Below are 143,764 nucleotides of genomic sequence, written 5' to 3'. Positions count from 1 at the left end.
AACTGGGGACAGACAGCCTCCTGCTTCCAGCCAGCAAGGAACCAAGGCCCTGAGTCCAACAGCCCACCAGGAACTGGTTGCCAATGATCGCATGAGTGGGCTTGGAATCAAGTCCTTCACCAGCTGAGCCTTGAGTCTGGCTAACATCTTGATTGCAGCCTCATGAAAGAACCTGAGCCAGAGGACCCAACTAAACTGTGCCTGAATCCCTGACCAGTGGAAACTGTGAGATAAATGTAGTTGTTTTTAAGCCCTCTCTCCGTTATCACAACCCCCACTCCAACACATATCTATAGAGACATTTACCTCTCAACCAAAGTCCGTTTCCCTGCATGTAAGCATTTTGAGTAGATCTTCACCTTCATGTCTTGGAAGAGATGAAGTTAAGGAATCTCTCATTTGAACTTTGGCACTTGGTGGAGATTAATTCCCTCAGGACTAAGAACTCATGAAAAGGAAATGTTTCAAACAGGGAGTGAGATGCTAGCATCATTTCCTTCCATTTCCTCTTCTAGAATTTAAGTTCCGTGGGGCAAGGCGGGGTTTTGCTTTGTCTTGTTTTAATGTTTTGGCTTTGGTCCATTTTGATCCCAAGTGCCTGGGTCAGTGATGACATGTGGCAGTAGGTGCTCAAATCCATATTTGCTGGATGGATTGTGGCCACCATAGCCATTGTTACCATGACTCTTTCAGTTGTGGATTTTAAGAATCTACAGTAATATCACAGCCCCAGCCTAACCAATATCCCAGCCTCCTTGTCCAATAAGGAATAATAAGGAATAATTTGAGACACTAATAAGGAATAATTTGAAATGGAAATTTTCTCTCCTATTCCTGTTCATGACTCATGTTACTTTACCCTATTTCTCTCAAGGGGTTTCTAGTGAGAAGAAAAGTGTCCCCAAATGTTACGAGCATATTAAGTTTTGGAGTAATCTGTTCCATAGCAATTGGTAACTCATACATAGGGCACTCAGTAATGCTGCCTGTGATTTCTGTGCCCCAAAGCACTCTTTTCTGACCTCAGATGGAGAGTTCAATCATTCACAAGACAATGCAAGTGTCCATGTGAGAAATCACCTGGAAAAATAACTATTTGGGTATGCTTCATTGAGAGGCTGAACTTAAGACCTGAGAGAGCACCGCTTAAGCCTTAGTGTGCTTTAAAGATCAGCGTGAGTGTATGCTAAGTCGCTTCAGTTCAGTTCAGTCATTCAGTCGTGTCCGACTCTTTGCGACCCCATGAATTGCAGCATACCAGGTCTCCTTGTCCATCACCAACTCCCAGAGTTTACTCAAACTCATGTCCATCGAGGCAGTGATGCCATCCAGCCATCTCAGCCTCTGTCATCTCCGCCTCCTCCTGCCCCCAATCCCTCCAAGCCTTAGGGTCTTTTCCAATGAGTCAGTTCTTTGCATCAGGTGGCCAAAGTATTGGAGTTTCAGCTTCAGCATCAATCCTTCCAATGAACACCCAGGACTGATCTCCTTTAGGATGTACTGGTTTGATCTCCTTGCAGTCCAAGGGACTCTCAAGAGTCTTCTCCAACATCACAGTTCAAAAGCATCAATTCTTCAGTGCTCAACTTTCTTCACAGTCCAACTCTCACATCCATACATGACCACTGGAAAAACCATAGCCTTGACCAGACGGACATTTGTTGGCAAAGTAATGTCTCTGCTTTTTAATACGCTGTCTAGGTTGGCCGTAACTTTCCTTCCATGGAGTAAGCATCTTTTAATTCCATGGCTGCAATCACCATCTGCAGTGATTTTAGAGCCCCAAAAAATAAAGTCTGACACTGTTTCCACTGTTTCCCCATCTATTTCCCATCAAGTGATGGGACCGGATGCCATGATCTTAGTTTTCTGAATGTTGAGTTTTTTTTTTTTTTTTTTTTTTAATATTATTTTATTCGTTGGAGGCCAATCACTTTACAACATTTCAGTGGGTTTTGTCATACATTGACATGAATCAGCCATATAGTTACACGTATTCCCCATCCCGATCCCCCCTCCCACCTCCCTCCCCACCCGACTCCTCAGGGTCCTCCCAGTGCACCAGGCCCGAGCACCTGACTCATGTATCCCACCTGGGCTGGTGGTCCGTTTCACCATATATAATATACATGCTGTTCTTTCAAAACATCCCACCCTCACGTTCTCCCCCAGAGTTCAAAAGTCTGTTCTGTATTTCTGTGTCTCTTTTTCTGTTTTGCATATAGGGTTATCGCCACCATCTATCTAAATTCCGTATATATGTGTTAGTATACTGTAATGTTCTTTATCTTTCTGACTTACTTCACTCTGTATAATGGGCTCCAGTTTCATCCATCTCATTAGAACTGATTCAAATGAATTCTTTTTAACGGCTGAGTAATATTCCATGGTGTATATGTACCACAGCTTCCTTATCCATTCATCTGCTGATGGGCATCTAGGTTGCTTCCATGTCCTGGCTATTATAAACAGTGCTGCGATGAACATTGGGGTGCACGTGTCTCTTTCAGATCTGGATTCCTCAGTGTGTATGCCCAGAAGTGGTATTGCTGGGTCATATGGCAGTTCTATTTCCAGTTTTTTAAGAAATCTCCACACTGTTTTCCATAGTGGCTGTACTAGTTTGCATTCCCACCAACAGTGTAAGAGGGTTCCCTTTTCTCCACACCCTCTCCAGCATTTATTGCTTGTAGACTTTTGGATAGCAGCCATCCTGACTGGCGTGTAATGGTACCTCATTGTGGTTTTGATTTGCATTTCTCTGATGATGAGTGATGTTGAGCATCTTTTCATGTGTTTGTTAGCCATCTGTATGTCTTCTTTGGAGAAATGTCTGTTTAGTTCTTTGGCCCATTTTTTGATTGGGTCGTTTATTTTTCTGGAATTGAGCTTCAGGAGTTGCTTGTATATTTTTGAGATTAATCCTTTGTCTGTTTCCTCATTTGTTATTATTTTCTCCCAATCTGATGGCTGTCTTTTCACCTTACTTATAGTTTCCTTTGTTGTTGAATGTTGAGTTTTAAGCCAACTTTTTCACTCTCCTCTTTCACTTTCATAAAGAGGCTTTTTATTCTTCGCTTTCTGCCATAAGGGTGGTGTCATCTGCATATCTGAGGTTATTGATATTTCTCCCGGCAATCTTGATTCCAGCTTGTGCTTCTTCCAGCCCAGCATTTCTCATGATGTACTCTGCATATGAGTTAAATAAGCAGGGTGATAATATACAGCCTTGATGTACTCCTTTTCCTATTTGGAACCAGTCTGTTGTTCCATGTCCAGTTCTAACTGTTGCTTCCTGACCTGCATATAGGTTTCTCAAGAGGCAGATCAGGTGGTCTGGTATTCCCATCTCTTTCAGAATTTTCCACAGTTTATTGTGATCCACACAGTCAAAGGCTTTGGCATAGTCAATAAAGCAGGAATAGATGTTTTTCTGGAATTCTCTTGCTTTTTCAATGATCCAGTGGATATTGGCAATTTGATCTCTGTTCCTCTGCCTTTTCTAAAACCAGCTTGAACTTCTGGAAGTTCATGGTTCACATATTGCTGAAGCCTAGCTTGGAGAATTTTGAACACTACTTTGCTAGCATGTGAGATGAGTGCAACTGTGTGGTAGTTTGAGCATTCTTTGGGATTGGAATGAAAACTGACCTTTTTCCAGTCCTGTGGGCACTGCTGAGTTTTCCAAACTTGCTGGCATATTGAGTGCAGCACTTTCACAGCATCATCTTTCAAGATTTGAAATAACTCAACTGGAATTCCATCACCTCCATTAGCTTTGTTCGTCGTGATGCTTCCTAAGGCCCACTTGACTTCACATTCCAGGATGTCTGGCTCTAGGTGAGTGATCACAACATTGTGATTATCTGGGTCATGAAGATCTTTTTCATACAGTTCTGTGTATTCTTGCCACCTCTTCCTAATATCTTCTGCTTGTAGCTGTTGCGAGAGGGCATCAGAGGGCAGACACACTGAAACCATAATCACAAAAAACTAGCCAATCTGATCACAGGACCACAGCCTTGTCTTACTCAGTGAAACTAAGCCATGCCGTGTGGGGCCACCCAAGATGGACAGGTCACAGTGGAGAGATCTGACGGAATGTGGTCCACTGGAGAAGGGAATGGCAAACCACTTCAATATTCTTGCCTTGAGAACCCCATGAACAGTATGAAAAACAAAATGACAGGATACTGAAAGATGAACTCCCCAGGTCAGTAGGTGCCCAATATGCTACTGGAGATCAGTGGAGAAATAACTCCAGAAAGAATAGAGAGATGGAGCCAAAGCAAAAACAACACCCAGTTGTGGATGTGACTGGTGATAGAAGCAAGGTCTGATGCTGTAAAGAGCAATATTGCATAGGAACTGGAGTGTTAGGTCCATGAATCAAGGCAAACTGGAAGTGGTCAAACAGGAGATGGCAAGAGTGAACGGTGACATTCTAGGAATCAGCGAACTAAAATGGACTGGAAGGGGTGAATTTAACTCAGATGACCATTATATCTACTACTGTGGTCAGGAATCCCTTAGAAGAAATGGAGTAGTCATCATGGTCAACAAAAGAGTCCAAAATGCAGTACTTGGATGCAATCTCAAAAACGACAGACTGATCTCTGTTCATTTCCAAGGCAAACCATTCATTATCACGGTAATCCAAGCCTATGCCCCAACCAGTAATCCTGAAGAAGCTGAAGTTGAATGGTTCTATGAAGACCTGCAAAACCTTTAGAACTAACACCCAAAAAAGATGTCCTTTTCATTATAGGGGACTGGAATGCAAAAGTAGGAAGTCAAGAAACACCTGGAGTAACAGGTAAATTTGGCCTTGGAGTATGGAATGAAGCAGGGCAAAGCTTAATAGAGTTTTGCCAAGAGAACGCACTGGTCACAGCAAACACCCTCTTCCAACAACACAAGAGAAGACTCCACACATGGACATCACCAGATGGTTAACACCAAAATCAGACTGATTATATTCTTTGCAGCCAAAGATGAAGAAGCTCTATACAATCAGCGAAAAAAAGACCAGGAGCTGACTGTGGCTCCGATCATGAATTCCTTATTGCCAAATTCAGACTTAAATTGAAGAAAGTAGGGAAAACCACTAGACCAATCAGGTATGACCTAAATCAAATCCCTTATGATGATACAGTAGAAGTGAGAAATAGATTTAAGGGACTAGATCTGATAGAGTGCCTGATGAACTATGGATGGAGGTTCATGACATGGTACAGGAAACAGGGATCAAGACCATCCCCAAGAAAAAAGAAATGCAAAAAAGCAAAATGGCTGTCTGAGGAGGCCTTACAAATAGCTGTGAAAAGAAGAGAAGCAAAAAACAAAGGAGAAAAGGAAAGATATTCCCATTTGAATGCAGAGTTCCAAAGAATAGCAAGGAGAGATAAGAAAGCCTTCCTCAGAGATCAATGCAAAGAAATAGAGGAAAACAACAGAATGGGAAAGACTAGAGATCTGTTCAAGAAAACTAGAGATAGCAAGAGAATATTTCATGCAAAGACAGGCTTGATAAAGGACAGAGATGGTAAGTCGCTCCAGGACCTCACCTCCCCACCATCAGCTGCCATGTGAGCAGGGCTGGCCATTCCCCAGCTCTGAGTGGATAATTCTTCTCCAGACAAGAGTGAGTTAAGAGCAAGTTTCAAATCAATATCGGAAAAAGGCAACACAGTGATATGGAAAAGGTGCTGAGAAAAGATTTGTGCATTTACCACTGGAATCTAGACTATTGTTGGTGACAGGAATTCAGTAGGAAGCAAGACAGATGAAGGTTTTGCTGTCACAAAGTTCACATCCTAGTGTGGAAAACAGATAAATAGACAAATAAATAAAACAAGTAATTTTATACAGTGAAAAGTGCTATAAAGAAATTTAACAGGGTAATGTGATAGGGAATGACTCAGTAGCACATGTATTGACTGGAAGGAAATAGATGGTGAAGACAGGGGAGGCGTCCTGATTTTAGACCAAAGGTGAAATGGAACTAATGATGCAAGCATCTGGGGTAGAATGTTCCAATCAGAGAAGTCAGCAAGCACAGAGCTTGAAGTGGAAATGATGTAGCATGTTAGGGGAACAGAGAGAAGGCAGGTGTGACTGGAGATGAGGGAATGAGTGGAGGGGTGATGGAAAATGAAATCAGAGAGGAAGACAAGAATCATGTCATGCAGAGTCTTAAAACAATGGTGAAAGATTGCATTACATTCTAAGTGAGCTGGGAAGCCACTGAAAAATTTTAAGTAATGGATTTCCATTTTTTAAAAGGTCACTCTGGTTGCTAAGTAGGGAGTGGATTGGATGTCTACCATTTCTTGAACAATATGTTAGACACCATGCTGAACACTTTATATTCTTTGTCTGATTTAATCTTCACAAAAAATTTATTGGTTAGATAATATATTTCCCAAAGAGAGGGAACTGAGGCTCAGAGAGTTCCGTAACTTGCCCAAGATCAAACAGTCAGTCTGTGGTTATGGTGGTTAATAACAATGGTCACCAATATTTCTGATTCCCTTCCCCTTCCTGGATACATGTAAAACTCTAGTTACCATCTCCCTTTGCAATTGCACAGGGTTTTGTGGATGATGTTGCCAATGGATTGTGACTGCAAGTGACCAGATACTCCCGGGATGACACATTGCAGAGCTGGCATGTGGTCCCCAACGCCTGATTTCTCTCTCACTGCAGTCAAAGGCTCATGTGTTGAGATGAGGGTGACATGAGGCCAAAGCAGCCTGGACCACTGAGCCACTCCATGAAGGCAGCCGCCCTGCAGAGTCACTGCAGCTTGCAGTGTCTTGCTGAGAAGACCAAATAAATTTTCATTATGCTGAGAAACTGAAAATGTGGTGCTGTTTATTATTTCAGCATAATGTAACCTGTCTTGACTGAAACGATAGTGAAGTAAGGATCAAAAGCAAGTCTTCCTGAACCACAAGTCAATATCCTTAACTACTAGGCAATACTGCTCCTGCTTACCTCAATATTCAGGAAGACCTCTTAGATAAAGTCATGGCCTTGGAAAAATGAGAGAAAGAGGACTGAAGGAAAAAATGTAATCCTTATGAGGACAGCTACTGGAGAAATAAAAGAGGAAAGCAATTAGCAGAAAATCATGCTTGGATTTCCTTTGCTTACTACATCAACCAAAAACTAATAAAGAAGATAAAAAAGAGGATTTCTTAGAAAAAAAAATTTGTAGTTAGGGCATCAGGGTATTTCCTCATGACTAAGAAATTAATTGTGGCTGCTCCTCTTTGAAAAATAATTTTGCAACCCACCTCTAGGGAAGAATAAATGGAAATGCTTTCTGCTTTGGAAGAAAAGGTCCAAACTACCGCTCTTCTACCTGCGAGCAGCATAGAACCTCCATTTGGGTCCCTGTCCCCTTTGTGGCCCACTTCTTGGCTCTGTAAAGAGAATTTGTTGGGACTTCCCAGGCGGTCCAGTGGTTGAGACTCTGCCTTGCAATGCAGGGGGAACAGGTTCAATCCCTAGTCAGAGAACTAAGATCCCACATGCCATGGAGTAGCTAAACCCACACGCCTCAAGTACTGAGGCTGCGTGCCACGACTAGAGAGTCCGTGTGCCCCAAGGAAAGATCCACAGGAGGCAACCAAGACCCTATGTGTCGCAGCGAAGACCCAACATAGCCAAATAAGTAGACATATACAGAAATACTTATTATTTAAAATGTTTATTATTGTTAGTTTAAGACTGTTTGTTAATCTTAACCACCTTCTCCTTTCAGCTTTATATCACTCATCATTCCCAAATCCTGAGGATTGACAAACCATGTCTCCGTATCTAAGTTTGGAAAGAACTCAGGTAATGAGGCCAGTGTCCCCGTATCTAAAGGCACTTTATGTAATGAATTACAGCCTCCTATGGGCTTTCCTGGTAGCTCAGCTGGTAAAGAATCCACCTGCAATGCAGGAGACCCCAGTCTGGTTTCCAGGTTGGGAAGATCTCCTGGAGAAGGGATAGGCTACCCACTCCAGTATTCTGGGACTTCCCTAGAGGCTCAGCTGGTAAAGAATCTGCCTGCAATGCGGGAGACCTGGGTTCGATTCCTGGGTTGGAAAAATCTCCTGGAGAAGGGAACAGCTACGCACTTCAGTATTCTGGCCTAGAGAATTCCATGGACTATATAGTCCATTGGGTCGCAAAGAGTGGGACACGAAGGAACGACTTTCACTTAAGGTTACAGGAAATCTGAGTTTAAAGAGATTACATTGGAAACCAAGATGCTAGAAATGACCTCATTTTCCTTACTTAAAAATATAATACTTTCTACCAGAAAAAAAGAAAGGAAAAATAAAAAAGGATTGACCAAAAAGGTGGCACCTATTGCCCACATATTCATATATCTATGGATGAGAACACAGTGCCTGGTCTTATCCACATTCCCAAACATGTCTACAAACTGGGAACAGCTATGAGAGGATTTGCTAATTAGTATCATGTTTACACATTTATTGTCAACTTTAATTACTTGTTTATTAGAACAGAGGCTTCCCTGTTTACTACCATCATTATGGTGTGTCAGTAAGAGATAATGTTTTTGAATTTCACAAGTATGTGTGAATTGCACAAATCTTGCCAACCCTAGCTAGGACTAACTGTCAGTGAAAATGCTCAGAGAAGATCATTCTCAAGGAGGCACAGAATCTTATATTCGCTAATAAGGAGTTATCTTGCCCGAAAGAACTGCAAATATTCCCCTAAGCAGGAATTTGCAGCTAGATCCTTCTTACTTCAGTTCAGTTGCTCAACAGTGTCTGACTCTTTGCAAACCCATGGACTGCAGCACGAAAGTCCTCCCTGTCCATCAGCAATTCCTGAAGTTTACTCAAACTCATGTCCAAGGGTCAGCGATACCATCCAACCATCTCAGCCTCTGTCATCCCCTTCTCCTCCTGCCTTAAGTCTTTCCCAACATCAGGGTCTTTTCCAATGAGTCAGCTCTTCAAATTAGATGGGCAGGATATTAGAGTTTCAGCTTCAGCATCAGTCCTTCTGATGAATATTAAGGACTGATTTACTTTAGGATGGACTGGTTGGATCTCCTTGCAGTCCAAGGGACTCTCAAGAGTCTTCTCCAATACCACAGTTCAAAAGCATCAATTCTTCAGCACTCATTTTTCTTTATAGTCCAACTCTCACATCCATACATGACTACTGGAAAAACCATAGCCTTGACTAGGTGGACCTTTGTTGGCAAATAATGTCTCTGCTTTTCAAAATGCTATCTAGTTTGGTCATAACTTTCCTTCCAAGCAGTAAGCGTCTTTTAATTTCATGGCTGCAGTCACCATCTGCAGTGATTTTGAAGCCCCCCAAAATAAAGTCTCTCACTGTTTCCATTGTTTCCCCATCTATTTGCCATGAAATGATGGAACCAGATGCCATGGTCTTAGTTTTCTGAATGCTGAGTTTTAAGCCAACTTTTTCACTCTCCTCTTTCACTTTCATAAAGAGGCTCTTTAGTTCTTCTTCGCTTTCTGCCATAAGGGTGGTGTCATCTGTGTATCTGAGGTTATTGATATTTCTCCCGGATATCTTGATGCCAGCTTGTGCTTCTTCCAGCCCAGCATTTCTCATGATGTACTCTGCATATGAGTTAAATAAGCAGGGTGACAATATACAGCCTTGAGCCTTGATGTACTCCTTTTCCTATTTGGAACCAGTCTGTTGTTCCATGTCTAGTTCTAACTGTTGCTTCCTGACCTGCATACAGATTTCTCAAGAGGCAGGTCAGGTGGTCTGGTATGCCCATCTCTTTAAGAATTTTCCACAGTTTATTGTGATGCACACAGTCAAAGGCTTTGGCATAGTCAATAAAGCAGGAATAGATTTTTCCTGGAACTCTCTTGCTTTTCAATAATCCAGTGAATGTTGGCAATTTGACCTCTGGTTCCTCTGCCTTTTCCAAAATCAGCTTGAACACCTGCAAGTTCACAGTTCATGTACTGTTGAAGGCTGGCTTGGAGAATTTTGAGCATTACTTTACTAGCGTGTGAGATGAGTGCAATTGTGTGGTAGTTTGAACATTCTTTGTCATTGCCTTTCTTTGGGATTGGAATGAAAACTGACCTTTTTCAGTCCTGTGATCGCTGCTGGGTTTTCCAAATTTGCTGGCATACTGAGTGCAGCACTTTATCACTGTCACCTTTTAGGATTTGAAATAGCTCAGTTGGAATTCTATCACTTCCACTAGCTTTGTTCATGGTGATGCTTCCTAAGGCCAACTTGACTTCACATTCCAGGATGTCTGACTCTAGAGTGATCACACCATCATGGTTATCTGGGTCATGAAGATATTTTTTGTATAGTTCTGTGTATTTTTGCCACTTCTTCTTAATATCTTCTGCTTCTGTTGGGTCCATAACATTTCTGCCCTTTATTGAGCCCATCTTTGCATGAAGTGTTCCCTTCATATCTCTACTTTTCTTGAAGAGATCTCTAGTCTTTCCCATTCTATTGTTTGCCTCTATTTCTTTGCATTGATCTCTGAGGAAGGCTTTCTTATCTCTCCTTGCTATTCTTTGGAACTCTGCATTCAAATGGGTATATCTTTCCTCTTCTCCTTTGTTTTTCACTTCTTTTTTTTCACAGCTATTTGTAAGGTCTCCTCAGAGAGCCATTTTGCTTTTTTGCATTTCTTTTTCTTGGAGATGACCTTGATCCCTGTCTCCTGTACTATAGAGGTCATGAACCTCTATCCATAGCTCATAAGGCACTCTATCAGATCTAATCCCTAGAATCTTTTTCTCACTTCCATTGTATAATCTTAATAGATTTGATTTAGGTCATACCTGAATGGCCTAGTGGTTTTCCCTATTTTCTTCAATTTAAGTCTGAATTTGGCAATAAGGAGTTCATGATCTGAGCCACAGTCAGCTCCCAGTCTTGTTTTTGCTGACTGTATAGAGCTTCTCCATCTTTGGCAGCAAAGAATATAATCAATCTGATTTTGGTATTGACCATCTGGTGATGTCCATGTGTGGAGTCTTCTCTTGTGTGTTGGAAGAGGGTGTTTGCTATGACCAGTGCGTTCTCTTGGCAAAACTCTGTTAGCCTTTGCCCTGCTTCATTCTGTACTCCAAGGACAAATTTGCCTGTTACTCCAAATGTTTCTTGACTTCCTACTTTTGCATTCCTTCTTACCTAGCACTAATCCACGCTTCTGTTGAGCAATGTTAGATGGTTCCTTGATATGTGTGTACTTATTCCATTCTCTACAAAGGTCTGCATAGTTGAAGCTATGGTTTTTCCAGTAGTCATGTACGGATGTGAGAACTGGACAATAAAAAAAAAGGTTGAGCCCTTAAGAATTGATGCCTTTAAACTGTGGTGCTGGAGAAGACTCTTGAGAGTCCCTTGGACTGCAAGGAGATCCAACCAGTCCATCCTAAAGGCAATCAACCTTAAATCTTCATTGAAAGAACGGATGCTGAAGGTGAAGCTCCAGTACCCTGACCACCTGATGTGAAGAGCTGACTCATTGGAAAAGACTCTGATGCTGGGAAAGATTGAAGGCAGGAGAAGGGGACAACAGAGGATGAGATGTTTGGATGGCATCACTGACTCAATGGACATGAGTTTTTACAAACTGGGAGATGGTGATGGACAGGGAAGCCTAGTATGCTGCAGTCCATGGGGTTGCAAAGAGTAGGACACTGCTGAGAGACTAAACAGCAACAACAAATTCCTGTCTCAGCACAACTCTCTAATGTAGGGATCGGTGGCCCCATTTTCTAGGTAAGGAAACTAAGACAGAAAGGTCAAGTAACTTGCACTGTGGGACATGCCTAGGATCCAGATCCAGGCCTTTCTTCCTACAAAGTTGGTGCTTTGTTTATTCTATATAATCATGCACACACAACCATTTGTCACGTAAGTGTATTGGAAGAGAAGGTTGACTAGGCTAGTTTTTCTGGAGTACACAGCTATAGTGTATATAAAGGGGACTGCTGAATGACAGGACCAGGAGAGAGAGGAAGTCTTGAGATTAGAGAGGCAGAAGTGTGACAGTGCGTTAAAGTAGGGTGATGGTGATGGGAAGAGGTTGTATGATTTGTTGAGGAGGCTTCCCTAGAGGCTCATGCTGTAAAGAATCCACCTGCAACGTGGGAGACCTGGGATTGATCCTTGGGTTGGGGAGATCCCCTGAAGGAGGAAACAGTTACCCACTCCAGTGTTCTTGCCGGGAGAATCCCCATGGACAGAGGAGCCTGGCGGGCTACAGTCCATGGGGTCACAACGAGTGGGACATGACTGAGTGACTAAGCACAGCCTAGCGGTTACTTATACACACTCAAGTGCACAAATCTTAAATGGATAGTAAATAAGGTTCCTGAACTGTGTGTGTGTGTGTGTGTCTAGGTTTCCCACCACAACAAGCAGCTCTCTGACACCAGCAGGCTGTCTGCAAACACAACTCATTTCTGACATTATCTACCTGGAGATAGCATCAAATGCCACAGGTAAAGGGCCCAGTCCCACAAGACTGCCTTCGGATGTCAGTCACAAGTCTAGGTTGTTAACTGTACTTTTGACTCACTGACTATAAATCAGAGGTTTCCACAACCCCCTCCTAAGATTCAATTAATTTCCTAAGATCATTTACAGAACTCAGGGAAACCCACTTACGTGTTGTCTTACTGATTTATTATAAAAAGGATGGTAAGGGATACAAACCAACAGCCAGAGACACAGAGGGCAAGGTATAGGGGAGGGGAAGGGAGCTTCCACGCCTTCTCCAGGGGCACATCTCTCCCCACATCTCTATGTGTTACCAACCAAGCAGCTCTCCAAACCCTGCTTTTTTTTTTTTTTTTTTTTTTTGAGTTTTAATGGAAGCTTCACTACATAGTCATGATTGTTTAAATCCATTGGCCAATGGCATTGACTCAACTTCGAGTTTCTCTCCTCCCCAGAAATCGAGGGGTGGGACTAAAAATTCCAGCCCTCTCATCACTTGGCTTCTTCTCCTGGCAACCAGCTCCCACCCTTGGATAGGATCCAAAAGTTACCTTTTCTGAAGTGTTTACAGGAACTGAAGATGAGAGACCAAATATTATCCTATTGCCATTATCACTCAGAAAATTCCAAGGGTTTATGGAGTTACAAGCAAGAAAGTGTGGATGACGACCAAATATCTGTGAGAAATAGCTCATATTTCATTTCTTGTCTGATTGACCAAATCTTATCTTTCTTATAAATCACAACATAGCAGATAGCTTAAGGGATTTTGACACAGATCCTCATGTAACAACTTTCTGTCAATAACCACATCTGATGAGAAGATGTAGAAGTGATAACTATGGCAGGAACTGCAGATACAACCTTTTTAACTCCAGGTGACATTCTTTAGAACATGGTGTTATAGCATGCACATGGATAGCATCACATTACATTTTCTTCTTATGATTTTTAGAACCCAAGCCTCCCTCATTTTGGAAGGTCTACGAATCCAGATGCTCAAGGTGTATGAGATACAGGGTGACATAAACCAGGATGCGATGGGGTTTTCCTTGTGTTTATATTAATTCCAAAATTCCACATCACATCACAAGCACAGTCAAACTTTTGTGCTATCCCTGAAGGGGAGATGTGACATACCCTGTGAATCCCCCAGGGGAAAGAAGGTATATAAATTCAAGGTTTTATTATTGCTACATATGTATCTAAAAATCAATATTTCTATCTGTCTGGCTATCGATCTACACGTGCACATTGGCTGGCCATTTAAAACAAGCTTTTTAAAAAGCCACATTGCATTAGCGAGCTCTCTGTTAAAATGGGTTATGCCTATGTATATGGCTAAAGGTTACAGAGTGTGGGCATCATTGTATACTGTAAACCAGGGGAGTTTGTAGTATAAATACAGATTACCTTTCCATTTGGGGCTATGTTTGTATTTGTACATCTCAGATGCCCATAGTCACGTGTCACTCGAACAAGATAATATGGGTCAGTGGAGGGCTTTGTCTGCATGAGAACAAAAACCCTCATGTTGATGGGCCAGATGTGGGGTGGACATATCAGAGGCACAGCCAGAGGATCCTGGGGACTCTTCTGCTGAGACCACCTCCCCCTTTGTCCCAGTCTGAATCTGAGCAGGCAACTGCCCTCCCAGGACAATCGAGAAGCAGCTTCCTTCTATCACGTCAATGGCCCTCGTTGTGGGCTTTTTGAATATTTAATGATATCATTTGCCTTCCCAGAAAAAGAGCTCAGAGAAGGCTGCTCAGTCATAGGTACAAGCTGTGGGCAGCAAGGCTGTGGTTGATATGAAGCAGACTGGCTAGTCATTTCCCCTCCAGGAGCATCCCCAAACTGAAAACCCCACAGATGGCTCCAGGCTGAGGATGTGGCAGAGAGAGGAGACCGTGTGGGTGGTTTCAGACACCGGTCAGGAGCCGTGGAGAGGAAGAGGACATGCTGATCCAGCATCAGGTGACCATAGCACGCAGAGAGAGGGAAACCAGAGACTCGTTTTCCACTCACATGTAAGAGTGTGGCTCAAATTCAGGCTCCCACAGAGTATCTCATAGAATGGTAAATAAGAGTGAGCCACATTGCTCCTCTCATCCCAAGCAAACATTTTACAAACTGGGAAACTGAGACCCAGATTGTAACCAATCTCTGAAGTCATATAGCTGTTTAGTGGCCAAGCTGTTTATATATTCCACTTTTGGAATGGTTAGGTTATGCTGCAATAACAAACAGCACCACATTTTCATTTTCTTAATGCGATGAAAGTTTATTTGACCTTTTCATCAAGTTAGCACCAGTCCTAGTGACTCTGTGGGTCAGCTGCCTTCATGTAGTGGCTCAGAGGTCCAGGCTGCTTTGGTCTCATGGCACACCCATCTCGACACATGCTCCTGTGAGTTCAGTGACAAAGAAATCAGGTACTGAGGACCACATGCCGGCTCTGAAAGGTGTCAGCCCAGGAGTACCTTGTTACCTAAAGTTACCATCCGTTGGCAACATTATCCACAAAACTCTGTGAGAAACTGCAAAGAGAGATGATAAATATACTTTTCCATGTATCCAGGAAGGCGAAGAGAGTTGGAAACATTGGTGACTGCTATTATTAACCACCATAGCCACATAACAGCTGTTTGATCTTGGGCAAATTACTGAACTCTCAACTTAAATGGGGAAAATATTATCTAACCCATAAGCTTGTTGTGTAGATTAAATGAGATAAGACATATTAAGTGTTTGACACAGTGTCTGATATATTATATGTATTCAAGTAATGGCAGGTACCATTACATATATAGCCTGATTAACACACTTTCTGGGGCTTCCCTGGTGCTCAACTGGTAAAGAATCCACCTGCAATGCAGGAGATCCTGGTTCAATTCCTGGGTCGGGAAGGTTCCCCTGGAGAAGGGATAGGCTACCCACTCTAGTATTCTTGGTCTTGCCTGGTGGCTCAGACAGTAAAGAATCCACCTACAATGCAGGAGACCTGGGTTTGATCCCCGGGTTGGGAAGATCCTCTGGAAAAGGAAATGGCAGCCCACTCCAGTATTTTTCCCTGGGAAATCCCATGGACAGAGGATCCTGGTGGGCTACAGCCCATGGGGTCACAAAGAGTTGGACACAACAGAGCGACTAAGCACAGTACACTTTCTACTTGCTTAGACAATAGGGTAAACAGGTTGGCGGAGACTAGGAAGAGAGAGGGAGAATAAGCCTTAAACCCCAAGGGTTTTAATGATTAGGCTTCCCAAAGTAATGCTCAACAGTATGTGAGCCGTGAAATTCCAGATGTTCAAGTTGGTTTTAGAAAAAGCAGAGGAACCAGAGATCAAATTGCCAACACCCGTTGGATCATCAAAAAAGCAAGAGAGTTCTAGAAAAACATCTACTTCTGCTTAATGACTACGCCAAAGCCTTTTACTGTGTGGATGACAACAAACTGTGGAAAATTCTTAAAGAGATAGGAATACCAGACTACCTGACCAACCTCTTGAGAAATCTGTATGCAGGTCAGGAAGCAACAGTTAGAACTAGACATGGAACAACAGACTGGTTCCAAATAGGAAAAGGAGTACATCAAGGTTGAATATTGTCACCCTGCTTATTTAACTTATATGCAGAGTACATCATGAGAAACACTGAGCTGGAAGAAGCACAAGCTGGCATCAAGATAGCTGGGAGAAATATCAATAACCTCAGATACACAGATGACACCACCCTTATGGCAGAAAGCGAAGAAGAACTAAAGAGCCTATTGACGAAAGTGAAAGAGGAGAGTGAAAAAGTTGGCTTAAAACTCAGCATTCAGAAAACTAAGACCATGGCATCTGATCCCATCATTTTATGGCAAGAAGATGGGGAAACAATAGAAACAGTGAGAAATTTTATTTTGGGGGGCTTCAAAATCACTGCAGATGGTGACTACGGCCATGAAATTAAAAGATGCTTGCCCCTTGGAAGAAAAGCTATGACCAACCTAAGCAGCATATTAAAAAACAAAGACATTACTTTGCCAACAAAGGTCCATCTAGTCAAGGATATGGCTTTTCCAGTAATCATGTATGAATGTGAGAGTTGGTCTGTAAAGAAAGCTGAGAGCTGAAGAATTGATGCTTTTGAACTGTGGTATTGGAGAAGACTCTTGAGAGTCCCTTGGACTGCAAGGAGATCCAACCAGTCCATCCTAAAGGAAATCAATCCTGAATATTCATCAGAAGGACTGATGCTGAAGCTGAAACTCCAATACTTTGGCTACCTGATGCGAAGAACTGGCTCACTGGAAAAGACCCTGATGTTGGGAAAGACTGAAGGCAGGAGGAGAAGGGGACAACAGAGGCTGAACTGGTTGGATGGCATCATCAACTCAAGGGACATGAGTTTGAGCAAGCTTCAGGAGTTGGTGATGGACAGGGAGGCCTGGCATGCTGCAGTCTGTGGGATCACAAAGAGTGGAAGACAACTGAGCGACTGAACTCAACTGAAGGAACAGGTGTGAGAGCCTATTATTGAGGCTCATGGAATATTCGGTGTGATCAAGGCACATCATACCCTAGTGTGACCATCTGGCATGAGTAAATCTTGCACCTGCCACCAGTCTGTTGTAGCAGGCTCCTTTGGATGTTCAGACAACACACGCAGAGACTAATGAAGATTCAATATACAGATGTGTAGATGTATTCAATATAAGATTAAGGGAACCAGTGAGGAGTGTTGAGTTACCTTTAGGCCTGAGGACACAGTGAGAAGATAGTATTATGGAGCTTAAATGAATGGGGTACCATGGAAGGGGAATCACCCAACAGAAGCACTAATGAGTTGTAGACACTCCCAGACCATGGCAAAGCCAGCAGGAAATCGGGAGGAGTAAATATGCAAGTCTCTCTCTCTTCCTTTGTTTTCATCTCCTGAAGTTGCCAGCCATTGACCAAAGCCAACTGGAAGACAGAGGACAAGGGGGCCTGGATGATATGGTCCATAGAGCCCAGCTCCAGAGCAGAGAAGTCATCCAGAGTTGGGGATACACAGCACCCCTGTACCCAAGCTCTCCCTCTCTGCACCACTGTAGACTGCTATTTCCTCCTCTCCCTTCTCCTTCTCTGCTAGTCTTGTTTTCACTTTGCCAGGTTGACTGAGCATTTCTTTAGGTGAAAAGTGCTGCCTGGATGGAGGTAATTAAAGCCACAGAACTTCTATCCACCGCATGGAATGAGCAATTCACAGGAGCCAGCCTTGAGTGTTCCTAGACAATCCCATTGACTGTCTTCTGCTGCTGCTGCTATTCAGAGTCAAAGTACAAACACAATTCTTGCCTCTCTAGTCTGTCAGTGAGAGGGGTGGGGTAGTGGGCAGCTGGGGTTTTGTTTGTTTTTGTTTTTGCTAACTAGTTTCTATGCACCTCATCTTGATGACCGTTACTAATTCTCTCTGGGGTATTGCCCTTTCTTCTCCAATCCTCAGTCCATATCTTTACATAGAGTTAACTCATTCTTGGCTCAGAGGTAGAACATGTAATATAGGCTTAAACCAATCATTGCATCTAATTCTCCTGCACACAGTAGTTGGTTCAGAGATGGATGTGAAATGCAGTCAGAATGAAAAAATATAGGAAGATTTTGTTAGAAATACTGGAAACAAAGACTGCTGATGAGTTCCAGACAGAACTTTGTAGAAGACATCAAGGTTGACTCTCTAGTAGTCATTGCACCCCAGGTGCTTGTCTAAGCAATGGTTTCTCAACCTCAGCACCGCGGAGAGTTCTCTGTCGTGTGGGCTGCCACTGTTCATCAGAGACGTTGGGCAGCAGCCCTATGTTCCACCCACTTAGATGCCAGTAGCGCCCCTCACTGCATTTATGACAGCAAGACTGTCTTTGGATACTGTCAAATGGCCACTGTGAGACATGTTCCCTGGCTGAAAACCACTGATCTGAGTAACACGGTAATTTTATCCAACTTGTCAGTGGTTGGTTGAGGAATGAATGGGCAAGTGGGGCAATTCTGTACCATAAAATATAAGAAGTCTTTTAGGAGATTCTAGGGGACGTTTTATTTTTTGGAAGAAAGAGCCATAGGAACAGGTGGTTTTACTTTTTTTCCTGCACCTTGCAATGTCTGGATATGACACTTGAAATTTCAATAGCTATTATGTGACCATAAGGGCTCTTCTTCTAAGAGAAAAATTGATACTGGGAACAAGGAGCAGAAAAAAACTTGACTCCTAATGACACTGTTGAGGCACTTAATTAGCCAGTCTGGATCTCATTGTATCTTTGGATTTCGTTTTGGGTGAGCTGAATTTTTTTCTTACTGATTACACTAACTTGAGTCAAATTTCCTGTTGTTTGCAACTCAAGTTATCTCTCTCTTTTTTTGTCATAAGACACTGAGATTTTTTTTCCTCTTACTTCAAGTTGTCTTAAGTGACATGAACTTTAGAACAGTTGTATGCAAGCCTGGGAGCTTTTGGATGTTCTCTTGTGATCACAAAGGGAGATTCTACTTAAGACTTGAGAAAATACAGAGAATGCAGGACTGGGAAGTGAGAAACAAAATGTAATTTAGTGACAATGGTTCAGGCACATAAGACAATACATTTTATTTGCTTAGCTTTAATCCACTAGAGTTGGGTTTTCCATGGACTTCCCTGGTGGTCCAGTGGCTAAGACTCTGTGTTTCCACTGCAGGGGGCATGGGTTCGATCCCAGGTTGGGAAACAAAGATCCCTTGTGCTGTGTCAAAAAAAATAAATAAAGTTGGGTTTTCTATCCCTTGCAATAAAAAATCATCTAACTGATACACATGAAATAATAATAGAATCTTTGGTCACCTCAGAGCAGATGAGAGATAGAAGCACTTTGGATGCCAGTCCACCCAAATTAATGCAAACCCTTTGGCTGTGTCTGTACCAGCAAAACAGAACAAGGCACTACCCAGCCTTCCCCACCAGCCCACCTTCCCCAAATACAACAAAACATTTCTGCCTAAAATATTAAGAATATTATGAGCATCGAATATGGATACTTGTCACAGTTGTTAATTCCACTGACTCATTGTAGATTTTGCCTGGATGATACAAAGACTTATTTGATCATCTTGGGAGATATTGGATTCATAAGAAGGAAACCCAGATACATCCTATCTCACTTTCTCATTTTGCTGGGGAGGAAACTGAGGCCCAGAGAAGGGAAATGATTCCCAAGGTCACATGGTCACCGAGAGACAGAGCCAAGAACAGGGGCCATGCCTCTTGACAATTCCATCCCCCTTCAGTCTCCCTCAGGTCACCTACCCAATATTGTTTTCTGAAACAGGCAGAGACTGGGGACTTGGCCTGGCTTTCTGGCAATGGGAGAAGTCATTCCACCAGCATCCACATCTTATTAGTGGCATCCATGAGAACACAGGCTTTACGACCTTTCCGGGACAGCTGCAGCAGCAGCCCTGGGAAGCCCTGGGACGGGCGGGACCCTCACCCTCAGCTGGGACAGATGGCCAGTCTGGCGAGGCTGGTCTGGCCGCCTGTTCTTCAGACAGAGCAGGAGCCAGCTGGATGCTGGAAGGCGGAATATGCAGAGACAGCAGAGTGGGAGAATGGGTCCCACCCAGCGGCAGGAGGCACTGACTCTTTTGTGCCACCAAAAAATTCAATCCAAATTTAAAACTGACACACAGGTGGAGTGGGCGGGCCTCTGTGATTTGATGGGTTCTCCCAGGTTCTGGCTGCCTAAAAATATCCCCTCTACCTGCCTGCCTAGGACACCCTCCCTTCTTATCAGGCCTGCAATTCCTACCATTTGAGTCGTGAAGGCTTTAAATGACAAAGGATGGAGCACTGTTCCCAGCAGGTCACCGTTAAAGCCAGTTTCCCACTAGTGGAACGGAGGCCCTTGCAGCTGCTCCTTTTCGCACAAAGAGCTAATACTGCCAGGAGCTTAGAGAAGGCTGGAGTGGCCTACTTTACAATTTTTGTCCAACTGAGACACCAGTCACTTGATTCATTCATGCTTCTGGAACCAGGGCCTTGAGGAAATTAGGCAGCGGGCTTTAGAGAAAATAAGGCAACGAGACCTCCAACAAAGCATCGTTTTCTGTCTCTTTTTGGCTCCCATTTGGGTTGTCTCTCCATGGGGATCTGGGTCCAAGTTGGAGAACTTTCTCACAGGCTTGCTGTAGCCAGCAGTCAAGAGCTGCCAGAGCACTGCAGGGCTCTCCAACCACTGTTGTTGTTTTCCCCTAAATTCTTTCCCACTTCCTCTTGCCACCACTTCCCCTTGGCCAATCCCAGGGGAGAAGAGTGTTAATCCTAGCATCCTCTTGAGAATTAGGGGGCTGAAATGGTGGAGGACAAGGCAGGGAAGTGGGAGAGAATCTTCTCCTGTTAATTGATTTTGTCCACCCCACTCCAGCAGGTGTCAACCTCCCTCCTTGCTCTGCCAGGGGCTGGGACCAGGAAGACAGATTGACAGAGAGGGTCAGAGGAACAGTGACCAGCAGGAAGGGCCTGGCAGGCAGCAGAGTGATTAATGAGCTTGGGTTTCGGAAGCAAACTACAGCCCAAGGAGGGGAGGCTGGTTATTCACGGGACTGAGAGTTGTGCTAAGAATTTACAGGCTATACCTTGAAGGGGAAACCCTCTGAATGCTTAAGGAGATGCTGGGTGTGGAGTTTACTGGTTAGAATCAGGGTGGTACCTTAGTTTGGGTGGGTTCATTCTTTCCCATTCATTAATAAGGGGCATGTGGGTAAGACTGGAGAAACCAGATGAATGGACTGAGGTCATACCATTCTGTGATTGTCTTTTCTGGGCAAGACACATACCTCTGGGGGAAGAGAGGAGGGCTTGTCCTTGAAACAAAGGGATAATCTCATTGTCAATCATCCTGCCACAAATTTAATGGGATACTAGCCATAAGGATATAAGGAGGAGGGATTTGTATAAGGAAGTAAAAAAAAAAAAAAAAAAAGAGTATTTGTTTTTTCCTGAATAGAATGTCTCCTCAGTTGGCACCTCAAGACCAAGAACAGCCCTGGGATATTTCTGGTGTGAATGCGTGTTGGGCTGGGGGACGACTGCCCTTTGTCAGTGGAGCCAAGCCGGAGCCCAGGAAGGAAACCGATCCAAAGGATGAGCAAGGGATTTTGATAATTCTCAGCTTTCCTGATTTCTTCCATTAATCCCAGACTTAGAGAAAAGTCTCCTTAAGGTTACAGCCTGATCTCAGTGATGCTGTAGTGGCTGAGAGAAGAGGCTGATACCTGCATGGGACCCAGCAGCAGAGCTGATAGCATCTCCTCCCTTGAGATCACAGATGTACATAGAATTGGTGGCAGCTGTAAGGCAGTGGTGCGCGCATGCGCAATCCCTCACTCATGGTCGACTCTTTTCGACCTCAGGGATGGCGGTACCCAGTAGGAATATCATGGAGGTCAATGGCTGCAGCAGTGTCCTTAAGGATAAAGTAGAAAGAAATAACCTCATGGCGTTTTTCCAGGACTTGGGTAAGACAGTACTCTAGGAAACTTTCCAAAATGATTTGAGGGTCTAAGAGGGCTGGGGTCTCGGTTGAGTTTGCTGTAACTGAAGCACAGACACGTCCCAAGGAGCCCAGCATTATGTTGGCTTCCAGGGCCACAGGGGTGAATCAGACAAGGAGGTCCTTGCATTAGGACCTCCTGTCTAAGTGACTGCACCCCACCTCTCCAAGTATCTGGAACCAGAGGACCCTGGGTGGGAAAGGTCATTCTGAATCTCCAGCTCAGACGGATCATTTGGTTTCCTTTGCATTTTCCATGTTGCAGGATCATGGTTCAACTTTAAGAACCACAGGTTTATAAGATCTGTAAGACAAGTTGGAGAGTTTCCTGGAGACATCTAAATGGCAGGAGCTGGTGGGGAAGAAGGCATCCAAACCTGTCCCTTGATAAAGGGGTGCTTTCCACAAGGTGATAGAGAGTATCGCCCTCACTCCAAGCCAGAGGAAAGGAGGTAAGTCCTGTGGCCAAGTGTGCAGGCTCAGACAAAAGGATTCAAATCCTTTTATGTGCCATTGCTCAGTCATATCTGACTCTTTGCAACCCCACAGACTATATCTCGCCAGGCTCCTCTGTCCATGGAATTCTCCAGGCAAGAATACTGGAGTGAGTCACCATTTCCTCCACCAGGGGATCTTCCCAACTCAGGAATCAAACCCACATGTCCCGTGTCTCTTGCATTGCAGGCGGATTCTTTGCCCACTGAGCCATTGGGGAAGCCTCACAGACACAAGGATTCAGGTCCTAGTTCTACCTCTGCAATTGTGGAGATGTTATTGAATCTCTCGAAGCCTCCATTTCTTCATCTGTAAAATGGGGACAGTAATGGCAGCTACTCACAGGGAGTCTGTTGAGAATCAAATGAGGAAAATCTGTGTCAAGGGCTTAGTGCTCTGTATGGCACATTAAAACTGCTCTGTGGATTTCAATTATTTAAAGAAGGTTTTTTTTTTTCCTCAAAATGTGCTGGAGTTGGGATTATTTGCCTTTTTTTTCTGCTTCAAAGTACATGTCAGCTGTAAACCTTGTTGCTTTTAATATCACCAGTCATTACCAATTGATGAGAATACTCCTGTGGAAGCGCTTGGCTCTTCCATTTTCTGGCAATTTCAGTACTTTTTTCTGTACCTTGCAGCTTCTGTTATGGTACCTTAGGCAAGAGGTAATGTTCCGGTTATCTACTGTTGTGTAACAAACTGAACTGCAACGTAATGCCTTAAAACAGCAACTGTACATGTTTTATCTCATGAGTTTATAGGTCAAGAACTTGGGCAGGACTTGACCGGGTGATTCTTCCACTCCATTTAGTGTTGCTAGAGGTAATTGGTTGATACCTGGTCTGTGTTGGTGCAATCGGCTAGAATTCTGGGCTCAGCTGGGATGGTCAAATGTTTACACGTAACCTCTCCTGTATGATGGCTTAAGGTAATCAGACTTCTTACATGGAGACTCAAGATTCCATTAGCCTGTACAGCAAGAGTACAACCTAGCTTCAGGATTTCCAGGATATTAGTCCTACCACATTCTATTGGGTAATCAAGTCACTAACGCCAGATTCAAGAAGAGGAGAATTAGATTCCACCTCTAAAAAGTAACAGCAACAAGGAATTTGCAGTAATATTGAACCTACCAGAGGTAATGAGAGCATACAGATCAATATCTGTAATGTAAAAATACCCACCCCTGGGGGAAAGATAAAAAGAAATATACATGATTGTTTATCCCCTCTATGAATGCAGAAACTCTCTAAGCATAAGAGAACTGAAAGAAACCAGAAAGGAAAATTAGAGTTCAAATTTCTGTATTTCAAAAGCATTGTAGGATCTCCCTGATGGTCCAATGGTTAAGAATCCACCCGCCAGTGCAGGGGACACAGGTTCGATCCCTGCTCCGGGAAGATCCCAAACGCTGCAGGGCAACGAACACGGTGCGCCACAACCACGGAGCCTGCATGCTGCGACCACTGAGGCCCATGCGCCCAGAGCTTGGGCTCCACACGAGAAGCCGCCACAATGAGAAGCCCATGCACCGCACCTAGAGAGTACCCCCACCTGCTGCAACTAGAAATAGCCTGCTCTCGGTCAAAAATAAATCACAAATCTTTTTTAAAAGCATCGTAAACAAAATAAAAAATAAACTGAAGCCACAAAAATAGCTATGATACACAATAGATTAATATCACTAAGGTGGAAAATTAATACAAATCAATGTAAAAAGAAGTTTCCAACAGAAAATTAAGGAAGTAAACGAATGGACAATTCCTCCCAATAAGAAGTGCATATGACTACTGAATACGAGCATAAAAATTCAATCTCACTCCAAAAATAGACATTAAAACCACTTTAAGGTATTTTGTACACTTGACTTTGTTTGACCAAAAATACTCTCCTTGATACTAGCAAAGAGTTGGGAGACAGTCATTTACAACAAACTTCCTGGAAATCGGCTTAATAATAAATATCAAATTCTTATCAAATGCCATACTCTTGGAAAGCTATTTCTACTTCCAGTAATTTATCCTAAAGAAATAATTATCAGCATGTACAAAGATTTAGAGAGGAATATACTCACTGCAGTATTATACAAGATAACACAAAATTGGAAGAAATCTAATAATAAGGGATTGCTTAAATAAATTTCAGTATTTTCACACAGCATAATGCTGTGCAACCATTAAAAAATAAGGTAACATATGATATCAATGGGAGAAAATTTTCACAATTTACTGTTAAGGGAAATCTATGCTGTACGATTCCACTTTTGCACATATAAAATATTTACACAGAAAATAATGTTGGTCTGACATATATATCATTGCTTCCACTACTCAGAGCCACTTGAAGGTACAAATCTACTATTAATAAGTTCATGTGACTGTCATGGGTTGAATTGTGTTTCCCTCCCCCACCAAAGCTTTTGGAACCCTAGTAGCCATACCTGTGAATGTGACATCATTTAGAAGTAGGGTCTTTGCAGATCAAGTTAAGCTCATTAAGGTGGTTTGACATCCAGTAGAACACTGTCCTTATAAAAGAAGAAATTTGGACATAAACATATGCACACAGAGAGAACACCATGTGAAAATGAAGGCAGAGATTATGGTGATGCAGCAGAACCCAAAAAACCCCAAAGATTCCAGCAAATCACCAGAACCTAGGGAAGAAGCACAGCCTTCAGGAAGACTCAGTCATGCAGACACCTGGACCTCAGACTTCGGGCCCCCAGGACCATGAGACAATGAATTTCTGTTGTTGAGCTACCCAGTTTACGGTGTTTTGTTATCACAGCCCTAACAAACTCAGGCCGCTGTGTGACCCTGTCTACCTGATCAGACTGCCTGGCCTAAGCTGGCACAGTCAGAGTCATCTTGGAACTTGGAATTGGGACGATGAAAGAAGGAGCAGGGAGATTGACAAATCCTGGAGGCTCCAGGGCAGACAGGAGAGCCACGTGTGCACTCAGGAGTGAGCAAAGGGAAATGCGTTTCAGAGACAGAAGATTGGAGCAGATGGAGAGATGAAGCCAAGATGCCACGAGAGCAGGGTCCCCAAGCCCCACGGAGCCAGAAAGAGCAGCTTCAGTGTCTGCTGGAATGTTGTTCCCGTGAGGCCCAGGGATTCTTTGTGCCTTGCAGGGCTCCCTGGGGCCCACTGCCGCCCCTGATAACATTCCTGAGTTTGGGTCAGCCAGAGTGGATTTCTGTTCCTTACAAGTCCGAGGGCCTCGATGAAAGCACAGAGGAAGGATATACAGCAGATATCAGTACTGGTTATTTCCAGATGCTGGTTCTTATTTCATCCCAAAAGTTTATCACAATTTCTAATTTTTCTACCAGTAACCTATATATGTTCTATTTTTTTTAGGCTAACAGAATAATTTATTTATTGTTCATTTACAAATAGTTACTGAGAGTTTTCTGTGTGCTGGGCATTGAACCATAAGAATGCAATGAACAAACCCACAAAATCCTTGTCTTCATGGAGCTAAAGATAAGATGCATAAATAAAATATACAATATGTTAAACAGTGATAAGGGATAAGAAGAAAATAAAGTGGAAGAGGGAGGTGGAATTGTCAGGTGAGGCGGAGAGTTTTAATTTTAAGCACAGTGATCAGGGAGGATTTCAACTGAGTGTCTGGGAGAAAAGTGATTCAGGCAGAGAAGTCCACAAGTGTAGAGTATCTGAGGTCTGAGTGTGGCTGGAAGTTTCCAGGAAAATTAGGATGGCCAGTGTATCTGAAGCAGCATGAAAGAGAGGGAGAAGACTGGGAGATGAGGTCTGAGGTATAGTTGGGAAGAGTCAGGCATGCCATTTGTGGTCCTATGGGTCACGGTGAGAAGTTTCAGTGTTTTAGATTATTTCTCAATCAGGTTGCAACAAATTATCTCAAGACAGAGTGGCTTGGGCTTCGCTGGTGGCTCAGTGGTAAAGAATCTCCCTGTCAATGCCAGAGACATGGGTTCAGTTCCTGATCTGGGAAGATCCCACAGGCTGCAGAGAAGCTAAGCCTGTGCACCACAGCTATTAGTACTGAGCCTGAGTGCTACAAGACTATGAAGTCGGTGCCCTCTGGAGCCCATGCCTGCAGCAAGAGTAGCCACCACAATGAGAAACTTGTGCACCGCAACTAGGAAGTAGCCCGTGTGAAAATCCTGCAGAGCAACAAAGAGCACAGCCAAAATTAAATAAATAAACAAATAAACATTAAAAGGAAAAAAAAAGACACAGTGGCTTAAAAGAATAGCACGCTTTAGTACCTCATAGTTTCAGTGGTTCAGGCCGGACACTGCAACCAAGATACCAGCTAGGGCTGTACTCACCTGAGGGCTTGAGAGGAGCTGGAGTGTCCACTGTCAAGGTAGCCGATTCACACGGCTGGGAAGTCAGAGCGGACTGGTGGCAGCAGGTCTTAGCTGCACCACCTGAGGGTCTCCATGACACGAAGACCAGCCCAGCTCTGCAGTGAATGACCCAAGAGACAACAAGGCGAAAAACCTCAAAGTCTTTTATGGCCTGGCATTAGGAGTCACATTTCATGCACAATATCTTGCAATATTTTATTGGTTACACAAGTCAACCCTACTCAATAGGAAGGGCTCTAAACAAGGAGAACATTAGGCCACAAGCATCATTGAGCGCTCATTTGCAAGCTGGCTACCAGTTATTCTATTTAAATGATACTTTCCAATAAATGCAAAGACAAGTGATTTGCAACATTCAACAGCCTCCTTTGCTGGGTTTGTCTAAATATAACCACACTGAGGAATCAAATAATTCTACAGTTCTGACTTCCAAGGGACCTAATCTATGGTAGTCAATCTTTAATCTGTAAATCCTCTCCTGATATGGTATTTGTCTCCAGGATAAAAAAAATCTTACTAAGATGTTTTAGTTGTAAATAGCAGGCATCGACTTTAGCTGGCTTGAGCACAAAGAAATGAAATTTGGGGGAAGGAGTCTACGGTGTCTCATAGAAACGATGGGAGAACTCAGTTGCCAAACCCAAAGGAGGACTGGGCTTCCTTGGTGACTCAGACAGTAAAGAATCCACCTGCAAGGCAGGAGAACCAGGTTCAATCCCTGGGTCGGGAAGATCCCCTGGAGAAGGAAATGGCTACCCACTCCAGTATTCTTGCCTGGAGAATTCCATGGACAGAGGATATTGGCAGGCTAAGTCGCAAAAGTTGGACACTACTGAACTACCAATCCTTCACTTCTCACTTTCAAAGAAGGATGGGAAACAAAGTAGTTCTGGAGACCTGAGCACCTGAAGTCCATGGGTCTTCTCTGGGAGCACTGTTAATGTGAAAGCTGTCAGACCCTAGAGTCCCAGTTCAGGATGCCAAGTTCTTGTGAAAGAGCATCTGACTGTGAAATGGAGCAGGATTCCATGATTCTTGTCCCACCCCCCAACAACGCTACCATGTCTTCTGCCTGCTTTTTGCCTGTGGAAAGCTTCAGTCAAAGAATAAGTTTAATCAGAGAAGTGAGAGATGGTGAAACAAAGGAAAACAGTCTAAGGAGACTAAACAATAATAATGTAGTCATTAAGCATAGTCAAGGACCTTTATCTCTTTCTCAAGGGCTGTAGATGATAGTCTGAGCCATAGCCTGTGAGCGGTCTTATAGATACCAAAACACCAAGTGGAGAACGAGTCTGTGCCCAGGACTTGAGCTGCCACAATTCTGAGAAGTGATCGCAAAGAAATGGGAACCAGTGCATCCCAGAACTGAAAATTAATTGTACCTAAAACAACCAAGATGATGCTCGTCAGACCACTGATGACCAACTGAAGATGATTGTTAGAGATGACTATGCTGTTTCTGCGTGTAGCAACTCCCCCACCAACGCCCGACTCTGTCTATGAATGCTGTCACCCCCTGCTTGTTGGAAGCAGGGAGTCGGCCTTTGGACTGATGTCTGCCACCCTCCCTCCTCTACCACTGACAGTTGCCAGCATCTGAAAATGAAGCAAACTTTCCTTTCCACCAACCTGTCCTGTTTACTGGCTTTTGAGCGGCAGAGTAGCCAGACCCCCTACTCATCTCCTTTTGGTAACAACTGGGGTGATGGAGTGTGCCCCACCTCCAGCTAGACCAATGACCTGGACTGGGGGCAAGGGAACAGGGAAGCAGCTTGTGATACAAACTCTGCCTGGAGGGCTCACCTTGAATATTGTGTGGAGGACGTTCCCAAAGAAGAGTGAGTCGTTGTGAGTTGAGCAGCTACCCCAGGAATTATTCTCTATAAAGCTCACAGACATACTGTACTCAGATGGTCACTACTGAAATTTCCTTTTTGGCATTTTCACATCTGTCTGTATTTTTACACAAAATCATTTTGTTATCATACCAAACAAAATGAACAATTCTTTCATCTTGTTTAATATCCAGCTCAAAATTTCTTGTCTCAGGTGTTTTTTTACATAAAACTTCTTGTCATTCATTCATTTTTTTTTTTTTACATTTAATTTGATTTGCATTTTGATTTTTAGCCTAGCATAGGATCATGTCTCTAGGGGGCAGTCTGGAAAAATGTGGAGTGATTTGGTTTGTCCCAGTGATGGGTACAGGTCCTGCTCCTGTCAAAGACAGCCTGGGACCCCAGCAGCTTGATCTATCGCAACTCAAGCAACAATCCTTTGCATGGCTCACCCTATGCTCCACACAACTTTCAAATGTCCCACTAGCTATTTACAGAGCTGGAAACTGACATTTATAATCATCTGAGCTTTAGAATGTAACTTCTAAACAGAAGGACTTTCTAAAAGGGCTTTTAATATACATTAAGTATACCCCAAGAAGGGAACTACTACGCCAATCACAGGAAGACTGTATTTGATATTTTGTTCAGTGCTTTACCAGGAGTTGTTCACCAGTTTGGAAAGTCACATCACTGACAGTAAAAGCTGTGCATGGTAACTGAGTCTTCTATATCCCTGTATTAGTCTTCATTCATAGCTGTCACATTGGTGGCGATATTACTTTGAGGAACTCGCATCTATTTCATGATGTTGTCTAGCGTAGTTCTCTTCTGAGCTGCTACCTATTGAAATACACCCCTAAGTTCTATTTCTAGTCTCTTTCAACTCGAAGTCTCTCCCAACCCTCTCCTTATCATGTCCAAGCCAGACACAGAAGGCTCCGACTGCATGTGTCTCAAGATAAAGCCTGACATCCAGGTTTGGAGGGAATATGAGCGAGATGCTGATGCTGGGAAAGATTGAGGGCGGGAGGAGGAGGGGATGACAGAGGATGAGATGGTTGGATGGCATCACCGACTCGATGGACATGAGTTTGAGTAAACTCTGGGAGCTGGTGATGGACAGGGAGGCCTGGCGTGCTGCGGTCCATGGGGTCACAGAGTCGGACACGACTGAGCGACTGAACTGAACAGAGGAGCAGGAGGTGGGCATGGATTTCCCGAGCTCCCTTTCAGGGGAGAGGAGCGGGGAGTGCCTCTGTGGCCCACAGCAGAAAGGAGATGAGCCGGGGCTGGCTTACCAGGGGAAAACTTCCGTGTCTCACTCCTGCCGCCACTGCTGCTGGCACCACCAACATCCACCTTCACAGCAAAGCTCCTCATTTACCGGCCTCAGATTCACCGTACATTTCCTGAGCGCTGCCCCTAGGCCATATGGTACCAGGTGTCTCAGAGCACTGAGGTGGCTGTTACTGCCCCTATTTTACAGGTAAGGAAACGGAGGGTGAGTTTCTACAGCAAAGAATGGAAATCCTCCTAAAACCATCTCCCTGCTTCCAGAAAGGCTTGGACAGTCCTCCCCATGTTCCATGCCCTTCGTCCCTTCCCACCCCCTTGCAGGCTGGGAGGAGAAGGGGGCGGGAGGAGTCCTGGCCAGACGGCAGGGTGTTAAATCAGATGACTCTGATTGAATAATGTGTTGCTCTTCTCTTAATTAAAAGGCTTTTCCCTAAATGACTTGCTGATCACACAGGCAGTATACACTGGTTGGGCAAGAACTCGGGGCGCCAAGGGAGATTTAGACTGAGAGGGGAAGTTGTGAAAAAGGGGTGCCCAAAGGGTGGAAGCGGCCCCCCCTACTCATGCTGGGAGACAGTTTCGGGGAGTCCCTCTCTCTTCACGTCTGAAATGTGTTCAATCTAATGACAGAGACTTAAGGAACTGGTTCTTTTTGGGGTTATCTGGAAGCTGACTCAACCATAGGACTCTTGAATTTCTGAGATCCACATGTAAGATTCATTTTATCTAACACATGGCTTGACACTCAGTTTCCCCCAAGTGCCGTCTGGCCGTGGGAAGTGGTTAGAGGATGCTTGGGGGTTTTTGCATATATAATGTTATTTATATGCTTGATACACTGGAAAGGTGGTAAGGTGGTGGGGAGGGGGGTGATGACTGGGGGCTCCTGTTGTTCCAAGCATTGTCACGATCTGCGGTTGCAATCAAGTGGCATAATTTAATAAGCTCTCTATTTCTTCTGTACAATTACAGTGTATAAGTCCCTGTGACGAAAATCTGCTTCACAGCAATTATCATACAGAACCATACTTTCAAAGCTCCAAATGTAATTAGAACATGTTATTGACACCATTGAGCTAAAGATTTAAACTTGGAGTTTATTCGTGAGGGATTGGTTTTGTGAATATTGATACTCCGCTCCTTCAGCTCAGCTGGGAGTTAGGTGGAGAGCCCAAATTCAGAGTCACGTAGCACAGCCCTACTGAGGCACTCCCCCAAAGAGCTTGTCATTCAGAAGAACATCCTGTCCATCTATAACTTTCTCTGAAACATCATTTCATTTAATTAATCAAATTTTCCTCAGCAGTTTTTGTTTGTTTTTGATAAGGGCAATTTTTAAAGTCTTTATTAAATGTGTTACAATATTGCTTCTGTTTTATGTTTTCGTTTTTCCATCACAAGACATGTGGGATCTTAGCTCTCCTGTGCGTGTATGCCAAGTCACTTCAGTCATGTTTGACTCTTGGCGACCCTATGTACTGTAGCCCATGAGGCTCCTCTGTCCAACCCTCACCTCCTGCTTTGGAAGGCAAACTTATAACCACTGAACCTCCAGGAAAGTCCCTTCCTCAGCATTTGTGATTCTGTCAGGTCGGATCAACCTCGGAGCCACCATTTTCCCCTAGTTATTTCTGGGCATCAAATTCCTACTTGTCCTTCAAAAGCCAGTTCAGGGACCACTCCATCCACTTCGACTCCCTTGTCCTGTGGGCCCTCTGCACCAACCATCGCTCCAGACAGCAACGAGCTCCTCACCAATGCTCACACCCATGCATTCTTTTCAAATCACATTTTGACACACATCTCCTATCTTCCCCTAGATTAGAAGCCCCTAGAGACAAACATTTTTATGTTTCTCTTCCAATCGTGGGGCTTTCCCAGTGGCCCAGGGGTGAAGAATCCTCCCGCCATGCAGGAGACATGGATTTGATCCCTGGGTCAGGAAGATCCCTTGGAGAAGGAAATGGTAACCCACTCCAGTCTTCTTGCCTGGGAAATCCCATGGACAGAGGAACATGGGGTCACAATGAGTCAGATAGGACTTAGGGACTAAACAACACTAGTTCCAATCATGAACAATTGGCATCTTGCAGGCAAATAATAAAGAACAGATGCTTCTTATTTTGTTTCATCCATTTGCTATTATGTTATCAGTACCACCACCATTTTCATCTGAGTAGCTTTGTAGAACATTTTAAGCTTTAACTCCAGAATAATAGCTTACATCTATTAGCTTACATCACTTCCTATGTTCCAGGTGATAGGCTAAGTGCTTTATATGATCTAATTTAATCCTAAAAGTAAGTCTCTGGGATAGACTGAATTTTTCCATTTTATAAAGGAGGAAGCCAAAATAGGAAGAAAGTAACTTACTTCACCCAGGACTGATCTCCTTTAGGAGTCCTGGGTATTCATTGGAAGGACTGATGCTGAAACTGAAACTCCAATACTTTGGCTATCTCATGCGAAGAGTTGACTCGTTGAAAAAGACTCTGATGCTGGGAGGGATTGGGGGCAGGAGGAGAAGGGGACGACAGAGGATGAGATGGCTGGATGGCATCACCAGCTCAATGGGCATGAGTTTGAGTAAACTTCGGGAGTTGGTGATGGATAGGGAGGCCTGGCGTGCTGCGATTCATGGGGTCGCAAAGAGTTGGACACGACTGAGCAACTAAACTGAACTGAACTGAACTTACTTCAAAACAAATGCAAAGATCAAAGTGCAGAATGACATGTCCAGCCTGTTACCTTTTATAGAAAAAGCAACAAGGGTTAAATATGTTTTAACTTACATAGGTGGCACTAGTGGTAAAGAATCTGCATGCCGATGTAGGAGACATAAGAGACACAGGTTCGATCCTTGGGTTCAATCCCTGGGTGGGGAAGAGACCCTGGAGGAGGGCATGGCAACTCACTCCAGTATTCTTGCCTGGAGAATCCCATGGACAGAGGAGCCTGGTGGGCTACAGTTCATAAAGTCACAAAGAGTCGGACTCAACTGACGTGAGTTAGCACACACCTAAAATATACCCAGAAATATATGCACTAATGTGATGACCAATATTGACTGCTGGGCTGGGAGGCTAAAAGCCAGAGGTACAAGCAGAGGCAGATTCAAGTCTTGGAGGCTCTGAAACTCATATAGTTTGGTCAGGACAGCTTTTGAAGAAAAAATCATGTAAAATGAATAGAGAATCGGGTACCTAACAGGGCCTTAGAAGAGGCCCATGCAAAGAGGTACCTGAAGCTGAAACTCATGTAGCTTCATGTTAAATCTGCTTCCAGCTGGAAAAAAGCATTTACTGTATGTCATCTTACATGTGCATAGAATTTGAATCATGTGAATGTATTGCCTATTCAAAAAATATATTGCTTTTAATTTTTTAAAATACTATCTCTCCAGCGGATAGCATGAAACAGGACTTCTAAATTGTTCAAAAAGCAAATCAGTGTTTTCATTTGTTGACAAGCAGAGAAGGAGGTGCCTGTAGTAAGCTAGACAGAGTGCTGAGAAGGAATTCTGGAGTTTCCTGTTTAAATGGAAACAGGGTAGCAGAAGGCTGGGAATTTATCTCCATCATTTGAAAATAGAGACTCCAGGCCTGAGTCTAAAACGCTTGAGCATGTAATACTTACCGGACTACACATCACTTGCTGCATAAGTAGGGTTAAGGAGAAAGTCCCTGCTCCTTCAGCAGCTTACAAGAGCAAAATAAAAACTCAAATCATAATGAGCTGATTGCTCAGAGAAAGGTTGATTTCCTGGAAACAGGGGCTGTAGGACCAAGGAGGTGAGTGGACTGGATGCTAATGCTCTTTCCCAAATGGATCTGACGGCCCGTGGTTTGCTATTAGTGCAGCCAGGAGAAGGAGGTCCTTTACTGTAAACTACCTAGAAAGCATTCGTTCTCTAAAGCACTCAATTAGAATAATTTACCCTCGTGATATATGGGACTGTTCCTGCTCTGTGATTTCGTCTGAGCATGCCTCCTTCTAATGCAGATGGAAATAGCTCTGTTTGCAGCAGATGGCCAACCTGCATCCTCACCAGCCTAATGCCTCACCCTGCAGCTTGCAGCCTGGCTCTGCGGAAGGGATTGATCGCAAGCCCTCAGGTCAACAGGAACATAAAACGGCTAGCAGGTCCCTCCCCCACTCTCTCTCTCTCCCACAGACAGAAAGAACTGCACTTGCAGAGAATTTGGAATGGACACTAAGGAGAATCGTCTGACAGGTAAAAAATGTGAAATACTGGAGTCAGGGTAGGAAGGAGAGGTGTGTTTCCCAGATCCAGAGGAATCCCACACTTTGGATGGTTATTTACATGCTGTCTTAGTTACAGTGGAGACAGCATGCAGCCCTCAAGGCCACGTAAATTGACCTCTACTTTTGAAATTCCTTAGTGATTGAAAGACCTTTTGTATGTATGATGTTTCATTTGAATCAGGAGTGGATTCCTTTTCTTTTTCTAATGAAGGGAGGGAAGGCAACTGATGGCTGCAGAAGTAAAAATCAAACCAATATGAGTGGGAAGGGACTTCCCTAGTGGTCCAGTGGATAAGACTCTGTGCTCTCAATGCAGGGAGCTTGAGTTCAATCCCGGGCCAGGGAACTAGAGCCCACATGTGCTGAAACTAAGACCTGGCAGAATGGATCCAAATAAATAAATTTTTTTTTGTAAGCAAGCAGGGAAAGACTAGAGGAGGGAAATACAAACTGTTAGGTTCACAGCTCTGGCAACTAGAAACCAGGAGAGATTCATGACATACAACAAACTACTAAAAATGTTCTGTTTTATTTCCATGATGTGGGCAGGCTGGGGTTAGAGAAACAGAGGTGGGAAAAGGGAAGAATAAAAAGGTGCTAAATGTAATACTGTACAATACAGAAAAGAAAGAAATAGTAAAGAGGCAAAGCATAAACAGAGAAAAGTGAAAGTCACTCAGTCATGTCCAGCTCTTTGCGACCCCATGGACTATACAATCCATGGAGTTCTCCAGGCCACCAGGAGTGGGTAGCTGTTCCCTTTCTCCAGGGGATCTTCCCAACCCAGGGATCAAACCCAGGTCTCCTGCATTGCAGGTGGATTCTTTACCAGCTGAGCCACCAGGAAGCAAGAAGCGTCCAGAGTGATGGGAACAGTAACACAGGCTGGGATCATGGACTATTATTCGCCCCCTGGTGGCCTTCAGGGATACTGCACCAAACCAATGACTCCTAATCCGAAAGACCCTGATGCTGGGAAAGACTGAGGACAAGAAGAGAAGGCAGCGACCGAGGATGAGACGGTTGGATGGCATCACTGACTCAATGGACATGAGTCTGCGCAAACTCAGGAAGACAGTGAAGGACAGGGAAACCTGGCGTGCTGCAGCCCATGGGGTCCCGAAGAGTCGGACACGACTCAGCAATTAAACAACAAAACAAAACACAAATTGTGTGCTACCACCTGGGCAATTTCCCATGGGGTGGATTATCTACTGTGTATCAAACGTAGAATACGGAGCCAAGTCTGAAGCTTCTTCCCTTGTTGTAGCACCTACGGAGCAGCATCCTGGATAAGGAATAGGAGGCAGGACATCTGAGATCAAGTTTGGGCTCCAAAGTTATCTATACCCTTGAACAAGCTCCTTATCTCCTCTTTGCCCCCATATTCCTTTATTCACCATGAAAGAACAAAATTTTTCCAATTCATATTTCTGTAAAGACGCTCCCTAGTATACAGGAAAACACAGCAGTGTGTAAGAAAGTTCTGTTTACTTGCCCAGCTTTCTAAGCAACTTCAGGTCCATTGCCACCAGTGGGGGAGGTGAGTAATGGGTCTCTCCTTGCATGCTGTGTGCTGGCCTCAGGCAGTCAGGCTCCCTGAGAAGGGGACGTGGTGCTGGAGTCTTCCTCCACCATCTTTCTAACATGACCATCTCGCCAGGCCACCATGCTCTCTGGTCTGGACTCCTTCCTACATGGCTTCCCAAAAGGCCTTCCTGTTGGCACTCTCCTCTTCTTCCAGGGATATCTCCACTGAGCAGCAAGAGCAATCTTCCTAAGACACCAAAGCATACTATTCCAGGGTGACTCCTTCCAGTGGGTCCCCACGGCTCCCTAAACAAAATCCAAATATTCATACAGGATCCTAGTATTATCTGCCCTACGCCTGCCCCCTGCCTTCCCTCCCACTGTCCTGTAGCCACACTAGCCTTCTTTTAGCTCCACAGACGCACCCAGCCCTTTCTTGTCTGGGTCCCTTGGTCTCAGGACCCTCCTCCCTCCGATATTTTCATGATTGCCTCCCCTCATCCTCTGCTTCCTCAGCTTCAATGCCTCCCTTTGAGGAGGCCTTTCCTGACCACTCAGAACAAGTTCCTTCTGTCTTTCCTTGGGCCCTCTGTTTAGGTTTTTCAAAGACTTATTATTTAGCTTGTTTCCTTTTTGAGTGTATGTGTCCGCCTCCCCAACCAGACTGTAAGCTTTAAGAAGAAAGGGTGACATCTCTGAGTTTTATTGACTGTGGCAACCCCAGGGCCTTTGCATAGCATACGTATGGCTCATGGAAGGTCCTTGAATTGTTGCTAAATGGACATATGAAAGGATGGATGCATAAAATGGAGTTTGTGATTTTGGAGAAACAAAAAAGTAAAATTTCACAGGTTTAAAGAAACTGGAGCAGGGTATTGGATGGGGAGTGCTTTTGGCAAAGTCATTGCAACAGAAATGTGCCAGGTTTGAGAGAGAGGCTTGTGAATTAATCACAGCCACTAAGACCAAAGTGTGTTAGCTGCTCAGTCGTGTCCAACTCTTTGCAACCCCACCGACTGTAAGGTTCCTCTGTCCATGATATTTTCAAGGCAATAATAATAATTCCTCATCTTTATGAGAAATTAAGATGCTCGGAGAACAGTCACACCTAACTGTGGAATGCACAGTGTAGAAATGATACTGAGTTTTTGTCTTTAAACATTTAGAGCTTTGACAGGGCAGGGAAGTGGGGGGTGTGGATGAGAGGAGGGAGAAAACCTCAACTGTCAGACTCGAAGCAATTAAGTCCATCAGAATGGAACAACCACTAAGGAAGGTGAATTTCTTGGCTTATAAACCTTCACATGGCTCCTCTGTGCTTTGGATATGCAAATACCTTCACTGACTGGCAGGTGGGAACAGCCTCCTTATCCACGCAGTCTTGCATCTGCTCCCAAATCTTATCACAGCGCTCTAGGTGTAATTAACTTGAGTGATGGCAAGCCCTTGAGGTGCCTGTCAAAAACTCCCTTCCCAAAGGACTGTCGAACCCTCGCTAGGGGATCAGAAACAGGGAAGGGGTAAGCCCAGTTCCTGCATCACTAGCATGTAAGCTCCAGGGAAAGGGCTGCAGTAGGTACCCAGACATACTGCGAGGCAAGGGCAAGCATGCAACAGCTACTTATATATTTAACTAGTGTCAGAAAAAGTCCTGCGGTGGAACTGATGCTCCCCATTCCAGCCCAACCTCTGCCTGACCCTTGCTGTTAGGCACCGCTAAATCCTCTGGGTGTTTTCACAACACACAAAGGTGCTGTCTGAACCTGCAGCTGGTCTGGCCTCTGTCTCCTCATTTGCAAAACCAGAGAGTCTAATTCCAGCTTTAAAATTCCGTGACAATGTATTTGTGAGTCATGACGTATCTACACTATCAATGCATTTGATTCACTGCTCACAGATACAAAAGGGGTGGACAGTTTTTATGGTTTGTTGGATAAGATATAGGACCCTCAGTTAAATTAAAATTTCAGATAAATAATAGCTTTTAAATAAAAGCATGTCCCATGCACTATTGGGGACAAATATTTGGGACATTTGCTAAATCTGACAATTTTAGTTATTTGTCTTCTATCCTCCAAATAATGTAATCTTTTGGAGGAACAGGAAGTGGATCTTATCGCTGGAATCCCTTATAATTGTGTCTGTCAGATTTTTGGATTTCACAGACTAAATATTATTGGGTATTTCTGAAAGGAAAACTAATTTTGCTAAACGAAGACATTTATGACATTCTTCACTTTCCTAAAGAAAAACCAGTTAAACTTTTAAAAACTATTGGGCTGGCCAAAAAGTTCATTCGGATTTTCCTGCGCTATCCTGAATGAACTATTGGTCAACCCAAAACAAAATGAGCCTTCAAGCCATTTTATGTAATTTTATGTAATTATATAAATCATTAAAAAAATTACTTTACAAGCTACTTATCACATTTTCCTTTTATTTGTGTGCATATAAGGCAACCAGGCAATGTTTCAAACCAGCGGATGCTGCCCAGCTGACGGGTGTTTGCGAGTTTTAGCTGTGTAGTGTTCATTTGATGGCCTTGCACAATGTTTGTTTTTTTTTTTTTTTCGCTGTAGCTTCGAGGAAGCTCTGAGTCAATTGGAGCTCAGCTTCCACAACTACTCTCACCTCTCCCTCTCATCTTTGCCTCCCATGTTTTCCTCCAGGCCTTTAAGATCTCTTCAGTGAATGAATTTTTACTATAAGTTGCCTGAAGAACTTTGGAAGTACAGAAATTTAAACAAAGAAGCCTTGCATATAACAGTACTCAATCAGTGGTGCTGTTGACAAAGCAGATGTGAACACTGAGTGGTGTTTGATTAGTTTACTTTCTGAAGACAATTTTTTTAAACCGAATTCTTATTCTAAGTTCCTATTCTTAGAATTTTAGAATGTTTGCACTAGAACAGTAAGCACATCTTTTAGTTAATCTAGACTTCCCAAATTGGGATTTGATCCCATGAATCTATAGGAGTATTAGAACCCAAGCTCCACTGGTTCCCATGCTTGCTTAGCACACATCAAAGGGCAACATGGCATTTTACAAGTGAGCCAACTGCCAAGGGCAGTGACTGTCGTATGAATGGGTGGCAGACGTGTGTGAAGTGCCCAGCGCCCAGCTTTTTAGCAAATTAACTGACTCTGTTGGGGGACAGGAAGGGCAGGGAAAGATGTTCATTCATTTCTGCTCACGCTACATAGTAGGAAATGGCTTCTGGGTATAAGTAATGAAAGATCTAAGAAGATATTTGAAGGCAGGAGGAGAAGGGGACAACAGAGGATGAGATGGTTGGATGGCATCACCAACTCAATGGACATGAATTTGAGCAAGCCCAGGAGTTGGTGATGGACAGGGAAGTCTGGCGTGCTGCAGTCCACGGGGTTGCAAAGAGTCAGACACGACTGAGCGACTGAACCGAAGAAGATATATCTCAAATAATAGCAACGTCTCTCTCCCATCTGTTCTGAGATTTCACAGTTCCCTAAGTACTTCTCTTGTATTTTCTCAATTTGATCCTTACCACAATAAGATTTAGCAAGGTGGTACTGTTTTCATGGGAAATAGATGGGGAAACAGTGGAAACAGCATCAGACTATTTTTGGGGGCTCCAAAAGCACTGCAGATGTTGATTGCAACCATGAAATTAAAAGACGCTTACTCCTTGGAAGGAAAGTTATGACTAACCTAGATAGCATATTAAAAAGCAGAGACATTACTTTGCCAACAAAGGTCCGTTTAGTCAAGGCTATGGTTTTTCCAGTGGTCATGTATTGATGTGAGAGTTGGACTGTCAAGAAAGCTGAGCACTGAAAAATTGATGCTTTTGAACTGTGGTGTTGGAGAAGACTCTTGAGAGTCCCTTGGACTGCAAGGAGATCAAACCAGTCCATCCTAAAGGAGATCAGTCCTGGGTGTTCATTGGAAGGACTGATGCTGAAGCTGAAACTCCAGTACTCTGGCCACCTCATGCGAAGAGTTGACTCATTGAAAAAGACCCTAATGCTGGGAGGGATTGGGGGCAGGAGGAGAAGGGGATGACAGAGGATGAGATGGCTGGATGGCATCACCGACTTGATGGACATGAGTTTGAGTAAGCTCCGGGAGTTGGTGATGGACAGGGAGGCCTGGTGTGCTGCGATTCATGGGGTTGCAGAGTTGGACATAACTGAGTGACTGAACTGAACTGAACTGTTTTCTTACTGTAACTTTACAGATGAGGAAATACAGGTAGGGTCACTGTGTTGACTTGGCCAATGAAAGGGGTGGAGCTGAGATTTGAACACTATCTAGCGCTGAACTTCACTCAAGGCCTGTAAGACAGGCCAACGCCTTTGTCATTTAAAAAACCTGGTTAACTGTTTCAAATGTCCACAAGTTCTATATGATTATTTTAAGAAAATTCAAGTAATTCAGGAAATTCTAGATTAAAAAGTAGACTAGTGTACCCCATCCTCCCTTGGTTGTGAACTGAGTTTACGCACACTGACAGGTAAGGATTTTTTTTTTAATGGATCAAACTATACGCATTGATGTGCTTTGCTTTCCTTAACAATACTTCTTAGTCGTTTTTCCAGATCCTTAAGTAAAGATCTACCTGTTTGTTTTTAAATGTGCCGTGTTTGAAAACAGAATAGCAATATTTATGTGTACAGTGATGATAGGGGAATATTGTATTTACCAACAATATTCAATAGTGGAGTTGATTATGGAATGAAAATGGGGCTCACACTGGTGCTCAGAAATGGGGTAAACTGACTCTGATAGTGTCAGGTTACTAATTTTCTCTCAAAAGTGTGGGCTCCAGAGTCAGAACCACAAATAGGCTAATAAGGCTTTGAAAAAGTTATCCAGTAGCTGTTCTGTAAAAGCGGGATACAAATACTGTGTGTTCCTTAAAATTGGAGTGAGGATTAAATGAGATAATTCAGATTAAATGCTCAGCAGAACGACTGAAGATGAAGATGAAAAGGATGATTATGACAATGACAGTGATGACAATGTTAATTCTCTTTGGGTTCAAGAAGGTCAGGTCAGCGTTGGAACAGCAGGTGATGCTTAAATTGCAAAGTTATCAATATCAGGAACGGGCCCTCCAGGGTTACCAAATCCGACTGTCCGTCTCTCCATGTTACTATGAGATTAACCACAGATGCAGTATCTTTGACTTGTCAAATGAAATTCTTGTGTTAATATGATGTTGTACATTTTGCACAGCTCATACTGCTTCCTTCCTGGGTGCTACTAAAAATAAGGAAGAACATGGAAAAAAAAAACAACCCACAACTCTGATAGTTCTTCACAGTAAGACTTCAGTTTTGGAAACCTCAACAACTCAGGTTTAATGATCCAGAGTTTGGTGAAACCTTTCAGGGAACTGTTGTTTTGCAATTGCTCAGTCGTGTCTGACTCTCTGGGACCCCACGAACTGCAGCATGCCAGGCTTCCCTGTCCTTCACCGTCTCCCAGAGCTTGCTCAAACTCATGTCCATCCAGTCTGTGATGCCATCTAACCATCTCGTCCTCTGTCGTCTCCTTCTCCTCCTGCCTTCAATATTTCCCAGCATCAGGGCCTTTCCTAATGAGTCTGCTCTTCCCATCAGGTGGCCAAAGTATTGGCGCTTCAGCTTCAGCATCAGGGACACCAGGACTACAATTCCCAGGGTGGACCGTTTCCACCCCGCCCATGACGTTGCGTCTCTCCGAATTCACACCAGGCTCCTAGTTCAAACTACAAATCCCAGAAGGCCCTGCAGTACCGCTTCGGCCTCCCGCCTCCTGAACTCTTCACTTTTTCAAAAGCGCAATTCGGGCCGCCTTGCCCACTGGGAAATGTAGTTCCTCGGTGAGCGACCCTGCCACTAACACTACCTCTCAGGCCAGGGAACTGAAACAAGGCGAGCGAACTGGCAAGCACCCGAGTACCTGCGCCTAATCGGTCACCGGAAGAGCAACCTGGCTCGGGAGGGCCTTGCAGACGCGCCTGGGTTCGGGGTCTGGCGCGAATGAAGCTCGCAGTCTAGGTCTCAGCCGGCGGGAAGGTAAACCGGGAGGAAGGCGGCGGAGAAGGACGCGACCACAGACCAGCATGGAGCAGGGAGTGGCCAACGGAAAGGGTGAATCCAAGTGGAGATGATAGGGGTGGGAATGGCGCCTCCGTCCTTCCAAGTCTGGGGGGAGATGCGCGCCCCCAAAATGGGGTGGAACCCAGGTCCTAGCGAAAAGAAGAGGGGCCTCCGTGTAGTGGGACGGCTTTATGGTTTGGGGCTGATCAATGGGACCTCATCCCCCGGCCTCGTCTCCCCTGGCTAGTGGAGGCAGCGCGCCAGGCCTTGGCCCTGGAGGATTTGGGGCCGCGGCAAAGCCCTGGATGGCAAGTTTAGGCAGGAGTGTTATGCTCAGGGAACCTGAGAACTTGAGCGGTGCCCCGGGAACAAAGCCTTTCTCTAACCCCTTCCTAACTGTTGGCAGTTGGGGGAAGTGGGAGGCCCCTGGGGACAGATGTTTGGGGGTTCTGGTCAAAGACAGTGGCAGGAAGAAGGAAACCTTTTTAACCCTAGGCCCTTCTCAGAGTACCCCACCCGTACCCCCTTGTCATCACTGTAAACATTACGTGGCCCATTGAGAGTCGACTCTATTCTGAATCAAGCCAGAGAAGTTGGTGTCAAGCGCCTGGGCTTAGAATATTGTAAAAGTGGCTCAGCCCTTGGAAAAAGGACCTAAGTAAATTAATCGGGGGAAAAAATCAGGCTTGGGATACAGGATAGTTTGTAAAAGATCCTGCTGTGCTGTGCTTCCGTTGTGTCCCACTCTTTGTGAACCCAAGGGCTGTAGACCATCAGGCTCCTCTGTCCGTGGGATTCTCCAGGCGAAAATACCTGCGTCTCTTAGGGCTCTTCTTTGGCAGGTGGGTTCTTTACCACCCTTCCAGGGGCTCTTCCCAACCCAGGTCTCCCACATTGCAGGTGGATTCTTTACCATATGAGCCACCAGGGAAGCCCAGGATACTGGAGTGGGTTATCTATCCCTTCTCCCAGGGATCTTCCCAGCCCAGGAATAGAACTGGAGTCTCCCTGGTGGCTCAGCTGATGAATCCTCCTGCAATGTGGGAGACCTGGGTTCAATTCCTGGGTTCAGTCCCTGGGTTGGGAAGATCCCCTGGAGAATGGAACAGCTACCCACTCCAGTATTCTGGCCTGGAGAATTCCAGGGACTATATAGTCCATGGGGTTGCAAAGAGTCGGACAAGACTAAGCGACTTTCACTTTTCTTTACCACTAGCGCCACCTGGGAAGCCCATATAATTTGTAGTAAATTTGTCTATTTCCAAAGTACAGGACCTGTATCTAAGGATATGGATAGAAAAAAAGAATTATACTGTACTCTATGAACAGTAGCTGGCTTTCCTGGTGGCTTGGTGGTAAATAATGTTGCCTGCCAATGCAGGCGATGCAAGAGACACAGGTTTGATCCCTGGGTGGGGAAGATCCCCTGGAGAAGGAAATGGCAACCCACTCCAGTATTCTTGACTGGGAAATCCCATGGACAGAGGAGCCTGGCGGGCTGCCATCCATGGGGTCACAGGAGTTGGACACAATTTAACGACTAAACCACCACCAATGAACAGTGGTTATTGATGGATGATGAGATTACAGATTAATTTTACTCTTTTTTTTACATCTATATGTAGCATCTGGATTTGAAAAATGAGCATGTATTACTGTTTTCACCTTACTTTTCCAAGAGTCACTTGTTGCTCCTTGGTCGTGGGTTTACCACCTGCAGATTGCCTTGCTAGGAATGATAAAAGGATTCAGTTTGAGGGGTGAATTTAGAGTGCAGTCTATGTGATGTTAATGTTTTTTTCCTTCTTACAGGTTGGAAAGAGGCTATTTTATAAATGTCACGTCATGGTATGTGGTTGTTTTGGTCTATGTCAGTCTAATCCCTTATCCTTTCTAGTTTGAAATGCTCCCTTCTCTTTATCTGATGGATTTAGATTGCACTGCATAACTTGCTTGGAATCTGAAAACTAACTCATGTTGGTTGGTGGATGAGAGGGAGAAAAATATTGCAGTTGAAATACCTTTTCAACTTTGGATTTAATTGACCTTGCTATATGCTTCTTTTGTCAGGGTCATGGTTTTTGTCATATGTGTGTGTGTATGTTTAATTATAAAAAGAAATTTTAATATATCCTTTGTTTATACTCCTTGTGCATTTCCTGGGACAAAAGCTTGTTGAAATCAAGGTAAGCAAAAAAAATTTTTTAAATTAATGTTTATTTCCATGTTGTTTTTCCTTTCTCAGCTTTTGCCAAGTTTCCGATTACAGACTGACATTCCTACATGAGCATCTCCCTATTAAAATGTCCTTGCCTCTTACAGAGGAGCAGAGGGAAAAAATTGAAGCAAATCGGCAGAAGGCTCTGGCCCGAAGAGCTGAGAAACTGTTAGCAGAACAGCATCAGAAACCTGCCCAGTCCAAGCAGGGCCCATCCCAAAACCTCCCCCGAGATCCGTCTAAGTCAGGGAGCCATGGCATCTTTTTCAAACAACAAAATCCCAGCAGTTCATTTCATGGTGACGAGAGACCTCAAAATCCCCACAGTTTTCCACCGAATACCTCTGAGCAGGCGAAGGGGATGTGGCAGAGGCCAGAAGAGATGCCCACAGCCTGCCCAAGCCACCACCCACCAAATCAAGTGACTGTCGCTGGGATCTCCCCACCCCTGGCAAACAGTCCTCCAGGGGTCCCCAGCCAACAGCTCTGGAGTTGTGAGTTAGGTCAAGGTCATCCTCAGGCTTCACACAAGACCCAATCAACACCCTTTACTAACACAACTCACAAGCCTTTGGCCAAAGCAAAGAATTTCCAGGAGACAGCAGCCTCTTCCTCTGGACAGCCCCCTAGGGATACTGAATTAGAGACCAGGATGGCGAGACCCTCCACCTCTGGGCAGAACGTTTCGGGGAGTGTGACGCCCAGAACAGAAGGAAGACTGCAACAGAAAGCAGGGACCCCGCCGCACAGAGTGGCAGGCTCCCAGCAGGGAAGGTGCATCCGGAACGGAGAGCGATTCCAGGTGAAGACTGGGTACAACGAGGCGCTCATCGCAGTGTTTAAGAGTCTGCCCAGCAGAAGTTACGGTAATGAGTCTTCCAACTGGTTCTTTCAGATGTTTTTTTCCCCCCTACTTCTAGAGTCTCTAACAGTTTCTCATAAATATGAAGAAGATGCATTGGCACATTCTGTCCATCCAGTTGTTAGAAAATTTCTATTTTAGTTCATGTTTCCTTTTGTAATAGGCATCCCTTCCAATAGCTGCTGCCCTTGGGGGCTGCCTCGTAGCCATGTGGAGAATGGATGCATAGTTATTCACAGGCCCATTCCCCTGCTGCCAGGCGCTTTGCGTGCATTGTAGCACTTAAGCAAAACAGCATTTTTTTTGTGTGTGATAAGCAGATATTATTTCCATTTTAAAGGCGATAGAACTGACTCAGCTAGGTGAAGTGGCATGCTCAGGTTGGTTCATCCGGAAGGGCAGAACCAAAGTGGTTATCCTCAGGTATGTTTGCTGTCTGTCCTCTCTGGGGATTTTGTACCTCAGCAGGGGCTTTTCAGTTAACTGTCCTGAACTTAGCATGCATGCGTGCATTTGTTCATTCACTCGTTCAACAAACCTTTATTGAATGTCCAAGTACAACTCCTGCCAAGTCTTTGGCCTTATTGTGGGCAAACTGGGTACTTCTGTTTCATTTCAGATCCTGCTACCAAGACGTGGAACTTCAGCATGACCGACTATGGCCCCCTAAGTAAGTAGGTGTGCAGTGCCCCCTCATGCAGGGAGATGCTGCTATTGAGGAGTTCCTCTGAAGTAGCAGAGGTAGTCTAGCTGGTGGTTCACATGGCTTTCGGAGTGCCATCCCAATGTTCCTCTCTTCTCACCATGGCCAGCCTAGTGAGGCAAGTCCTTGGGAGGACATCACTGATCATATTAACAAAAGCTGGCACTTATCAGAACCTGCTACATGCAAGGCTGTTCTAAGCCCCTTATATATTTGCTAACTCTTTTATTCCTTATAACAACCGTTTTACAGATGGGAAAACTGAGGTCCAGAGAGGCTCTGTAACTAACATAGGATCACACACACCCAATAGGTTGTGCAACTGGAATTCAAGCCCAGCCCATCTGACTTCAGAGTGCCTATTCCCACCAGACTGTGGGCTCCAGCCATGCCAGGCAGCTGCGTGGGCCCTGCTGCCAGGAAGAGTAACAGTTCAGCAACATCACAAACCCGAGGGTGCAGAGAAGGGGCGTTGCCCTGGCTGGTGCCAGGCTGTGCCACATCTCTTGGTGGTCAGGGCCCCCAGGTGCTCCACTCCTGTCTTTTGTGATCTTGTTGACTATCCCGCACCAAGGTTTTGTCGCCTTCGGATGCCTGGAGCCTGCAGCTGGTCAGTGTCAGCCCCGTTCTGCTCCTCCTCCTCGCTGGCCATGTCAGTGCCCTCTCTCTCCCCACTCAGTTCAAAAAGGAGGAAGCAGAGGATGCACGGGGAGGTTACTCCTCCACAGATTTGAGGCATGAAGTAGAATTCTCTAGAATCACTAGTATAGTTTCTGGAAGTGATGAGACAGCCCCCTGCAGAGCTTCCTGTGTTGTGTGGTTTTGTTTTTTTTTTTTTGGCCTCCTCCTCTTGAAATGTACACCATTAGGTTTGGGAGAGCTCACTTCTACCATTATTTTATTTCTTTTCTTCTTTTATTTATTTATTTATTTATTTTTGGCCATGCGAGGTGTCGGTTGCTACTTAGGCTACTCTCTAGTTGCGGTGTGCGGGCTTCCCATTGCAGCGGCTTCGCCTGTTGCAGAGCAGGGGCTCCAGGGTGAATGACCTTCCGTAGTTGTGGCCTGTGGACTCTGTACTTGCGGCTCCCGGAGTCTAGAGCACAGGCTCAGTAGTTGAGGCGCATGGGCTTAGTTGCTCTGCGGCGTGGGGGATCTTCCCAGATCAGGGATGGCCCACAGTGGCAGGTGGATTCAAAACCCCTGAGCCACCAGGGAAGCCCTTACCATTATTTTAATCCATTTATTGTGTGTTAGGAAGAGGAGAGACAGTGCTCTGAGTTAACACCGCAGGTCTTGATACCTGGTGTTGCATTGATGCATATTAAACCAGTGATTTCCACTGTTAGGAAATTTTTTTCATGTCCTGTCGTTTTTGGTTTTTTTTTTTCTTATACGTTTATACGTGTATACAAAAGTAACCTACAGAGACGGTTTAAAGTCTCTGTTTTGTTTGATTTGTCATCTTTTTACTCCTGTTCTCTGACCATAATGCATGGTGACTTGGATGTTATTTGCTTTTGCAAATTCATTTAGGTTTTCTGTGCAGTATGATTATTTCTGGTACTGCTTCACATATTCTTTTTTTTTAAAACTGTTTGTTGGGGACAAAATTCTCAATGTAGCTTTCAGATGAATTTTGCTGAACTGTTTACCTCCCTGTATCCTTGTCAGGGTTTTGCACGCACAGTCTGCTTCTACCAAAGTATATCTTGCAGCAATCATGAATTTGTGCCTCTATCCTTCTTTCTTCATTTTCAGATGGTTCATGATTTCTTTGTCATCTTAGTAGATTATACTTTTCATCAATATAATTTAAGAAGACTGTCAGTCTTTCTGTTATTCGTTTGGGTTCACCTCTGAACTTTGACTTTTTAACTCTACCACACACTCTTTGAACCCTACCACACACTCTTTGTAGGTCATGTGGAAAGTATATCAATGCGCAAAAGAAGAAAAACCAGCCCCCTCAACTGCCCCCCCATCTGACCCCACTCACTATTAGCATTTTAGTTTTGTTCCTTTCAGCCTTTTTGCCTGTGCATTAAAATAACAATGTTTTATATATTTAATATAATTTGTATCTTGCCTTTTTCACTTAGTGTTCCTGCATAAAGCATTTTTATTAATTTTTAATTTATGTATTATTTTGGGTTGTGCTGGGTCTTCATTGCTTTGTGCAGTGTGCATGAGCTTTCTCTGGTTGCAGCAAACAGGGCTTACTCTTAGTTGCAGTGCGCAGGTTTCTCATTTTTGTGGCTTCTCTTGTTGCAGAGCACAGGCTCTAGGATATAGGCTTCAGTAGTTGCAGCAGCAGGCTTAGTAGTTATGGCGCATGGGCTTAGTTGCTCTGAGGCATGTGTGATCCTCCTGGACCTGGGGTCGAACCCATGACCCCTGAATGAGCAGGCGGATTCTTATCCACTGTGCAACCAGGGAAGTTCTAAAGCATTTTTATTTTAATGGTGCATGTTAAACAGTTCATTCTGAATGATGAAAATGTACATGTCTGTTACTGAACCACTTTGCCCTCCAAAAGATGATTTAATATTGTTTTTTGTACCTTTTTGTTTTCCAAAATTTCTTCCAAAGAAATTAATGGCTATATATGGGAGATTAATTAATTAATGGAAGGCTATATAGCCTTCCATTGTAAGAACGTGTCATAAATTGGGTAAATCATGTTCTTTTTGTTTAGTATTAATTTGCTTCCAGTTTCCCTAGTATCAAAGCTGTAAGGAACACCTTGGTCTATAAATTTTTGTGTTTTCAATGTTAGTTGAGACGGACTTCCTAAAAGTTGAATCATGATGATGACTTTTTATAGCTCTTGCTCTGTATTGCAAGATTGTCTTCCAGAAGGTTTTTAGATATCTAATTTTTCTCATTCTGCAAGTTTAATAAGTAAAAATTAACTGTTTATTACTCTGATTATTTGCAAAGTTGCATGTTTCTCAAATGTCTATTGGTCATTTTTCCCCTTTTTGAGTTGGTTACCTAACGTATCTTAGTGGTTTCAGTATTTTTTTTTAAAGTATGAGCTCTGTTCCTATTTCTTGCAGATATCCTTATTCCATAGTTTTGCCTTTCATTTCAGTTTGCGTTTTTTGACTGTTTAGTTTTATGTCATCAAATCTATTAATCTATAAAATGCCGCAGTAATAGAGAAAATAAGGTTCAAAACGGCATTTGTGGCTTGACAGTTCTGTGTCTCCTTCCTTGTCCTCCCAGTGAGGGACAGAGCAGTGACCTGGGAACAGGGTTAAGGGGCTGATTTCAGGAGTGTTGATTTCCTTCAGTGGCTTCTCTGACATAGCTGCAGAAATTATCTGATAAGTTTACTCATCCTGGTGAGACCCCTCTTCTTCCTGTTCATTTCTGAATTCTAAGTTTTAAATTGGAAAACCTAAAGAATAGAAGAGTTATTTTCAGGTAATCCTGAGCTCTCTGAACCTCCAGTTAAAGCTCAGCTTCCCCATCTAACTACACCTCTTGTCTCCTGCCTGCCTAGCAAACCTCCTTGTCACCCTGCTCCTGCCTCCTCTCCTACTTGCCTGAGCATCCCAGGGCCTTAAAAGTTACCAGGTCATCAGCTCTGTCCTTTTCTTCTTCCGCAGTGAAAGCAGCCCAGCGCCTCCCGGGGATCACCCTGCAGCCTCTGGAAGGGGCTGAGGGCCACGTGGAGTCAGCCTCCACCAGCAGTGGCATTATAGCCAAGACCGGCCTTCCTGCAGCTCCCTCCCTGGCCTTTGTCAAAGGGCAGTGCGTGCTCATCTCCCGGGCCCGCTTCGAGGCAGACATCGGCTATTCCGAAGACCTGATTGCGCTGTTTAAACAGATGGATTCCAGAAAATACGGCAAGTAGTTGCCTAATTCCCAGAAGGCAGAGTGGCCCATGATCTCAGAGCAGGGTATTCCCGTCTCTAAATATTCAGAAGTGACTTTCTTGGCAAAGCCTTCCTAACCTGCTCCTCTTCCTGTGGAAAGATGTTCCTTAAATTGTTACCGATAGTGCGTAGTGGGGTCTGCTTTGTCCTTAAAGGCCTCCCAAGGAGAAGACTCCTTCCCTGGTCACCTGGGCAGTGACTGTTCGGTAGAAGCAGGTAAGTTCCTGCTGTGACCGCTTAAACCTATTTAGTTTTATTTTGTCCTTAGGAGAGCTTGAAAAATAGGTGTTTGTCATAGAAATAATTGCCTTTGCTAGACTCAGTTCAGTTCAGTCGCTCAGTCGTGTCCGACTCTTTGCATAGACTAAGCCAGTAGTTTTCAAGCTTGAGCCCGCCTCCCAACCACCTGGAGCAGTGGGTGAATCACAGATTGGCCGATCCAGCCCCCAGAGGAAATGTTGATGCCTGGGTTCCCACCAAGAGCTACTGATTTAATTGACTTGAGGTGGGGCCCTGGATATTGGCATTAAAAAAAAAAAAATCTTCAGGTGAGTCTAATAATCAGCTAGGCTTGAAAACCACCAGACAAAACACAGCAGTTTTGCTTAATTTTTTTTATGAGGTTCTTCAAAAGCTGCCACATCAGAATAAGGAGCAGAATTCTGAACTTCTGGGTTTCATTCTTAACTTGGGCCTTGTTGCTTTACAAAGCAGTGTGGCTCTTGTATTCCTTGGCATTTTCCTAGGCAGGCTAGAAGGGCTTCCCAGGTGGCAATAATAGTAAAGAACCCACCTGTCAATGCAGGAGACAGAAGAGACTCGGGTTCATTCTCCGAGTCAGTAAGATCCCCTGGAGTAAGAAATGGCAGCCCCCTCCAGTATTCTTGCCTGGAGAATCCCCATGGTCAGAGGAGCCTGGTGGGCTCTGGTTCATAGGGTTGCAATGAGTCAGACACAACTGAAGCGACTTAGCACCGCATGCACAGGCAGGTAGAAAGCAAACCTTTAAACCTCCTGCCTTTGAGACGTTACACTCAGGCAGCTTCGTGGATGAAGCCTCTGTGGAGTGACTTGCTTAGCGAGCCTTCCTCAAGGTTGGGATTACTTCAGGAGCGGGTGATGCTGGCTGCTGCCTTGTTATCCTTTAGATGGATAGAGTTTTGACGGGTGAGAGCAGGCTGGTGAGTAGGGTTTAGGTGTGATGCACAGGGCCCAGCCCAAGTCCAGAGAGTGTTGTCCTCATCTGCCCCCAGACCCCTTAGGTCTTGACTTCTGCTTGGGGTGGCCCTCAAAAGGCAAGTACTGATGACCTGTGACTTCGGATTAGTGTGGCCTTTGAAATCACACTCCTGACATGATCTGCTGTTTGTGGAGGAATGAGAACAGCAAAAATATTCATGCCCAAACCCTGCCCAGACCACTAGATGTTAAAACACCATGACTGGATTTTTTTCGCCATAGCAGTTATTCACGGACCTTTCCATTTGCTGCCCTGCTGCTGTCAGGATCCAGCTGTTGTCAGAAAGGGCCTCCTGCACTGTTCCCACGTCAGGAGTGGGCTGTCTGCTTTTGGTCTTTCTGTCACATTACACCTGGGCCACCTAGCTTCTCTCCTGACATGGACTCGGTGTCCGTGATGCCTTTTCCCTAACTACCTTGCTTCCTCAGTGACCAGACAGAGAATTCTCTTGTACTACCCAGAAAGCATTTACTGACTTGCAGCTTACTTGATTTTCTCAGACGGTAGATTGGTAGGAAAACTGGAAGGGACAAGTCAGTGCTGGGTAGGGAAATGCTCACCCTTCTTAGTTAATAACGTGTGTAGATTATGCTATACTCCACTAATCAGGAGATGGCATCATCATCATCATAGTAATTTATCATTTACCTTTTTTGAGTGCATTGTTTGCCAGACATGTTTTTATAAGCATTTTACATTTAAATTTTATGTAATCCTCACAAGAACCCTATAAAGCAGGGGCTCTAGGAGCCTCCTTTTGCAGATGGTGGGAACAGAGGCACAGAGAAGTTATATAACTTGCCCAAAGTCACACAGCCAGGAAGTGGCAGACCTGGGATTTGACCACTCCGAACACATGTAGCGTGTTTTCCATGTACAAATTGAAGCTACTAATAATGGTGCCCAGCTTACAGCACATTGAGGAGCCAAGGACATGGTCAGTAAGTTTCTTGGCTTAAAGTAAGCACTGAGTAAGTACAAGCTATAGTATCCCAGCCTTGGAGATTCAGGGCATCTCTCACCTGCTAGGCCATCCCTGGTCATCTGTCCATGTAACTCCCTCCGTCCCCACCCTTACCAACCCACTGCCATCTCCACGTCTGCTTGTCTTTCCTCCCTGAATTCTGTGAAAGTCTCGATGACAGGGCTTTTCAGTCTCTCTATCCCCACTGCCCAGCACAAGGTCAGCACGAGGTGGCCACCGCCCGAGCTTCCTGGGGTTTTGTGAAACCAGGGGATGAATCAGTAAGTGTGGTGACCTTGCAGGAGGGCAGGCTGTCACGTTTGCCTGTTTGTCTCTTGTCATTGCAGATGTCAAGACCCGGAAATGGAGCTTTCTCCTGGAGGAATACAATAAACTCAGTGAGCTGCCCACCTTGCTTGTTTATATCATGCTATTGTTAAGCCTTAATCACAGGCCTCGAATTTAATGTAGTTTTTTTTTTTTGAAGGTTGATTTCTTTACTTTTGACCCTGCCAGGTCTCCACTGGTGCACATGGGCTTGTCTGTAGCCGTGGTGAGGGACTGTTCTTTAGCTGCCGCGTGCGGGCTCCCCCTGTTCCGGAGCACAGGCTCTGGAGCGCGGTCTCAGTAGTTATGGCATGTGGGTTCATTTGCCCCGATGCCTGTGGGGTCTTCCCAGACCAGGGATTGAACCTGTGTCCCCTGCATTGGCAAGCAGACCCCTAATCACTCGACCAGCAGGGAAGCCCCAATATAGCATATTTTAAAAGAATCGCCTCCTTCCTCCCCTCCACTGCGATAACATGACACGCTTGTGTGCAGGACTGGGAAAGGCGAAGATGTTGTCAGCCATGCCCCTGCGCCCTGTGATAGTGGCTTTATGACAGCTCAGGGAAATGCAGGCCACATGTTCCATCAGGCGGAGGCGGTGCTCATCAGATTCTTGAGGCCCGTGCACTTGGGAATCAGAGACAAGCTAGGATTGCCGAGGTTAGATGGAAGCTACTTTAGATCCCCTGTAAGAACGGGCTCTCCACTTACTGCCAGAACCAGATGGTCTGTGGAAGCAGGAGAGCCATAGTAGTAACAGGCTTCACGAAGGGCTGAGTTCTGCCAGAGGCAGAGCCGAGGCCAGGGCACATGTTTAATACACGCTTTGGAGCCTGACCAAGGGAAGGGCTATGTGTACAGATACAACTATGAGAAGGAGAAGTCAGTTTGGGCTTATCATTTTGCTTCTCTGTGCTCTGCTTGGGTAGGGCAATGAATGAATTCCAGTATGCCTGAGAAAGGGGTGCAGTGGGGTGATGTGGTCATATCTCAGCCTGTCTTGGAATGCTCATCTGTCACCCGTCTTCCAGACTTCAAATCCTGCAGTGGGTGTGCAACTGGCATAGCACGGGTTCCCCCTGTTTGACCCCTGAGAACTTTCTGGTTCCAGGGATGGTACCTGTCAGGCTGGGAGAGACATTCTCCAGTGCAGTGGGGGGTGGGGAGGTGTCCACCAGGCTAGGGGTTTAAGGAAGCGGTCTCTTCCCTCTGTCTCCTTCTTATGTGATTTACTGTGTGACATCAGATAGGTAGCTCAATATTCTGGGTCCCATTTGGCCCTTCAGTTAAAAAAAAGGGGGGAGGGAAGGTATTTAATCCATATCTATCCTACTGGCAGAAATTAAATTAAATATGAGGAAAGAGCATTCGATTCCTTGAGGGAAGACTTGCTGCAAACTCGGGGTTCAGTTTGAATATGATGAGTTACTTATTTAGTATCAGCAGCTACTAGCTGAGGCAAAAAGGGTGGCTGACATTTATCTGAGACTCCTTGGCTGCAACTGTTTGGAAATTGTGGCTTGAGCAAATTATTTGGCCGAAGCTGAATTTTTGATGAGCGATCAAAGTGAGGTTTTTCTCTCTCAGCCCGTTGTCTTTCAACCACAGAAAGACATGTAAATATGTGAGCTATAAAGCCTTTGACTTTTATGGAACAACAAAAAGCAAGACATTTACAGCATTAGCAGATGAATGTAATGTTGAAAAACCATGACTTGCTGCTCATGTAGTATTATAAAATGGTTCCAAGTCTTGTGGGCCTTGGACTCATTGAAATATGTGATGAAACAATGGTGTCTTCACTGGGAAAAATGCACAGAAAGGCCACGTGTAAGGTTTTTAAAAAAAAACAAAAACATGTATTTTATTTATTTATTTTTGGCTGCCTTGGGTTTTAGTTGCAACACTCAAGGTCTTCGTTGCGCATCTCTAGTTGCAGTGCTCAGGTCTTGTTGCTCTGCAGCATGTGGAACCTTCCTTCCCCGACCAGGGATCAGACCCTCATCCCCTGTGTTGGAAGGCAGATGTGTAACCATTGGACCTCCACATGTAAAGATTTTTTTTTATATATTACTAATTCCATGGACCTTGACTTAAGAATTCTAGAGTTAGGACTACTTTTTTTTGCATTCATTATAATGTTGGGCTTCCCAGGTGGCACTAGTGGTTAAGAACCCGCCTGGTAATGCAGGAGATGTAAGAGACACAGGTTTGGTCCCTGGATTGGGAAGATCCCCTGGAGGAGGGCATGACAACACACCCCAATACTCTTGCCTGGAGAATCCCATGGACAGAGAGGCCTGGTGGGCTGTAGTCCATAGGATTGCAGAGTCGGACACGACTGAAGGGATGATAATGGCTCATAGAATATAACACTGATTTTCCTTGTCTCTGTTGTTGTTCAGTCGCTCAGTCATGTCCAACTCTTTGCAACCCTAGACTGCAGCATGCCAGGCCTCCCTGTCCTTCACCATCTCCTGGAGCTTGCTCAAACTCATGTCCATTGCACTGGTGATGCCATCCAACTATCTCTTCCTCTGTTGACCCCTTCTCCTCCTGCCTTCAATCTTTCCCAGCATCAGGGTCTTTTCTAATAAGTCAGTTCTCTGCATCAGGTGGCCAAAGTTCTGGACTTCAGCTTCAGCATCAGCCTTTCTAATGAATATTCAGGATTGATTTCCTTTAGGATTGACTGGTTGGATCTCCTTGCAGTCCAAGGGACTCTCAAGAGTCTTCTCCAACACCACAGTTCAAAAGCATCAATTCTTCGGCATTCAGCCTTTTTTACAGTCCAACTCTCACATCCATGCATGACTACTGGAAAAAACATAGCCTTGACTAGACGGACCTTTGTTGGCAAAGTAATGTCTCTGCTTTTGAATATGCTGTCTAGGTTGGTCATAACTTTTCTTCCAAGGAGTAGGCGTCTTTTAATTTCACGGCTGCAGTCACCATCTGCAGTGATTTTGGAGCCCAAGAAAAGAAAGTCTGTCACTGTTCCCATTGTTTGCCAATCTATTTGCCATGAAGTGATGGGACCAGATGCCATGATCTTAGTTTTTTGAATGTTGAGTTTTAAGCCAACTTTTATTTTTTCAGTTCTTCTTTGCTTTCTGCCGTAAGGGTGGTATCATCTGCATATCTGAGGTTATTGATGTTTCTCCCGGCAATCTTGAGTCCAGCTTCTACTTCAAACAGCCCAACATTTTGCATGATATACTCTACATATAAGTTAAATAAGCAGGGTGACAGTATAAGCTTCAATGTTCTCCTTTCCCAATTTGGAACCCGTCTGTTGTTCCATGTCCAGTTCTAACTGTTGCTTCTTGATCTGCAGACAGATTTCTCAGGAAGCAGGTAAGGTGGTCTGGTATTCCCATCTCTTTTAGAATTTTCCACAGTTTGTTGTCATCCACACAGTCAAAGGCTTTAGTGTAGACAATGAAGCAAAAGTAGATGTTTTTCTGGAATTCTCTTGCTTTTTCTATGATCCAATGGATGTTGGCAATTTGATCACTGGTTCCTCTGCCTTTTCTAAGTCCAGCTTGAACATCTGGAAGTTCTCGCTCAGTTCACGTACTGTAGAAACCTGGCTTGGAGAATTTTGAGCATTATTTTGCTAGCTTGTGAAATGAATGCAATTGTGTGGTAGTTTGAACATTCTTTGGCATTGCCTTTCTTTGGGATTATAGTGAACACTGACCTTTTCCAGTCCCGTGGCCACTGCTAAGTTTTCCATATTTGCTGGCATATTGATTGCAGGACCTTCATAGCATCATCTTTTAGGACTTGAAGTAGCTCAGCTGGAATTTCATCACCTCCACTAGCTTTGTTTATAGTGATGCTACGGCTCGCTACTTTGCACTCCAGAATGTCTGGCTCTAGGTGAGTGATCCCACCTTCACGGTTATTTGAGTTATTGAGTTCTCTCTTGTATAGTTCTTCTGTGTATTCTTGCCACCTCTTCTTAATATCTTTTGCTTCTGTTAGGTCCATACCATTTCTGTGCCCATCTTTGCATGAAATGTTCCCTTGCTATCTCTAATTTTCTTGAAGAAATCTCTAACCTTTCCCATTCTGTTGTTTTCCTCTATTTCTTTGCATTGTTCACTGAGGAAGACTTTCTTATCTCTCCTTTCTATTCTTTGGAACTCTGCATTCAGTTGAGTATATCTTTCCTTTTCTCCTTTCCCCATTTCATAGATTGGGGAAAATCTAGACCCAGAGAAAGGATACAGTTGTTTTCCTTGTCAGGAGCCTTTCAGGATCACAGTAAAGTCTGACTAAAATTGCAATTCTGAGTTTGTGATGTGACCTGCTAGATGGAGAAGCCAGGTCTGTGAACGAAGAGACTAGGAAGATGAAGTGCTGCATATATCACAGTTCCATTCCTCTGGTGACAGACCATAAACCTGGGGAGTCTGCAGCTCTCTCCCACCCCTGGTCTCGGATATGAAATCAGATTATTGACCTCAGCTAGTGACCATGTGCTTCTGAAACTAAGTAAGAAACAACAGGAAGACCTGAGCGTGTGAGCCCGCTGCAGGTGCAGTGGCTCCTCCGTCTCCAGGTCAGGTCAGTCTCCTGTGAGTGTCGCTCCTCCCTCTTCTCTCAGTGATGACTCATGGCCTCCCGGCCACAGCGAAATTGGCAGCAGGCCTTCTGTTTTCCCCTGCCTGTCACAGTCCAGAAGGGTTCTGCGTCCCCAAATCAGTGATTTCGTCTTGTCGGCTGCTATTTGAAAACATTCACATCCACATCTCTCCGCCATGTGGGCCGGCAGTGTTCTGCCAGAGAACTGTTTTACAGAAACGACTTCTCGATGACTCATGAAGCCAGATAGCACATCCATCTGATCTCCCAGTGCGGGGAAAGGGTAGCCGAGAGTCACTGACAGAGAATTCAGGCAGTCTCCGAAACACAGTCTGTGGGCTGAACCAGCAGTGTGGGATTTGAGGAGCTGGCAGGCGATAGGAAACAGTAGAGGGTGCTTTTTTTCCCCCTTGAGTGGCTGAAAGGACATAATGTGTACAAAGCCTTGCATTTCACCCCAGCTGGATCATCAGCAGTTTTTTAGCTTTCATCAGGTATCCGAGTGCTAAAGATCACTAGGATTAAAATGAAAATGGGTTCTGAAAGCACATGGAGTGCTCATACTCTTGAAGTATACAGAAATCAGCACGCTCTGATTTAATTTGGAAGCTTACATTGTATGTCGGCATCAGTATGAACACTCTCTCTCTTATTAAAGCCATCAGCGTTACCTAATTTCTTATCAGAGTGATGCTACTCATGCAAAGGGTTCCCAGAAATATGCTGGGAAAAGATTGAAGGCAAGAGGAGAAGGGGGAGGCAGGGGACGAGATGGCTAGGTAGCATCACCGACTCAATGGACATGAATTTGAGCAAACTGTGGGAGATAATGAAGGATAGAGAAGTCTGGTGTGCTGCAGTCCATGGGGTCACAAAGATTCGGACACGACTTAGTGATTGAACAACAACCGAAATATTTAGGGAAAGACAAATGGATTTAAATATATTGAAAATGCAGCACAGGTTAAGGTGGCGGTAGATGGCTCAGCCTCCATGTTCACTTCAGTATTTGCAACTGGCAGTTGATGGTTGTGGCCGAAGGCTTTTGGAATACCTTGTGGGGAGATTAAGAACACATGATCATGTGGGACAGAGAACCGTCAGCCTTAGAGTTTCAAGTAACCTGGGGTAGAAATGAAATGGACCCAAGTTCTCTCTTTGATTCCTTCGCCTGGTTTCCTGGAGAATCCAGTGAGCCCCTTGGTGGGTTACGACGACTCTCCCGGGGCGCCCCTGAGAGGTAAAGGGTAAAGAGCAATCGAGGATCTGTAGACAGTGGTCACTTTTCTAGTTAGATTTTTTGATGGAAATGATGAAAAGGAAACGTCTTGAAAACTGCAACTGTGGCTGTGACCACAGGCTGTGACTGGTGGTTTAATGATATTCTACTACCAGGGATTTCAGGCTCTGTCTTTTCTCTCACTTTAAATTTTAACTGATGTTATCCTGCCTTCCCCCACCGTACAGAATTCTGTTTTATTTGAAACTTGAGTGGTTTTTTTTTTTTTCTGTTTCTTTATTGAATAAAGAGGTTGTGTTTTGTTTTTTCTTTTGCAATCAGGTGAAGCTCAATTCCTTCAAAAAAGAAAAATCAATGCGATTACTTTGCTTTCATTTCCATGTAGACCCTAGGTCATTTGTTTTTCCCAGCTGGTTTAATGGCTCTTGACTAGAAGAGGTCTCTCCATCTGTTATGTTGGAGTGTGGAAGCAGCACATGTGGAAGGAAAGGAAAGACCCTGAAATATAAGCTTTAGTTCAAAGAGAGTCGTGGCCACTCCAGTGTAGACTCTCAGCTAAGCGGGGGTTGGTGAAGCTCTTTTGTAAAGGGCCAGACAGTTCGTATTTCAGGCTTTGTGGGCTGTGCCCTCTGTCCCAGTGACTCAGCTGCACCGTCAGGCAGGACAGCTGCCACTGACTGTCCACTCACGCATGGGCACAGCTGTCTCCCCACAAACTTTATGTATCAGAACAACAAGTATGCTGATTTGGTCCACAGGCCACCTCTCCCAAGAGGAGATGATTTTTCTCTTATGGAAAATGTCCAAAGTGCAAGGCCATGTGCATTGTCGTCAGTCGGTGGCCTTTACATGGACTGTGCCCTTTGTTGGTAGCACTCCTGTCCCACTGATTTTTCCCCCTCCCCTGCTACCCCACCTCCCGGCTTGTGACATTATTTTATTTTTATGGGTTTTTTTGCTTTTATTTATTTTTAATACTTTTTATTTTGTATTGGAATATAGCCAATTAACAATGTTGTGATAGTTTCAGGGGACAGCAGAGGGACTCAGCCATATACATGTATCCACATTCCCCCATGCTTCCCTCCCATCCAGGCTGCCACAGCTACTCCTCTTTCTTAGAAACACCTCACAGTTTTTCTGCATGGACCACAGTGCTTTCTTGCCTGTGGACAGCATGTAGCTTAAAGTTCTCCGTCTTCTCAAACATCAAAACCAAAATAAAACATAAGGAGAATGAAAACAAGGCAAGATTTATTCATTCTAAGTCTTGCTTTAACTGGGCTAATTTTTGAAGAATATGGGTCCTTATTTATTGAAAGGGAATGCTAAAATAATTTTTTAAATGATTTTAGGTTAAAAAAGATCAGTCACAAAAATATGTTAGTTCTTTCCAGTGTTTGTGTAGTGTAGTGAAAATCAGTTTTGCATTACTGATCACCCTCTTGTTTGTAGACGTGAGAAACAGAGGGAGAAAACTGGTGCTCTGCCATGCATCTGTCAGCAGCCAGTTTTCTCTCCATTTACTTTTTTGAAGAACGTGTTACACTGCAGAATTCCAGCCCTTGAACTTTGTATCTCAGAGCCCCTCCTGTTTCTCCCAGAAGTCTTGGGCATTAACACTCCAATTCTTACACCTCTGTTCTTTCTAGTGGAAAGAGTGCGCTGCCTTCCACAAGTTCAGCTGGATCCTCTGCCCAAGACCCTCACCCTGGCTTTCGCCGCTCAGCTCCAGAAGACGTCTCTCTCTCCCGTGGCAGACATCCCCGAGGCAGACCTGTCCAAGGTGGATTCCAAGCTCGTGTCTAGCCTGCTGCCCTTTCAGAGAGCTGGAGTCAAGTAGGTTCTTCCTCTGTCTTGTGCTCTCCCTCCTGTTCAGGTTTATCGATCACCATGAACTAGGTTCAGATGCTCCCTTTTTAATGAATATTCCTCTTTTACAACCTTCTGAAAGCACTTAGGGATTAGAATTAAACAGCCCAAGTGTGCCATCACCAAAGCTTGATTGTAACCATTGATTTCAAATTCCCTAAGTTAATCAGGGAATTCCCTAAGTTAATTCCCTAAGTTAATCCCTAACCTAGACAGCATATTAAAAAGCAGAGACGTTACTTTACCGACAAAGGTCTGTCTAGTCAAAGCTATGGTTTTTCCAGTAGTCACGTATGAATGTGAGAGTTGGACCATAAAGAAAGCTGAGCGCTGAAGAATTGATGCTTTTGAACTGTGGTGTCGGAGAAGACTCTTGAGAGTCCCTTGGACTGCACAGAGATCAAACCAATCAATCCTAAAGGATATTCAGTCCTGAATATTCATTGGAAGGACTGATGCTGAAGGTGAAACTCCAACACTTTGATCACTTGATGCGAAGAGCTGACTCATGTGAAAAGACCCTGATGCTGGAAAAGATTGAAGGCAGGAGGAGAAGGGGATGGCAGAGGATGAGATGGTTAGATGGCATCACCGACTCAATGGGCATGAGTTTGAGTAAGCTCCAGGAGTTGGTGATGGACAGGGAAGCCTAGTGTGCTGCAGTCCATAGGGTCGCAGAGTCGGACATGACTGAGCGACTGAAATGAAGTTAATCGGGACTCTGGATGGCAAGGGTGCACAAACTCTACTTGAAATAGTGTAAGAAGTAACGTATGTGTCCTTGGCTCATGCCACCCACAGGCCCACTGCTCACTTTCCCAACTGGGTTGGTCACTGGCTTCCAAAGGGCAGAAATGCTGTTTTCAGGCAATTCAGAAAGACTTGTGCAGCCTGGAGTTCTTGTAGGCCATGCCAACTGCTGATCAGAAGAGGGGATGTCCTGCGTCTTTTCTGTGTAAGCAGGAAAGCAGAAGAACTAGTCAGCTCGCTCATCAGGTTCCTGAGTAAATGATCAGTTTTGCAGGAATTCCGATGCAAGAGGAGTGGTGTTTGGAGCCGGAGACCAGGTATCTGGCATTCAGAGATCCTTTTAGCTTTTCCTTGATTCATCATGTGGGTCAAGCAAGTTACTGTCACTGTGTCTTGTTATTTTTCTCATTTTGGGGAATACTAGTTATAAGAGAGACACTTTCCCAGCAGTTATGATGGCACCAAGCGCTGTTTTAAGTTTTTTAGACATTGTGAATGCCTGCAACACTCTCTGGAGTAGGTCTGGCTGTTATTCCACGTGACAGCTGAGGCATGAGGAAGGTATAGATCACTTGCATAAAGGCGCACAGCTCCCAGGTGCTGGACTTGGAATCCCAACCCAGGCCAGTGGGGGTCCAAAGGAGTGGAATAGTAATCCCATGCCTTATTCACAAACTGTTAGCCAGGGCTACTGCCCTGGAGGGTCAGGGTCACGGTTGCAGGCTGCTAGGTGATGAGCCACAGTGCCCCTCCTAGACCAACATTCTTGCTCCATCCTTCTCTCTGGACATCATCCTTTTCTCCAGTGTTTTCTGTCTTTGCCACGCTTATGCATACAGAGTCCTGTCTGACCTTGAGAAAAGCCATATTTTCACCCCACCATCTTTCCTTTCTTCCCTTCCCTTCCCAACAGATCCTTCCCTGACAAGTGCGGCCCTCCCAGCCCCTTTACGGAGGCTTTCCCACTCTCTTCCCTTCCATCCCGTGGGCCTCACCTGCACCAGGCAGAGAGCAACTCATCTTATTGGAAACTCCACCCACTCCGCTCCCATGACCTAATGGTCTTGGAGCTTCTCCCTACTCTTTGACTACACATTTCCCTGGTAGCTCAGCTGGTAAAGAATCCACCTGCAATGCAGGAGACTGCTGTTCAATTCCTGGGTCGGGAAGATCCACTGGAGAAGGGATAGGCTACCCACTCCAGTTTTCATGGGCTTTTCTTGTGGCTCAGATGGTAAAGAATCTGCCTGCAATGTGGGAGACCTGAATTCACTCCCTGGGTTGGGAAGATCCCCTGGAGGAGGGCATGGCAACCCACTCCAGTATTCTTGCCTGGAGAATCCCCATGGACAGAGGAGCCTGGCGGGCTACAGTCCATGGGGTCTCGAAGTCGGGCACAACTGAGTGAGTAAGCAGAGCACGTTGTGCCTGTTTGTAGTCTTCTCTAGACTATTACCACCCTGCCCCCTGTTTGGCCCCTGTCTTCCTTCTTGGGGGAGAGGTCTCATGAACAGGTAGCCCCCCCAGGCAGCGGTGTGGCTTCCCGTGATGTGCGATGGCAGTTTAACCACCATCTGGGGGTGTGCCGTGGTGTATCCTGACCTCGTCCTCTTCAGTTTCGCTATAGCACAAAGAGGCCGCCTGCTGCTTGCCGACGACATGGGCCTGGGGAAGACCATCCAAGCCATCTGCATAGCGGCCTATTACCGGAAGGAGTGGCCGCTGCTCGTGGTGGTACCGTCATCCGTGCGCTTCACCTGGGAGCAGGTCAGTTCTCCTGCTGTCATCACATTAACAAGGACAGTTTTCCTCAGAGTCAGAGTCACCACATGACTGTTCGGGGGCAGGACCCAGGGAGCTCGGAAGCTCTGTGTCAGCTGAGGGCGAGAAGGGAGATGAGATAGCCTCCTGAGGCCAGGCCCCTGGGTTTCTGAGTTGGGATCAGGCCAGGCCTTCAGGAAGGAGAGGAACAGTCTTTCCAAGCTCCAGCTCACCTCCGTCTGTCACAGACGCTTCCTGAGCGCCTCTGGTGTCGCTGCTGACAACAGCTTTCACTTAGGTTTCAGAATAGTTTTGCTCCCTTTATTTCCCTTAATCCTTACATAGCCGTGTGCAATAGACACGAGATATTAACCCCACTGACAGATAAAAAAACTGCCCCTCGAAGAGGCTAGGCACCACGCTCACTGCTAGTGAGGGGCGGTTCCGGGACCTTGAGATCACACCTCCTAACTGGGGGCTCGGGCTTTTACACCCGAGAAGCAAGTGGTGTGGGCAGGAGGTGCTCTGTCTGCCGGGCAACTTCATGGCTGAAGAACCCAACACGGCCGTTGTGTTGCTGCTCAGCCAGGAACTTGTCTACCATAAACCCAGGGATCAGAGTGATCCTGTGAAATGAACAAAACTCTCCATAAGCAGACGCGGTGAGGAAGGAAGACGGGGTTCATCGTCTGTAGCTTTCCCCAGCTTCATGCTACTTGGAGGCAGCTGTCGGCTTCCTCAGGCTACGGCCATTCATGGGGATGGGGTATGACAGATGCAGGAGGGTTGGGGCGGGGGGTGGAGACCGAGTGTACCGACAGGGGGCGCTCACGTCGGTCCACCTGGAGAGAGTCAGTGATGGCTTGGCGGGGGTCCCAGCTGGCGGCTGCCGGGCCAGAGCCTCACTTGGGTTTTGTTCTCTCCTGTCACCCCCAGGCCTTCCGTCGGTGGCTGCCATCTCTGAACCCAGTCGACATCAGCGTCGTGGTGACCGGGAAGGACCGCCTGACAGATGGCTTGGTCACCATTGTCAGTTTTGATCTTCTGAGCAAGTTAGAAAAGCAGCTAAAACCCCCTTTTAAAGTTGTTATCATTGTAAGTGACTCGACCAAGTCTTTCAGAACTTCCTCCCTGGGGAAACTCTCCCTGAAAGCTCCATGAATGTCCACATCTGTAATCTCATGGAACCTCCCTAGGTTTCTAGAAGAGAAATCACTGGCTTCATTTTGTGAGGAACTGGTATTTCATTTCTCTCAAATATCAATTTTCAGTCCTGGCTATATATTAGGGTCTTCTGGGGGCTTTTTGGAAAATGGTGATCTGCTGGGTCTGTGCTGGGGGTTTCCAGCCCGCCTCTTCTCCCCACGGGGGGTCACGACGGAGCCCGTGGACCCCGGACAGCCCAGAACTCCGGGAACTGCAGCCTGGGCAGCACGGGCCTGCGCCTTCATCTGCTGCTCTCTTGTCGGCATGACCCGGGCGTGCAGTTCAAACAGTTAATAGATTTTCTTTCAGCCGATATAAAGATGTTCCCTCCCACCGCGAACACATACACACAAAACCACTCGTTACCCTTTTTTGGAGACGCTTTCAGAGTCTTGCTCCCAGTTGTGACAGTATGTCTTGTAGTTGCCACTTGCTGTCTTCTAACTCCTCTCATGCTCCGGAAGGAAAGTCTGGAGAGGCTGGCCTCCTCTCCAGCATTCAGCGTGTCCACAAGGCTCACAAATATAACCCTGAAAAGATGCTAGTCTCTCCCATCCCCACCCACATCCGGCCAGCCCACGCCCTAAGTCCAGGTAACAGATGGTCTGGGGTGGAGCATGCAATGGATGAATTCCAATGCAAGTTTATCCTCACTTCTCCTCTTGGCAGAGCAGGCGAACCCTATGCCTCCAGGTGACATGAAAGGGTCTTTATGCAAACGTGTGACTGGAAAATTGCCAATGGTATTTCCCTCCTCTAAAAATAGGATTCTCAGTCGACAGTGGCTCCCCAGACCTTGCTCCTCGTGTTGTTAAGTGCACATCTCATCTAGAGAGAGTGAAAGGGAAGGGCTCTTAGAAAGCTCTTGGTGAGCCTCTGAGACATACGCATCAATGAGGCTGCACTGGAGGCTCTGCCTCGGGTTTCCCGGCAGCAGGTTGACTGCGAGGGAGCCGCCTTCATCCGTTTGCTCAGCCAACTAGAGGGTCACCCCTTGCGCAGGCAGGGAGGGAGGAGGTCAGCCCCTGGCCTCCAGGGAGCCATAGCCCAGCAGGACACAAGCACACGCAGATCGTCACAGTCCATCCCAGTGCCTTACGAGACGTGGGAGCCAAGGAGGTGCTCTGGGAGGGGACAGGAGATGGCGCAGGACACACCCAGGTCCTCAGCACACTGCTTAGTGGGAGGTGTGTCTTAGAAACCGGCAGAGAGGTTTGCTCAGTGCAGCCCGCGAAGTGCGCTCTCTCCGTCCCCGCAGAGGTTGGCCTTGTCCACTTATGCGACTGTTTCTTTACAGGATGAATCCCACTTCCTCAAAAACATTAAGACCGCCCGCTGTCGCGCAGCTGTGCCGCTCCTCAAGGTGAGTGCCGCCGAGGGCAGCCTGGCGCCTGAGCCCACGGGGTGCTGAGATGCACTGTGTTTTGTGTGGGCTCGACAGGGGCCCAAGGGGAGCAGGGGCTGCAAGGCTGGGGCTGCAGGCCACGGACATGACTTAGCATTGCCTCAGGGCATCTCTACTTAGGACTTCGGTCCTGGATTCACTTTTCTTCCTGACGTCCTGCTGAGGAGCTAGGGGTCAGAGGAGTTGTCTGTCTGTCATACATGAAGACCTGTTGAAGGTCACAAGTCGGGTCAGGATTCACTCTGGACCCTCCTTGGGGGCCTCCAGGACAAGGCAGAGCTACAGCCTCCAGCAGTGTCCTGCTTTAACTGCTCAGGAGGACCTGCCTGTCTGCTTAGGGGTTTGCGGGGCAGAGCTCTTGGTGTGCTGGGAACCAAGGGCAATCAGTTATACAGACTCAGAGCTAAGTGTGGGTATCAGCTGGGTATTGTGGGTATCTGCCACAAAGCCGAGACCTGCTTTATAAATATTAGTAAGATGATACCGTTTTCTGGGGCCATCCTAAGGCTGATTTGTTAACAGAAAGGTCAGCTGTCCACATCCTTTTCTAGGGTGGTCTGAACCTGTCTTGAGTCTTTTGTCTGCTTGAGTCCTGGCTTCCAGGCAGAAGTTGTGTGTGTGTGGTGTGTGTTCTGTGTTGTGTGTGTAGTGTGTGTTGTGTGTTTGTGTGTGTGTTGTGTGTGTATTGTGTGTTGTGTGTGTGTAGTGTGTGTATGTGTGTAGTGTGTGGTGTGTGTGTGTGGTGTGTGTGTTGTATGTGTGTAGCGTGTGGTGTGTGTGTATGTGTGTGTGGTGTGTGTGTGTGTGTGTAGTGTGTGTGTGTGTGGTGTGTGTATGTGCGTGTGTGGTGTGTGTAGTGCAGCTTTGAATTGATCCAAAAGCATTGTATTCTGACCTGTGGTATAAGTGCCATGTTGCGTGTGTCACACAATTTGGTGTCTTTTTTTGTGTGTTCCAGTCCCTCCACTCCCAACAGGGGGAAAGCCCCAAATTTCCTTCCATTTTTTTTTGTAGTGAGCTTTTTCCTCCTTTAGGAGAAAAATATTGTGTAATTGAAAAAGTAGTCTTTCTTCTCATAACACAGTGAAAATATCTCACAGATGACTCTGGAGCAATCTCCTTTGATTTGTATGAACTGAGCAAACAAAAGTGCCTGTTTATCTTGGGCTCTAGTAAGGTGGCCTTTGGGTTGCACCATCGTTTTAAAAACTGCAGCTTTTATTGCCTTAAAGAAGCTTTATTGTACTAAACTGGAGAAAACTAATATGCTAAACGTTGGTGAAACTTACTAGCACTTGAAAATTTTTTCTGACTGCCCACAGAACACACTCAAGTATCTACTCATTTCAAGTTTGTTTTGCATTCAGAATAACTGGTAACATGATACATCTTCCAAAGCAGGATTGTGTTTGCTCCAGACTTACAGGTACTTTACTTAAAAGCTTCATTCTCTGCTCAAGTTACCTATAAATGTTTATAGGTTAAGAGCCCTTTCTGCACACACATAAATGAAATGTTTTTCCCAGAGTGGTGACCCTTGTTTTGGGAGGTTTTAATGTTTTCTTTTGAAAAATGTTAATAGACTTTGGTACTGTGGTTTCAATATTAACAGCCATAACTAAAATTAAATCTGTACCCTTGATTGTCTAGACAAAAGACACTGCACAGTAGGCCGATGCTATCATTAAAGATATACTGGGGAAGCGTCTTGGCCACCGTCTTGTTAACGCACTCATCGCTTGGCAGGCAAGCGGGCTTGAACATTGGCTTCTGAAATATGTGCTTCTGAGCCAGACCTTTTAAACAGTGTTAATATTTTTCATATCTTGGGTATATTTCAGAGTGACACATTTAAAACAAATTTTTAACTGCGAGCTACTATATATTACTCTGGATTTACCGTAGAATTTGGGTGAATTAACGTTTCAAAATAGGACCCATGAATATAGCCTGTTCATGGGTGTCTCAAAACCATTGTCATCCATAACATTGACTTTGCATGGTGCTGGACTGTTGGCACCTTGGAGTGGGGGTGGAGGATGAGGCATCCTGTGTTAATTCTATTGATCAGACCTGTCATCTCTCTGCTGTATTTTCATCTAGATCAGAGTTCCTTGACCTTGGCACTGTTGACATTTTGGGCTGGATAATTCCTTGCTGTCCACAGGGCCATCCTAGGCATTGTATCAATAGGATGTTTAACAGCGCCCCTGGCCTTTACCCACTAAATGCCACTAGTACCCCCAGTTGTGACAACCAGAGTTATCTCAAGATATGGCCAAGTGTCCCAGGTGGCATTTGTGGCTTGTGAAAGTTACTCAGTCGTGTCCGACTCTTTGCGACCCCATGGACAGTAGCCTTCCTGGCTCCACTGTTCATGGAATTCTCCAGGCCAGAATACTGGAGTGGGTAACCTTTCCCTTCTCCAGGGGATCTTCCCAACCCAGGGACCGAACCCAGGTCTCCCACATTGCAGGCAGATTCTTTACCAGCTGAGCCACCGTGGAAGCCCAGGGGCAGGAGGAGGGAATTATGCCTCCCCATTTCTCTTGAGAACCATTGATCTCGATGCTCTAAGGAAGTGAGTCAATCTAGATATTTTTTTGGAATAAGAAAGAGTTGGGAAGAAGTAAAATAATACCTTTGAAAAGCCACATAAGGGCCTAATTTAATACCACTTGATTAGTCCCCTCACTCCACTCACGCATCTCTTAGAACTACATTCTGTTAATTAGTATGTCAAGATTTTCAGCAGATGTTCATGATGAGGTAATTAGGTTACATCCCACTGTCTGTGAGACAGCCAGGCCTGAGCATGTGGGATTCATGGATGGAAACAGCAGCTACATGCAGAGGACGTGTTGTAGGAAATTGGTGTCCTTGTACCCTGGGAAAGGTGGCATCTTTCTTTCCCTATGGCACTGTTTTCCCAGACTGCTAAACAAAGTGGTTCTATTTTCATTTCCTGTTGACCCTTGAACAATGTGGAGGGAGGTTAGTCCGCCTTTAACTTGCTTATAGTTAGTTGGCCCTCCGTATCTGCAGTTCCCCCACATCCTCAGATTCATCCGTGTGGTTGACTTTTCAACCTGCTGTTGAAAAATATCTGCTTAAGTGGAGCTGTACAGGTCACACCCATGTTGTTCAGTTGTGTGAAAGCCAGCAAGACAGAAAGCTATAGAGAACACAACTAAAACTAAAATCATCTTGGGACTTCCCCAGTGATCTGGTGGTTAATACCAAGCTTCCACTGTCAAGACGGGTGGGGATTTGGTGGGGTGGGGCTCAATCCCTGGTTGAGCAACTAGAATCCTGAATGCTGCATGGCATGGCCACAAAAAAAAAAGAAAAAAAAAAATAGAATCACCTTTCATCCCTCCCAACAAAGAAAACCTCTGTTAACAGTTGTGTTATTTTTCTAACATGTCAGTTGTAGGACAAGATCGTTTTTAATGGCTTAGGAACATTGTGTGGTATGGACGCATCCCATAATTTAACCCTTAGCGTGGGACACTGTTTAGCTATTATAAATAATTCTGCAAGTGAACACCATCCATATATTCATAGCTTGTATACCTTGTCCTCTTAGGACAAATTCCTACATTCAGAATTTCTGGGTAGTGATTTTACCTTTTGATAGCTGCCTCTGAAATTCAGTCTGGCCATGCATCACCATCTTCACTCCTGCTCAGCCCAAATCATCACATGGTCTTCTTCTCCACGTGACCTCAGCCCTGAAGGGTGTCAGACTTCTCCCTGTTGAGCTGTGAGGTGTGTGTTTGAGTTTTCTTTAGTGGTGTTTTATTTACAGTGCTTTTTATTGTTAAACCAGTTAGATTATTTCTGTAGAGAAAGAAAGAATCCCGCCATCCTTCCTAATAAATAGCTGTTTCTCTTGCTGTGTGAGTCCTTTCATCTCTGTTGATTGGCCAGACCAGATGAGAATAGTGATCTAAGGTGTATGAGTTTTTTCTTTTCCTTTTTCATTAAAGCAGTTTCACCAGATGGCATATTCAAATAGTACAAAGGAGTGTACAATGAAAAATAACTTGTGCTCACCTTGAATCTGCAGTCCCTTGGTTTAGTTCTAAAAATTGGTCTGTGCCCCTGTCAGGACGTGATGTGTGTTTACTCTCCCTCCCTAGAGTATTCTACCGCTGTTTTTTACCTGTCTTTTTCCCCTTGATGATGTATCTTGGTAATCATTCCATTTCATTACTGATGACAGGATCTCATTCTCACAAGTAGTTTTCTACTGCATAAATCTGTCGTAATGTGTATCCTCCGTCCCCTTTTGGTAGATTTGTAGCCAGGCTCTGGGTGTTATATGCAGCACTGCGTGCATGCTAAGTTGCTTCAGTCATGTCCGACTCTTTGCGACCCCATGGACTGTAGTTCACCAGGCTCCTCTGTCCATGGGATTCTCCAGGCAAGAATACTGGAGTGGGATACCATTCCCTTTTCCAGGGGATCTTTCCAACCCAGGGATCAAACCCGAGTCTCTTAATGTCTCCTGCGTTGGCAGTTGCATTCTTTACCACTAGTGCCACCTGGGGAGCCCTGTAATAAACACTCTTTCAGAGCAAGTGAAGTGTGTTAGTCTCTCGTTTGTGTCCAGCTCTTTGTGACCCTATGGACCATAGCTTGCCAGGTTCCTCTGTCCATGGGATTCTCCAGGCAAGAAGATGGGCGTGGGTAGCCATTTCCTTCTCCAGGGGATCTGCCTGACTCAGGGATCAAACCCGGGTCTTCTGTACTGTGGGCAGATTCTTGACTGTCTGAGCCACCAGGAAAGCCCTGTGGCCATCTTTTCATTGTGATATAAAAGCAGGGAGCAGGAAACCCAGTCCCTCTGCGTTCTGAAGAGATGGCTCTTTGCCTCTTCAGGTCGGAGGGGGAGTGGTATCAGGGTGGTCCGGCTGTCTGCAGGAGGAATCCCCTGCTCCTGAGAATCACCTGACTTCTCTCGACACTAAATAGAAATCTTTTTTTTTTTTTGCATTATTCCATTGTGGGGTTCTTGGTTTTGGTAAGAGTTAACTTAAGGCATTCAGTTTAGCGTGGATTTGTGTAGCTGTATGCATTTATACTCTCCTAAACCGGGAGTTCCAGAGGTGGAGAGTGACATCTAAACCTTGAGCAGCCGGGCACGATTCACAGCCTTATGCATGACAGTGATGACAATAAACGTGTTGGGGCTGAGCGGTTTAAATCATTCCATAATAGATGAGATACCGTATTGGTTTCTTTTCAAAGCTGGCCTTTTTCGTTTTCCATAATGCTGCCTCTGCTTTTTAACACCCACAAGCATCCATTTTCATCGGTCCCATCATCCCCTATAGGGTCTGGACAGTATATGGGAAGGCTGACTCCACATTAACTCTGGCCTGTAACTACCTGGCAGAGAACACTGGAGTTAATTTCTATCAGCTGATCTGTGAGCTGCTACCCAGACTCCATCCCCAGGCTATAGTAGCGGTGATGACAACGATGTGGAGAATAGGTTTGGGTTGATGAGCTGATTTGCTCTTACTGATAAGACTTTTCATTTCTCTCCTTTCATTGAAATGGTCTTGAGCTGAGGCAAGCGAAGCTACAAGCGTCATTCAAGAAGCTCATTGTTATTTTAATGAATCTACATCAAACCTTGCAGGAAATTAGAAGGCCTGGGTAATTGAACTGTGGAAAATTATAGCTGGAGAAATTCATAGCTCTCCTGTCATAATGGAACTCGGTATTGGTGGTTGCTCAGAGGGCAGAAGTGCATGTTGAGAAATGTATATATTGTATATTTATAAAGAATCATTTTTCTTCCCTCTGTTGCACCTTTATTTATTTATTTTTATGAGGCCATGTATCCGTCTGAAAACCTAATTTCCTCCCCTAGGTGACTGACTGCATGCGATTGCCTTATGCTGCTGTCATTAACTCAAGGTTACAGTGGTCAGCAAGCTGTTTCTAGACAACTGAGCCCCACAGTAGGGTCCCCTCCCAGAGCTGAAATGCATTTTACCTCCAGTGATCTTTGACTGTTCTGCGCTCTAGTCTAGTGGGGAGTGTCTCCTTTTTTTTTTAAATCTCACCCTCTTTCTCATCTGAGTAAGAAGTAGGATTTGGGGTCTGATCTCCTTGGGTCAGGTGGATGTCAGGGTGATGAGGAAGCTGAAGCCTGTCATTGGAATCGACCAACTATTTGCACCCATCCTGCCCTTGGATGAGTGGGCTGCTGCAGGCCTGGACTGCGTTTAGGGGAGATGGATCCAGGTCCCACCTTTTAAAGTCCTTATTAACCGCAAAACAAACTTGAATCAGGGATCTCCAGGCTCAAAGCATTGTGCAGCTGGGTTAGTGACCACTTTCTTGTTTTTGTTTTATCTGTTTTTCCTCTAGAGAAAATCAAATAGAGGCTTAACACACAGGCCATCATGGATTCTTTCTCCTGGGAGTGAGAAAGGGCTGGTCCTAGGTGCCATTGTCTGATCACAGGTTCTGCTTGGGTGTCAGAAATCCATCCTGGAAAAAGTTCAGAGCTGCTGCAGTCTCCCATGCTTCCTCTTCCAGTGCTGGATTCTTCATGTTTACTCTGCCATCCCTAGGACACTGTTAGCTTCCTTGTCAGTATTTTTCAGCATACAGTGAATACCTACTGAGTGCTTCCTTTATGCCAGCCACTGTGCTACAGCAAATCAAAGGGAACCCAGCTCAGTCCTTGATCCCAAGAAGCTTGCAGCCTAGTTAAGGGAGTCAGACAAGATAGAACTCAGTGCAAGGGGCTAAGTGCTTATATAGATGTGGACTGAGGGCGCAGCCAAGGCAGCTTAGAAGATGATGCCCATGGTATATATACACCATGGAATATTACTCAGCCATTAAAAAGAATTCATTTGAATCAGTTCTAATGAGATGGATGAAACTGGAGCCCATTATACAGAGTGAAGTAAGCCAGAAAGATAAAGAACATTACAGCATACTAACACATATATATGGAATTTAGAAAGATGGTAATGATAACCCTATATGCAAAACAGAAAAAGAGACACAGATGTACAGAATAGACTTTTAGACTCTGTGGGAGAAGGTGAGAGTGGGATGTTTCGAGAGAACAGCATGTATATTATCTATGGTGAAACAGATCACCAGCCCAGGTTGGATGCATGAGACAAGTGCTCGGGCCTGATGCACTGGGAAGACCCAGAGGGATCGGGTGGAGAGGGAAGTGGGAGGGGGGATTGGGATGGGGAATACATGTAACTCCATGGCAGATTCATGTCAATGTATGACAAAACCCACTACAATATTGTAAAGTAATTAGCCTCCAACTAATAAAAATAAATGAAAAAAGAATGCAAGGACATACTAAAAAAAAAAAAAGATGACACCCAGCCTCTTACAGGGGTCCCACCATGAGGTTCTCGAAGTACACGTGTTCTTTCTCTCTGATCATGATCTTCGCCTAGAGTTCCAGGCTGCAGCCACACAAAGCCCTGGAGTGATGCCAGTCTTAGTGTGTTTGGAATCTAGATCTGCCTTGGATCTAAGATGAGTGAATTGGGAAGCACCTACGGTCAGAATGCCAGGAAGCGAAGTGGGAGGGGGTCGGGGCCATGCCCTGCGTGTCCTCTGCGGGCCTCAGCGTCTTTGGCTCTTTGTGTTCTAGGTTGCCAAGAGGGTGATCTTACTGTCGGGCACGCCAGCCATGTCCCGGCCGGCAGAGCTGTACACGCAGATCCTCGCCGTCAAGCCGACCTTCTTCCCTCAGTTCCATGCCTTTGGACTTCGCTACTGTGGGGCCAAGCGGGTATTTATTCTCCGTTCCCTCTCTTCCCCACCCACCCTTCACCCTGATTGTCACACTTTCCTATTTTATTATTTTTTAATACCAAAAACAGTTTGTATTGGGGTATAGCCAAGTAACAATGTCGTGATAGTCTCAGAAGAACAATGAAGGGATTCAGCCATACATATACATGTATCCATTCTCCCCCAAAACCTCCGCTCCCATCCAAGTTGGCACATAACATTGAGCAGAGTTCCATGTGCTATAAAATAGGTTTTTGTTGGTTATCCATTGTAGATACAGCCGTCACACTTTCCTTCTTGTTCCTTCTTTTCGGCCATGGTGTGATCAGAAGGGGCCAGCCGTGGAGCTGGATTCAGATTTTAGCTCCGCTTTGCCACTCACTCTGACCTTGGAGTGTCCTCTATGGTGAGACAAGAGGAGCCCCTCCTAGTTCTAATGCTTGATAGTATTTTCTGGTAAAGCAACCAGTGGGTGGTGCGCAGGTGCCTGGAGCCCCGAGAGTCTGCAGCTCTTGCCCGACTGGAGGGCACTGAAGTGAGCTTGGGTGAAGCCAAGGCCCTCCTACTTGGCGCACAGAAGACAGAGGACGCCTTTGAACAGGTGGAGTGGGGAGCGTGGTCTCAGGCTGCCCCGGCGGGCTCACAGCAGTGCCCCTTGGCTCGTAGATGTTGACTCATGATGGTGAACCGCGTCTGGTCCGCAGGCCGGAAGCCTCTGACCTACAGATGATTCATCTGTGGATACAGAGCCAGAGGAGCGGCTGCCCCTGGAGCTGCAGTTCAGAGAGCCACAGTCCACCCAGCTTCTCTTCTCCAAAAGGGCAGAGCAAACCTTATAAACACAAATGCTATCGTGATTTCTAAAACCTCAATTTTTTTTTTAATTGAAGAAAAAAATTAATGATGAGGGAAATAAAAGAGTGGAAAAAAAAGTTGGATGCCACACGTCCCCTTTACTGTCCGAGCCACCGAGGAAGCCCTCAGACTTCCCCCTTAGTTAATTACTCATTCTCCTGCCGGCTTCTTTCTTGCGGGTGGTGCCCCTGTCGCAGAGGCTCTGGCTGGACTCAAAAGCCTCGTTACTTCAGACCTCAAGGTTTCCTGTTTGGTGACCAAATCACAGATATGCCAAGCTGCTGTTTGCATGGCTGGCCCTGACACTCTGGAGAAGTGACGGCCCCCCACGCCACCTGGGAGAGAAGAGCCTCGCTCTGCAAGTTCATGACATAAAAAAGATCATCTGCCTTATTTTAAAATACTTCCTGAAAAGAGAAAAGCTTTCCAAGTACTTTAAAAATATCCACTTATATTCAAACAAAGTACTTATCGTGTAACTTGTGGAGCCTGGCAAAGTTAATTGCACACCATTTTTAGCTGGTCACTGAGGCAAGAAATTTCTGTCCTTGAACGTATTTAAAGCCGTACTCTTCTTTAACTAAGTTTCCCTGTGGATCAGTCCAAATTAGATTGGACACGGTTGTCTTGATCACTCAGAACTCCCATGTGTGATTTGTACCTCTGTCCTCTTTGCAAGCGATCCACTTTCTGCAAAGGATCTTCTCCTTCTCGACCGTCTGGTCCCTGGTGGTGTCTTGTTGAGCCAGGGGTGGTAGGAGCTAGAAGCAGAGCTCATCGCCTTTACCACCACGTCATCCCTCTCTGTGTTCCTGGCCCCCATCTCCACAGTCCTTCACATCCTCAGATTCACCCTTTCCCTCCTCCTTGCTGCCCCAGCACCCGAGAAAACAAAGTTAGTGCTTCCCCCATCTTTGTATCCTTCCTTCCACTTAGCCCAATATATCCTTCCTTCCACTTAGCCCAATATATCCTTCCTTCCACTTAGCCCAATACATCCTTCCTTCCACTTAGCCCAGTGCCTGCTCCCTGATAAGTTTTCAGTAAAAGCTTGCTGAAGTGTAGTTATTCCATATATTAAAACCTTTGGTATTATCAGGTTTTAACCTGCAAGATTAAGAGCTGATAATATTAGAATGTTGGAGCATGATACATAAATTAATTATGATATCCATTTGTTCCTGGCATGATTTTAATATAATGCAGCCAGTGGGCCAGATCTACTTTTTTTTTTTTCAGTTGTGGCCAGATTCTTGCAATAAGAGAAGCCACTGAAGAGAACGCCCCATACTGAGCTCATTTTCAACCCCATGGTGTGAAGGCATTTGCTGAGAACTTCCAGTTGATTTCAGAGCATTTTTCCTTTTAAAAAAAAGAAAGAAGCAGATTTTGATCATTTTATTTCTCTACCTTTGGCTCTCTCTTCCTGTTCCCAGTTTAGCAAAGGACACCTGCCACATCTCCACCATTATACTAGGTCCACTGGCCCTCGAAAATGAGCAAGCCTAGCTCCCTGCCCACGGTGATTCACAGTACAGAGTGGGGTGAGGCATGAGGGAAAATGAGCAGCTGAAACCCTAAGGCAGCAGGAACCCCGGCTCCCTCATTTTCTACAAGACCGTAGAAGTCATTCCTATGTCTGGTAAGATTGTTAGCGAAGGGCAGGGTTTTTAATTGGTAACGTTCCCTCTAGCTGTATGGCAGGAAGTAGGCATTCTCACTCACTGCCCCCTGTGAGCTGCTGGGTGAAGGAAGCATTGTTCTGAAGGACAGCCTGGGTGCTCTAAAACCCACCTCTGGTGTCAGCCAGGTGCGGCTGCATGTGTTGTGGGTTCTCCCCTTCTGTCCCCACCATGCCATCACCATGGCCTCTGGGATGGCATCCACCAGGTCATGCTTGGTGAAACCCACTCTGGGGAGGCACAGCTTTGTAAATCGCTGTTAACCCCATCAAATGAAGACATCACAGCATCGTCTAGTACCTTGGGCAGTGGGCTCTGTGGGGGAAGCCCTGAGGAAGAGTCTTCCTGCATTTGATGTATGGGAAGAGCCTGACAAGCTGAATATCTTGTTTGTTCTTTTTTTTTTTTTAATATTTATTAGGTTGAGTCAGGTCTTAGTTGCAGCATCTAGTTTCCTAACCAGGGATCAAACCCAGGCCTCCAGCATTGGAAGCAAGGAGTCTTAGCCACTGGACCACCAGGGGCGTCCCTCTCGCTTGTTCTTGAATGTAACGGGCACCAAACCACTTGACATCTTGCCTTTGCTGCTAGAAAGCTTGGCACCAAATTGTGGGATGCCGTGATACACATTTTTGGTTCACCTCATTCCCAACTTTGCTTCTCCTGTTCCCTTGCTGTGTCTCATTTGTATTCCTGGAGGTTTTATTCATCCCTCAAAGCCAGCTGAAGTTCTGTGAAAAAGGCCAGGGGAAGAGAGCGTTGTGAGGAAGTTGTCCCTGCGGGTCACAGCCCCGTCCCCGGGTCCTGAGGAGCCTCACGAGCTGTGTCTCGGTTCTGCCTCCACAGCAGCCCTGGGGATGGGACTACTCCGGCTCCTCCAACCTGGGCGAGCTGAAGCTCCTGCTGGAGGAGGCGGTCATGCTGCGACGCCTCAAGGGCGACGTCCTCTCCCAGCTCCCAGCCAAGCAGCGCAAGATGGTGGTGGTCGCCCCGGGCCAGATCAGCGCCAGGACCAGAGCCGCCCTGGACGCCGCCGCCAAGGAGATGACCACCAAGGACAGAACTGTGAGTCGGGGCAGCAGGTGGGGATGTGGAAGTCCACATGGGCACTGCCGTTCCTTCCCGTGAGAGGCGCCGTGGGGGTGACCAGAGTCCCCTGACGTTGTCTTCCTGTAACATCTCCCCGCCTCCCAGGGCCAGGATGGTGAGCCCGCTTCATTTCTCAGCCTACCTAGTCTGCTCCCCAAATCTCTCATGAGTTTTCAGCTTTCTCCTTGGGTAGATCACTGTTGATGGACAGTCATAAAAACAAACCCCAGGGGAACGACAGGATGGTGACACATATTCTGAATGCCTCAAAGAAAGTAGGAACTTGCATTTAGTATATTTCGAGGGTACCTCTGTAGCTCAGTTGGTAAAGAATCTGCCTGCAGTGCAGGAGACCCTGGTTCGATTCCTGGGTTGGGAAGATCCCCTGGAGAAGGAAATGGCACCCCACTCCAGTCTTCTTGCCTGGAAAATCCCATGGACAGAGGAGCCTAGCGGGCTACAGTCCTTGGGGTTGCAAGGATCGGACATGACTTAGCAACTAAACCACCACTGTCTAGTCACAGGTGTTAGAAATTAATCCTATGAGTATTTGGTGTACCAGTTAACCCTCTAACCATCCATGTCACTTACTTTAATCAAAGTAACAAATTAATATTTATATAACAAAGAGTTTTCAAACCCTCCTACCCTTTAGTCCTCATTACAGTCATCTATGGTTGGCAGGAAGTTGGCACCTCCATTCTGTAGAGAGGGAAACTGAAGTTTATAGAGACTGGGATTTGACCAAGGTCTCACACCTACTCCACAGCAGAGCTGAGGCTGTCCCCAAGCCTGTTAGCTCTGTATTTTAGGGCTCTTTCCACTACGGTGGCTTCATCTTTTCCAAACACTTTCGTTTCATATCTGCCTTTAGTGTCACACTGTGCAAAGTGCTATAAAGTAATCCATACCAGCTCCGTTTTTGTCCTCATGGGATAAAAACCATGCAATTTTCATTCCCAAGAAAATAACAGTCATTGACATTTTTTGACATTATCATAAAGCATTATCTGGGCTTGGTATTACCCTGTATACAGAAACTTAGATCTACATGAGATACCAGCCTCCTGGGAGAGTACAAAATAAATAAAATGGCAAGAGACAGAATGCATGATTCTTGTTTTTAATGTTATTTTCCCATGTGATGAGCAAAACTGGCTAGTAGCTTTTAAGAAACAGTGTAGGATTTTGCACTGATATTAATACCTTGTCTGGCTATGTTTAATTTATACTGTGTTATACACAATAATCTGGGTGGCATGGAGGAAATGAGCAGGCATAATCTCTTTGCTGTGGAATTTTCAAATAAAGTTCCATAACATCACTGTGGACATACAGACCAATGGTTCTCAAATTATATTTCCGTGGAACTACCAGAACTAAGATGTTCTGTTGCTAGAATCAGCGTCAGTGGCCTTTTCTAATTTTTAGACATAAAAACTCAATGAATGGAAATTTTTTCTTGATTTTAAGCTTTTTCTTAAAACTTTCTTAAGCCATTAACAAGTCTGCTAATTTTTGCCCATCAGTGAAATCTACCAAACAAGAAAACCAATGAACATGTATAGCATACATACTATTAGTGGAAAAAATTCAGATGCATGTTATTTTTAGATGCAAAGGTCTGAATGTTTATAAAATGCTTTATAAAGTATTTTAGTTCCTTGTATGTGTGGTGGAAGAGAGTCTATCAGTATTTCATGGGAGTCTCCAGAGAACAGCCTTGCCTGTACCAGTTCACCTTTTGAACCAGATGGAGAACAGCGAGTGTAGGCGACTGACAAAGCAGTCAGTGAGAATTTGAATTGAGGAGGAAAGTCATGTTAAGTGGTCAAGAGGTAACTGTCAATTGTGCAGAATAGCCAAAAAATGTATGGGAATCTTGAACTTAGTGCAGCAAGGTTTGAAAGGATTTTTTAAACTTTATGCCAATGTGTGTGGTTAGGTGAGTGGCCCTTTATGATTTCAGGTGTTACCTGCACATTTGATTTCTGAATAATAGGGAATGATGTGAAATTGAGTAGGCTGAGCCATGGAAATCAGGAATCTTGGATGTTTATGACTTCCCTTGGCTATGCTGCTGCTCCTGCTGCTGCTGCTAAGTCGCATCAGTCGTGTCCGACTCTGTGCGACCCCACAGACAGCAGCCCACCAGGCTCCTCTGTCCCTGGGATTCTCCAGGCAAGAACACTGGAGTGGGTTGCCATTTCCTTCTCCCGTTGGCTATGCAAATCCCTTAAATTCTTTGGGATTTGTTTCCTTCCCTGTAAAGGGAAGCCACAACCTGCCTCCTAGGTTTGGTGCTGGAAAAGTACGAAGGGCTGGTAGCAGTTGCCCTGAATCCCACCTGTTGTGTGATTGTTGTCACTGCCTCTTCTCCCCAGAGTCTTAAAACTATGTTGCAGATTGTGAAAACAAACCCTAAATTGCATTGTAATTCTTTAAGAATCCAGTGGAGAAGAGCCCTTGAGTTCTCAATACAGTGCTTGAGAATTGCTCTGTGCTTCCTTGATGTCATGGGAAATTTAAGTTTATCTTTAAGAGAGAGAAATTGAATAGATAAAGATTGCCTTCAGTATGTGCTAAGATACTGTATTCTTTTTGATAGGATAAATTCTTGAAAAATGTTGTTTTCTTTTGTCTTCTTTAATGTAAATTCATTTTTTATAATGGAAAATCCAAGTAGCAAATGAATTTATGAGCATGAGCCTTTAGAACATCAGAACCTTTCTTACCATAAAGCCACAGATTTAGTGCATTGCAAACCATGGATCCAACTGGGAGCAGTCCGTCCCCCACTTAACCCAGGAAATAGAACCAGTGTCTGTGGGGGCTTGGACCAGATGGCCATCAACATGCCTTCCAAGCCCTGACTGACTGTGAAATCCTGAATTGAAAGAGTTAAACTGGAGAATCATGGTTTTGTGGGTTTAGTCTGTGAATCTGCAGAAAGGACCCCACCACCCCCATTTTTAATAGTGACTCTGCAGCCGCAAGTTTCCCTGCGATTTTACACATTATGGTGGTTCAAGCAAAGCACTGCTGACCTGTCAAAAGGCGGTTCTTTCTTTGTTCCCTCACACCTTCCCATCCAGAGGACCACATTTTTTGAAAAGCTTTAAATCACAGAAGCCCAGGTGAAGCAGCCAATTTATAAAACATAACATACAGTGAAAGCTTTTTCTCATTTTCAGCTGAAATAATAGATAGCTCTTCACCGGCTAAGAAAAGCCGACTCTAATCATCCTTTGTCTAAAGCCGTTTTTTGATCAGCAGGACCAGGAGCAGAAAAATGGAACTGGTCCATGCAGACTTCCTGGGGATGGTATCAGCTCACCTTTCTGCTGTTTGACAATCCATTCAAATTCCCACACAGAGAAAGAAATTCAGAACCCCAGTGGATCTAATTTAATAAAAGTCTAAGAGGCAGGAACAAAGAATGCAGGTTATTTAAAATTTCCCAGTCCAGGGCTGGCAAAAGAAGTAAGATAGTTATTGAGCTAATATTATGTCTACTCAGTTTGGGGAGCTTCTTTTTTTTAAAAAAAAAAAAGACAAACTATTAATTTCTCCTACATTAAAAGTACAGCAGCTTTCTATTGTATAAAGCCTGATAAATAAAAGTGCTTATAATATGTAGCGTTTATCAAATGTTTTTTATCACTGTACTATAAAAAAGATTGGACCCATCTTTTGATAATTTTGGCATATATCATTTAGGTAGCTTTCCCCCTCGTCTTGTGGCGTCCATCATGTAAGGTATGTCCCGCTGTGGCTGCTTCCCTGAGTTACAATGAGCTCAGGGCCGTGGGAGTTATTACTGCTGGGTCATCTCTTTGTCCCATGAGGGCGCTGCCGTGTCAGTCACTGGCCTCACAGGGCCCAGGCCCAAGCCATGGGAGCATCTGTAAACCCACACTGGAAGGGGATGGCGGCTCTACCAAGGCCAGTAAGAGTACCTGTCATCTCTGGGAGCCCGGGAGCGATGGTAAATGTTCTCTCATATTATTATGAAACGATTTAAGCACCTCCTGGGTTAGCATTCCTTAGTGGGATTTATTTAGATGCAAACGCTAAAGAAAATATGGTTTCTTCTCCAGGGAAGTCAATTGCCTTATGGGGAGACAGGCCAGAAACACATGAATAACAGTATTGAGATGATATTTGAATACAGTGGGGGTCAGTTGGAATTGATTCAGCACTTCTTAGAGGTGAGCTCAGTCAGTTGGGTATGCACACAGCTTGGCAGGAGGAAAGGACTAGGGGAACTTCGTGGAACAGTGTCACGTGTAAGTTGTCACCAGCCTGCAATAGCTGTAGTGAACAGGTGTGCTTAGCAAGGTCCCTTCAGCTGAGCACCTGAGCTTGGTATGGATGTTGAGGTACCACCTGAGATGTCTTTCCATAGAGCTTGTATGTTCCTTGCCTCGTTGGATTCTCACGACAGCTCTAAAAGGCTGATGGAGGAGCTGTAACGCCATATCTCTCAGGGTCCAGACAGTTCCCACAGCGTGGCTAAAGCAAGCAGATAAGTCAGGGACTCTTGGCTCTGCCACATGATATTGGGACCTATAAAGCTTGTGGTGGCAATAATTACGTCAGTGTGTTGCAGAGTTCTCAGAGTGGGAGACTTTAAACCTTTCCTTTCTCTTTCCACAGAAGCAGCAGCAAAAAGAAGCCCTCATTCTCTTCTTCAACAGAACTGCTGAAGCTAAAATCCCATCTGTCATGTAAGTGGTCACCAAGTGTCACTTCTCTCTCTCTCTCTTTTAAAAAGAAACACCTGTTACCTTAGTCCATCCGGATGGCTTTATCGTTCTGTAAGAAATGATTGTGTTAGTCACTCAGTCATATCTGACTCTTTGCGACCCCATGGACTGTAGCCCCCCAGGTTCCTCCGTCCATGGAATTCTCCAGGCAAGAATACTAGAATGGGTAGCCATTCCCTTCTCCAGGGAAGGGAATCTTCCCAACTCAGGAATTGAACCCGGGTCTCCTGCATTTCAGACAGACTCTTTATCATCTGAGACTTGAATCCTAGTTGCCTTGAATACACAGTTTAAAGCACCATGGCCTCATGGCTCAGGAGGCATAAGTAGGCTTGTAGCCGGAACACCTCCTGGATGTGACTGAGGTCCCTGAGCGATCCTGTCTTAACCCAAGTGAAGTGGAGCTGTGGCCACTTCTGAGGAGGGCAGAGTGACCCAAACACTGAAGCAAAGTGTTCCTCTTCCAAGAACTGTGCTCACTTGCCTGTAGGAGGAAATTAGGAGTTTCATAGAAGACCTAGAAGCTGCCGTTCAGAGAGTCTCTAGTCTTCTCCAAAGACATGTTTCAGCCATCATTTTCCTAAATAAGAAAGAAAGTGAATGTCAGGGTTTGTTCAAAAGATATGGGCAAGTGGCTGTTGTCACACTTGAATCTCCTTCCGCCCTTTAAACTAAAGCTGAAGTGATCATTTCTGTCCTTAAAATTATTCAGTGATGACTTGAAAAAAATCGTCTGCTTTTGCTAAAGAAAGAAACCCCCACTGCTCTTCACATATCACTGTGTTAGAAGCTTGAAGGAGTCCAACGACTGTGCGGCTTGCCTAATTTTTATTGTTTAACATTTGTATAACGGTCCAAGTGATTAGGTTACAATGAAAGGAATTCAGCGTGGGTTAAGTTTTGTGAATAAACTGAGCCTGGAGGCCTACCCGGCCCCTCACTCAGCCCCCGCATCGCCCAGCCTCCCCGGCCTCTCCCTCTGCATCCTCAGATGTGGTTGGAGAGCGAGTTCACCTCATTGTTCCAGTTGCAGGCTCTCCACTTGGACCACCGAGTGCTGGGCAGCCCTCCTTCACCCTCTGGGTCCTACCCTTTTCATTTATGATGCTGCTATGAGACTAATGAACTCAGGTGTGGTTTTTACAGCCTGAAAACCCTCTCAGACACCAATCGGAATTGCCCCCATCAACCCATTTCTCAGATACCGCTGGATAACAGATGGCAAGATGTCAGCCCTCCCTTTGCCCAGCTTGTGACCTACAAAACCCAGGGTCCCTTGAGTGCTGGCTCAGAGCCACCCATTCCCCCTAGAAATTTAAATCTAGCCATTTTTCCATCTCGTGAAGAAACTTTGGTTATACCTTGACTTAGTATGGTTATGCTGCTATAACGAAACTATCACAGGCATGTCCCTTAACAAACATGTATTTCTCACAGTCTTGGAGGCTAGGAAGTCCAAATTGAAGGTGCTGGCAGATTCAGAGTCTGGTGAGAGCTCTCTTCCTGGCCTGTAGACATCAGTCTTCTTGCGGTGTCCTCCCTTGCAGAAGGGGCACGGTACTCTCAGGGCTCTCTTTAGTAAGAACACTGGCTCTAGCTCCTCCCATAGGTGCCACCTCCCAGTACCATCACATTGTGTGTGTGCATGCTAAGTCTTTTCAGTCCAACTCTGACCTCATGGACTGTAGCCCACCAGGCGTCTCTGTCCACAGGATTCTCTAGGCAAGAATACTGGAGTGGGTTGCCATGCCCTCCTCCAGGGGATCTTCCTGACCCAAGTATCAAACCCTCATCTCTTACATCTCTTGCATTGGCAGGCAGGTTCTTTACCACTAGCGCCACCGGGGAAGCACTAACCATCACACTGGGGGTTAGGATTTCAACATATGAGCTGGTGGGCAGGAATACAAAGATTCAGTCCCTAACATATCTTATACATACTTTTTCAAAATCCTATGATAGATTATATGGTGATTTATAGTTTCCAACAGTTCTGACACCTATTAACTCATTTCACATTTACAGGTTCTTCTTGAGATCAGTAGAATAAGTTAAAATGTAGAAACTGAGTAAATCTCATGTAAATCTTTAAACTTCAGAATCACACAGCTAGTAAGTAGAAATTAGATTATAAATCTTAAAACTCCAGTTTCCTCTGATAATTGCTTTTCTTTCTGTCTTTCTTGTTTGCTGTTGTTGGTTTTCATTTTAATGGACAGCTTTCAATATAAAGCCAAGGTTATCGTGGTCAGCAGATATTTCCAGCCTGGTAGCCTCGGGACGTGAGGAAGGCAGAGCAGTGGTGCCACGTCTAAGATGCAGAGGGGAGAAAGGCATTAGGAAAATTGGGGGCCGTGGTGTTTATGGCCTGAGCAAGTTGATTTTATGGCCTTGTGACTTTTTGATGATGCAGTAATAAATGTTTTTGCTTATATCATAGCAAATTTTATGTCTCTCAAACTAATTAGATTATATTAGTGTACTTACAGATTGAACTCAACTCCATACCATGGTTGACCATAGTGTTTTTTGAAAATAATTCTTAGATGTTTAGAAGACCGTCCACTTACCTTTTCAGCACCTGCCCATACTATGACAGGAAGCCTTGGAGATTCTAACCTCTAAGGAGAGCAGTGTCTGTTCTCTGCCCGGACACCCATGTGTATGTCCTGTCCACCGAGGCTCACCTTCCTGCTACCTGTGCAGGAGCCTTGACCTGTATTGAGATTGGGAACCCTCTGCAGGACACTGGTGCCCCGGGCAAGCCTTAGAGTCTGCTGGCTGAGTGGCCCTCCTCCCTACAGTTCTCAGGGGTCACTGCCTTCCTGTAAGGCCACAGCTAAGGATAAGGGGCAGAAAGTCAAGAAAACAGCACAATGGATAGGGACTTGCCTGGTGGTCCAGTGGTTAAGACTCTGAGTTTCCAATGCGGGGGCGTGGGATCAATTCCTGATCAGGGAACTAAGATCCAACATGTCCCATGGCACAGCCAAAAAGTAAATAAGAATAATAAAAATATTTTTTAAAAAAATAAGTACTTAAAAAAAACCCACAGTGGATGGAGAAGAGAACTAAATTAAAGGGAGGAAAAAAGACCACATAAATAAGACCTTTTCACCCCCTATTCCTTGGCCTCGAAAAGAATTCACTTAACACTGCCTTAACTGCAGGCCCTGGAGTGCAGTCTGATGTGGAAGGGAGCTGGAGGGCTATCCCTGACCGTCTCCTGAGTATGAGTACGTGTGTGCGTGTGCATGCTCGGCGGTGTCTGACTCTGCGACATGACGACTTTTGTCCCCCAGGCTCCTCTGTCCATGGAATTGCCCAGGCAAGAATATTGGAATAGGTTGCCATTTCCTACTTACTCCTCAATACTACATTGCCAGAAATTTGATTACTGTCAAGAATCCCTTAATCCTGGCCCAGGCATTTTCATATCTATAGACAGCACTTCAGTTTTTATTGAAAACACACTTGAATGATGGTAGCGGCCAAAGTGAAAACTGTTAATTATCTAGTATGATCTCAGGTTATATGACTGTTTCAGAAACCTCTCAGAAACATGTAAAACATAAAGATACTTCAACTTATTTGTGTTTGGGAGATGGCTAAAAAGTATGGAAGAATTCTGTACATGGCAGAAGGTGACTTCCCTGCACCTTCTGAGGGCAGGAGGGAAAGGTCAGCTCTCTGAGGAGAGAGTGGATGGGCCAGGGAGCCAGGTACCCCAAAGGTGTCTGCCATAGATGCAGTCACTTGTCAGTAACTAACTTCAGTCAGATTACGTATGTGTTCAATTTATTGTTGTCTTTGTTAAATGCAGCGAATATATCCTGGACCTGCTGGAAAGTGGACGAGAGAAGTTTCTTGTATTTGCGCACCATAAGGTGGTTCTGGATGCAATTACTAAGGCGCTTGAGAGGAAGGTGAGCACCCTTTGACATTCAGCCCAGGATGCTCTTCTTGTTTGTGCGTTGGCTTCTGAGTTGTTTTGAGCAGTCGAGGTCAGATCTGAGCAAAGCAGTGAGAAGTAGTTTTCCGGAACCATTGCTGAAGACTTTCTGAAGGATTTTTCTTGCTTTTAGAACCATGAACATGTTTGTTTTAACCCATCTTATAAAATTTTTTTTCAATTTTAATTGCTTTGAAAGTGAAAGTGTTAACTGCTCAGTCGTGTCCAACTCTTTGCAACATCGTGGACTGTAGCCAACCAGGCCCCCCTGTCCATAGGATTCTCCAGGTAAGAATACTGGAGTGCGTGGCCTTTCCCTTCTCCAGGGCATCTTCCCGACCCCTGGATCGAACCCAGGTCTCCTGCATTGCAGGCAGATTCTGTACCGTCTGAGCTACCAGGGGAGCCTTACTGAGGTATAATTATAGGTACCTGTGATCCGTCTGTACATGCAACGACTGGGATGAGTCTCTGGGCAATGGTGCTGAGTAGAGACCGCAGTTTACATAGTGTTTGACTCTATACAGCATTCCTGACATGGAACATTTTAGAAATGCAGGCCAGATTAGTAGGGACCAGGTGGGTGAGAGAGAAGCAGGAGGGAAGTGGGCAGGGCTACAAAAGGGCCACGGAGCATCCCTGTGTGGTTAGAACCATTCACTGTCTCCACTGTGAAGGCAGATATGTGAAAACCCACATGTGGGATAAAACTGTATAGAACACATACACATGAGTCTCAGTAAAATGGAAAATTGAATACGGTCAGTGGATTGTATCAAAGTCAGTCTCCTGGGTATTATAATAGGCTATAGTTTTACCAATATTGGGCTTCCCTGGTGGCCCAGATAGTAAAGAATCTGACTGCAATGCAGGAGATCTAGGTTTGATCCCTGGGTAGGGAAGATCCCCTGGAGAAGGGAATGGCTACCAACTCCAGTATTTGGGAGAACTTTGGAGAATTCCATGGACCGAGGAGCCTGGTGGGCTATAGTCCATGTGGTCGCAAAGAGTTGGACACAACCCAACGACTAACAATACTTTTAACTTTTACCAATATTATCATTGGGGTAATGGACAAGAAATTCCTCTGTATTATTGCTTAATACACACACGAACCTACAGTCCTGTCAACACAAGGTTCAATCTGAAAGGAAAGGCCAGAAAGAAACTCCGAAAGCAGTTCAGAGGGTGCCTGAACTGGAGCTTGGAGCTTGGAGCTCGGAGCACCCCAGCAGCGCGGTTCTCTGCGCACCCCTGCCCAACCACTTCCCTCCTTGTTCCTGCAGCGCGTGCAGCACATCCGTATCGACGGCTCCACCTCCTCGGCCGACCGCGAGGACCTCTGCCAGCAGTTCCAGCTGTCCCCGGGCCCCGCCGTGGCCGTGCTGTCCATCACTGCCGCCAACATGGGCCTCACCTTCTCCTCGGCTGACCTGGTGGTGTTCGGGGAGTTGTTTTGGAACCCAGGGGTGAGGGGCGCGCGTCCGTCCGCGGGGTGGGGGAGGCGAGAGGCGGGGCTTGTGTGCGCTGTCCCTGGTGCTAGCGTTTGGCCCCTCATTGTCCGTCAGCTTCACAAACAGATGGTAGGTCTTCACAGCACCCTGCTGTGTAGCAGGATGATCGAGTCCATCTCATTATCAGTGGGTAGGCTGACGTTCTGAAGAAACCTCCGGATCCACCTCTCCCTGCAGACGCTGCGGGCTCAGAGAGCATAGCTGTCACTTAAGGGGAGCACATGGCAGCCCGGTCCCAGGCCTCTGCCTTCCCAGCCTGAGCCCCTATTATCCACCACCCCCGGGAGCCGCTTTAGTGGTGGGGCCACAGCAGGGCGACCACGGTGGGTGTTCCCTGGACACAGCCACGGTGCCCACTGGCCTTATCTGGTGAGCTGACTGCTGTGGCAACAGACGGAAGACATTTGTTGGGACTCGTAAAGTTTTCTCCCTCCTGACGTCCTGCGGGTGTGGCTTTCACTGCCACAGGCTGGCAATGGCCTTAATGATGATGGGGGGCTTAGAGGCTGAAGGCATCTTAGAATAGAAACCATGGCTGGTGGGTTTCATTGCTCGTTGTAGGGTTTACCATGGTATAAAAAAGCCACCCTACCCCTGATCCTCTCTGGCCTCTGCCCGGGTACAGTATTTTTATCTATTTAGAAGATAAGTTTTCATTCCATGGAGGAAGACAGAAAGTATGCCGGGTCCCCTTTGTCATGGGTGGTGGCAGAGCCGAAGCTTGCCTTCAGTCCACAGTGCCCAGCACCGGGCCCAGCGCTGGGGAGCCGCCCACAGCCGCAGCTGCAGATTGAGTTCCCCGTGTTGCCCAGTGCTGTGTTTGCGTCTCGCTTTTGTCAGATGACAAGTCACTTGTGGGCAGAGGCTCGTGGGCCCCCAGCCGTGTGACTCACAGTGAGGAGGGTTTGTGATGGACTGAGCGGCCTTGACCTGCCTCCCCCCACCCCCCGCCCCGCAGGTGCTGATGCAGGCTGAGGACCGGGTGCACCGCATCGGACAGTCGAGCTCCGTGAGCATCCACTACCTGGTGGCGAGAGGCACGGCCGATGACTACCTCTGGTGAGGCTGCTGGCGGCCCGGCAGTTGGGCTTGGCACTGATGATGTGTTTTCTTTGCTCCCTGGGAGCCTCTGCTTTGGGGGAGCTCTCCAGGGACCCACACAGAAGACTTCGCTAGTACTGCCCTCCCCCTTTCATCATGACCCTGTCTGGCCCCCTGCGCAGCATTACTGTGGCTGCAGTGGGGGGGGGGGGTGGGGGGGTGGTGAGGAAACCTTGCGGGAATAAGAGGATGTGGCTCCTTCCCACTGACCTGAGAGAAGGGAGGAAAACCTACTGGGATGAAATGTATGTGGAATTTTGTTTGTAAAACACTCTGTTCCTAGACGTGAAAGCACTTGCTGAGACAGGGAAACCCCCCCTTTGTCCCCTGGTGACGTCTGCTGGTACCGTAAGGCCACCTCTTCAGTGCTACTGCTGGGCCATCCAAAGAAAAGTGGCTCATTCGGGTCATGCAGTGCTTTCTTAGCAGAACTGGGATAAAATTTTCAAGTCTATGGAGTTTCATATCCATTACCTAAGAGAAAGATCTCAAAAGGCTGCCTCCCAGTTCCATTTCTCCCTTCCTGATGATAAGTTTCTTGATTATCTGATTTGTTTCCACTGCCTACCTCTCTTTCTAGCATGATGACCGAGGCATCTTACCTTTACTTTGTGTGTGGCTTGCTTCTTCTTTCCTGTCTGTTAGTGGATTTGTTATTCAGGCAGCTCATAACAGCACAAGGTCCAAAATTTCGTTGTAATGGCATTTATTTCATACACATCTCCCAGTAGAAAGACCTTTGAGTCTGATATCTGAGCCCTGACTTGGCTGGTTTACAATAGAGAGGAAGTAGGTATTTCAGGATGGGTGTTCGTGCCTGGCAAGCTGCAGAGATCTGAGACAGTAAGCTGTCCCATAAGCACAGGGGGGTGGTCTTATGATCAGTGCTGGGTCCATGCACTGCAGCTCCTTTCTTCTCCAACAGGCCCCTGATTCAAGAGAAGATTAAAGTTCTGGGTGAAGCCGGGCTCTCTGAGACCAATTTTTCAGAAATGACAGAAGCCACAGATTACTTCTACAAGGTAACACCAGCCCATGGCTCCCTTCACTGGGGCATCCTGAGGTTTGGAATAGGAAGGTGTGACTCACTCCTGGAATCTCCCCCAGCCTGAGAGCCGAAATGACGGCTGCAGTTGTTCTCAGGTCAATCCGTGTGTGCATCCCTTTATGGAGAAGTGCTGACATTAACTCCTGCTGCTTTTCACGTAGCCTCCTAGATCCTCCTAAAACCAAGGCCTCCAAATGCTGTCATCAGGCCATGAGAAACTGACAAAAAATTCCCCATGGAAACTGCCAAATTGTTGCAAAAAGTACATGGCAGCACCATGCTGCGGGCCAGCCAGGGAACACGTCCCAAGCACACAGTGGGGACTGTTTCACACAGGGTGTTGCTTTCATGTGGCATATTTTCCCCTGTCGCTGCATTTTATCTTCAGTGTCTCCCCGTTTTATAAAGGGGTGAACAGAGATCTGCATAGGAGTAAGACTAGCCCACAACTGCCCTGCAAATCTGTTTACCCACTCCAGTATTCTTCCCTGGAGAATTCCATACACAGAGCAGCCTGGTGGGCTACAGTCCACGGGGTTGCCAAGAGCTGGACACGGCTGAGTGACTCACACTTTCGCTTTCACACAAGACTGGCCCACAGTCACGGGTCATGTGAAGCCAGCTCAAGACAGAAGGCTTCCAGCATTCCCTGTGTGACAGCCTCTCTTATCATCAAGGAGGGTAAGAGGCCCATGAGCATCCTTCAGTGAGCAGCTGGGCCTTGTCAGAGGGGCTGAGAGGAGATCTGCTTGCCTCTGGCGAGAACAGCCTGGGCCCAGCAGGCCGGCCCTGGCCTAGCTCTCCAGCCCCATGGCGGCCACAGCCCTTCTCCCTCCGTTTCTGTGAAACAAGGAAGAGAGGAACGAGAGGTGCAGAGACTCCCAGGGCTGGTCTTCATTCACCTGCTCAGGTGGTTGACGAGGAAGGTGAGAACTCAGGAGGTCCTGAGAGGATTGTTTCTAAAGAGACAGTGGTCTGAGGTCTTGGACAGAGGTCTGAGCCTCGTGCTGAAAGGCAGCCTTGCTCTTCAGAAAGCTGAGGTGGCTTCTCCTTCCTGTGGAATTACTGAGTATCAAAGCTGAGTTAAATCGCACAGCCTTGTAGGTGATTCTAAGACTTGTCTGAGGGTGTGGTCTTTACATTTACTTAAAACTAAATTCTTTTTTCAGGATATAATTATTGGGATAAATTAGACTCAGGGGAGATATAAATTATAATATAAATTATCCTTACAGTTAATAAGCCAGTTTTAAAAAACAACTTTATTTTTAAACTTTTTAAAGAACTCTCTAATTCAGTTGAACAGTGACTGTTTTGACAGAGCCTTGCTTATTATTTGCCCTTTAAAAAGAAAGAGACTTATTTTTAAAAGATTCTCAACTAATGAGAATAGGTTTATTTATAACTCATTTATTTATACTGGCCTGAACCTCAGTTGCTCTGAATTAATTAAGAATTTCTGCCTAAAAATACAAATGCAAGATAATACAGAGTTTATCAATATTTAGATTAGTAATTAAAACTGAAAACTTTATCAACTGTTAGGACAAGAAAATGTTGCCTCCTTGTAGAGGAGCCAAAAGCAAAAAAGGTCATATCTGCCTGCCTGCTGAGAGGGAAAGTGAAATATTTGTCTGATCTTAGAATTTGCTTCCCTTTGTGTGTGCTCCAGATTAGCACATAGCTTTGCCACCACAGACTCCAATGAACGTGGACAGTGACTTCTATCTGGAGTAGGCTGCCTTTGAGCATTTCCTTGACTTTTAGTTGCCCGGACAGAAGCTTCATGAAGGTTATCGTAGAGGAGGGCACAGGGCTGCTATGAGGCTGACCTTAATCACCTTTAATGTCACGCCCCATCTGAATATCTGGGATCCTGAATGGCCCTCGAATGTAGGGCCCAGGTTACTGAATAATCTAGAGTCCTTGCAGGATCAGTTTTCAAGAACTCAGCGTCACCAACGTGGAAGGCTTTCATGAAAGCACAGAAAGAGTGGCCAGTTAGGCTGAGACCTGACTACAGAGGGCCTGGAAAGCCAGGGAAGCAGACTTGATGAGGTAGATGCAGGGTGCCCAGTGACGCGACAGGAGAATCTTAGCAGAGGGCAGTCTGGAGGGAAAAATCAGGCCTGGGCCAGACTTGTGGGCCCACTATGTGGGAAGAGGCCTGAGGCAGGAAGTGCAGTGAAGCCATTTCAGGTCCCAGCAGGTACAGAGCCACGCGGCCCAAGTAAACAAACTGCCTGCGAGGTACCTAGGAGGGATCAGAGGGAGAAGCCAGCCTTGATGTGTGAGATACGGAATCAGGACACCCCGGTGATCACAAGCCGGGGGGACTGGATGAGAAGTGGGAGACCATCAAAACCAGCGAACAGGAGCTGGTTTGGAGATGTAGGACTGAGGTGAGAGACGGCTGTGGTTTTTAGACAGGTTTGGTTTTGTGGACCTGTGGGAGGTCACTGGAGACACTGAATATGTGCCTCTGGGTTGAATGATGGTCAGGGCTGGGAGTTGAGACAGAAGAGAGCAGCAGAGGGGTGAGAACGAGCCCATCCTGTGTTGTGGTCATAACCACTGGGTGTGATTTTAACCCTACACTGTTGTCATCAACACAGAGGCACAGTTGTAATCATTGTAACTTTAGGGTAATCAGAAATGGGTGCATGTAGCTACTTATCAATATGCTAAGTGTGCGTTTTATAACCACTCTGAAAATCAGGTATAAACCATGGCTGAACACGCTGATTTGGCAGTTGACTTAGCAGTTTAACTAACCTCTTAGTGAAAAAAGGCCTTGGAGGAACTGAGAATTTGGGAGCTCTTTCATTGAAATAGTAATTTGTAAAGTTAGAAGGGAGACGCATTTCCAACATAAATTAGTGTAAGAGCAGGTCCTTTGTTTTCACAACCATTTCTTTTTCTTTTTTCCCAACAAGCAGCAGAGAAGAAGCCAGACATGAAGGCAGTAAGGCTGCTCAAGTGATAAATAGTTTACTGAGCTGGTCCCACAGAGGTGGAGGAAAAGTCAATGTTAATGCCTGGGTACTGATGTCTTTTCTTCCTCTGATGAAGGACTCAAAGCAGCAGAAGATCTACGACCTATTCCAGAAGTCCTTCGAGGAAGACGGAAGCGATATGGAGCTCCTGGAGGCAGCAGAGTCCTTTGATCCAGGTTCCCAGGACACGGGAGACACGCTGGATGAAAGCACATTGACAGGCAGCCCAGTGAAGAAGAAGAGATTTGAATTTTTTGATAACTGGGACAGCTTTACCTCTCCTCTATAAGAGGAGGGGGAAAAGCATTAAAAAAAAAATCATGGCATTTATTAAAATAACTTAAGGCTTTTTTTTTTTTTGAAGCATATTCAGTGTTGGTCTTTGTCTCCAAGCCCAGTGGGTTACCAGGCCAAGTGTCAGCATTTCCTTTCATTATGTGTGGGTTTGCCTGGGTCTTAATTAACCTTAGCTTGACCTACCGAGAAACAGAAAGTAGGTCGTAGTAGCAGTGAATCATGTTCTTTAATTAACGAGGTGCTTCCTCCACAGCCCCCGAAATCTAGATTTTTTTTTAAATGTATTGATTCAGCAAATATTTATAGAGCACTTAATATGTGCCAGAGCCCTGTCGTAGGTGCTGACAGCAGGTCACTGAACAAAGAATGAAAAAGTACACGCTTTTGCCAAGGTTATCATATTAACAGGAGAGGCAGTATTTTTCTATGAAGAAAGGTAAAGTAAGCTAAGCGTGTAGAGCAGGGGTTGACAAGCTTTTTCTAGAAGTAGCCAGAGAGTAATTAGTTTTGCCTTAATGGGTCAGGATGTTTGTGTTGGAGCCGCTCATCTGTGCTGCTTGTGGTGCAGAATCAGCCATAGACAATCCGGAAACAAGCGAGCATGGCTCTTTCCCAATAAAGCTCGGTTCCAGACGCTGAGTTTTGAACTTCATATAATTTTCATATGTCATGAATGACTATTCTTCTGTTCTCAACCATTTAAAAATGTAAAAACTGGACTTGGCTCACGGGCCCTACAGAAACAGGCAGTGAGCAGAATTTAGGCCGCAGACCATAGTTTGCCAACCCCTGGTGTAGAGTAACACCGTCCAATGGAAACAAGACGCAGGGCACATATGTGATTTTAATTTTCTAAAGAGTATTTTTAAAAACAAAGAAGGGCCAACTTAGTAACCCAGTACAGTCAAGGTACTGTCACTTCAACATAATCACTATTAAAAAAATTAAGAAACTTCTTTTTTTTTTTTGGCTCCACCAGGTCTTCGTTACTTTTGCACAGGCTTTCTCTAGTTGTGGCGAGCAGGGGCTACTCTTTGTTGTAATGTGTGGGTTTTTCATTGTGGTGGCTTTGCTTGCTGCAGGCTCGTGGGCTTCAGTAATTTTGGCACACAGGCTCAGTAATTGCAGCTCGTGGGCCTTACAGCTCAGGCTCCGTGGTTGTGGCACACGGGCTTAGCTGCTCTGAGGCACGTGGAGTCTTCCCAGGCCAGGGAGCAAACCCATGTCCCCTGCATTGGCAGGCGGATTCTTGTTCCCTGTACCACCAGGGAAGTCTGAACCTTTTCATTCTTTTTTTTCATACCAAGTCTTCAAAATCCAGTGTATGTTTGACACTCATACCAACACATCTTAGTCTGAATATCCACGTTTCCAGTGCGTGTGTGGTGTCTCCTGTGTCGGCACCGCAGCTTTAGAGAGGGGAGAGAGGAGTGGAGTAGCACGTGGGAAGAGTAAGGTGATGACATGGAAGAGAGAGACGAGTCCAAATGATGTAGCGCTTCTGGCTCCTGGTAACGGGTTGATTTTTTAATTTCATCCTGAACATGAAGCCACCGACTGGTTTTGAGCAGTCGTATGAGGCAGTCTGACTATATTTTGAAAAGATCATCCAGTTTGATTGTAGAAAATAGATCGGGAAGGATGAGCAGAGGGACCAGTTGGTAGGAGGGGCTACTGGGCTCTAGCCACTGACCACAGGGGACACTCTGGGGTGTGGCTGAACAGGGAGCAGTGTGAAGGAAGTGAGGAGCAGTTGGAATCTGGATAGATCTTGGATGTAAAGCTGAAAGGATTTGTGCGTGGACTGACCATGGGCATTTGAGGACGGTAAGAGTCAATTCTGAGACCTGGGGGTTTGGCTTCAGCAAAGTGCTAGGACTCTTGGCCACTCTGAGATTAAAAAGATGAGAGAGAAGGGGACTTCCCTGGTGGTCCAGTGGCTAAGACCCCATGCTCCCAATGCAGGGGGCCCAGGTTCGATCCCTGGTTGGGAACTAGATCCCACACTACACAGCTCAGAGTTCACATGCCAAAACTAAAGATCCCACATGCTGTGCAGTGAAGATCGAAGACCTTGCATGCCGTGACTAAGACCCAGCACACACACACACAAAGGTGGGAGAGTAGAGGCTAGGGGCAGGGAGAAGTCCAGGGTTGGCTGTGGACCTGCCGAGTTTGCGGTGGCCCCTGCACAAGCTGTGGCAGTCCTGGCGACTCCCGCCCAGCTTCCTTTGGAGGAGGACCTCGCTGCCCAGCTGTGAAAGGGTACTCAGCAAATAGCCTCCACTTGGCCACCACTTCCGGCGAGTCTCAGGTGGCAGAGCACTCTTGATTACACCCTTCCCGGGGCAGCCTGCATCAGGGACTGAGCAAGGTGAGTCTGATGCAAGACACCACCGGTGGGCGGTCTTCACTGCACAACTCCCACGCCACAGTGGCTTGTCAGCCTCACAGCTCACCTCCCTCTGCCCTGCCCTGCCTCCTCCCACTTCCTTTCACAGGCCATCTCTAATATGCCTCTTGCATCCCAAACTCCGTCTCAGTGTGTTTCTGGAAAACCCAGCCATAGCAAGGTCCATCCAAGCAGACGTGTTCTGTGGGCAGTAGAGTGTCTGAGTCTTCTGACTCTGCCTTCCCCTGATGAGAATGGTGTTTATGGTCATGGGGCCGCATGGGATCATCTAGGGGGCTGGTGGCTTCAGGAGCAAAACAGATCTGACCCAAAGCCGAGCACTCCACATACAGGGTTGGGAAGAGGAGAAGAGGATCCAAATGGGAGTCCAGGAAGTGGATTTTTTTTTTTAAGTGTTTCAAAAACAAAGGTATTGCTGCTCTAATTGGTGTTGTGCAAAGCCAGGGGGCAGGTGTCAAGTGCTGGCTTGGAGTGAGCCCCGCATTTGCTGGTGTGGATTCTTAGGTCTAAATGATTTTTTTAATTAATTTTTATTGGAGTATAGCTGATTTACAATGATGCGTTTTCGTTTCTGCTGTAGAGCGAAGTGAATCGGCTACACAGACAGGTATGCTCAGTTGCTTCAGCCGTGTCCAACTCTTTGTGACCCGAGGGACAGTGACCCCAGGCTCCTCTGTCCATGGGATTCTTCAGGCAAGAACACTAGAGTGAGCAGCCATGCCCTTCTCCAGGGGGTCTTCCTGACCCAGGAATCAAACCTGCACCTCCTGCATCTCTGCATTGTAGGCAGATTCTGTACCACTGAGTCACCAGGGAAGCCCCGATAACATATACATATAACCCCCGTTGTCAGATTTCCTTCCCATGTGGTGACCACAGGGCGCTGAGCAGGGTTCCCAGAGCCATACAGAAGGTCAGGCCCGAACGGTTCTGCAGCGCGCTGCAGATGCAGGCACTGACCAGGCTTTCCACGTACGGACACGGTGAGCCCCGGCCCTGAGGGAGGTGGCTGCGTTTTCATCGTGTAGATGCAGAAGCTGAACCGCGGGTGTCTTGGCCGGGAAGAGAGCAATGCGGCAGCCAGGCCCCCTCGAGGGCCCACTCTAGGGGTCAGGGTGCCACTTGGCCAGGGAAGGAGGCCCATGATGCTTGGTGAGGCGGGGGCACGGTGAGCAGTGTGTTAGACAGCCTCCCTCCCGAGGGGCTCAGCGCTGGCCGTGAACCGAGACCGGTCCCTCTGCAGGCCCCCAGTCGACTCTGCTCATCAGACTAGGACGAGACCCTGGGGGGATGTACCCCTTTCTCATCCATTTGAGCACCCTTTCCTGGGCTCCCAGACCGCTGCAGTTGAGAGAGGGGCTCCTTGGGAGCCACCCAGCCCCCTCACCACCGTTCAGGCTCTCTGATCTCTCAGCAGAGTCTGGGCTGAGGGTCACGTCCTCTGTAAGCTCCAGCCTCAGGGAATAACTAGGAAGACGCTGACCTTGCTGCTTTCTGGGGTCAAACCTGGCCTTCGATGACTGCTTCCTATTAATCACCACTATCGATTTGCTGCTCCTGACTTCCCCGCAGGGTCAGAGCTCTTTAGAAAGTCCACCTGCACACCTAAGCTTAAGGAGCATGAGATGATGCTTCGGTCTTTCTGAGGGATTGTGGGATTAGCAGCTGAGGCTGCACCTGCGGGTTTATCCTGCCATTGAATTCTCTGCTGGGGTCCCAGATCTCTGTGAATAATCCAGACTTTGGTTTCCTCATCACCCACTGACATAAGAACTACCTGTGGTTGTCTGGAGAAAATCCAGGACCAGAGGCCTGGGAGAGAACTGTCAGGGCTCTCCTTTGGGCCACCTGAGGTTGTCTCACACCGTCTCACTCCCAGCTTTGCATTTTATTTTTTAACTCTGCGAGCTGTTCCACCTGAACACATTTGTCTTTAATAACAAGTAATCTTGTTGGAAGCTTCCAGAGGACAAATGGTGGCCTACCTAAATTTTACTATCATTTCCTCCCAAACAGGAACTTAAGAATTTTTCTAAGAGTGATTAACATAGAGCAGAGGCTGCTGTTTCATCACATAAGCTGTATTAAGTCCCTTCATGAGCGATAGCTCTGGAGAGCCAATTACATCACTCCATGGCTGTTGTCCATCTGCAGTGGACATTTGAACGATGCAGATATGGAGAAGGACAAGGTCAGTCATGCACCAGGGGACCTGTTGGGAGCTGGCCCAATGGGGACAGAACCTCTGTGAAAAGAAATGCTAACAATCCTACAGTAAGTTTGCCCATGTGATTTTTGCCATCCTGGGAGCTCATTAGTGGAAACAATACAGTCTCTTCATTAAGGACAAATTGCTGAAATGAGTTGAGGCTCCGGAAGCAAAAAGGTTTGGGATCATGGTCAGATCCTGAGTTTCAGAAAGAAGCATTTCTCCCTGGCACGTCCCAGTGCCTCTCCTTAGCCTCTGCATGATGCCCTTAAATCACACAGCTTGAAAAATGTTCAGAAGCCCTCTCCTGTGAGTCTGTGGACATCGCCAGATGCTGCTGTTTGGTCAAGTTCTTTCATTGCTTAGGACCTCATTTCCTGCCTCCATTAATAATCCCTTCTCCAGGAATGTGGCTAGGATATGAGGGGTACACTCCTAAGTAAAAATGAATGTGTAGGTGATTCTGAAACATATAGTGCCAGTTGGAAGAACCACTTCCAAATCAAATTAACAGATAACCTGCTGCATTCATCCCGGGGCCTGCCTTTGAGATACCTCCAGGTGTCAGGTCAGTGCCTGGCAGTGGGAGGGTGCTTGAATTTGAAGCCACTCTTCCTTTGTGGTCTTAGTATCAATAAGATGGCCTGTTGAGCCGCTATCTGAGGCCTCCAGTTAAACTTCAGTTTCAGCTACTCTGGAGAAAAAGTCCCCCTCCCCTCAAGATGTCCCTGAAGTCCTCCAAAGCAAATTTCATTTACCCCATGCAGCCTATATATTTTAAGTTATACCTCCCCAAATGTATCTCTGAAATGTGTTGAGATCTGTCCAGGCATTTCTGTGTGATTCAGTAAAAGATATTTGGACTTATTTAGATAGTGAATACCTTCAGGTTTAAGGAAGCATTTCCACACTAACTTCCTTCTTCACTCTGCAGCTCAATCCAGACACGCACACCACCATCCACCATGTTTTCAGGAAATGTCAGTCGGAATGAAGAAAATCTGGGGGCATCTCATCTCACTCTTGTCTCAGCCAACAGTGTTCCTCTTAAAGCCCCTCTGCAGCTGTCCCTGCTTCTCCTCACCAAGTTGTCAAGTGAAGTCTGGTTCCCTGAATGACCCTGGTTAATTTCTGCCTCCAGGGCCGGCATCAGGAAGACTCTGAAAGGCAGTAAGGAATCCTGTTGGCCTCAATCCACTTGTGCGTGAATTAATCATGTCTTTTCCTACTCGGTTTCCCACAAGCCTTTTTCTAGGTCAGAGGGAGAGCTGAGAAACACAGCTGGAGGTGCCATCCCCTCACCGCTGACTCTTGGGTTTTGCCTTATCTGTGCATTCTTATCTATTGGAAATGATGTTTTCTGAAGCTCTTTCCAAGTGAATTTTAAACTGCAAAGGGACTGAAAAGAAGTCCAACCTTATTTTTTCACCCTATCCTCTGACTTCTTACCAAGTTCAGGATTACAAGGTTTAAAAAAAGCTTAGAAGCTTAAGGAAGATTCACTGACAGTCTCTCGTACCTAAGTTTTATTTTGGCGGTATGTTTTCCAAGGTAGGGGGTTTTTCCAAGAAGAAAATGGATTCCTCATCATAGCAGACAGCATTGAGAAGCCTGTGAGTCACAGTCTTTGGGGTATTATGACACCCTCTGCCCACATCCCCCCTACCCCAAACCATTCAACAGATACATTAAGTACCAGGCATTCTTACTCTTCCTTCTAACCTTTTTTGGGGGGAGGATAATGAAATAGAATATGCAAAAGAGTTCAGGAAACAGATTTACAATTTAACAAAATATTATAAAATAAACACCTGTGTAACGATGACCCCTAAAGTTGCAAATACAATACCTTCTAGAAGCTTTATTGTTTTGCTTTTAATGTTTAGATTGACAATCCACCAGAAGTTTATTTTGGGGTACAAGGGGTGAGATAAGATCAAGGTTAATTTTTTTCCATAAGAAGATGCAGTTATCTCTGCACCACTTATTGAAAAGCCTGTCCCTTCATCCACTGCTCTATTCACTATTATAAATTCTATGTAAACATTAATCTAGAAATGTTTGAATACAAAAATGAAAGTCCTACATCCCTACCCTACTCCCAGCCCTATTTCCTAGAGGTGATAACTCTTTGGGATAACTCAACAATTTGGGATGAAGCCACTGGTAACTTATTCCCTATGCAAACAAATATGTGTAAATATACATAAAATTTGTTTTTATAAAAATTGTATCAAACTCTTCCTACTGTCAATGGCTCCTTTTATTATACATATTTGGCCATTGTGTCATATTGATCTCCTTTATCCCTTTTAAGAGTGGCCAAGTAGGGACTTCCCTGGGAGTCCAGCAGTTAAGACTCTGAGCTCCCGCTCCAGGGGTCACGGGTTCCATCCCAGGTTGGGGAACTAAGATCCTACATGCCATGCAGTAAATGTGGAGGGAGAAGGGAGGAAGGAGAGAATCCATTTCTGACACCCGATTCTTCCCAGGTGTCCAGGCCTCGGCAGCCTTGCCCTCCTCTTGCTGGTCAGTCCCTCCCGGCCGAGCTGGGCCTGCAGCCCTCTCAACAGCCCTGTGCAGACCTCACTTTCATCTGCGGCCACCAGTCAAGAGTGAACAAAGAGCTCTTCAGGCACATAGTGAAGAAACAACCAGGGGCCTAGGACTCCGGGATAAGCCCTTTCTGTCTGCACCGTGAGATGAATGTAGGATGTTGCACACACCTCAGATTCCTTTCAAATATAAAATGTTCCATATGCCCCCAAGAGAACTGGTTGATGAAACAGCTAGAAGCACTCTTCTCTGAAAGCAACTTTTATTTATTTTTCTAAAAGCAAAAAGTGAATTCTGTTGGCTCGGGTGGAGTGGGAGGGACCCAGCAGAGCTTTTGAAGGAGACTTCTATGGGCACACATCACCATTAACAACCTGTATACCTGATGGTCCTTTAATGGGATGAGATTTACGAGCCCACAGATAAGACAAATTGAGACTCCACGCACAATTCTCTGAAGCCACTTAGAGCTGATTTCATGAGAGTGCTATTTGTACATCCTCAAGCTTGCTATTTAAAGAGAATTGTTTGGTTTTGAAAAAATTGCTCTGAACATGAACAATTTCCTCTTATAATGGAGTGTCTCATTTTCAGCCACTCTATTGCATTTCTACTTATGCATTCTCTCTTCTCTTGCTTTTTCTCTCTATCCCTCTGAAGGTCAGAGACAGGGAAGGCTATACAGAAGATGGGGTGGGAGCTGGTAAATGCACTAAAAGATGATCTAAACTAGACCCTAGACCCAACCCAGGAGAGCTCACCTCAGCTCAGGCTGCCCCAGTGCCAGGCTGGCTGTCCTTACCAGCTCCTGCTTGACCTAGAGGCACAGACTGGAAAAACTGGAACAGAAGGACCATGAGATCACTTGTTTTCCTCCTTTTTTATTTTTTTGGCTGGGCCTGACCAGAGGTTGGACCCAGGCCACAACACAGTGAAAGTGCTGAGTCATAACCACTGGCGTGCATGCTAAGTCACTTTAGTCGTGTCCAACTCTTTGCGACCCTATGGATCATAGCCCGCCAACCTCCTCTGTCCATCGGGATTCTCCAGGTGAGAATACTGGAATGGGTTGTCACGACCTCCAAGCGATCTTCCCTACACAGAGGTCAAACCCGTGTCTCTTGCATCTCCTACATCAGCAGGCAGTTTCTTTATCACTAGTGCCACCTGGGAAGCCCAAGATGTCACTTTCACTGGTGGCTCAGACGGTATAGAATCTACCTATAATGCAGGAGACCTGAGTTTGATCCCTAGATCAGCAAGATCCCCTGGAGGAGGAAATGGCACCCCACTCCAGTATTCTTGCCTGGAGACCCACGGACAGAGGAGCCTGGTGAACTATGGTCCATAGGGTCACAAAGAGTTGGACACTTCTGAGCGACTAACCACTGGACCACTAGGGAATTTCCCAGTGCTTGTTCCTCAACACTGTTTCACCAGTCCCATTTGTTTGCAATATATTTTAATTTATAGTTTTCTGGAGGCAGGGCATAGTTTGGGTAAAGAAATTTCCAGAAATCATTCCCCAAAAGCAGTGTGTTTCTCTTCTGAGGGAAGAGAAACTTATTCCCTTGGCCCCCTGCCATCCTTCATCCTCGAGGCACAGAGAATGTGTGAATGGAGCCTCTGGTGAAACTGAGGGATGCTGAGCACAACCCACTCCATCAGTGGTACCCATGAGGCAGGTAGCAATAGCCAAGACTTTAATAGCTTCATTGTGTTCAAGCTAAAGAAATTAAAGAGAAAAGAGATGGGCATATTTTTAAGGTCAAAGTAGAAAACAAATCTGTTGTAGTTCCCTGAGTGTGGGAGAACAGAAAATAGGACTGATAAATCATCAAGAGATATTGAAATCAGGTATCATCATCTCAACAATAATAACCATCATTTAGAAATGCTCACTAGGCACTTCATAGAAGTTATTTAAGCTTCTCCGGTGGCTCAGACAGTTAATAATCTGCCTCCAGTGCAGGAGACCCAGGTTTGATCCCTGGGTCTGGAAGATTTCCTGGAGAAGGGAATGGCTACCCATGCCAGTATTCTTACCTGGCAAATTCCATGAACAGAGGAGCCTGGTGGGCTACATACAGTCCATGGGATCACAAAAAGTTGGACATGACTGAGTGACTAACACTTTCGTTTTTTAAGAACCTTAAAAGTATGGTATACTCATTTTGCAGCTGAGGAAACAGCTCAAATCTTGTGACACAGTAGAAAGAGCACTGGTCTGGAAGTCATTCATTAGCTCTATGACCTTGGGCAAGTACCTGGACCTCTCTGGACCTCAGTTTCCACTTGGGGTTATCTTAAAGCCTTTTTTAGTTCTAACATAAGTGGATTGACCTTGAAATGCAGAGAAGCCCAGACAAATAAAAGTCCCCTTAAAAACTCATCATCAACATTATACCATGCAAGGTACCATTTCCCTACGCAACATGTGTCCATTACCACTGTCACACCAGGCTCTGTGCTCAGTCCTGGGATGCAAAGGTGGACAACTGAGGCTCTGTTTTCATGGAGTTGATCTTGTGGTGATCTTGGCTTGCGTTTGTTTTTTTTTTTTTTTTTCAAATAGACTTTATTTTTTAGAAAAGTTTAAGATCTATAAAAAGAAAAAAAAATGGGGCCTCCCTGGGTCCAGCGGTTAAGACTCCATGCTACCAGTGCAGGAGGCCCAGGTTTGATCCCTGGTCAGGGAACTAAATCCCACATGCCGAAACTAAGACTGGTACACCCAAATAAATAAATAAGTATATATTTTTTTTAAAAATGAAGAGAAACTTCCATGGCAGTGGTTAAGACTTCTTGCTCCCAGTGGGAGGTGGAAGGAAGGTTCAAGAGGGAGGGTGGGTATATGAATACCTATGTATACCTATGGCTGATTTATGTTGCTATATGGTAGAAACCAACACAGTATACAACAATTATCCTTCAATTAAAAATAACTAAATTAAAAAGAAAGACAAAAATAATAAATCTTTGTTAGTGAAGCGAAGGAAAAAAAAAATTCATGCTCCGACTGAAGGGAGCACCAGTCTGATCCTTGGTTGGGGAACTAAGATCTCAAATGCCAGTGTAACATGGACTAAAAAAAAAAATTTAAGAGATTGTACACAGTTCTCATATACTTTTAAAAAACCCAGTTTCCTCTGTTATTAACATCTTACATTAGTATGGTACATTTATTATAATCAGTGAACCAATATGTGCATGCGTGCTAAGTCACTTCAGTCGTGTCTGACTCTTTGCGACCCTATGGACAGAGCTTGCCAAGCTCCTCTGTGCATGGGATTTTTCAGGCAAGAATACTGGAGTGGGTTGCCAGGCCCTCCTCCAGCGGATCTTCCTGACCCAGGGATTAAACCCACGTCTCTTATGTCTCACGCATTGGCAGATGGATTCTTTACCAACAGCACCATCTGGAAAGCCCCCAGTGAACCAATATTTATACATTATTATTAACTAAAGTCCACAGTTTATTCAGAGCTCTTTAGTTTTTACCTAATGCCTTTTTCTGTTCCAGGATCCCATTTTACATTTACATTCATGTCTCCTTAAGCTCCCCTTGACTGTGACAATTTCTGACTCTCTGTTTTTTTATGATATTAATTTTGTAGGACACCTCACATTTGTCTGATTTTGTTTTTCCATGACTGGACTTCGGTTATGGGTTTGGAGGAAGATCACAAAAGTAAAGTGCCACTGTCATCGCACCATATCAGAGGGACACGCTATCGCCATGATTTATAACTGTTGATACTGACCTTGACTTGGCTTTGCTAGTGTTTGGCAGGTTTCTCCACTGTGTGGTTACTCTTTCCTCGCTTTCCCATATTATGCTCTTTGGAAGGAATCACTCTACACAGCCCACAGTTAAGGAGTGAGGAGTTATATTCCCCTTCTAGAGAGCAGAGAATCCACATAAATTATTTAGAATTCTTCTGCAAGAGTGAGTTGCCTCTTCTCCCCCATTTATTTATTTATTCAATCATTTATTCACATCCGCATGGGCTCATGGACATTTATTTTCTACTCTGGGTTAAAAATCAACAAAACTTGATTTTTTTGCTCAAAAATTTCCAGACTTATCCACTGGGAGTTCTTTCAGTTGGTTACCTTGTCTCTTTGACATAGCTTCATCACAGTAAGGTTTTTTGTTTTGGTTTTTAAGCACTTCCTTACTTTCTGGCACAACAACACTCCAGGCTCATCTTGCATGTGTCCTTCAGCAGTCCTGGAATCATCATTTCTCCAAGGAGTCCTGGCTCCTTTCATTGTAGAATGATATTAGAAACCAAGATCTGAGTGCGAGGTGTACACATTTATAATGGACTTAAATATTTTTTTTCCAGTTATAAATACATACTCATTTTAAGAGATAACTAGAAAATGCAGAAATATATAAAGACAAAACTCAGTTAAACATCCCCACTAGCCACAACCACAGGGCCTGCCGCTTTTAGAAGGCATAATGTAGAAAGCAGTGAGATCTGAAATCATATTTTAAGCACTTCTCTTTAAGTGCCAATGAGTGAGCAAATTACTTAAAAATCTAAATCTTGTCTATAAATGGAGGAAATCTTACCTCCTTTGCAGGATTTCGTGAGATATATGTACGATAATGTCGATGTGTGAAAGAGCTTCTGCTACAGTTTGTCGCTACAATTTGTAAATCACTGTAACGCTGTCGGAGACGCCTCTCGCCAAGCTACCCTGAAGGCACTGGAGCGAGAAAACCTCCAGACCATAGAGTTCAGTTCCTATATGGGCCTCCCATCCACCACTTCCTGTTGTCGGCCTAAAACCGCGCCTGCGCACTTCCCATCTTCCTCTTGGGCTCGGGTCTAGGTTGCGTTAACATGGTGAGTGTTGGTCAGGATGAGGCCTAAACGTCTATCCGCTTGCATCTGCCCCCTTTTTTGGTTTGTTTGCCCTAACTTGCCTCTGCTCGCCCGCTCTGTCCCGTGACCCTGGCCTGCGTACCATCGCCTGTCCTCTGGGACGCAGATTGGAGCGGTTTGGCGGGGCCTGGCGCGTCCAGTCTGGGTTCACAGGGTGCCCCCGGGCCCACCGTGGGCCCTGGGTTTACGGGGATGGGGTGGGAGGGGGAGAGCTAGGTGGGCAGGTGGAAGAATGGCGTGTGGAGGCGCCGGAACTTGATGGAGTGGCGAAGTCCCCGTTCCTGGGTTCTAATATTTCTGTTTTCTCTCTTAACTCGTTCCTAACAGGCGAAACGCACCAAGAAGGTCGGAATCGTGGGCAAATACGGGACCCGTTATGGTGCCTCCCTCAGGAAAATGGTGAAGAAAATTGAAATCAGCCAGCACGCCAAGTATACCTGCTCCTTCTGTGGCAAAGTAAGATAGTCTGAGGGTGGGATGGTTTCCTTCCGAAACGGGTCCTCTCCTGAAGGAAGTTTATCAATAGTTTGCTGGTTCTAAGTTGTTGAGCAGTTCGCTGCACACACCGTTGGTGACCAGTTCTGAGATAAGAGTGTTTATATCTTCGGGTTTTGTCAAACGCTTTTCCTTTAAAGAAAACCATTTGGGAGCTAAAGGAGGAAAAGTTATTTGACAGCCCCAGCCGAAGTCAAACCTCCTTGTGGAACATGGTTCTGTCAACTTTTGTCTGCTGGTGTTGCTAGAGATTTTTGTTGACTGTGTATAGAAATACTGTTTTTGGAGGTGGGGGGAAGAGGGCGGGTCATTCACATCCTTGACTGTCACCATGGTGAATGCAAATTTTGCACCAGAGACCCTGAAATTAGAGGGAAAAAAAAAAAAAAAAAATATATATATATATATATATATATAAATAACCTCACAAAGTACACCAGTTCTGGTTTCCTTGTGTTATTAGACTCCTGGATGTTTGTAATATAAAAGGCTTTTCTTTGGTCATAGGAAAAATCAATTATCTTTTACAGACCAAGATGAAGAGAAGAGCTGTGGGCATTTGGCACTGTGGTTCCTGCATGAAAACAGTAGCTGGTGGTGCCTGGACCTACAAGTGAGTCCATTTCTTTAAGGTGTTTGAAAGTGTGTGGGCCATGTCAAAATTCAGGTTTGTCGCTGGATGGGCTGATTTTAACAGATCTGCTAGTTGGGCTGACTAATGAACATCGCTTGTATGGCAGGCTGTTTTTGTAAAAATTAAGAAGTCAGTTAGCTTATTGCTGTACATGTGAGGCCATCTGACCAACACACCTTTGCTATTCTAAACAGTATTGGTTGTGCTGCTTCAGTTTTGTGACTGACAGTGGCCAAGTGATAATTGGAGACGTAACTACTGTGTTGGTTATTGATTATATTGGACTTTATCCAATTCTGGAAATTCAAGCCATCCTTGAAGGCCTCTAACCTGGAGATTCATTGCTGAACCTGAAGGCTGACATGGTTTCCCTTTAACCAGTTTGTAAGGTCGTGCTGTCCAGTACATTAGTCACATAGTAAAATGATTTGGCTAATGTATTGAAATTTTTGGTTTTTGTTAAAGTTGAAACAGTGTAAAATACTGGAAAATGTTAAAATGATAATGTGGACATATATATATATATAAAAGCACCTTGTTGGGGTTCTGTGTGGACAAAAGGGAAAATGGAGAGTGCTCTTGTTTGTGATGGATAAATGAATTAGCATTGATCTACCACATGAGATGGAGTGGTTATGTTTTTCAGGTACAGTGCCTGAGTATTGTAGTAAAACATTGTTTTGTCACTTCCACAGTGTGCTTTAGTCAGCTCTGCCACCTTAGACATTGTTTTCTTGCTATCTCTCATTGTACCATCTTGTAATTTATTAGTTACTTCTGACATTCTGTCCATTCCTTTTTAATGAGTTTAGTCAGCCTCTCCCAATCTTTCCTTCCTGTTAATTTCATGCTCTACTGTCTGTGAGAAGTCAGATGTATGGGATTGCCAGTAGATGTCATCGTTAGGATTGTTATGTAAAAATGAGGCATATTCTCATTTGCCATTCTGCATGTTAACTAGTTTTGGAACCAAATTTGTTTTTCTTTACAGCACCACTTCTGCTGTCACGGTAAAGTCTGCCATCAGAAGACTGAAGGAATTGAAGGACCAGTAGAAGCACCACCATTTGATAATGTTGCTAGCCTATAATAAATGGGTTAATTTATGTAACAAAGTTACTTTGGCTTGTTATTTTTATTGGTTAGATGTTCTTATTTGCATTGCATTATTTTTGCTTTCTAAAATAAGGACTTAATTAAAATCCTTTAAATTTTTCTTGGGAAAGCATGCTGAGGTGGGTTGTAATCCACTTGCTTTTTTTTCAGTAGTCAAATGATGCATGACATAAGATTATGAGCCTAGGTCTGTCCTTGATAGACTTCTTTGAGGTAGATTGGTCCCAAAAATGCAACTTTTAAATCACAGTTAATACATATTTTTTAATATTTTAAAGGTTAAGATGACATATACTGCCTGTTAACTTGTGATGTTTTGTCTGATCATACCTTGCCCTTGTTTGAAATGTTTGACACGGGCCTTCAGGAATGGGATTTTGGATTAGCATAGGGAGGTGAATAAGGCTTCATTGGCTGTGGTTAAGAGGCGCCAGTTCCACCAAACTGCCTGGGTAGGTGTATGGTTAACCTGTTCTGCTTCAGTTTGCTGAGCAGTGCATGATAGTGGAATGGAGTATATGGTGGAAGCTGGAATTTCTAATTTGGAGTCTTAACTGAAGGCTTTTGTGTTAACTTTGCTTGGAATTTGGGTGTGATTAAGTACGTAGTAGAGAATTAGAATTTTGTAAGCGGTGAGGTAACATTTTACGTCGTGTCTGGGTATTCTAAGCAAGGAGTATCATTTAATATCATGACAAGTTAATGAAGTGTAGATAATAACTTCGTTTACACATGACAAAGTTATGTGACTTGTGAATCATGAAGCTGGTATTTCAACAGTCATGCATTCTTGACTCCAGAGCTGATATTCCTGGATACATTTGTGGGTTTCTTTTTTTTTGATGATAGTTGGAGATAGAGACCAACTAGAAGGCTGTTGAAATAGCAAATATTTTTGTAGCTTAAAAGTGACTTTTCCAAGACTATAGGAGGCAGCTGGTGGGGGTAGGGCTGAAATTTAGGCTTTTGACTCCTGATGCTTGCTTTATCACTATACTCTGCCGTGTGTTTTATGAGCTGAGGAATGTGTCGCTTAATCTGCTTCCTCACCCTCTAGCTTGTTGAAATAGCAGTTTTCTGAGCCTTTTAAGTTGTTTAATTGACTTTGCATCAGGATATAAAGACTAATGCTTGTGTTCCTCACTAGATTCTACGTTTACAGGCCATCTGATTGTACCCTAAATACTGTTCATGTATACAGGTTGCCAGAAACACGAACACAGCTAACTGCATGTTTTGTTTTGAGTGTGGAGGTGAGGGCTGGGGATACTTGAGCTTTGTTTTAAAGGATTATCAGTAAAAGATGAGTACTAGAGATAATTTTGGAACCTAAAACTGGGCTGAGAACGAATTTTGGGAGGAAAGTTGTGATTCATGTTAACTCTCTTCCTCTGAAAAACCAAAAGCCATTTTGTTGATAGTACTATGGGCCAAAATTCAACAATAGGAAAGGGAAACATTGATCATATGTTTTGGGATACAGGAGTCAAAATGAGTCAGGGGTCAAGTTAATGTCACACTACAGTCAGCTCTGTAGCTGTTACCACAAAACTATGTGGTAAAAGTGTTCCAAGGTAATTCTCTGTATAAGGCAATTTCAGTCTTAATCTAATTTTTCTTTACGTGAACTCTGGAGCACATTCCCAAAATTTATTTGGAAACAACAAAATTAGAAAAGACAAAAACAAGAAAGTGTATCATAGTGGTTAAAAAGATGGGTTCTAGAGTCAATAGTAGGGATTTAAGTTTCTTTCTAGCTAGTGACCTTTGGACATGTTTAATCTCTTCAGTTTTCTCACCTGTGGAAGGATATAGTGGTTATCCCCTCAATAAGTTAGGTCAGTTTGGCCTCAGAACACTCAATAATGGTGTGGATATTGGAGAGAGAGAGTGTCAAGTTTGGAGATAGTGTTGCTGTATCTCCAGCATATCTCCCTTCGGGTGGAATCAAGAGGGAAACTGCTTGTGACAGAGTGAGTTATGGTGTTGGGGAACCAGGAAGAGTGTTACGAGGTACATTTGATGCAAGAGGGGGCGGATAGAGGGGCTAAAGCAAGATTTTTTGATACAGGAAGCTAGCATGCTCGGTTGTGGGTGTGGGGGTGTGTCTGCCTACATACAACCGTATGGCATGCCCATAATCTGGAGCACACTGCAGTTAAAATTCTTGGGGCTTTTTGTGTGTTTCCTGTAAGGAGAAGATGTGTTTCACTCTCCTGCACTGTGTATGCCTGTGGTTGTGTTACCACAGTCATGTCAGTCTGTCAAGGGTTACGTTCTAGGACACGTGTATTAGGATCAAGTAATAATAACTTTCAGGAGCTTCGCTTAGTATTTTGTAATTGTACATTAGTCACTTTAGCTTACTCCAGTCTGGAGAAAACAAGTTACAGGTTGGCTGCTTTTGCACATGAATCATGGAAGAATTTCCCTAAGCACTATAGAAAAGGGCTGGACACATAATAGGCTCAGTGGAGCCATCACTGCTTTTTAGAGAATCTGAATAAAATGATGACTGATATAATGCTAAGGTAAAGCATAAGCTTTGGAAAAAGCTCATGGACTCCTGCCAAGGTTACAGAGCTGCCCCAATTCCTACCTGTTTAAGTTTTGAATTTTTTGATTGTATGTAACAGACTGACTTGAACTAACTAAAGCAAAGGGGATATTTATTGGAGGATAATTGAGTGCTTCACAGGCAGAAAGAAAAGGATTAGGATTGTAAGATGAAGAAACCAAGGCAGTTTTCACAGCAGTGGAGGAACTGAGGCAAAATATTAATGTCTTTTGGGCATTATTCAGAAGTCAAAAACGTGAAGAGAGTCCCAAGTGGCTTAACTGGGGTTACATTTCTGACCCTTGGCATCTTAGTAGACAATCTCATCAGAACTATACATGACTGGAAAAATTCTTAGAGGAATCAGATTGGCTATAATTAAGGTCAAGTATCTGTAACATCAAACTTAATTTATTAACTTACCTAATTTAACAGTTGTCCCTAATTTAAATCTGTCCCTCAAACCACCTTGTAAATTGCAACTCACTGTAGAACATTACATCTAGGCTACAAGTACCGATTGTAAATTGTGGAAATCTGAAAGCCGTTGACCATGGTCAGAATATGAGCTTACGGAAGTCAGATGGTATCTTGGGTCAAATCATCATTGGGTATGTGGAATGCTGCCTCCCACCCTAAGGTTTTTATCTCATTCCCAGAATGTAGGATGGGATTAAGTATACTCAGTAACTGGTGAAGTCCTTTCTTTCATTCCTTGGCCAATGGAGGGATGGCTATTAGGTTTGGAAAGGTCAGGCCCAAACCTAGAATTGTACTCCTCTGCTCCTCCACTCGCCATGCACCTCAAACACACCCCAAGATAGTAAAAGGAATACATGAGGAATCTGATGAATGATAATCACCGAACATCTGAAATTGTCATGAGCAGTGTTCTTGGTCATAATCTCCGCTCTGATAACAAATGTAGTACTATATTGGAGGAAGGCAACACCTCTGACCCTGGTGTGGTATTAACCTGACAAATGTTTCCCCTCATCCCTATGTGCAAAGTAATCAGAATTTGCCTTCACATTACTGAGATAGCAGTGTACATTCTTTACTTCAAGGCTATCAGTTCACATTCTCTCATAATTCTGATGGGTCTTGATCATGTTGGTGTCTCAAACAGGTCATAGTAATCCATTACACTGATGAAATAACTGGACCAAAGTGAAATCAGAAAGTATTGTGAACCTTACATGCCTTTGACATGTGTATGGTAATTGAGATAACACTGCCTGTCTTAAGTGATGAGCAAGTTTCTTCACTTTAGGCCACCCCTGATTAAGAAAGCATAATATTTATTGGACTTGTTTGGATTTGGAGGGCAAAACAAGTCACATTTGAGTGCTTATCTGTCCCATTTACTGAGAAACCTATAAGGCAATCCGTTTTGAGTGGAGACTGGAGAAAGGACTTTGGAACAGGTCCAAGTCATTGTCCAAGTTACTCTGCCATTTCATCTGTGAACTTGCACATGCCAGTGGTAGAGCTGCTCAGTGATGCTCCAAAAGAAGAATCACATGCAATAGGGTTTGGAGCTAGAGATTTCTACCATCTATTATTCATTGGAAAAGTAGCTCTTGTTTGCTACTGGTCGAATGCCTGAACATAAAGTTTCTATGCATCTGAAACTGCCCATCTGTTATGTGTTCTTTAAAATTATAAAATCAGATGTGTGCAGCAGACTTCTAGAATGGAATGTTCACTTTGCTAGGTTGTAGAAACTTAAATGTCGAGAGTGATTGGGACCACAACTTAAACCTGCTCTAACGTCTTAGACTTAACCAGCTCGGTTAGCAGCTGGTCCAAGAGTTAAATAAGAAAGACTGGTGACAAGGATGTTGCAGGGATAAGTTTGTAGATATATCTTGATATTTAGATCCTATGTGAATGCCTACAAAAAGCATTCACTATGGATATTGCTTTCACTAAGCAGATAAATAAGATAGCCCATTCTGTGGATGTCAGCAGTTTTCACCAGCTACTACCTTGGGGCTTGTTCAGTAGCCTATGAACAAAACAATCACGATAGTGGGGACTGAGCCTGTGTGTGAGCTCAAAAAGATGGACCTCTCCTTATCAAGGATGACCTGGCTGTTGGCTCTGCTCAGTGGCACACTGCAACAGGAGGCCAATGCTGAGCTAAAATGACACTCATCATTCGCTAGGGGTGCCGCTTGGACAAGTGATCATACTGGATGACTTCCATCGTGCAAAGGACCGCAGTTTGTCTTAGAGATAGACAGGTATTGTGGGTATGGATTTGTCTTTGTTGCCTACAACATGTCTGCCCAGCATCAGTGTAGATCGGCTTTGAGAAACCTAATTCATCACTGTGATACCTATACGGTGTCTCTGACAGTGAAGAAAGTGAAGGAATTGCTGCAGTTGACTCGCACGCATGGAAGTCATGTGTTTTACCATGTGCCCCATTACCTAGAGATAGTTTGCTTAATAGACTTTTGATGGTTTGCCAAAGGCTCAGTTATAGGACCAGCTGGGAGTTAACTTTCTGTGAGGCTAGGCACTGTTGTACAAGAGACAGTATATGCCTTAAATCTAACAGTATACGGTGCTTTCTCCCTTGTAGGATGCATGGGTCAGTCAGTGGATTGAAGTGGAACTCACACCACTGAGGATTACACCAGCTGACCCGCTGAAGGCATTTTTTGTTTCTCTTGCTTTGTGACCTTGAATTTTATGGGTTTCAAGGTCTTAGTGCCTGAGGAAGAAATATTCTTCCAGGGAGCACAGTCTTAGTTCTATTTAAATTGAAGTCTTGAGGCAGTTCTTTGATCATTTTGAGTTCTTTGTGCCACTGAAGCAACAAGCAGAAAAGGGAATCTCTCCAGATACATCATCTTTACCACCCAGTTCTGCTCCAGGAGATTCTCTTCCTCACAGGCTGTAGCAGTGTGTTTACTTGTTCTCTGCCTTCTGGTTAGGCTCATTAAATAGGAGGCAACAGCAGAAGACTTGGCCGACGAGAAGAAAGGGGAGTCATGATGTTTATTTCCCCTGTTCCTCCTTGCAGAGTTGCTTCAGGTAGACCATCCTGCTGAAGGCTTCATCTCTCTTAAGTGGCTCTTCCGTGTATTTACAGCTGCTCTGGGATTCAGTACCTACTCTCTCCCCTTTATTGCTGGAGGCCTAGTGTAGTAATGACTCCTCCCCTTGTTAACTACTCCTGGGAGACTTCTTCCGTCGTTGCTTTCCCTTAACCCCACCCAAGTTGTTGACCTTAGTTGTTTTGTTCAGCTCTTCTCAGTTACCCCATTATAGAGTCCCATCTGCTTCCTGCTGCGGCCCTGATCAAATCAGATGTTTCACAGTAATCTGTTTTGACATATCTAGAGCGGAAATCATATTTTCCTCCAAAATTGTTCCCTGTCTTTTGCCATCTCTCTCTGATTCCCTCTTCCTAATGTTCTGTAATAAAACATTTTTGTCTTCCCAAATCTTTTCCTTTGAGCAACTTACCTTCTTTCCATTTGTTTATGGTGGGGTTACCAATAGCAGGATCCTCTCCCTTGGTCACATGATACAACCTGATATAACTGATCAAACCTAATTTCTTCTGGGAATTTGTAAATTGCACAGTCAGACACAGGTTTGTTTGGAACTGAGTTTCTTAGTGGAAGTAAAGGCAGATCATGAATTTCTGCCTCTTAAGATTTTCTGAAGTTGCCCAGGTTCTTCCTTTGATTGGATGAGATCCCAGTATGGAGTAAAACTCCAGCAGGCTACAGACTGGGAGTGGAAGACAGCAAGAAATAAACTAGCCAGATGAACTCTGAATCATCTTAATCCATGATTGGATTAGTTAATTTAGAATTGCCTTAGCTGCCTATGGGAAACAAATGTAAATATTCTCTGGAAAAAGAAAAGATATTCTGAACTTCAAATTATCTCTATGCTTTTTAATATGTGATACCTGGAATGCAAATAAAAACAACCAAGTGTACAAGGAAATGAGAGTTTGATTCAAAAAACCAAGACAAACAATAGACAATGGGAACAGATCCAGAGGCTATCCAAACGGTAGAGTTGCAGATACTAACTTAAAAGTAACTACTCAATGTGAACAAGGTAATAAAAGACAAGACTAAGAATATCATAACCGAAAGTAAGACAATTCTTGTACTGAAAATTTTACTAGCTAAAATTAGAACTCCATAGATGAATTTACCAACAAATTATACACAGGTTGGGACAGAATCAGTGGCTAGAAAAATCAAAAACATATCCAGGAGCACCAAAAACAAGGGCAAGGAACAAAAAAGTATAAGAGACAGGAGCTAAAATGAAGAGTTCTAATATGTGTGTAACAAGTTCCAAAAGGAGAAAGAGGAGGGATGATAACAGGTAAGAATTTTCCCAAATCAATAAAAATATATCAAGCCACAGATTCAAGAATCTCCCTGTAAGCCTTAGGCAAAGTAAACCCAAAGACAGTCACACCTAAGAATCTCATAGTATTATGAATACCAAAGACAAAAGGAATATCTTAAAAGCGCTAGTAGCAAAAACGGCAGAGAAGGCAATGGCAACCTACTCCAGTGTTCTTGCCTGGAGAATCCCAGGGATGGGGAAGCCTGGTGGCTGCCGTCCAGGGGTCGCACAGAGTCGGACACGAGTGAAGCGACTTAGCAGCAGCAGCAGCAGAAACGGAGCCGCACTAAGGCAGTTGGCTTCTTAACAACAGACTCTGCAAGATGATAGATTCGTATCTTCAAATTTCTTCAAATTCTATACTCAGCAGGTGTATTCTTAAAATACTAAGGTGAAAGAAAGACAATTTCAAACAAGACAGTTTATGATTGCAGATCCACCTATTGGACAGAAAGTGAGAAGACTTGAAGATGCAGGAAATAACGAGAGTCAGCAGAAAAGGGGAACTAGGTAAGTAAATACAAGTGAATATAGACTGTATAAGTAAATATAGACTGCACTAATAAATTTGGGATAATACTAAAATATAGCAACAGCCTAGAGGTTGAGAAAGGATAAGCAGTAATAAAATATTCCAAGGTTCTTGGATCGTTTGGCAAGAGGTCAAACTACAAATCAAGTATATGTTGTAATCTCTGGAATCATTTAATGGATAGAAAATAATGTATAACTAACAACACAGTGAAAATAACAATAAATATAATAGAAAGCAATTAAAAGGAACAGGAAAAGAGTAAAGAAAGACCTAAAGAATCAGATATAAATGATAAAATTTAAGGATACAGACACATTAAAAACATAAAGATACAGAGAGATTTAAAGTAAAAGGATAAAGTTATAACCTGCAAACACTAATCCATGAGGTGAAAGCAGTATTATTATTTAACAAGGTGGACTTCGAGGCAGGAAAGCATTGATAGAAACAAAGAGGGACATTTATATCATTAAACAGAAAAAAATGTGTGCATAATTTTTTAGCATTTCTGGGCCACTGATGAAGATAGGAAATGCTAGATAAGTAGGTGAGGATGGCTCTGAAGATGTTCCTGAGGAGCATACTGAACAATTAACTGAAGAACCAGGAGGAAATAGGGGGAACTGATAAGTTCTACAAAGTCAATGCCAAGGAGCAAGAAGACCCAGCAAGTTGGAGTCATCATAAGCTAGAAAAGATGTTAGTTAGTTTCTAAATAATAATTCTATGAAGCAAAAACTAAAAAAATACCAAGAAATATTTCAGCAGCTCAAGATGTAATAGATGCTAATCATTTTCTAGAAAGTTAACTTTCTTAGAGCCATTGCTCTGTCTATGATTTTGTTCTCTGTTACTGAAGCCTGCTGCTCCATTTTCCTGGACTGGCATTAAACACTGATATATCTCTAGAAATGTCAGCAGGGGAAAACAGGAGTAATCATTGTTGAGTGTTTATCACTATATTCACCATTTGTTTTGTGACTTTGGGAACAGATTTCATAAGGTGGCATGGTATGGTCACTGGTTCTCTAGATGTTTTTGAAGGTTTAGCTTCCCTGGTAGCTCAACTGGTAAAGAATCCGCTTGCAATGTTGGAGACCTGGGGTTTGATCCCTGGGTTGGGAAGATCCCCTGGAGCAGGGTATGGCAACCCACTCCAGTATTCTTGCCTGGAGAATCCCATGGACAGAGGAGCCTGGCAGGCTACAGTCCATGGGGTCACAAAGAGTCGGACACGACTGAACGACTAAGCACAGCACGAAAGTATATAGTGACTTTGGCCTTGGAACCTGATGGGTTTATATGTATTCTTTGGGAACCTAATCTGTAAATCAAGAAAGTAGTTATTTACAGATCCTCATTCCTTCAACACAGCAGAGATTTGTCATCATGTTTTGGCTGCAAGCAACATATATGACGCTAGGGGGTGATACAAGATAACCAGAAGAAAGTAACATAGCCTGGCGATGAAGTGTAAGGTTTGGAAGATTCATCTGGAGGGCATATATATCAAATGGTTAGCAGCTTGTATGAAATTACAGTGTAGTAAGTATTAAGTTATTTTAAAATTTCCATAATGTCAAGCAGCCTAAGTAAGGAAAGAAACTGAAGAATTTAATAATTATAGGTCTTCTGGGACAAACAAACTGCTTATAATTAAAATGAACTTGGATGTATTTTCTAGGGTTTGCTAGTTTGAAGAGAAAGTTTTAGTTTAGTATTTTCATTAATAATAAAGTTATTTTCACCAGTTGTAACAACTCTTTGGTAGTGTTAATTCATCTTTGAAATATATTTAATTGAATAAGGTTTTGTTTATGAAGCATTTCTCAAACTTAAGGTATGCAGGTCTCTTGACCACATTTTCAGACTCTTGAAGAATTTTTTTTTTCTCTTTAAAAAGGTCAGTACAGGAGGAACGTATTAAATACACTGTCACAACCCTGGACTCTCCAATTGAGTAACTAAAGCAATGAAGACACAAACCAGTAGCCCCCAGAGTAAGTCAAAAGGTTACCCTGATGCAGGGGGATGCCCTCGTGGCTCCACCACGGGGCAGAGCCAGTGGGTTGCTCAGGGGAGGTATGACTGAAAAGGGAGCCAGTATGAGAGGGGCTCATCTCTGATGAGAGAGCTGTGTGTATGCGTGAGTGTGCACATGAAGTGGTGTCATTTGTTAGGATTCAAAGGCCAGTGTTACAGGGTTGATGTGGGTCTTCACTTCTCTTTCCTGATGTTCTTTTTTTCTAAGTCTTTCTTCCCTACCAAACCACTATTCCTTAACTCATCGACTCAAGGCTGTCCTGCTTGTAAATTTCCCTGCTTGCGTTTTCAAGTTGTGACTAGCAGCAGGAGAGTTTTATCAGGAATACCTAACACGTGGCCTTGCTGGGAGCCTGACTGTTGACCTGTGTGAGCGCATGCAATCCTCGAGGCAGCCTGCACCAAGTGACTGTGGGGCCATATTTTCCAGGGCTTTTCTGGACTGGACTCCTGTTTACCTTTCCAGTCTTATCTGTTTTCATGTTCAGTTTCCACTCTGAGCACTGAACTTGCATCGTGTTGAAAGATCATAGCAAGTATTGGTCACACTCTCTCTGTTGTTGACTCTCCTTTGCTCCTGTGTTGTCTCCCTTTCTCTTCTCACCAGACTCATGGGATTAATACAGTTCTTTCCTCCATTTCCCAGACAAGCAAAAAGCAGCTTAGAAAAGTTAAATGTTATGTCTAAGGTCCCACACTTCAGAGAGAGATAGGAATGTGGAAAAAGGATGAACTTTGGACCTAGAAGTTTTGTTTTCCAGCTTTAGCTATGTTACTTTAGTGACTTGAACCTCAGAGAAAACTTTTACAGATAAAAGATTGAGGTTTCCTGAACATGACGCACCATGAGGGATTTTGGTAGTGGGAGGGCCGGCACGGGCCTGAGACAAAGGCATAAAGTTAGGGAGGGAACAACAGAATGGAAAGGAAAGGAGGTTTTCAAGAAGTAATGTTAATAAACTGCGAACAGGACTCCACCGATTAAATTAGGTCACGGGCACATTCCAAGCCTCGGACTCAGGACTGCGGGCATATCGTGTTTGATGCAGGAAGGTGCGTGTAAGGATGGACAGCAGAGGGAGCGCTTGGTAAGTTTTGCTCATCAAGCCTGGACTCAGCAGGAGACAGTGAGAAAGTGCCGGCTTCTCTGGTGCTCCTTCTCCACGAGCTCATTTCTTCCCATTTTTCACTCAGAGCCATGTATCATTTCCCAGACAGAAGTGCCTATGCACTTCAGCCGTGTGCCTCCTCTCACGAGGCCCTGTGTGGCTCTGGCTTTACTCCTCTTTACTAGGCAGGGAAACCAAGCCCCGTGGGACTCGGCTCACTGCCCCCAATTCAGTTACACACCGGCAAGCAGCTGAGTCAGGAGCCTCCTTCTTAGGGATCTCTGGATTTCTAAAGTTTGGCCTCCTGGTCCTCAAGTCACTTTTCTGTGTCCCTGAATGTTTTATAGGCCTGTATCCCTTCTCTGCAAATGCACTCCTGGGTACTAAGAGGGTTAAAAGGACACTGTTAGAGTAGCATCGTTTTAGTAGGGACATTTTAAAAACACAGTGCTTTAACTCAAAGGAGCTGGTCGCCCTGTACCCGGCAAGCGTATAGGAGAGGAATGTGGGGGGTGGTGAAGGCAATGGTGGTACCTAGGGAGCGGATTTGGGGGCATTAAACTCTCCTCATAATTTCCACTTGCCTTCTCTCTTTTTTATGAACAGCTGACCCTATCTTAGTCTTTTGTCTGAATCTGCAAATACAGCTTCAGAACTCTACCCTGGCTGCCCTCAGCTTCACCGCGGCGGCCTGTCCTGGCGGTGCTCAGACCTTGCTCCTGTGAGCGATGGTGGGTTACCTCTCTGGGGGACGGACCCCCAAAAGGAATGAGCTCCATCTTCAAATCTTTAATTGCTACAAAATAAAGACGCCTGTCTTCTCCCCTTCCTTTTCTGGGACCCCGCTGTGCTGCTGGGCCTGGGACCAAGGTCTGGTAGGGAGTGGGGGAGGGGCCCAGCGAAGACCCGGTGACAGGCTGACTGATGGGTTCCCCGCCTCTGCTGGCCCTCCCGCCCACTCCTGCAGGCTCTGGCCCAGGTCCACCCTCCAGCTGCCCGAGGGGTCTGCTTTTCTTTTCTTTGAGTCAGCACCAAAGAGTCAGGGCCAAGATCGACTGGGGGTAGGGGGCAGTACCGCAGGACACTCCCCTGCAGGGAAGGGAGTGAGCACTTAGTTGCCCAAAGGAAGGCGCGGTGAGGAGCAGCTGAATGGGGGCACTGGGGTTGTGATCAGAGGAGCCTGAGCAGAGGGTGGATTTGTTGATGTTGCTGACCATCAGCGGTTGGTAGAACACTTTCTTGTAGAAAAACACAGGGATTACTCAAATCATATTGCTTGGGGCCCTTAAAAAATCCAGGTTGTCCCTCTTGTACTTCAGCTCTACTCTTTTAGAGATACCAAAATGGAAACCAAATATCCATGAACTCAGCCAACAGGTGAGGTGAAGGCAGGTGAGTGAAACTCTCATATACCTGCCAACAGCAATTCTATCATGCCCTTTGCCAGAGCTGCTGAGGGTCAAAACAAAGTGGCTGAGGATGTTTGGTGGCATCCATCTGTACAAGCAGTACACACTGGTAGTGAAGACAGGGGGAGAGTTACATGTGGCTGGAAGGTAGAGGAGGGGCAGAAATTGAGTCACTAGCCTTCCAATAACACTTAGGGAAGATGAAGTGTATGGGAGGGGATAAACCAATGTTCCTTTTCTTGCTAATGGTCAGGCAAGACAGCTATGCCAATCTGGTCCCAGAACCACAGACCTCGTGGCATCCTAGACTCACACACTGCTAGGAGCACATCCTTAGAGCTTGTCTCCTCCAACTCCATCATTTCAAAGAGACAGAGGTGCAGATTCAGAGAAGCAAAGTGGCTTGTCCGCAGTCATACAACTAGATGACGACAGAGCCAGAAGTCTAATTCAGGGCTCCGTCCCTGACGAGAACCCAGGATTGAATCTGCAAGAGCCTTGCACGGAGCTCAGGGCTGTTTGGGGCGCAGGTTAATGGGGGAGAGCTTCATTGCTGCCCTTGGGCTGAGAGACTCTGAGTGCCCTTGGTTTGGCATTTCAGGCCCTCTGAAGGAACCAGTTTCTTTTCAGGTCAACTGGACTCGAGCTTTTATCACCCTCTAGAGCCAGGTCATCAGGAGAGAGGACCACAGAGAATGGAAGTGTCTTCTCAAAATCCAGAAGAAGGGAGATGGATGTAGGTTCCTTGCAGGGTCTAACTGGGCTCAAGATATGGGCAGTCTGTGTGTTTTCCACCAGTGTCCTTCTATGAAAGGAGCTGGCCTCCCACTCATGCCTTCCTCCTTTCTTAGGGGGCTGAGGTGTGCCTGTTGTGAAGTTTATTAGGATTAAATGAACCAAATTCCCTGCGACCTGAAGCTGCAGACCTGAATCCAGAGCCACACAATGAGCCCGCACCCCTCATCCCCACCTCCCCCAAGGGAAGCCTCCCCTCCCCAGCTCTCGCTTCTCCAGTGAGCCATTTCCACGTGTATATCAAAGTCTCCCGGCAGGAGCAGGACGGCCTTCTGCCTTGGCAGCACATTTCTCATGCAGCAAGACTGCGACTTTGGAAAATAACTAGAGTGGACCCTGCCCCCGGGGGGGAGGCGCATCCTCCGGGGCAACGCCCCCCCCATCCCACTCTACCCCACACCCCCATGCCTCTGCTGCCTTCCTCCAAGATGTTCAAAGCACATCACAAATGATCTCTTAAACCTACAAGAGAAGGGCAGTGGTGAAATGGGTCTTGGTTTCAAAATTGAAGACCTAGGGCAGTTGTTACCACATGGCGATGTCAGAGAGCCTTCATGGGTCCCAGACAGACTGGATCTTAGAGATGAGCCACAGAAGTCAGGAGACCAGACTCTGGTGCCAGATTATTTGCATTCCATCATTAACTAGTCTCAGTATTTTATATCCTTGGGCAAGTTTCCTAACCTCTGCTCCTTTGTCTGTATAATGAGGATGATAACACCTACCTCACTGGGTTGTTGTAAGGATAAAATGGGATACTTTTTCAAATAACAGCCTGACGCATGATAAACATTTAATTAACCATTGATATTATGTTATTCTTCTTTCTCTTGTGTTACAGACATGGGAACTGAGACCCGCAGAGGTGTATGTTAAGAAATATATTTTCTGGGACTTCCCTGGCAGTCCAATGGTTGGGACTCGGCATTCTCACCAGTTAAGTCCCTGGTTGGGGAACTAAGATCCTGTAAACTGTGTAACATGGCCAAAAAGGAAAAACAAAGAATTATATTTCTTAAAATCACAAAATGAGCCTAGTTGTGTGTGAATATTTTCATTGATTAAAAAAGGGAGCATGTGGGCATCTGCATATGAGCTAAGAAAGGCCAAGTTACATGGCAGCAACAACTCCTAAATGCCAGTGCTTATGGCAAAAACATGTTCATTTCTTGCCCACACTCTGTATCCTTTGTGGGTCAGTTGGTGCTCTGCTTCTATCATTATCTTCTTTGTTCTGGGACCTGCTCTTACAATACAGCCTCCCTCTGGGGGTGAGTCTGATCTCCTCTGCCCACAGTTCTTGGCCAGAGTAAGTCACATGGCCATATGGAGTTCCACAATGTGGGTAGGCATAACCCCCTTATAGGAGATGACCAGATATGGGTAAAGAGTAGCACAGTGTATGATGATTTCCTACATAAACAAATATAATCTTAGTGTGAGTGGTCCTCTGACATGAGCTGATTGTAACACCTGCTTCAAGGTGTGAAAATTGGTTTGAAAAACTAACAGACACATCCACAGCATTAAAAGGAGCATCTCTTGATGCCCTATTCCTTGAAATAATTTCTCAAAATCCCTAAACCACAGATAAGAACAAAATCTCCATTCCTTGAAAATCAGCCACATGCATCGTGTGGCTCATCCCAGGAGAGGGTCCTTGTACTAGAGCATCACAGAGAGGGTCTTGTCTCTCTTCCATCCCAAAGTGCTTATCAACCTGTCCCATCCTATTCCATTGAACAAAATGGTTCATTTCATTAATCACGGCTGATTTAGCGCCGGTCGCTGGTCTAGATGGTGGAAATGCAAAAGAGAAGGAGACACAGCCCTGTCCTTAGGAAGAGAGAAAACTCCTTGCTAGTGGGGGAAAGACTAGCAGTGAGGTTGACAAATAGAATATAAAGTAAGTGCTGGTCTGGTCTGGGATCTGTGGAACCACAATGAGGTTCACTTAATCCAGCCTGGGGGTGTCAGAAAAGTTCACGATGGGAAAACTGATGTGACTGGAATTTCTTTCTTAAGGAGGGGTAGGAGTTATGCAACTGGTTGAAGTTGTGAAATGATACTGGGGACAAAGTGTGACCTTCTCTAAGAAGCAAGCGTTCAGACTTCCTGGCGTGCCTAGTTTATTAGCAAGCATCTTTTCTGAGTGCTGGGCATTAACAATATACTGGGTGGTTAATGACCACAGCCCATCCCCTCTGGGGCTTAACCAATGCAGAGGGTCTGAAAGGATGGGTCTGGGGTTGCCCAGAAGTGCAAACTTGTGAGGCTCACCCCAGAGTCTCTAGGTATGGACCCCAGAAACTGGCATTTTAAATAAGAGCCTGTGATATTTTTTATCACATTTGGGTTTCTGTTTAAAAGGCAGTCATAATATTGATAAACATGGAGAGGACCCAGGGAGAATGCGATGAGTATGTGGAATGAAGAAATACATTGGAGTAAAAAATATTTGTGTTACCTGTGAGTCAGGGGCCAATGCCCTTTGAGGTATAGTGCAAAGGTTAGAGAACTTGGCATTTCTTTGTCAAGGCTGCTGTTGACTTCCCTCCAGAACTGTCTCTCCAAGTTTGCTCTCTTATGCTAACTATTTTTTCAATTGTGTACTATTTTTTCAATTTGTATTTTTTATCTCTTCCAGTAAAACAATTTAATGGCAGGTGCTGGTACTTACTTTGTGTACAGCATCCAATTAGGGGTAAAGGTGATCAGTGAATGAGGAATAATGATGGCTTAGAGTTGACAAAGAATTTATATGATCTCATTTTGATCTTTCCTGGTGGCTCAGATGGTAAAGAGACCTGGGTTTGACCCCCGAGTTGGGAAAATCCCCAGGAGAAGGGACTGGCAACCCACTCCAGTATTCTTGCCTGAAGAATTCCATGGACGGAGGAGCCTGGCGGGTTATGGTCCATGGGGTCGAAAAGAGTTGGACACAACTGAGCACTAACACTTTTACTTTCTTTCATTTGATCTTCACCTAATCTTGAGAAGGTAGGCCTGTTATAGCCTTATTTTGCAATTGAGGAAACAGTTTGGAGAGAATAGGCCATCTGCCCACAGTCACATAAGGTAGCTGGTAAGCCAGTAGTCATGTACAGATGTGAGAATTGGACCATAAATAAAACTGAGTGCCAAAGAATTGATGCTTTTGAACTGTGGTGCTGGAGAAGACTCTTGAGAGTCCCTTGGGCTGCAAGGAGGTCAAACCAGTCAATCCTAAAGGCAATCAATCCTGAATATTCATTACAAGGACTGATGCTGAAGCTGAAGCTCCAATACTTTGGCCACCTGATTTGAAGAGCAACTCATTGGAAAAGACCCTGATGCTGGGAAAGATTGAGGGCAGGAGGAGTAGGGGTCGACAGAGGATGAGGTGGTTGGATGGTATCATCGACTCAATGGACATGAGTTTGAGTAAACTCCAGGAGATAGTGAAGGACAGGGAAGCCTAGCATGCTGCAGTCCATGGGGTTGCAAAGAGTCAGACACGATTGAGCAACTGAACAACAACCCAGCTCTGCTAAAAAATGATGAACTTTGAGAATGTAGTCTTTGGAATTATTTCCTTGACTCCTAAGACCCTGGTGAATGGTTTACCTCATTAATAACTAGACTGTCTCTGGCTTTTCTTCAGGAAAGCCCCAATGAACCCCACCCTGATCTCCTGAACCCCCTCTTGAATCCTGGCATGCTTTAACACTGCTAGGTCAGCAAGAATGAGTGTGAGAGGGAGAGAGAGAAGCTCAAAGAGAAGATGGAGGCCTCGTTCTTCAACTCAGCAAGCTGTCTGGAGTGTGCTGGACCAACTTTGGCACAATTATAAAGGAGTTTTCTATGGCTTACAGTCCCCACCTCCCTTCTGCTGTCTCCAGACCCCTGTTGCCTGGCCTCTCTTTGAGATCAGTGGATTCCTATCTATCACAAAGGGAGCGGGAACTCTCTCAACATGAAAGAATTAGGCAGTTAGTGTGTTACTCTCCCCAAGGGCACATTTGTGGTTTGAGTGTAAGACCAAGGAACAGATAAATAAGGGAAGCGACTTGGTTAGGAAGAAATTACCATTGTCAGTCATTCTGGAGAATCCCAGAGAGTGGTTTGCTGACCTCTGGTGAGAGGAGGGCAAGCCTTAGACCCCAGGACCCTGGGGAGTCTCCTCACCTTCCCCGTCATGACCCTGAGATGTAGAACCAGCAATAGGAGATGGCGTTGCTCCTGGAAAACTGGGCTAGAATTCCAGCTCTACCAAATGCTCCACCCCTGTCACGTTGAGTTCCCTGTGTTGAGTGGGAATAAAAGGCCTGCCCTGCCCGTACACCTCACAGGGTAGACGTGAGGCTCAAAGTACAGAGGGTGTGTCAAGCTAAGCTGGTGCCAGCTGCATGGTAGGAAAGTGCCATGGGGAAGTGGGGTGGAGTCAGTGGAGACGTAGAGGTCCTGAGGACGGTGCTTTTAGAATGACCACTCTGAGTCCCATGCAGTGTTTTCTTCGTTGGCTGCTCATGTGGCTTGTGGGTTTTAGGTCCACTACGAGGAATTGAACCTGGGCCCTCAGCAATGAAAGTGTAGAATCCTAATCCCTAGTCCTCTAAGGAATTCCCCTGCGGAGGGTTTTTCATCTTAGCCCACGGGGGATTATGAGAACATGTCACCTGAAACAGCAGTCAGAAGTCAGGTAACAAGGCCGTGAAGGGGACTGGTACAAAGGGTAGGCTTGAGCCGGACCACCTGGGCTTCTCCAGACCCTAGCTCTTTGGCACTTGGGAGATATTTAATTTCTCCAAACCTCAGTTTCCCCATCTGTAAAATGGAGATAATGACAAACCCCGACTCCGTGTGCTGCTCTGAGACTGTAATGAAGCGAGAATGGAGTGCTCAGCAAAAATACCAGGCACAAGAAAGAAGCCCATGAGTATTAGCTGTTGATGCTATTTCCTTGTATTTATATGAAGTAAGCTAAGGCCAGTGCTTTCTGGGACCTCACAGAGGACATAGGCTAAGCACTGAGGAAGTACAGGCTCTAGTTAAATGGGTAGAATATGCCCTCGATGGAAAAATGCATTGACACTTGTATATACCGAGGAGAGTAAATCCAAGTCTGATCGGGTGATCCGGTCTCCTGTGTGCTCTCTGAGGTATAGGAGTAAGAAAGGTTACAGAGCTGTGCCTGTGGGGCCACATCCTATAAAACACAGACAGATTCGGACTTCATGTCTCTGCAGTCATCTCTTGGGTCCCTAAAGAGCAGAGAAGTTGTGGCTCTACGAGCAGGAACCGTTTCATCCTGGTCATCTGGATGCTTCCAGCCTTGACTCACCCTCATCTGTATGTATTATTCCCCACACTGACCCCGACTCCAAACCCTTCCTCCTCCTCCTTCCCCGCCCCACAACTTCAAATGGAAATGAAAGCGAGGCAACCCAGAGCGCTGTCACTGAAAAACCAAGGTCTGGTCGGCATCAGCGTGCAGCCTCCAGCTTACATTCTTGGTTTCTTTCTCCTCGGGCCTGGGTCAGCCTCTGAGAGGCGCCACCCTCCCCCCGTTTGTTTTACTTAATAGTGGTTCTTTCTGGGAAACCTTGGAAAGGGGTTTTGTGCAGCGCCTGGATGATTTATGGAGTTGCCGGAAGGGCTAATGGGAGGGAGGCGCTGAAAGAGGGAGGGGCAGCCTCTTCCACAGCGGGTTATTTCAGGAATGGAGGCGGGGGCGGGGACGACCCTCTGGGCTGCCATCACCCCTACCATCATCGTTATCTGTGTAGGTGGGAGGGGGCAGGAAACTGACTGTCTGACCGTGCCAGTGGCCGTGGAGGGGGGCGGCGTCCCTCTTCCCTGCGAGGACCGGTGTTCTCAAAGGCGGCCTTGGCTTGGGAGGTAGACGGCGCGGGTTCCTACCTCTGCTGCCATCAGCTCACAACCCCTCTTACTTAGGAGCTTTGGAGGCATTAGGGAACTTTTAAGTCCCGAAAAAAGAAGATATCAAAGGAAATGCCAAAGTCAAAGTTATTATGTTTAATTAGAACGTCTTCATATGTTACCTTCAGTAACTATAGACTTTAGCATTTAGAATTTTCCTAGGAAAGCAACTTTTAGTTGGGGTTTTCACATTTCGCAGGAATCCCAAGGAACACAATTATTCAAATACTCAGGAATCATAAGCAACCATAAATTTTATGTTACTAACAGTCCAACCACTTCAAAAGCAAAATTAGAATTATGCTTTAGCAATTATAGGAACAAAATTTATTCAATGTGAGTGCATTTGGACATGCTTGACAGGAGATAAAGCCTCCAGAAGAACATGGGCCCAGGGCTTAGGGAGGTCTTAGTTCTGCCGGCCTGCAGACGAGCCTTGGCAAGCCTCAAGCCCTCCTTCATTCCCCAGGACTTTCTCTTTGTTTGGTGAGGGCACTGAATTAGAAGCCCTCTCCATTTCTTCTCCATCTAAAACTCTGTGAATTGTCTTGCTGCTTAGTTTTCTTCCCTCGCCACTTTTTTTTCACTCCATAAGACTTAAAGGGTGATCAACAATCAATCAGTCAAAAACTAGAAACAGAACAAGGTGCCACTAGCAGGCAATTGGCAGAGCGCGGCTTCCCAGGTGGCGCTAGTGGTAAAGAGCCCACCCACCAATGTAGGAGAAGAGACTAAGGTTCGATCCCTGGGTCAGGAAGATCCCTTGGAGGAAGAAATGGCAACCCACTCCAAAGTTTATGCCTGGAGAATCCCATGGACAGAGGAGCCGGGCGGGCTATGGTCCGTCGGGTTGCAGAGTCGGCCATGACTGAAGTGACTTAGAACACATGCATGCGTGACATAGGACAGCAGACCTCTGTGCCCATCATTTGCACAGCACCTTCATGACTGCTGCTATATCCACGTATCACCTCGTTCGTATTTAATAATTTTCTGTAAACCGTCTCCTTTTGTTTCTTTTTTCTATTTGTATATATTTTTTTCTATTTTTATTTTGAATGAGTACCACCTTTATATGACTCAAAAATGTAAAAGGTGGGGGTGGGGGGAGGCGGGGTGGGGGTAGAAATTTAAGCAATAGAAGAAGACAGAATTCTGTCCCCTGCCCCGTCCCCATTACCCAGTTTCCACTCCCTTCTCATGGCAAGATGAGCCCATGTAGCTCACCTATCTGAGTTTTACGAGGCCTTCTCTGTCTTTTTAAGGTTCTGATACCGGCCATCGGGTTGAGCCCTGTGGTTGAGGGCCATAGCTGATGGATGAACCTTGGGCTGAAGCACAGCACCTGTGAAGCAGGTACAGAGAGAAGCAGTGAAGGTGGGTAGTACTTTTGAGATTGCTTGCTTCAGCTTCCCCGCTGCAGTTTCACAGAAGGGCAGACTGAGCCCCAAGGATGAAAAAAACATCTCACCCAAGGGCTCATTAAAAGGCAGAGCTGGGTCTGGAAGAATTTTGATTGCTGTCTCGGTGCTCTTTCACTGCTCTGTAAGGGCTCAGTTAAGACTTTTTTCTCTAAGGAATTTGTCTTAACATTGCCACGCTGTACCCACTCAGGCACCCAACTTCTCCCTATGTGGATAGCTCCATTTATCAAAGAGGCACAGGTTTTAGAACCAGTGAGACCTGCATGGAAAGCCTAGCTTCACCTCTTAGCAGCCATTTGACCTCAGTTTCCTCATCTCTAATATGGATCTAAGGATGCCTGACCCACAGGAGTGTTTTGTGGTTTAAGTGAAAGCATGGATGTGAAAGTACCCGGAGCATGCCAAATATAAAACTGGCCCTCAGCTTTTATATGAGGCATCTGAATTTGCTGGGATTGTCATGTAGCTTCTCCATCTGGTGCATCTTGTGTCCTGAAACCAACAGAAAGCTTCTCCATTACTTTTACTTCCTTCCTATCCCTACAGAGCTGGATGCAGCCGGTGCTCAAAAATCCTGCTAAATGAAGGAGTGCTGCAGAGAGCAAAATCTGCTGTTTGGAACTCTCCCCCAGGGTGCAGTGGAAAGGCAGAGGGTGTTGTGGACTCTCCTAAAGTGGTTATGCAACGTGAAGGACAGGCCTGCTTCTTGCAGGTGCGTCAGGTAGGTGGGGGACAGAGCAGCCAAGCCAAACTCTCATTTCACAAATGAGGACAGAGAGGGAACAGCCTGAGGCCCCCCTGAGACAGGTTCTTCTGAGCCAGGCCTCCATCCAGCTCCAGGGGGGGAGCTGAAGAAACGTCGTGGGGCACGGGCCCTGTGCTTTCATCAGTTCTGGCTTGCCTGTCCCTGCTTGGGGCCCGGGCACGTTCACAGGTGAACAAGATGTGGCAGGAAACCATGAATCAAGGGGACGAAGGTATTAAAGAAGTCGGGCTGACTTCTGGGTCTAAATCCCTTTCTTTCTCCTTCTGGGCTTGCTCCAGCCTGTCCCTGCCCGGCAGGGTCCGGAGGCTGCCCCCAGCTCTGCCTTTTGAATTGCACCAGGAGCTGGGTGATGGCCGTGAGAATCCAGGGCTGGCTTGGCATGCACTGGGAAAGGCAGGATCTAGGGCCAATGTTGATAGCTACAGGGTCAGTGTTCTTTCCGTAGTGACATGTCTATGGAAAGGGACACTTTCTTTGCAGGAGGTTTATATTGAAGAGTAGCATGGCATTGAGCAGGGGTCAACAAACTCTTCCTGTAAAGAGCCAGGTAGTAAATATTTTAGGCTTTAAGGAACAGCAGTTTCTCCTGAAAATATTCCAATACTTTTGTTTTAGAACAAAGGCAGACAGACAATACATACACAAAAAGATGTGGCTGTATTCTAATGAAGTTGTATTTATGGACACAGAAATTGGAATAGCATATAATTTTCATGTGTCACAAATACTAGTCTCCTTTTGATTTTTTCCCCCAACAGCTTAAAAATCTAAAATCCCTTCTTTGCATGATGGCCACAGAGAAACAGGCACAGGGGCAGACATGGAAGGGAGTTTTTCAGGCTCTGGGCTTAGAACATGGACTTGGGAGTCAGGTTTGGGGTCAAACCATGGCTCTAACCTTTGGTATCTGACCTTTGGCAGATGACATAGTCTCTCTGAGCCTCAGTTTCCTTTTCCTCAAATAAGGATAACGATGTCTAGCTCAGTGAGCATGACATGAGGTTGAGGGGGTGAAGAACCTGATGTGGACTATTTGTAGTCCTCTGTCGGTGGGGGTTAACATTATCATATTCATCACCCATAAGAAAACTAGTACAAAGAATTGTGAGTGTGAACTAAACTATTGCCAGCCGTATCAGTAAACCAAGGATGATGCAGCCATCCAACCACCGCGTTACAGCTGTCCTGATGGTGAGCCCCAAGGAAACTCGGGATGAGAAAGCACAGAATACTGGCCCCAGGTAGCTGAGGTGCAAGTCAGAGGAATGGTATCAGTGAGCCCAGACTTTGCATCTTCTCATTCTAAATGTCTGAAACTAGACATCTCATTCTTTGCATCTTGAGATGTCTAGTTTTCTTTAATTAGTAGTAAGTTTTTCACGTTCCAAATACTTGGTCATTTGTTGCAAAAATTCCTGTATATCCTGGCTCTGCCCTTGCCTCTTCGGAACAGTTTGCTCAGCATTATCTGAGATGCTGTGTTCTGGGCTCGTAGGTCTCAGAATGCCCCGCTGAATAAAGCACAACTCAGTTTTTAGGTTGTGCATATTTTTTCTGTCAGCACGAGCAATGCCCCACTCTCCATTTCTACCCAGAACCTCTTGAAGCCTATTTATAAAGGCAGTCACCATAGGCTTTTTACAAAAGCTATAACCCTTGCTTCTGGTTACAATGAACTCATCGTATTTGTGTGTCCAGGCCACTCCAATTGAATGCATGCTCACTGAGCACCAATTTTGTGTGGGGCTCAGGGTGAGGTAGGCATGGAGAGATGAACTTGGCCTAATTCCTGCCAGGAAGATAGGACGGAGATAAGAAGTAAACCCAAACAACCATAAATCAAATCAGCATGCAGAATAAGACCTCCGAGGGAGGCAGTCCTGTTTCCATTTACTGAGTGTCAGGCCCTCTGCTACAGTCTTTGTGTACATATGTTAATCTCATGTATATAACACCCCAGCAGGAGATTATTTCCTCACTTGATAAATGGAAAGTGGAGCCAGGGAGATTGTTAAGGGACTTGACAGAGGTCACACCCTGATCAGAGGAGGATGGAGACTCGCATTCAGGTCTGACTAACATGGGAGCCAGAACTTGACCCACTGGTCTAAAGTACCCCAAGCCCAGAAAGTTCACTCTTGACTGTGACGGTTAGGGAACAGCAAGTGACCCATTTGGCCAAGGAGGGTGCACACAAGGGTCCTGCCCACTCTATGCATCCATGCATCAACCTGAGGCTTCAGGCAGGAGGACACGCGAAGCCTGATGACTTCACCAAACTCGTGTATTGTAGGAACTTCTTGTAAAAAAGGAAGACCTCCTGTTGTAAAACACTCTGCCATATATTCATGTATTCAACTCTTCTTAAAAAAAAAAAAAAAAAAAAAAACCTTGCATTTTTTGTCTGTAACTGCTCTTCTGACTTTGAAATAGGACTCTCTCCTGGCCTGAAGCAGAGGCCACATGGTAGCGAAAACGGTGCTGGGCAGGGATGCGGTTTCTGTCTCAGCAGGTACTGCGGGCCCTGGTTCCATCACTTCCTGCTTCTTGCCTCAGTTCCTGCAAATGTACAATTAGGGATTAGGCAACCTCTGGGTCTTTTCCAGTTCTAACTTTCCAAATTATAGCTTACACTGTGCCTTTTTCAGTAAGGGAGACAGCTTTCACCTCTAGCTCGGAGTGGCTAGGCCACTGCACAGCAATATTAGATTATAACTGAGGTTACTGGGCACTGTGGGGCTGGGATGAGAACTTCCAGCACTCAAGTCATCAATGTGCTGCTTAGATAACCTGCACCTTCCTGAAGCTTGTTGGGATCCATGTCCTCGGTCTGTCTGCACACCAACAGACCAGCTTTTTAATTCACTCCTTTATGTATTCACACCTAGACTCTGGAGTCGGGTTGCCTGAGTTGGATTCCCAGATCTACTAGCCCTGTGACCACAGGCAAATTACACAACCTCTCTGTGCCTTAGCCTCCTCCTCTATGAAGTGGAGATAAAAATGGAATTTGCCTTATAGGGTTGTAAAGGGTTAAATCTGTCTTGTAAATGAAGATCATTCCTGGGACTTCCCTGGTAGTGCAGTGGTTAAGAATCCACTTGCTGATGCAGGGGACACAGGTTCAATCCCAGGTCTGGCAAGATCCCACATGCTGAGGGGCAGCTAAGCCCGGGTGCCCCAATCATTGAGCCCATATGCCTAGAGCCCATGATTCGAAGCAAGAGAAGCCACCGCAGTGAGGAGCCCTCACGCCGTAGCTAGAGAAAGCCTTAGGAAGAAACTAAGGTTTGCAGAGTTCGCATAACTTGTTCGAGATAGGTCACTGCCCCCACGGGCTGCAGAGGACACGTCAGCAAGACCAAGAAGACAGCCGGCTGGGAAGAGTGGGCAGGTCACCTCCTGCCCCGTCACTTAACATTCGTGTCACGTTGCCTCCCTGCTGCATGCCTGGTTCTTGCTCAGACCCGGACTCCTGCTGGTGTCTTGTCTTGAATCGCATAACCTGTCAACACATGAGAATCGTCGGCAGCAACCTGGGAGAAATATGATTTAGGAGCCGGGGAGAGGAGCGCGGAGAGACCGGAAAGCTGCCACTTCACGGCTGATTTTGGAGCCGCCTCTGGGCCAGACCAAATGGGAAACATCCTGCTTCGAAACAGTCAGGATGTTAATACTTAGATGAGTGAAGACACACATGTCTCAACTAATATCCCAGGCGTATCGGGCCGATTATACTGCACCAGAGTGCAATTTCCTCCCGGGTTTTATTTCTTTGGCCTGACATTGTGCAGATGGCGTGCTCGGCTCGCGGGAAGTTAAGTGTGGAAGTGATCAAATAGAAATACGAGACGTTTGACTATCACTGGGGCTGCAACTTGACACTCCAGGTCTGATTGGAAATCCAGCAGGCCTCTTTCAAGACCTTTTATTTCTGCTCGCCCTTAGCTCAGCTCTCTGCAAACCTCACAGTCATCATCTCTGGCCCTGTTAGCGCCATTTCTCACCAGTGACATTTGACCAAGTGGTCCTCCCCGTTAAAGTCCCCGGACACAAGGACTTCCCCAACTGTCCAGTGGTTGGGACTCGGCTCTTCCACTGCGGGGGACGTGGGTTTGATCCCTGGTCTAGGGACTAAGATCCCACATACCATGTGGCACAGCAAAAAAAAAAAAAAAAAAATCCCAGCGCGTGCACGCACACACACACACACACACACACACACACACACACACCCCTCCAAGGTCCTGATCAGTTGTTTGTTTATTTCTTTATTTAGTTGACTGTGTCAGATGTCTGTTGCTGCATGTGGGATCTAGTTCCCTGACCCAGGATTGAACCCAGGTCCCCTGCACTGGGAGTGCAGAGTCTTAGCTGCTGGATCACCAGGGAAATCCCATCCTCTTCTAGTTGTTTTTTTTTTAATGTGGTTTTATTTATTTATTTATGGCTGCGTCGGGTCTTCGTTGCTTTGCGGCAGGCTTTTTCTCCAGTCGTGGTGAGCAGGGGCTACTCTTTACCGCGCGAGGGCTTCTCATTGCGGTGGTTTCTCTTCTTGTGGAGCACGGGCTCTAGGGTGCCCGGGCTCCGACAGGTGTGGTGCCTGGGCTCTGGAGCACAGGTTCAGTACTTGTGGTGGCCAGGCTTAGTTGCCCTGCAGCGTGTGGGATCTTCCCAGATCAGGGATCAAACCCGTGTCTCCTGCATTGGCAGGCAGATTCTTTGCCAGTGAGCCGCCAGGGAAGCCCTCGCTTCTCTTTTTAAATGCTTTGTTGAGGACTTCCTAAAGCTGAACCTTCTTGAGTTTCTCTCTCACACTTCCTATGAGAAAAAGCATCTTCCTCTGCCCTTTAAGCTCCATATCCTTATTCCTCCAGACCCCAGCTCACAGAGCACCTCCTCCAGGACATCCTCTTTATTTCTTTGGCTAGCTTTCTCTTTGTCTAAGTAGTCTGTGTCTACTTTAAAGTCTACTCTCAACCCAGAAATCCAGCTTTCTTAAAGTTTTGGACTCCTTTCCCTCACTCCTCCACCTCCATGTCCCACTGTCCTATAAGCTAGAGCCTTCTGTACTGCTGGTAATTTCCAGATCGACTGCAGATTCCAGAGCAACCTGAGTATCCACAGCACCTGTATCAGGGGCTGATTGAACTCCTGAAATCCTCTTCCCCATCTCCCTTTCTCGACTAGACCAATTTTAGTTTAACCAAACTTGAAGACTATATTTTTACCTCTTCCCTTTAATGATTAACTTGCTTCGAAGAATTCAAGAACCCAGACACAGTGACTGCTGACCTAGTTACTAACCAATCCTAGTCACGTTTCTCGAGGGTCCAGCCTCTGGGCTCTTCTGGTCTATTGCAGGTGAGAACATGAATTCCTTCATGGTACCGGTTTTACTTTTCAAGCAAATGGAAACATCGGTCTGCTTCCCTGACCCTCTCATGGAGGTCTGGTGTATAAAGGGAAGATTATGATGGCTTTGCTTTGTTGTAGAGCTAGTATTTTAGTCTCTTTAAAGCTCAGTTCTCATCACATTGATTTCAAGCCCTGATATTGTCAAGGAAGACACCCATCAATGCACTGTTGCTGTGCCACTGCAGACCCCCAGTGCCCAACTGAGGATGCTAAGAGGTCCTCAGGCTCCCTTCAGCCAAGGATAAGGCAAAGGCTTGTGGCGGTCAGCGCCCCCGCAGACTTGAGCCACCTGGTTTCTCTAAGGCACGCCTGGGCTCCTGCTCCCTGTATTCGTCTGCTTGGGCTGCCATGACAAACACTACAGCCTGGGAGGCTTAAACAATGGAAATTTATTTTCTTGCAATTCTGGAGGCTGGAAGTCCAAGAACAGCGTGTTGACAGGTTTGGTTTTTTCTGAGGCCTCTCTCTCGAGCTTATAGATGGCCATCTGCTCCCCTGTATCTTCAGATGATTTTCCCTTTTGTGCCTGCCTGTGTCCTCATCTCCCCTTCTCATCAGGCATCAGTCATATTGAATGAGTCCATCTTGATCCCATTTGAACTTAATTACTTCTTTAAAGACCCCTTCTCCAAATACAGTTACTTTCTGAACCACTAGGGGCTAGGACTTCAACATATGAATTTAGAGGGTAAGACATAAGTCAGCCTCCAACACTTTCTACTTTTTAACTGCATACTGCCCGGTTTTAGGGCATTCTGGACCTTCATTGAGCTTTCTGAGGAGATATGTCTTCCTCTGTAAAATGGAGTTAGTAAGGATAGTGATATCTTGAAGTTGCTGTGAAGATTAAGTGCCATGAAGCATTATAGTAGATGCTTAGTAAACGTTGGGCTTCCCTGGTGGCTGAGATGGTATGCAGGAGACCCCAGTTTGATCCCTGGGTTGGGAAGATCCCCTGGAGAAGTGAATGGCAACCCACAGTACTCCAGTATTCTTGCCTGGAGAACTCCATGGATAGGGAAGCCTGGCAGGCTATAGTCCACGGGATCGCAGAGAAGGACGCGACTGAGGGACTTAGCACCCACAGAGTAAATGGTAGAGCCACTTAAATAAAGATGCTGCTGCTGCTGACAGCACCACCATTATTAGCAGATGTCTTGGTCATAACTTTCCTTTTTTACAGCAGCTAGTGGTCATTTCACGTGTGTCATTTTCATTTTGTTCATTTCTTTCCAAAAGCGGCTTCTCCGTGACTGCCCGGCACACTGGTTGCCCAAGATTCAGATCAAAGCTGCTCTCCACCCCTGCTATGAGGACTTGGAAGCACTCCGGCAGGAAGAGGCCCTGGGCCTGCCCCATCTCTCCCATCCCCTACTGGAGCTCTCTTCATCGCAGCTCACTCGGGCATCTGCATTTGACCTCCGCGCCTTCCCTGCGTGGCGGGGCCTGGTGTCTGGAGGACCGCCAGTTCTTCCCGTCTGCCAAGCTGCCTCTCTTCTATCACACGAGTGACCTGGGAAACCCCACCTCCCCTCCCGCAGGAGCTCAGTCTCCCTGGACTGATCACAGGCAAGGTGCTGCTCTGAGGGCACAGCTCCCAATACAGGCACCATGCTCGGCTCGCACTCAAAGGCCCTTCTGATACAGGCTTTCTGCTCAAGACTTTCCTTCTGTTTGTGTGCGTCCAGGTGTCCATCTCAAAAAAAATCTTAAATAGTAAGGCTACTTTTGTTCTCTGTCCTGCACATTGCCTGTACATAAACATGCCTGCTGGAGACACCCGGTCTTTACAAAGCAGTTACGCTTGAGCACTTTCTCTCTCTCCTCCACCCTATCTCAGGCTCCAGCATGTTTCCCCTCTGCCTGAAAGTACATCTCCTGCCTTGTCTCCTGGATAATGACTGTCCTAAGTCAGGCCTGCGTCAGATGCCTTGCTGACCTCCTGGGCTGAGACAATGCCCCCTTCCTTGGTGGCTCTGCTGTGCCTCTGGTAGCGTCTTGTCTCTACTCACCACTCTGCACTCTGTTTGAATATCTTTCCTGGCTGAACTAGTTGCTCCTCGAGGGCAGGAGTGATGATGCATTTAACTCTGCATCACTAGTGCCCAGCACAGGGTCTGGCTGCAGATGAATGAAGCCAGTGAGGAGGGCTCTGGGCCCCGGCCACACTGCGCAGTGCCTTTCATGGCATTTTCCGTTTGGCCTCACCTCTTCCTTTGTCCTGTTTTTAGCCTAATTCCTTTCAAGGCTCTGGCATGGGACTCTGAGCTCATTTTCATGATTGCTTTAAATATTTGGGGCTGTTGGCATGCCAACACGGGGACCCACGCTAAGGAGGGAGAGGAATTCTCTAGCTCTCTGGGTTCTGCCCAAACACAAGGAATGTGCCAGAGGCAGGGGAGGTTCTGAGAAAATGCCAGATTGGGTCGAACTAAACCGCTTTCCTACCTGGCTTAGGGAGCCAGGAATTTTGGCAGGAGACGAGAAAGTGAAAGGACACGGTGGCCTGGGGTGGGGGTGGCGGTGAGGATAGCGTCTCCTCCAAGAAACCCAAGCGGAGCCCTGGATGAAGGTGAAAGGGCAGCAGCAGCACTGATCTGGAGAAGCAGTGTCCATGTCCGAAAATGGTGAGGAGTGCCAGGAACCAATGTCTGGACACCATCCTGGGAGCCAATTCTGAAAGTCAGATGGACAGAAAGAGACTTTAAAAGTCTTGTCATGGAAAAACTCGGAAGTCACAGACATAAGCTCTCAGGCAGAGCCTGAGAGTTGCTCCAATCAACTCCCAACACTTTAGGGATCAAGAAACAAAAGCTGAGAGAGAAATGGGGTGACCTAGGCCACACTCTTCATGGTTGTAGCACCAGGACTGGAACCTACATCTCCTCTTCCTCTTCCCAAGGCTCCCACCTTCTCAAGGACCAGAGAGAAGCTAGGATTCATTTTCCCCAACAATTGTTATAAATAGACTAGAAAGCCTAGCTGCTGCTTGTTGAGTTCTTGCTATATGCCAGGCACAAACCAGTGCTAAGTGGTTTACATATTTCATCTTATCTAAGAGCAGCCTTATGAAGCAGACATTCATTTTAAAGATGGAGAAACTTTAGTTCAGAGGCTAAATGATTTGCTTGGATCAACTAGTCACTGAGCATCGAGATCTAGATTCTAACTGAGAAACTGCATGATTCTGGAACCCATGCTTTTTTAAAAAAAAAAATTCATTTGGCTACACTGGGTCCAGTTCAGCACACAGAATCCTCCATCTTCAATGCAGCATGTGGGATCTTTCAGTTGCAGAATGCAAACTCTTAGTTTCAATATGCGGGGTCTAGTTCTCTGACCAGGGATCAAACCCAGGCCCCCTGTACTGTAAGGAGTCTTAGCCATTGGACCACCAATGAAGTCCCTGGAGCCCATGCTTTTAACAGCTACTTTCTAAAACCTTCCTGTCTGGCCTTCTCAGGTCTCAGGAGACTGGTTCAAGAGGAAGACGGCCTAGAGCTTCTAGATGGAAAGGCAACATCCCAGCCCTCCTGGTAGTGAGATTTGCGGCACATAGACCTGGATATCTGAAAGAGCCAGGAGTTTTCTTCCCTAAAGGCTTTCCAGTCAGGGACTTCCCTGCGGGTCCAGTGGTTTAGACTGCACGTTTCCACTGCAGAGGACATGATTTCAATTTTTGGTCAGGGAACTAAGATCCTACATACAGAGTGGCATGGCCAAAAAATAAAGACTCTTCAGTCCAAAGAAGACCTGTGGTTATGGTGGTGGACATAAACAGATGACCTGTGATGGGGCTGCTGATACAACAGTGGGGTCCAAGCCCAGGCAGCTCCTAGAGAGCAGCCAAGAGGAGGAGGGAGACAGAGTCCTGACTCACTCCCTAAAACTGGTTGCAGGCTGTAGAGATCTGTTACCTAAGGGAATGGATTCATGAAGCAGGAAAACTGCCCCTTAAGAGTCACACTTTAATTACATTTATAGAACAGCTTTAAGCTCACAAAGTGCTGTCTTCATATTCTTCTTGGATTCTTAGAACAAGAAGGCAGGGTTAGGCTTTACCATTGAGCACACTGCCCCAGAGAAGTGCAGTGACGTGTTCAAAGTCACCCAGCTAGCTAGCAATAGTGCCAGGCCGGAAGTTAGGCCTCCTGAAACTTACCCGGAAGCCCATCACCTTGACCCCACTGCCAGTGGATAAAAAGGAGCCAGTAGAGATGCTGCCAGAAGCGGCATTATAGTCTGTGGATGATGACCCCGCCCCCAGGTCTAGGCTTGCCCTGATTGGGCAACAAAACGGCTTCTTTCTTTTGCCATTGGTTGTTTCAAGAAAGGGGCACGTGACACAATTCCAGCTAATGAGGCAGGAAGGGGGGCAGAGGCGGGGGCGAGGGGCGCTGCTGGGCAGCCCACGGGAAAGCTTCTGTTTCTCCTAATGAGCCAGGAAAAAGGGAAATCTCGCTAGTTCTCTGGTTGTCACTGTGCCTGGAACGTGGTGAGTGGGCCGCTACGACTAATTGGCTTTTCGGAAGAAACCAGTGTATGGAAGAGGATGCAGAGAGAAAGGAGAGAGTCTGGGTCCCTGAGGACATCGTTCAGTCAACAGAGGCCCACCCTCCTGAGACTGTCCATCCTAGACTTCAGACATGGCTGTAGTGCAGGGGATAAAGGGTCAGAAAATCTTGTGTCTTAAGAGTTAGGATAATCTCCCCCAGAAGATCTCCAGCAGACACCCTCATGACTTTTTTTTTTTTTTTTTCTATACCCTCATGACTTTTTGGCCAGCACTTTTTGGGATTCTATGGCTACCCCAAAGCCGGCAAGGACAAGTGACCTGGGAATGCTATGCTGGCCCCATCATCTTAGTTGGGCTGAAAACAGCAAGTACTCTATACCTACAACTTTCATTATGTGCCAGGTACTGTGTTAAGTGCTAAACCTGTATCATAATGCTCTAAGAGGGGATTCCTTGGTGGTCCAGTGGTTAGGACTCTGCTTTCACTGCCCGAGCCTGGTTTGATCCCTGGTTGAGGAACTGAAATCCTGTAAGCTGTGCCACGTGGTCAAAAAATAAAAAAAAACAGTGCCCTAGGAGAAGTACTGTTTGTATCTTCATTTTATACCTGAGGGCATTGAAACACAGCTTTAAAATAATTTACCCAGGGGCCACGCTGCTAGGAAGTGGCAGAACTAAGCTTTGAACTCAGGCCCCAAGGCCTGTGTCCTTAATCACTACTTCCTCCAGTTAAGAAATGAGGTCAGAGAGGTGGGGGGTTTGGGGGAGAACGGATACATGTATGTGTATGGCTGAGTCCCTTCACTGTTCACCTGAACCTATCACGACATTGTTAATTGGCTATACCCCAATACAAAAATGTTTTTGGTGTTAAAAAAAAAGAAACGAGGTCGGCCTCCCTAGAGCACGTGGCTGAGTGAAGGAGAGGTGGGGACTTGAATAATACTGAAGTTCAGTTAGGACACAGGAAGAAAGAAATAGATGTTGGTTAGCAACAGTGTTTGCTTCTGTCGACCCTGTTGGCAACTCTGCCCATAGATTTCCTTTGAGGACAGCTAGAAAATATCCTTGAGTGTTTCTCAAACTATTGCCTGTAGATCAACTGTCCCAAGTAAAACAACTTATTATTGTGGGCTGGAAAAGCCCTCAGGGAAGAGAATCATCTGAAGGATGGATAAGATTTAGAGCAAATGGATATTCCAGGCAAAGAAAATTGGACAAGAAAATGTCCAGAACACAGGGCTGGAAATATAGAATAGGTCTTTGAGGTCCTTGGACACCAAGTGGAGGCCTGTGGGCTTCACTCAGGCAGTGAGGACTGCAGAGGATCCTTGGGGAGGGGTGTGGCTGGGCATCTAGAGATACATCCCGAAGTTGATCAAAGGAGGAGTGTGCGGGAGGAGAGAGCTGATTGGCAAGAGGATTAGCCTTATGATAAAAGTTTGACTAAGGGTGATAGTGTTGGAAATGTAATGGGAAAGATACTGCAGGAGATAGAAAAAATGATGTGTGGGTGTGATGACCGCTTAGACATCGGAAGATGAGCAACTCAGGGTGTCTCTGAATTTTCAAGCTTTGGTGACAGGAAGATGGAAACCAGCAGCCTTGGGGAGGTGGAGGAGAGGGAGCAGGATGTGGTGGCTTTGGTGTCGGACTTGGAGATTTGAGATGGTGGGACACCCATGTGGAGACATGACTGGCATGTTAGTGATGAGTGAGAACCACAGGTGTCAGAAAGCTGAGGGGGTGGAGACCTCTGAGAGCAAGGATATGGTGAAAGGGAAGGTGGCTACTGAGGTCTGGACCTGAGGAAACATTTAGCATTACTTGGTCCCATGGGAGGGGATGCAGCAAAAGACATTGAGGAAAGGCCTAAACATTATAAAATTGCTGATGCAGAAATTCCTTGTTGAAGAATATAACCCAAAAGACATATACAGAAGTTTACTGAGTAACTTTCTCAACCAACAACACAGTGTCAATGATAGCATTTTTTTTCTCAAAAAAAATTTTTTTTTGTTTTGTATTGGAGTTGATTAACAGTCACCTTCAGGTGTACAGCAAAGTGATTCTGCTATACTTATACATATGTCTATTCTTTTTCAAAATTTTTTCCGGTTTAGGTTATTCCAGAATAGTGAGCAGAGTTCTTTGTGCTAAGGATAACATTTTTTTAGTACCTTACATTTAAAAAAAAATTTAATTTTATACTGGTGTATAGCCCACTTCCCAGGTGGCGCTGGTGGTAGAGAAACTGCCTGCCAGTGCAGGAGACGTGAGAGACTCCAGTTTGATCCCTGGGTCAGGAAGATCCCCTGGAGGAGGGCATTGCAACCTACTCCAGTATTTTTCCTGGAGAATTCCATGGACTGAGGAGCCTGGCAGGCTACAGTCCATAGGGTTGCAAACAGTTGGGTAAGACTGAAGAGACTTAGCATGCACATGGCCAATTAAAGAGATGGGAATACCAGACCACCTGACTTGCCCCTTGAGAAACCTGTATGCAGGTCAGCAAGCAACAGTTAGAACTGGACATGGAACAACAGACTGGTTCCAAATAGGAAAAGGAGTACGTCAAGACTGTATATTGTCACTCTGCTTATTTAACTTATATGCAGAGTACATCATGAGGAACGCTGGGCCGGAGGAAGCACAAGTTGGAATCAAGATTGCCAGGAGAAATATCAGTAACCTCAGATATGCAGATGACATCACCTTTATGGCAGAAAGTGAAGAAGAACTAAAGAGCCTCTTGATGAAAGTGAAAGAGGACAGTGACAAAGTTGGCTTAAAACTCAACATTCAGACAACTAAGATCATGGCATCCGGTCCCATCACTTCATGAGAAATAGATGGGGAAACAGTGGAAACAGTGAGAGACTTTATTTTGGGGGGCTCCAAAATCACTGCAGATGGTGATTGCAGCCATGAAATTAAAAGATGCTTACTCCTTGGAAGAAGCAACCTAGACAGCATATTAAAGAGCAGAGACATTATTTTGCCAACAAAGCTAGGTCTAGTCAAAGCTATGGCTTTTCCAGTAGTCATGTATGGATGTGAGAGTTGGACTATAAACAAAGCTGAGAGCCGATTAATTGATGGTTTTGAATTGTGGTGTTGGATAAGACTCTTGAGAGTCCCTTGCACTGCAAGGCGATCCAACCAGTCCCTCCTAAAGGAATTCAGTTCTGGATATTCATCGGAAGGACTGATGCCAAAGCTGAAACTTCAATGCTTTGGCCACTTGATGCGAAGAGCTGATTTATTTGAAAAGACCCTGATGCTGAGAAAGATTGAGGGCAGGAGGAGAAGGGGATGACAGAAGATGAGATGGTTGGATGGCATCACCGACTCACATGAGTTTGGGTAAACTCCGGGAGTTGGTGATGGACAGGGAGGCCTGGTGTGCTGCAGTCCATGGGGTCGAAAATTCGGACACGACTGTGACTGAACTGGCTGAGCTGTTTAACAATGTTGTGATGGTTTCAGGTGGACAGCCACGGGACTCAGCCTTACATACACATGTATTCATTCTCCCCCAAGCTCCCCTCCCATCCAGGCTGCCATGTAACAAGGAGCAGTTTTCTTTGATCAGCACTTTATATTCATGAATTTAATTATCCCTCAGGACAATCTTATAAGGCCGGTACTATTTGTCCTTTTTACAAAAAGTTTTCATTTTACAAATAAAGAAGATGAAGCCCAGAGAGATTCTGTCATGTGAGCAAAGGGTTGATATTCAAGGACAACAGCTGTGAGGCCCTTCTTAACCACTGGGCCATTCTGCCTCTTGAAATGACCAGAAATGAACACAAGGCTGCGCCCTGGGGGTGTTCATTTTCGCATTAAAAGAACAGGAAACAATCTAAATGCCTCACAGCTGGAGGCTGGCTAGATCAAGTCTGACTTCCAAATGAGAGCCTGCAATATAGATGTTAAAAATCGCTCCGTAGGAGAACACTCAATGACATGGGAAAATGTTGATGATACGTTTTTAAGTGAGAAAAGCTGTTTGCAAAACAGTATGATCCCAAATATGAAAAAGGAAAGATATGTGTTATTATTCACATGTGTGTACTTTGGCAGACAGATACGGCTTCTGTACTGGATTGCCTATGGCCGGTGCCCCCACCAGGTACCCTCTTTTCCTCCGCTCCCCTCCCAGCGTCCCCACACCCCAGGCCATCTGGGACCAGTCGATTCTGAGCCAATGGATTGAAGTAGTGCATATTTGAACAAAGATAAGCAGGATGTGTGTGGAGCTCTGCGCCCAAAGTGTCATTGTTTCCCCTCAAGTCATTCCAGGAAACTTATCTCTCGATAAGGCAACACCCTAAGGGAGAGCTAACTAATGGAAAAAGCTTTGGAAAGACTCTAGCGCTCATAGACTATTTCAGAGGTACAATGCCACTTAAGAATAGGCGATGCGTCCCTTCCATGTAGGAGTCTGGAAAATGCCTGAAAGGAGGGTATCTTGCTCTCTGGACCAGGGAAGTAGGTTGGCCCCGTACCCCTGGGGTCCTGGGGTCACTAGCAAGCACCCCAGCCCCAAAATGATTCCGAAGCCCCCCTCAAAATCCTCTGGGCTCTCTGTCCTGTACTTTGCCCCAGCTCTATATCCATGTTCAGGCAAAGCCCCAGAACTGACTGCTTAGAAAAATATTTAATTGAGATTCCTCCTACAGTGCTTATTTCTGTCTCAATAAGGCCTTGGCATGCCATGGGTAGCTAAATATATTGGCTGTTTCCTTTCCGATGCCAACCTAGTTTTTTAAATGTTCCCAAGTACATCTGCCCAGTTATTCCCTTGGAGAGAATTTACAGCATTTGCCCTCTGTAACCTGGAAAAAGAAGAAGAAGGAGAAAAAAAAAGACGGAACTATGGAGGTTAGCTTGCTAAGGGAAGAGAAATGGAAAGATTGTGCAGAAGTATATTCCTTCCTTCCTTCCAACAACCACATCTACTGAGCCTCTCCTGAGTTATTGGCACTGTCCCCAATGTGTAGACTATACAGACTTTTGGAATTAGACCCGGTCCCTGCCCTCAAGATGTACACAGCCTAGATCTACCCACAGTACAGCGCTTTCATGATGCAGAATTCACAAAACAGAACTGAAGGAGGGCCTGCAGTGCCCCAGAGGGAGCACAGGGGACATTTTCCTAAATGGCATCTCTACCTGTCCTAGGAGTACTTAGGAATTGAGGAGACAGAGAACTGAAGGAACAGCAAGAAGATAAGGCTACATGGGCTCTATGTGCATGTTACATTAGTTTGGGGTCAGCAGCATGGGCACTTACCCCAGGAGAATTCTTCTGCTGGATTTGGTATCTGATTCTAAAGAAGTCTGGAGTACTGTTCATTTACACTTCGAGGCTTTGGTTTCTTTACCTATAGAATATATTAGTGCAGACAGAGTTGTTTCAACATTTTTAGAGTCTCAGAACCCCCTTAGTAAACAAAAGCATGTACGGAATCCCAGTGTGTAAGACCAAGGACATCGGAGCTACTGTGGTTGAGGTAGGGGTAGGAGATGCTACACTAGTCCTGGCCTACCCCGACTCCCCCTCCACTGGGGGCACCTCGCGAGGGCTGTGCGGCTCCCTCGGCTGCGGCTGAAACCCTCAGGTTGAGCTGGTGTTTCAGGCTTTCCTTCTGTTCTCGCTTTGCCTCCATTTGGGCACGAGGCTGGTCACTGCTGCCGGAAGCAGTCTGTACCTGCCAGCTGGGACCTCTGATGGAGGCTGGTAGGAGGTGGTCTTGGAGTACTTGGGTTCACCAAGACCTGGGAGTGGTCAAATCATGATTGCTTTGGTGAGGAGGAAGCAAGTTATCCTCTGAAAGCAGAGGTGTTGGCAGCTGACAGGATAAGCCCGGTCTGGTAGCATTTTACAGATGGTTCTGGCCCCATTTACCCATCTAGTGCTTCTGTAAGATGATCTACGACTGAAGGGCCCTCATTTTTCTTTGTCCTTGGCTGGATTACCTCATGAATCATAAGCCTCTACTTTGCAGAAATTATGAGAAAATTCGTTTGAAGACGTCAAGTTCCATAGCATCCAAAGTGGACTTTACTCTCTGTGATATCAATATAGGCAAGGAATAGTCTTCCCAAGTTATCGATGAGGTCCAGCATGCTTGTCTCTTCTGTAAAAGACCATGGAAACTTGCTTTTGAGGCTATCGTCTGTACCTCACACCCTCTCAGACTCCTGAGAAGTTCTTTCTGTTCTCTACCTTGATTCATTTCTTTGTAATGGATGTAAATCATTTCCTCTGTGTTCACCTGTTTCCTTCTAGCTGTCCAGATAAATCTGAAGTTGGATTTCCTATCTTTCTCGACATTTCATAGACAGCAGCAGAAGTACTGGGGGATCTTGAATGAAAGACCCGTTAGAGTTGTGGCAGATTTCCACCTCTGTTTGAAAAGCACCACTTTGGTCGTCTTGGCAGGAGGCTCAAGGGTGGACATGAGATTCTCAGGGTGAGGGTGATTTC

At 45.4% G+C, this 143,764-nt stretch overlaps 2 protein-coding genes and 1 long non-coding RNA gene across 7 annotated transcripts; 2 read left to right on the top strand and 1 right to left on the bottom strand.

Moving 5' to 3' along the window:
• The first annotated feature begins 41,698 nt into the window (after positions 1-41,698).
• Positions 41,699-93,437, top strand: SMARCAL1 (SWI/SNF related, matrix associated, actin dependent regulator of chromatin, subfamily a like 1). 5 transcript variants are annotated; one of them, XM_065930618.1, is made up of 18 exons: positions 41,699-41,897; positions 43,734-43,769; positions 44,244-45,005; positions 45,621-45,671; positions 49,322-49,561; positions 52,143-52,193; positions 59,611-59,797; positions 62,197-62,347; positions 63,278-63,436; positions 64,845-64,910; positions 72,610-72,750; positions 76,136-76,354; positions 81,038-81,108; positions 84,971-85,073; positions 86,386-86,568; positions 87,572-87,672; positions 88,640-88,736; positions 91,835-93,437. In XM_065930618.1, the coding sequence occupies exons 2-18, from the start codon at positions 43,757-43,759 to the stop codon at positions 92,045-92,047; spliced, it is 2,808 nt and encodes a 935-aa protein (XP_065786690.1). In that variant the 5' UTR covers positions 41,699-41,897; positions 43,734-43,756; the 3' UTR covers positions 92,048-93,437. The 5 variants fall into 5 exon arrangements, with proteins under 5 accessions (XP_065786690.1, XP_065786689.1, XP_065786688.1 ...); XM_065930617.1 differs by having other exon boundaries at positions 41,699-41,972; XM_065930616.1 differs by having other exon boundaries at positions 41,699-41,972; positions 44,167-45,005; positions 76,139-76,354.
• On the bottom strand, positions 87,682-104,004 carry LOC136164933 (uncharacterized). The gene is made up of 3 exons (XR_010662425.1): positions 103,819-104,004; positions 97,561-97,837; positions 87,682-88,643 (listed from the first exon to the last, which is right to left on the bottom strand). It is a non-coding gene; the product is annotated as an uncharacterized lncRNA (long non-coding RNA).
• On the top strand, positions 103,989-106,382 carry RPL37A (ribosomal protein L37a). The gene is made up of 4 exons (XM_065930619.1): positions 103,989-104,095; positions 104,462-104,590; positions 105,160-105,242; positions 106,255-106,382. Exons 1-4 carry the CDS (start codon positions 104,093-104,095, stop codon positions 106,316-106,318), a joined length of 279 nt encoding a protein of 92 aa, XP_065786691.1. The 5' UTR covers positions 103,989-104,092; the 3' UTR covers positions 106,319-106,382.
• The last annotated feature ends 37,382 nt before the right edge of the window (positions 106,383-143,764 follow it).

This window comes from Muntiacus reevesi, chromosome 3, assembly GCF_963930625.1.
Source record: "Muntiacus reevesi chromosome 3, mMunRee1.1, whole genome shotgun sequence".
Lineage (NCBI taxonomy): Eukaryota > Metazoa > Chordata > Mammalia > Artiodactyla > Cervidae > Muntiacus > Muntiacus reevesi.
Note: the sequence above shows the minus strand (reverse complement) of the source record. Positions and strands in the feature narration are given on the sequence as shown.

Coding starts and splice junctions, on each gene's coding strand:
- SMARCAL1 (XM_065930614.1), top strand. CDS start 44,225: ATGTCCTTGCCTCTTACAGAGGAGCAGAGGGAAAAAATTGAAGCAAAT. Junction 45,006..45,620: donor TCTGCCCAGCAGAAGTTACG/GTAATGAGTCTT, acceptor GTTTCATTTCAG/ATCCTGCTACCAAGACGTGG. Junction 87,673..88,639: donor ACGGCCGATGACTACCTCTG/GTGAGGCTGCTG, acceptor CTTCTCCAACAG/GCCCCTGATTCAAGAGAAGA.
- RPL37A (XM_065930619.1), top strand. Junction 104,591..105,159: donor CCTGCTCCTTCTGTGGCAAA/GTAAGATAGTCT, acceptor TATCTTTTACAG/ACCAAGATGAAGAGAAGAGC. Junction 105,243..106,254: donor GGTGGTGCCTGGACCTACAA/GTGAGTCCATTT, acceptor TTTTCTTTACAG/CACCACTTCTGCTGTCACGG.